Genomic DNA, 108,449 nt, shown 5'->3' with positions numbered 1-108,449 from the left:
TGGAGTCATAATGCAGGCCTGTATTAAAAATCATGCTTTTCTTTCCTGCTTCCAGGAGAAGTGCTTCCTGCCATGGTTGGGATGCAGAATGCTACAAATAAATTGAAGAATCACACTGATTCTGCTGTGTGTATATATGGGGAGAGCAGGGAGGGTGCAGGCTTGGATGAGATTGCCCATGGAGCTGTGTTCAGTGGACTTCTTTACAACAGCAGGGATGAATGTTCCATTAAGCAAGTCCACTAGTGATTAGTCAGCCTTCTCCAACATAAAGGCACTGTAGTTGTGCGGTTGTCCTGCCAGGGAAGATTCCAAACACTATGTAAATCCACTTAAAAAATCTCGTTTGCTTGAGATTTATAAAGACAGCTGGGGTTTGACACTTGATGCAGATGTGACCGGTGTGAAAAGGATTTATCTAATCTAGCTATCTTTAAAAAAAGTTTGAATATTAAATACTTCAGGATTTATTAAATAAGGTTGGAAACTGGTTTCCAGTCTTAGGCTTCCATATTGTGTCAAAAATCATATTGTTGCAGCAGGCATCATTAGATGGTGCTCTTACATGTGGTCTTCCAAGTTCTATTTCTTGGTGTGTAAGAAAATTTTCAATCTTGGGAAGACATGCTGTGATAGTTCATTTTTGATATGGCAGATTTTGCGTAGAGGCAATAGTTCAAGGAGAGAGAGCTGTGTAAATAGTAAGAGAGTTCGCTTTCTGCCTTGGTCTCTGATTAGAGTCTATTCTTGAGACAAAGTGCGTTTCCAGTTCTCACAAGACAACGATCTGTGTTTGAGGACTCGGGTATGTGTGTAAATAAAACAAGTTACATTTAGAGTATACCCAGACTTTGTATTGCTGATTTATCCTCCACTAGGAAGCTGACCTGCAAAGCTCTGGACGTCCGCTACTGGCAAGGAGTGACACTAGTGTCAGAATGACATACTCGAGTTGAAAGAAGGAGCAACAATATAACTTTTCTGCAGTGCACTACCCATTAGAGATAAGACTGTATAAATGGGCCAACACTTTCAAACCTGATTGCCAAGAGTTTTTGCTTCTAAATTTGTATTTTATGTACCTAAATTTAAGTGGCCTGATTTTTCAGGCGTGCCAAGCACCCACAAACCTCACTGGAGCTATAAAATTGCTGCATTACTTGTTACAAGAGAAGTCCTATTGCCCTGAAAGAAACATTCTGTATAAGGGTCTGTTCATCTGGTAGCTAATCACTTGTTTTATCTCCTTTCTGCATAGTTTAAAATAATCCTTTTGTTTAAATGGGAGGGGGTATCCTGTATCTTTTTCTGCTACCCACACAAGTATCAAATGGAACTTAACTTTTCAGCCAACATCTTTGGGCCTATAGCACAGTCCTGGGTCTGAATCTTAAATTGAAACAGTAATGTTATCAGCTGCAGTGACTTAGTAAAATGAATAAAAACTTCTGTACAAATGTTTGGTGCCAGTGGAAACCTGGTTTCTGTTCCCAACTCTTGCCTGAGGTCACTCAGGAAGTCAGTTTCCCCATCTATAAAAATAAGGTTAAAATACTGACCTCCTTTATAAAGCACTGTGAGACCATTAAGCCAATACCATGTTATCTAAGAAGTGAGGCATTACCCATCAAATAATTCAAAGGATAAGCAGAGACCTAAGATGTCAGTGAAATAACTGGCTATGGTTTGGCATCTTTACTTCTTGAGTGGCGTGAATCTTGTGATCGCTGTATTGTATTGAGTGACATGATATAGAACTATGATGTCAAGTATCCAAGGATCATATCCTCTATTTGACATCTCAGTTGCTTGAAAGTGTGATTATTTTGTGGGCATTTGCTAAAAAATGTGGATTCGTTACACTTGTGCTTATCAATAATCAGCCCAGCGATGCTAATTCTAATGTAAACTTTATTTTCAAATTGCTTATTTATGGTAGGGGAAGGTTTCTCATGCTAAGATTTCTAGCTTACTGGAAACAAAATGCGTGTTTTCTTACACAGAAGACTTCATTCAAAGAGGAAATTTGGTTTCACATTCCACAAAGCAAGGAAAGTTTTGTATTTAACAAATTATTTCTGTTTAAACATAGTAGAACAGCAGGCTCCTATTACTGTGTTCTACACAAGAACATTATGAAGGAACTGTTAAACTGGCAGCACAGTGAGAACACAAGTAAACCAAGCAGACTTTATAGCCTTGGACATTAGAATTTGTTTAGCGTGGGGAACAGAATGATGACTAGAACACTGTGATTTACCCCCCTCGTTCTGAAAGTTACTATGGGATCTTTAACTTCCACCGAAACAAATGATCAGAAAGGACCTTCACGTAGTATCTTGTTTGAAGGATGGTAATTCTAATAGCACATAATCCTGTTGCTAAACTGAACTGAGGAAATCATGTGTGTCATTTAGTATCAGTAGGTAAAGGAATACAATTTATCAGTAGTATAAAACCACAGAAGGTACACAGTGCAGTCCTCTGCTCAGTCTTGTTAAGTGTTTTCCAGAAACAGATGTAAATTCCACTGTAGCTTTTCAAATTGTGAATAATCCTGGTGTGTTGTGTTTAGTGATGAATCATGCAGGAGGTTGCAGATGGTGTGAAGAGTGCAGCTGTGCAGAGACTGGGGATGCTGAGATAGAAGACTGGAGTACCCTGGGGGCAGAAGATGATGATGATCTGAGAGTAGATTGGCATGCCAGTGGGGGAGGGAAGAAGTCAGCTGGGAAAGAAGTTTGAGGGTGGAGGAGTAAAGTTAAGGCCAGAAGTTGGGGGCTGGGGGTAGGAAGTGAAGGCTGGGAAAGAGTACTGAGTTAAACTGACAAATATTGGAGTGTTACTGTGAAGTGAGCTCAGAGAAAATTGCAACATTGGATGACAGAGAAAGCGTGATTGTCCAAAACTGAAAGAATTTGCACTGTTGGAGGGGAGGCTAAGATGAAAGCAATAGGGAAAATTGTGGCTCTGTGTGTGTGTGTGTGTGTGTGTGTGTGTGTGTGTGTGTGTGTGTGTGTGTGTGTGTGTGTGTAGGGGAGTGAGCAGGAACGGATCTGAAAACATTGACTGCAGTAGTGGGCTGTTTTGGGTTGAGGAGGTGCTGAACCCAGAGGTTTGGGAGGGCTGTTATGGCAATAGTTGATCAGATCTGAAAGCAGGGACTAGACATCAGTTTCTAGTTATGGGTGGGGGAGTAGGTAACAGTGGAAAGATTGAGTAAAAACTCTTAAGTATGGTAGATGCTGAAAGTAATGAACTTAATGCCAATGGAGTGAGAAAGCTGAGACCTCGTCTACACTACACATTTCCTTGATATAACTGATGTGGCTATGGGGTGTGAATAATACACACCCAGTGAGCAATTAAGTTATACCAACTAAATGCAGGTGTAGACAGCACTATGTCAGTGGGAGATCTTCTTCTGCCAACATAGCTACCACTGCTCATGGAGGCAACAGTAAAGTCGGCGGGAGAGCTCTCTCTCCCATCGACTTAGAGCGTCTCCACTACAACTGCGCCGCTGTAAGTGCTGTAGTGTAGATGTAGCCTAAAATACAGCATAGTTCAGTCTGTTTAAAACAGAATATTGTTTTAAACAACATCTTTTTCTTAGTTTTCCATGACTATTTGTTGTTTAAAAAAACCCAAACAATTAATACTATAACAAAACAAAATCCAAAGAACTTTATTCAGAAAAGTTTTGCCAGTGGATTGTCTGTCAAAGCTAGTTTTTGCCTTCAGGTCAGAAGTCCTAAACCAAAAGTGAATATTTAACCGCTCTTCCAAGGACAGCCAATAATCTTTCCACCTAATGGAGCATGAGATTACAGGGGCAAAAAAAAGGACCCTCAACAGCTATAACATATTTCAAGTATTAAAATAACATAAGGTTTCCCAAGCACAGTTTATGGGTTCTACAAACCACAGTAAGTGGAACACACTTTCTGAATAGCCAATAAAAAAAGGTCAGTACCCAATGTGGAAATATGCTCCCTAAATTGTTATACCATATCAAGGTTGTTCTTAATGTATATTAAAACAGCTAAGAATAAAGGTAGATTAAATTCCTGCTTTCTATACTTGCACAGTCTTATAGAACAGATTAATACACTACTTTCTTTTATTACTTATTAAAAATAACTTGCGTAATATTCTGAATTTAAGTAATTCTTTAAAAACATGTTTCCCACTCCTACAATTTTATGATCTAAGTAAACAAAATGGACTGGGAAAATTAATCATCCAATAAATCATTAACAGATATTTGATATCTACAAAATACTGCCATCATGATTGTATTAAGTACCACAATGAAACTTATTTTGGTCCACCAATATTAACTGAAACTTTCTTACACAAATGCATTCAAATGTTCTGAGGTCTGAAGTCAAATGTTCACGAGAGACTGCAGAATTTCTACTAGTGGAGTTGTTCCCTGACCAGTTAGTAGTGAGCTGAGTGTGTCCTGCTCATCTATAGATAAGTGGTGGATAACATGAGGGCAACAGCAGCTATCTGAATTTGTGGTATTTTCCCATGATCATCTCCCTAAGCGTCTAGCTTAGGATTTCCTTATGATATGGATGCACCTCCTGACCTGATCTCCGTTTCTGCAAAAAGGAGGGATTGTAGTGATCATGTTGTGTAATCCAAAGCCTAGGATTGTACCACACTAAAGTGAGATGTAGTTGGTTTTAGCGTCAGAAAATTCCTTTCCTGTCATGTTATTTAAAATGGCTGCAATCATGTAGGCATAGTAATTAAGTATGCCCACAAAGCCTTCATGTTGTACACTTGTGTAGCAGCAAAGGATTCATCTTTGATTATATAGCTGTAAGTTTTTGCTCATAATTTAGAAGCCAAAAATAATGTTGTAATGTTTGTTTTTAGTTCAGCAAGAATTCTTAGTTCTGAGAATAAATGATTGACAATCTCATCAATAAAGAATCTCTGCGCTGTATTGTACATCCAGTGCTGATGAAAATAATGACCTGCAGAGACAAAGCAAAATGTGTCCCTCTTAATTTGATTTAGTTTGTGAGTAAACATTTTTTAGATATGTAGCCTGAAAAGTGTTATATTGGTACAAAATATTAGAGGTTGATTAAGAAGCAATTTCAGAAATAATTGGAATCTTCGACTTAGTAAACAAAATTAATTCCATAGCTTTTTTAAATCAATACATTCTCTTTAAAATCACTTTACAATTCCTGTTGTCAGTAAGAATGACCATGACACTTTTGCATCCTGTGTACATTTCATAGTTTTAGTGTCTTTTAGACTAATACCCCATTTAGAGTATTTTTGTTTGATTATATGTAACAATGCAGTTAACTTTGTTAATGGGAAATAACCCATTTCCCCCAGTTTGTTTATTCAGGTGGATTTAAAATTGCAATGCCATTTGAACTTATTTTTAACAAATGTAATGAAAATGCACTGTATAAGATGCACATTTTTTCCTTTAAAGCAGTATAGCAAAATTGGAGGGTGTGATGTTTTCTGAGGCATCTGGGCTCTGAAGCTCTGAGTCACCTTCTTGCTACCTGCTTCCTGTGTGGGTGTTAGGTCCCAGACACAGCCAGCCTTTTTAGCCACTCAAGCCCTCTCCTGTGAGCTATACCAGTTCTGCCTTTTCCCTGTGGATTGACAGTAGATGCACTTCAGCCCCCGAGTCCCTTCAGTGTGTCCCTCTGGGGTATCCAGCCCCTGACTGCTGGATACTCATAGATATCTGAAATCGCTCTGTCCCCGAAGAAGCAGTGTAGCCCAGTTTACAAGTTTTACCTTAGTCCACTGCTCCTGTATCACATACAGCCTTAAGTTTGAGTATAGTAAAACAAAAGGAAATTTATTTTATGAAAGAAGAGAGATTCAAATAAAAAATGCTGTTTTCAGTATAGTGAGTTTGTCAGGTCTGAGACAGGAGCTGCTTTTAAAGAACAGTGAGCCTTTTGCTGCTTAGCATTAGTAAGGGCCTCTGTGTCACAGAGGCTTTACATTTTGCATATTTTAAGTGATTATTCGGTTGGTAAACTCTCTAATTTCAATCACCACTGAAATGCAGATTGTATTTACTATTTGCCATTGAAGAGCTTGATCCCTCAAAGACTTAAGCACGTGCATAACATTACACAGCTGAGTAGTTTCACTGGCCCACATTCATAAAAGTGCTTTGGTGCCTAAACCCCAGACTTAGGCGGCTAAGTCCCAGAGCTAGGCTCCACTGTGCCCACGTCCAGACGATTGCTCGGGGATCGATATATCGCGTCTAGTCTAGACGCGATATATTGATCCCCGAGCTCGCTTACATCGATTCCGGAACTCCATCAACCCGAACGGAGTTCCGGAATCGACACGGAGAGCCGCGGATATCGATCCCGCGCCGTCTGGACGGGTGAGTAATTCGATCTTAGATATTCGACTTCAGCTACGTTATTCATGTAGCTGAAGTTGCGTATCTAAGATCGATTTTCCTCCCCTAGTCTGGACGAGGCCTCACACTCTGGGTCTCAGGACTCCTAACTCCCGCCTGAGCCCCACAGAGATTCATGAACTGAGGGAAGATAAGCATTCAGCTGTCTAATTCATGCTGGGCCTGATCCAGTAAGTGTGCACAGAGACATGCTTTTGTTTGTATATGGCTTTGAATTTCAGAAAGTTTGATGATGAGATTTTATAGCTGCTAGGGTAGACTGGAGATTTTAGAACAAGAGTTTTAACCAAGTATAATCACTTGGGGCTGGCTCTAGTTCTGGAGGATCTTGAGTATTAGGAACATTGTATGGGGATAGGGACCTGAAACAACATTGGAAAGAAGGGGCAGAATCAGAAGAAGTACATCTGGAGAGGGGAAGTGAGGAAACTAGTAGAATAGAAAAATCCAGCTGGGATGGGGCAGGTGGGAGGGTCCAGTAGGTAGTCCTATCTTGAGAATTGTGACTGAACTAGAGAGAGAGCATCAGAGGGCACTGAGTGCTAGAAGAGAAGGGTCACAGCTACAGAAAATGGTATTGGTACACTTGTTCTAGCCAGCTGTTTTGTTTTCGTGTAGAAACTGTGAAATATTCTTACTTTTTTTAAATTGTGTACAGTTTAGTCTTCTACACTGTTAATATGATGTGCAGGATCTTTATGCTGACAAGCCAACCAGTAGTGGCTCAAGAGCACGAGTACCAGCCTCAGGGTAGACTGTAAGAATCGGAATACAAACCTCAAATTGGTTGACAGTTCTGTAACTAGGTTTCACCAACCAATTATCAAGTGTAAATTCCTCAGTTGCTGTTACAGTCTGAACATGGAGTCACACAGTCCCCTTGGGTACTCTGATCTGTTTTGTCACCCAGGTAATCTTTGTGATAGATGGCTTCTTACACCATGAATCACAGCAGTACTCAGGTTATTTCCCGTCCCAATGGGCCAGTTGCTTACCCCAGGTCAATTGCACTTTAGATTTCACACCAAAGACACTTGTAGCCAATCCTATAATAAGCTATCGAAAGATTTATTACACAGAAAAAGAAATCAAGAGTTATTTACAAGGTTAAGGCAGGTAAACATTCATACAGAAATTAGTTATAATATTAAGTTTCTAAGGGCAATAGAGGCTGCTGTAATAAGCAAGATCTATGCCTTTGTCTTACCAGGCCAAGCAGCTCGGGATCTCTTGCTTATGCCAAGAAAACTTGTCCCCAGAGTCCAAGCAGCAGTGAGATCCAGTTCCTTCTTGTTAGGGGTTTTCATTCCTCACACCGTCCCCCCTGTGTGAATTGAGCTGTAAACTCAGCTGATGGGAGAGATTCACTTGCAAGACTCATCTTGGGGGAGGGGGTTGTTTGTAAACCAGCAAAGTCTTTTGTTTTCTTTAATATTTTTCCATTCTAGTCCATCTGGTGTTGATGAGCCTTTCATGTTGGGCAGGACATAACACCATCTGTTGGAGACCAGCACTTCACACTAATGCCTTTCTCCTGTCTGGTGATTTACACAGTTAAAGAGGCTTACAATGTGAACACCCCAATATTACTTTACAGTATCGGATACAGATGTTATAAGTGAGATTAATGCATGCTGCAACTCACAGGCATTCAATAAAGTCTAAATATTAAACAATTCTAATACCTATTTTAACAATACTAACTCAAAAGTGAGCCAGACTGATTTCAGCTATATATTTGTCCATATTCAGTTGTGGCATGGGGACCCTTGCCTGGCTGGACAGTTTCACGTTGATTAACTTGCGCACAAGTAGAAATCATATTTTTATAGCTGCTGAAGGCAGAGTGGTGCAGTACTACAGCAACTTTGCATTTTTGCCAAGGTGTTCTTTCTTCTTTTTGTTAGTAGGGCGTATTCCCAAACCAGAACCCTTAATGGCCTGAAACATAATAAATCATTTTTTAACAAGAATACATCTTTAGTATTTATCTTTTGAGCCCTAATAGCTCTTATATGCACAAGAGGAAAAAAGAAACCTATCATTTTGCAGCATTTATTTATTTATTTATTTATTTATTGAGTTGGTGTAATCATATGACTACAGTATGCATCAAACCTTATGAATGAATATAGAACTGGCCTACTCAGTTCTCAATTATGCACCAGAGCTTTTTAAAAAAAAAAACACCTCTACAGGGAGCCATAAAAAGGACAAGAGAGAAAAATAACATGATAAATTGCCAGCTCCTCAAGATTTGCAAGTATCATGTCAACAGAAATCCAAGCAGAAGAATTCAAGTGGTATTTGAAAGTGTCTAGAATGGTTATGCAAACAAATTGTACATCAGATCATCTCCTTTGGGAAAGAACGTAGTTCCTTACCCTCTCAAATAGTAGTCAATTGGACTACAGGGTTGGGCTTTGGGGAAGACTCCAGGTTAAATAGTGTCTGACCCTACTGCTGGAAAAAAGAAGTCTCCAGTCCACTACCCTTTACATAAAGAAGTCATGGTCTATGCCAGTGAGAGAGAAAGCTAGGGCTGGGTTTTCGTTGGAGTTTTTTTACTCCTGCTTCTTCCTGATACCAAAAATTTTAGGAGGCCAACCTATTTGTTAACTGGAAACAATTTCAGCACTACTTGAAAGAAGATTGGGAGGTTTAAGGTACTTTTCCTATTGTCTGGTGTCCCTGTTGCTTGTTTCCACAAAATGCTTAGTGACCACAGTAATGTACTTCCACTTTTTGCAAATACTTGTGTATTGTCAATCTGAACAGCACTTAAAAAGTATACAGTGGTGATGGGTCATCTAAACATTGGTTTGGACAAGGCATTTGATAATTGTAGTAAAAAAGTCAGCATTGTTTGGAAAAGTAGAAGAGGTGAAGAGAAGACTGGATTAGATGACCAAATAAGATTTTTCTAATTCTAATTTTATTCTAAGATCTGTCTGACTGACATCAGTCTTTTGAGAGTCAAAATTCTGACTATCTAGCGCCACTGCTTGATGGACTTCTGCCAAGATGTTCTAACTTAGTGAGAGTTCATGAAAAATGTACTAGTAGAATGGAAGTAAAGTTCCTCCATTCCTAATTATAGCTACCATTGCAGCATCTACCATGGTTGATATGAGTCCACATAGTGTCACTTAAGCCCAGTCTCCACACAAATTGTCATGGAGTTGAAAGCAGTTTTGAATGCAATTAGGGCTCCCTGACTGGATAACGCCAGTGCAGACAACTGGCCCACATTCTTTTATTGCAAACAATCTAGAAAGAACAGGGTTTTTTCTGCTGTGCAGGAAAGCGGAAAATAAGAATGCTTGCAAGCAGGCTGGGCTAGTCGGTGATAGACCTGTATGGCTGGTCCCTGAAGCGCCGAGACACAGGTTGCATAATTTATATAGCCCCTCGTTGACCAAGTCAGGACTGGTTCCTGTTGCCGTAGGGCAGTGTTTCCCAAACTTGGGACGCTGCTTGTGTAGGGAAAGCCCCTGTCAGACCAGGCCGGTTTGTTTACCTGCCCTGTCTGCAGGTCCGGCCGATTGGAAGCTGGAAGTGGCGCGGGCCGAGGGACGTACTGGCTGCAGTCTCCAGCAGCTCCCATTGGCCTGGAGCAGCAAACCGCAGTCAGTGGGAGCCACAATCAGCCGGACCTGCTGCCGTGGCAGGTAAACAAACCGGCCCAGCCCGAAAGGGGCTTTCCCTATGCAAGCGGCATCCCAAGTTTGGGGAAACTCTGCTGTAAGGTATGGTAGTGGACAAGATGAAGGTCTTATCACATCTGGTAATTCAGAACCAAGATATTTTTCTATGTCCTAAATATGATATGGCACTGTCTGCTCAGCTTCTGAGAGCTTAACTATTCCAAGATTTTAGACACTTCATCCATGATGTTAATTACTTGAAAGTCTGTACAACGAGTGAAAATTTTTTTAATCTGCTGTGAAACCATTGTGAATCTTTTCCCTTGTCTTTAAAAATTGTGACTATATAGTTTATTTAATATTCATGTCAATCTGGTTCAATTTACTACTGTTTCCCAACATGTAGCAGGTAAACCATTTACAGCTGAGCCCCTGCTCGCAAAGTCCTTGCAGAACTTGTTGCATTTACCATTTCCAATTTAAAAAAAAAAAGTAATCTTGGGGGATATTAATGCACTCTTACCAAGTTGCTGAACTCTCTGTTTGAACCGCATGATGCTTTTAAGCTCAAGTTTCCAACAAAGATGATTTTATTTTTGGTGTGAGTAACATCAGCTCAAAGTAAATCATGGTCCTTCCTTGCACAGGACACCAATTGTCTTTGGGACTTTTGTTGGTGGAAGGATGGCAGCCATCAAAGATCTTGAAGCTGTAATGACCTTTCTACTGTACAAAGATCTGTGGAGCACTTGCTGGTGGTCAGCTGTGTTGGATCTTTTTGTCTAGATGCTGAAAGCTCATTTCTTTTCTATTCTTGCTTTTTAGTGGAAGTAACTGCAGTAGATGTTGCGTGTGGTTGATAGAGAAGGTTCGAGTCTCACAAAAGTGGATAAATTAGCCCTGGAATAGCTTTGCTGCTTTTTAGTTACTAATTTCTTATTAAAAATAACCTGGATTGGTGACAGTACAAATGAATTTTCATACAGAAACAAGTGTTTTCAGAAAGGAAGGGAAGACAGCAGAGATGAGATAGTATAGGGCACAAGTTATAGACTGAAGCTAGCACAGTAGCTACAACAGAAGCTAAAGCTGCACCAGGGGCATGGGGATGGTGGGGCCCAGGTCATGCATCTCACCCAGTACCACTAGACCCAGAACTTTGCAGGGGAGACTCGTCCCTCCCCCTCTGGGGCCACCAAGACCCATGTAGTGGCCTCCCCTCTAGCCCCCGTCATGTGATCTGGAGGAAGGAAATTACAGGAGAGAGCTAGCCAGAGACTGAAGCTGGCATAGACACTGATGATGTCATCAGAATGATTTCTGCAGTTTTCACTCAGGACAATCTCTCCCTTGCTATGTTTAGCTGTTTGCTCAAATCCCCTCTTTCCCCCAGCCCTATCTTCCTAGTTAGGTCTGCATTATTATTTCATAGCATTAGTTAGAGGGCTTTTCTACCCAGAGGTTTTAGTTTGCTCTGAGCTGATGCGCACTAGCTGGTGCCAGTGCAGTAGTAGCATGCATGTAGGACAGTGGTGCACTGTTTCAGTTCAAGACATGTACACATGGCAGGGGCTTGCTGCACACTAAGTGCATGGCATTTTGGGCAGGTATCCCATGGTCCTTTGCTTCAGTGCTGACCTGTGTGGATTCTTGGATTTTTCTTGCTGTGCACTATGAGATACATTGTCGAAGCCAATGGAATTCTGAGAGTTGGGGTCAAACTCCAAAAAACCCATGATTCCACTCCCTCTATCCTGTGGTTCCTGTTTCTGGGTGGGCTAGCACCATTGTCAAATTGCTGCCAGCCAGGATGGACTTAACAAAGCTCCATACTGCAATGCTGACGACCGCAAATATATAGAGGTTGTTGGGGCTTTATTTGAGCTCTTGTCAGTGGGTGGCTTTGGCTTTGGATTTCAACCACCATACCACCAAGAAGCTGATGTGGCTACAATAGCAGTTCCTCCAGCAGCAGTGGGAAGAAGAGAGGATGAGAAAGAGGAGGAGGATTCCAAGCAACAGCTGTTATATGTGCTGTTCCTGAAGCAGCTTCATGCAGTTTCCCAGCTTTTCTGGGCTTGGGAAACCAACATGGATTGGTGGGAAAGGATTATTTTGCAGAACAGCAGTAGTGACAGAATTTCAGGATGGTGGAGGCAATCTTTTTTGTGATCTTTGCTGAACTAACAGTGGCAACATACCAACATGTTAATTCCCATACCTGTTGAGAAGTGAGTTGCTATTGTCACCTATAAACTGGTCACCCCAACTCTGACCAGTCCATATCCAACCAATTCAGAGTAGGAAGGTGGACTGTTAGGGCCATAGTCATGCAGGTTTGTGCTGTTATGCAGAAGGTACCGTTGCACCAGATTGTAAAGCTTCGTAACGCTCAAGAGATTGGTGGCTTTGCACACACGGGGTTCCTGGATTCTGTTGGGACAATTGATGGGACCCATATGCATATCCTTTTCCCCTGGCACCAGCTCTCATTTATAAACAGAAAGGGGTATTTCTTCTTCAGGTGATGGTCCCTATACATATTCCACATGTGGGCACGCATACATGCCATGAGCCTGAGTCCTGAAGTGTTTCTTAGCAATGTCCGTTGACCTGCATATGCATGTGTGTCTCCAAAGGAGTATTTCTTTGTGGTGCTCTATGGCCTGTTTGATAACTCTGGCAGGTTGATGTAGTCTTCAGCTGCTAAAGGTTGGTCTTCCAAGAAGACAGTTTCTGCTGCTTGTGCTGTAGCTCTAAGAAGCCAAAATTCGTCCTAGGTTTTGTTCTTTTTGTTTACATGTACCGGGGCTGTGATTGTGAGCAAACTCTTGATGATCTTTCTTCTACAGGAAGCTTTGTAGCATTTGATATGGAAACCTGACTCTGTTTTTATGGTAAAAGTCAGGAAATTCAAAGTTAAAAGCATATGACTGTGGTTTTTAGGTTGTTGTAGTTAGTCCTAGAACTTTGGAGGTGTGTCCATATAGATTCTACCTTATGATCATCTCCATTTAAACATTTTCATATGATTGTGTAAGGAACCCTTTTTTTTAGCAGTTTGGCAACCTGTCTATTTTCTATATACATACCTTTATAACCCGGAGTTCTGGTATCCCATTGGTTATTCCTACATTTCAGCTAATGTGAATCACATAGGTATTCCCTTACTGACAGGCATTCTAGTTCGCCTGTATTCTTGTTTTTGAAGGTGAGCTACAAAAGGGAAAAAACTGTCTTGTACTCTTTTCACTCCTTTGAGATGTAAGGGGCTTGGAAGGTTTTGTCTTTAAAAGATATTTTTTCTGGTTATTTTTTTATATTAAAAATAATTGGAGAATGTTTGTTTGAAGTAGTGACTTTACATGAACCAAAAGAGTGAAAGTTGAACTAGAACTGAGCTGCAACAGTTACCGAAGGAGAAAAATTCTGACACTTGGAGCTTCCACTTCAATTCCCATCAGTTTCCTTAACTGGAAGACTATTTGTGCTAAGTTTAAGATCCTTAATCACTCTCTTGCCCTCTGTGTTGCCCTCTACAGCACAATTCAAACATCCAGGCTGCAAATTTAGTTGGCTGAGAGAGAGAGAGAGAGGCCACGTCCAGACTAGATATTAAAATCGATTTTAGATACGCAACTTCAGCTACGGGAATAACGTAGCTGAAGTCAAATTTCTAAAATCGAGGTACTCACCCGTCTGGACGGCGCTGCATCGATGTCCGCGGGTCTCCGTGTCGATTCCGGAACTCCGTTCGGGTTGATGGAGTTCCGGAATCGATGTAAGCGCGCTCGGGGATCGATACATCGCGTCCAGACTAGACGCGATATATCGATCCCCGAGCAATCGATTTTAACCCGCCGATGCCGCGGGTTAGTCTGGACGAGGGCAGAGAGAGGTAAAGCTGATTGGTAAACTCCTCTGTTTTCTGATGAAGCTATTGCCTTCCTTAGATAAAGAAATAAATGGAAGTTACCAAACTTCCACTTATTTCTTTCTGTATTTCAAGATTTGTATCTTTCACACCCAGCCAATCATTAATCAGATATGCAGCAGAGAGGGGAGCCAGCTCACTTAGGAGTCTGGAAGTCCTGAGGTTCCCAGGGCAGTTGTCATGGCAGGGTTACCTCAGATTCAGGGTTCTTGGAAGCCTTCGGGTCCCCAGCAAGCCAGCCAGGTTTCTAACAAAAACCTGCCTGTGGTTTGTCGAAAGCTTGTTGAACCTTGGATGAACAGCTGTATTCCTATGCCTTCTGTCATTTTTTTCCAGCATGCATGCCAAAATTGAAACTGAACATGAATATTTGAGTCTAAAATCAGGCCAACATTGCCACTATCACAGCAATAGCGTCACACACCATTCTAGAATCCCAGGAGCAGACAGCCTCTCAAGGGCACAGGGTGGATCACACCAGCCTTCTCTCCCCCCTACCCTCCCAAAATATCACATAGAGAAGGTGCCCCCCATTCCTTCCCAGCTAGTGGCTGGGGGCTATCTTTGTCCCCTTCATCCATAAGCAAGGAATTACCTGCATCCCCTCAAGTAAAGGATCTCCTGTATCTAGCTAACGTAACTGGTCAAACTTCACTGAGGATTCTAAAAATGCTGATAGTGTGTTTGGGGGAGGGGGGGGAAGGGAGCAGGTGGAGGAGAAGGGAGTGTAATTGAGTTGCATGTGATCTGTAGTCAATATTGTTATGACGTGCCTAAATGCTGGGTTGAGTTATTCATCTTATTGTTTAAAAAAAAATCAGCAATATAAGTGAAAACAAAAAATATTAGGAAGCTGTTTCTTTTTTTAACATTGTAACTGGCAGCCATAGAAGAGGAACTAATTTTTTTAATTATTTCACCTTATCCATAGTGAATTCTCTTCCTTCTGTGAAAGTTTGCAATGTATACAATGAATGTCATTTTCTGTACAAATATTCCAAGTAAAGAAAACTGTTCTAAGACTACAGCAATTACCACATTGGGGAGAGAAAACTCCATCCTTTCACTGATGGGCCAGTACTCTGTACTTAAGGTGAAATAATAAACTTTTCCATGATGCTCGCAGTTGTGCAAAATTTCTCTTTACCTGGTGATTATCTTATGCCTTTGAGATATACCTTGTAATTTGAACCTGGCTTCTGTAACTGTAGATGCTGCCGTTATTCATAAAAATGTCTACAGTTGTCTAGAATACCTACTGGCTTTGGCACCAAATGCTCTGTTCAGCAACAATGTTCACAAAGTAAGTGACCTGGAGGTCTGTTACCTATAGTCTAGTAACAAATGCTTCAACTTTACCCTTGTTAGTTGCAAGCAAGTCCTTTACAGGTTCTGTTTGTTTATACAGTAAATCCAGACTGTTACCACTGATTATGCTTCTTAGAGACGTGCTTCCCAACATGGATTATCCAGACAGTGACAAGTGTTAAAAGTTTAGCAAAGAAGGAAAGTAACACTGAGTACAGGAGGCTGGAATGGAGTTCGAGAAGAACACACATGCCTCTGAAACCACAGCATGCTGGATTTTTTTTTACACTGTGTCCAATTATGTTCTAATTTGTCTACTTTCTAGCACCTTTTTTTAACTTACCAGTTTTTTGTGGCAAGAAGGAAAAGTCTGTCATATTGTATGGCTTAAACTGAGAGCAAAAGTAACGATTTGTGCGGGTTAGGGTTTGCTGATATGGCATACTGATATCATAGCTGCCCATTTTGTAATCAGACTTTGTGGGAGAAATCAGAATGCTTCCCAACGTTTGTGACTTCTTCACAAAAATATCCTGCAATCTGACGTCTGCAGAGACGAGGAGTAGGTATTTTCATGTCAGTTGTGTACATCAGATTTTTCTTTCTTTTCAAGCAATAATTTCATGAGAAACTTTGATTTGTATCTGTAATAAAGCATGGTGTAATAAAAAAATTACTTGCGAAGTGTGAAATTACATTTAGGTAATGATCAGTCTTTTTCAGTGAAACTTGCACATGAGCGTATGTATACATACACAGACACTAGTTACATTCATAACAGCCTAGATAATAAATGTTTTATTGAGGGAATTCCTAGAAGTTTTAGTGTAGAGCGCTTCTATGCTTGTACAATTAACTAAAATAAAAGTGTACATACTTTTAAATATTTTTTCTATAATGAGATCAGTATGTATAGGTGGAGTGATTTGTTAATCACTTCTTAAGCAGCTGTGCTTGGTGAGCTGTAATAATTAAGTTGCTGTAATTTTGAAAGTACAGAAGGGCCTGTAATTCAACAGTTAGCCACTAAACGTTTAATTACTATTTTTACTAGATAGCTGAATTTATGGAAGATTACTAAAAGGACTGGCAAACTTAAATATTAATATGAATGTGAAAAAGAATATTGCAGGCTGGATTCTTATTGGGCACTGTGTTAAAGTAGCTGTTGCAACGTATATTGATATGTTTTAAAGCTGACATCTCAGCTTCATTTTGGCATTCCTATTGAACAAATATTGTTCATTTTAAGTAATTAAACTTAAATTTCTGTACCCTCTTCCTCATTCTTTCAAAAATATTTGCTGTGGCCTAAGCGTGCCACAGCCCTGGCCTGGGAGCCAGACAGAGCTGTGCACCTTGCATTGGGAGCTTCAGGTAGCATTGAGCTTGGGCTTCCCAGTTACACTGAAAGAGTAGTTTTGCTATATGACCTCCCTCTCATATAGAGACAGCTCTATGCCTGGCAGATAGTGGGGAAAGAGAATCCGTTTATTCCCTACCATTCCCCAACCCATTTCTTGTGAGTCACTTCGGTGCGGAACATCCCCTGTAGTTCCCAGAGCGTAGATGGTGTTACTCTGGGCTGTCCATGTGTGGGCCACACAAGGGGGAAAGGCTCCTTACTCCCTCCTTTCACTGCATGGTCAGGTAGGGGAGATTGCAGTGTAACCCTCAGTTTCCTATGTATTTCTTTTGTGGAAGAATTTCCTTAACTAAGGTAATGATGCTTGATGATGTACCTAGTAAAAGGCAAGGTGCCTAGTGTAGCCCTCAGGGACCAGTGTTGGACCTAGTTTTATTTAACATATTTACTAATGACTTAGAAGAAGTAGTAAACAGCACATTAAATTCAAGATAATACTAAATTGGAAGGCGTTGCTAGGACGGAAGCTATGCAACGAATCTAGAAGTTAGAGCTATTGGCAGAAAATAACAGTGATGTTAACCCCAAATAAATGCAGCCCATTTGGTTTCTGTTGCAGAACCCCTGTCTTTCCAAGGCCTCAAATTTACATCACCTCTGAGTTTCCTTTAGTTTGGCAGTACTGTTCTGAACATGTATGGCTGGTTTAGCCATAAAATCCATGTCTATTGATAATGTTGCTGACCATCCTTGCCACTGTCATTTGGTATCTGGCCTCCCAGGCTCAAACCATTAGGTTTAATGTTTCTAAGCACAGTCCTAACTATAGTGCTGTTTCTGCAACCCTTACTTACGTTGCTGCTGCTATTTGCTTTTCTTGTTATAACTATGCCCCCCTGGGGCACGTGAGCTATACTTGTATTGACTTATGACAACTTACTGTGTCTTGTACATCTCTTATATCACCTCTGAGTCTGGTGAGCACCAAATTTTATTTTTCTCAGTGATGTGGCCAGATTAGTTCAATGGGTTTTGTAAGTGAAATAAAGATCCATCTATGGAGACTGATAACCAGTTGCGTCATAAGTGAGCTGGATGTTGAGGGAAAGATAAGATCTTCCTGCAGGAGCACAGAATATTGTAATACTATTGACAACAATATGATCTTCAAAGAAGGTGAGCGTGGAAGGAGACTTTCACTTTTATAAACTGCTTCAAATTACATTAGATCAACAGGGACCATCTATTCAATAATCATTACCCTTCAGGGCAATGTTTAAAATAACCTAATTGTCCTAATTATAACCAAATTATCTCTAATATTGTATGTTATGGTTCTAATATTATATAAATTTACAATTAATCACAATTGATATTGTTTGGACACTCTTAATAGAACAGCTGAGCCACCCTGTAAGCTCATCCCTCCTCAGTGAGGTTGGCTCATGTGGGACAGCCTGAATTGATGTTGAGAGCTCAGATATAGTGTTGTCAGTCTCAGGGCTTTGGAGTGGAGCCCGGAGCTGGAGCGTGGAGCAGCTCCGGAGCAGTGGAGCTGCAGGTTTTTGCCTGGAGCAGAGCCAGAGCACTGCTCCAAAGCCCTGGTCAGTCTGGCACCTTTCCTAGGAGTAATACTTATTTAGATAATGTGTCATGCATTTGGTCAGGAGAAGAATTCCATTAGAATTGGTCTTGCCCACTTCTTCCTTTCTGATCATGCCATTCCAAAGCTGCAAGTCATGTCCAACTCTTGCATTAAAATTGCCAAGGAGTATGAACTTGTACTCTTTGATGGCATAGACAGTTTGGTCAAGGTTGGTATAAAATCTTTCTTTTGATTTCATCATCAGCATCAAGGGTTGGATCTTATGCACTAATGAGTGTTGCATGCTGATTTTTGGCAAGTTTAAGACAGAGGGTCCTGAGTCATTCATTGATGCTAACAGGTAATTCCAAGAGTTGGTTGATAATTATATTTTTAATAGCAAAACCAACATCGTAGATTCATCGTTCATTGTCACTGCTCCCTTCCAGAAAAAAGTGAAACCACCACCCTTTTTCCTGGAGCTGTCCTCCTGTATGTCAGGTCTCAGAGCAGCAGTGTCGATGTCATGCCTCCCGAGTTCTCTGGCCACAGTTGCTGTTCCTTGCTCTGAATGGTTACTTTTCAGGTTGTCCATCAGGTTTTGAACGTTCCAGATTCCAAATTTCATTGTTTAGTTTTGACCACAGTTAGGTGATGCCTCTGGACATGGTTATCCAGTTAGGGGGAGGCAAGGCAGACTATGTTTAGGGCACCTTCAAAAACTAGTTGACACTTTCTCTGTGGCCTTCCACCAACTTGGGCTCATACCTAACACCAAGAAAAATGAAGTACTCCACCAACAGGCTGCAGATCACCAGGATCCTGCTCCCATAATTCAGATCAATAAAGAGACCCTGGAGAATGTTGAGCACTTCCTTTACCTCGGCAGCTGTCTGTCACAGAAAGCTGACATTGATGATGAAGTTTAACACTGCCTTCAGTGCGCAAGTGCAGCTTTCAGACGCTTGAGAAAACAATCTTCAAAGATTGTTACATCAAGAATCAAACAGAGCTTCACATGTGTCAGACTGATGTTATCCCTTCTCTCTTGTACTGTGTTGAAACCTGGTCAAGTACAGTAGACACTTCAAGATTCTTGAATAATACCATCAGTGGTGCCTCTGAAAAATCTTCTGAGTCAAATGGAATGACCGATACACCAACATCAGTGTTCTGTCCCAGGCCAAAGCCTCGAGCATTAAAGTGATGATCATCCACCAACAACTCAGTTGGGCTGGTCATGGTCTTCAAATGCGAGAAAATCAACTCCTGAAGCAGGTCATGTTTTCATAACTGAGCCATGGCCAGTGGGATGAGGGGAGGCAAAAAAAAATGTTTAAAAGACACCCTTAAAGCCAACATAAAAAAGTGCAATGTTGACATAAGCTCATGGGAGACCCAAGCCCTTGGCTGACTAAAATGGAAAAAGACCTTGTGGCAGGGAGCCTAGAACTTTGAGATAACAGGAAATGGGAAAGGAAGAAAGAAATGCCACACTCAACTCAGCAATCCAGTTTCACTCTTTTCATTGGGAAATGTCTGCATCAATTGTGGATCCCAGATTAGCCACCTGTGCATACACCATTTTTATGGAAGACAATAATCCTCAAACTCCAAGAGATCACTGATCGCTTATTTATATTTGTCCACTTTAAAAATGTTTGTTTTTGTTTTGTTTACAGTTAAATTTAAATTTAAAAAAGGTCAACTCAAGTGCCAGCTGCCTATTTTGATATGTTATATGACAGTGAGGACATTTTAATGTCCTTTAAATTTAACTGTATACAAACATTTTTGAGTGTGTATAGAAATAAATTGAGCGGAATTGCAGCAAATCAGACTAACGTTAGTCAGAACATGACCGTCGCCTGTGGTAGCATCCAACTGATGGATAGTTTTATGATGATTGATTTGAATAATTCTTATTGTTAGTCTCAGTATCATTCATCTGCCACAACACCTGGTCTAGTACATTTGTTTTAGTTTGTCATCACTTCTTTGCCTAGTCTCATTCTGTAGCATAGATGTTCTTAAATGTTATACATTGCAAGACAGATGCACTTAGAGATGAGTTGCTACTGTTTCAAGATCTGTCCTCTCTTTTTGTCTGATTGATTGATTTATATTTGTAATACTTTTGTATTAAATGGGTTATGCCTAGCTCAGGGCTGGCTCCAGGCACCAGCATTTCAAGCAGGTGCTTGGGGCGACAATCTGCAAGGGTCGGCAGTCTGTGTGTTTTTGTGGCCCCAAGCAACGTGCTGAATTGCTGCCGTGGATGGCGGGGGCAGTCCGTGTGCTGTTAGGGTGGCATATGCGTTTCCACAGCGGGAGCAGTGCAGCGGCAGCTTCCGTCTTCAGCTGCCCGCGGTGGCAATTTGGCACACTGCTTGAGTCGGCAAAAACAGTAGAGCTGGCCCTGGCCTAGCTTTAGGGAACAAATCTTGCCAAGAAATCTAGCACTATAAACAAAATAATTGTTCATTTTTTTTGGAAATGTCTGGCAACTAGACAGGGAAAAGCAGTACTTCCTACTCCCAACCAAACCACCTATCTACCACCTACCCATATAAGGTAGAGAAACTTTTTAATAATAGTTGTCTCCATATCTTAAGTTGGCAGTTCAGCCGCAGTCAATCATTGTCTTTTTTTTTATGCAGCCTAAATCAATAAATCTTGAATGCTGTTCCCCTCTTTGTACCACCAGCCATTTGGAGACATGGTGCTTACAATTTGCTACCTGCAGTTTCTTTTCAGTTTTCTGGTACACAGAACGTTTCCCTGGCCTGGTTTGTACAATGTGCTTCCTGTAAAAGCTTGTATTGTAAAGTCTCTGGGTCAAATACTGAATGCCTTAACTAGCTTTTTACTCAGGTAAAACACCCAACTAATGTGATGTGGACCAAATTAAAACTGAGTGAAGGCTGTATATCTATGTGTCCGTGCTAGTTCTTTTCCTCCAGATACATACATGTTGTGTTAGGCCACTGATTATGGAGAACCCTGCATTTTTAAAATAACTCAGTGCTATACATTACAATGTGGTTTGAAAAGGAGAGAACCCTACAGTAGTAGCCAAACTTTCCTGACAAGCTGATCAGGGAAGCAAATCCCAAATTTAAAAAAATACTTTGCCTTTATGTATAATGTCTTGTCAGTGAACCTGAAAATGCTTTACAAAGTTGGACAGTGTTTTCTCCATTTCACGGGTGGGGGGCAGAAGCAGAGAAAAGTTTAGTAACTTGCCCAAAGTCATACAGACCATAATTAGAGGAAAACAAATATGCTAATTTATGGACACATATTCCAACTCGACGCATACTCCCTTACTATAAGGATTAGAATCTGTATTCCTAGTCATCCATTATGATCAGAATACGTGAGTGTGGATAAGTAAGATGAATCACAGTTATTCAGGGATCTCATTGAGAATTGGGGGACTTTAATATTAATATGGAATTTGACAGAAAGCCAGTGCAAACATTGTAAATGACATTAATTGCTCAGATAGTCCTGTGTTAAGGTTGCAAGCTACAGCATACAAATTACTTTTCAATTGCTGTTTCCTGTTCTACATTTTTTATCTTACAATGTAATTTGGTATAATAAGCACACACTGGAGGATGCTGTAGAATTTTTTCTATATGCTAGTGAACTTCTGGAAAGTATAATGAATATCTGCAAGATTGCAGTACTATAACAACTCTTTAATTATCAAAGATCACTAGTAAAAACTGTTTGCACATACTGTATTATTGCAAACAACTTATTTAGTCTCTCTCAAACTCATGTTACACATACTGAATCACTATCTGCCCTCAATTACACCTCTGCAACAACTTTGATGGGCCAGACTCCTACGTGGCTGGTCCTCCCTGAGTGTTTGATATTTGTTACAGACTGTTAAAGCTCATTGTCCTTTACATTGTAAAATATATATCCCAGCAATCAGCACAGCGTGTCAATCATAACTCTGCCCTTGTTTGAGTTACATGCAAAAGAAAAAAAGAAAAAAATTTCTCCCAGGATAAATGCTCAAAACTCAAGGGAAATTGAAACAAGCATAGATTGCTTGTTATTAAAGATATTCACAACTTTTAACAATGTCAAATAGTAAATTGACTTTGGGGTTGGGTGTATGTGTTTAAAACTTCATTTGCTAGCATATACCACAGTTTTCTCGTAAACTTAGAAGATGTAAAAATTGGTAAGAACGTCGTATGTTGGTAAATGTCAACTCTTCATGGTGACAGAAGTAACAGTCAAAGCTTTTCTGTAACCAGCAGTCCATATTCAGTGCATGGACGTACTGAATTAGTATGTGTTCTTACATTTGTTGAAGAAAATGCAATTATAAGTGTAGTTTAGTTTCAGCCTCAAAGGCCAGCTTCTTTTAGTAGCGGTACTTCTTGGCGTGAGTAGCAACATTATACAGTATGTGCCATTGTTCCTTTTCTGGCAGATTCAACTAAAAAAAAAAATTAAAAATGTGAAATCAGTGGTGAGGTTATTCCAGTGTAACTAACTTTACTGACTTCAGCAGGTTTGCACCCAGAATGAGTTTGGCTCATTTATTTCCCAGAGGTTTATACCATAGGGTAAAGTTGTGATCTCTACAGTATCACAGGATATACTGAACAAATTTGGGAGGGATGAAGAGACCACCTGATGCACATCTTCTGACCTTTGTCAAACTACAGCTGTGGACTAACTGCTCCCTAAGTAAAGTATTTTGATGTATGGTTATTCATAATTTGTAGACTTATTTATTGACCTTTGCCATTTACCTAGCACAATTCAGGTTGAAATACTTATTGTCTGCTACAGAAACATAATTTGCCACTTTCAACAGCAAAAGAGAGGGAGACTGTAACATAGACACTTAGCCATAATCTTCTCTTGTGAGGTCAATCTATGGGCATTTTTGCCATCATGTCAGTATTTCATTTTACACAATGCTTCTGAAAAAACATTTTAGTATATAATATTTTACTAAAAAAATTATGGAGTCCCTTATTTTGTACACTGTATGTAATTGTTTGTAGAGTATTTAAATGTGTTATACATATGTATATTTTTTCAGCAGTCTAATATGAGGATTAAATGGTGGACACAGAAAACCAGTTTTTCCCCCTTAGAGGAGGATGATCTCGGAAGCCCCTTATCTAGAGAGTTCCTACAAGACATGGAAAACATACAGGACATCTCTGTCTCTTGGTGATGATAGCCCTGGAGCATTAAGTGTAACAGAGCTCCAGTCTTTGGGAAATGGTCCAGGATCTGATGGATCAGTCATTACAGGTAAGAGTTTAGAATATAGTAAATCTTCATCAGTTGAGATAAGATGCATTTAATTGAGCTAAGCAAATCCTTCCTTTAAATTACAACAGTTGTTTCAGATGTATAGATCACACTGGAAACAAAAACCTTTCAGCTGTTTAAAATGCCAGTAAATTAACTCCAGCCTGAAATTTATGAGACAAATGTTAGTCCATAGAAAGTGATATTTTTAGAACAAAAATTTAAAATTATTGTTTTTGTTTCACTGATGAGGTGGAGATAGAAGTATGTTGGCTTGTTTTGTATAAATTTATGCTCCCTTTAAAATGAAATTTTGCTGACTACCTTTAGTGTACACCATTTTTTACCAGTATCTTTCCAAATAGTCACAACAGCTGTTACTACAAAAGTAGCTGCATTTTCCCCCTAACTTAGCAGATATTGTATAATATTTATAATACCTCAAAAAAAATTCCCCTGATTTCACGGTCTTTGAATCAGTCCCAGGAACAACAATCTGTGTGACTCTTATAACATGTATGACATGTATAGTAAAATCTGTGCCAAAAGTAGATTAGTCATTCTGACTGCTAAAAAGTTAAGCTAGAACTCGGTGAAAAGGTTTGTCTGTAACTTTTCATCTCTCCAAAATGCCCTTATTTAAATGTTGGTTTCTCTGCTGATATCAGTAACACATCTGAGAGAGTTATTTTGGCAGAGAGCCATTAATCCTCAGATCTTTGACTGTATGAGGTTTTTGTTATATAGAAAGCATAATGAGGACTGTAGTGCTGTAGTGTTGTGTACCATTTTTGCTTATCCAGTACAGTGACAATGGGAAATTATTTTTTTCCCACCACTTTTGGAGGACAGGGAGAAGAAGATTAAATTTACTTTAGAATAGTGTTTGAAATCACAGATCTTAATGCTGAAGGTGCATAAATGTGGCGTGTTTATGCAAATTAATGTCCTAACTTTCTTATTGAGTAAATATACATGACTGATTTACATAAATGAGAGCAAATGTCCCGATCACCAGAACATGAGACTGACAAGGCTACAGCATGGAATGAGCTTTAGGAACAGAGGGATTTTTATGCTCCTAGCTGACTGGGGTATTTCCGTAGACCTCTATCCAGCTAACTCTGGAAGCTGTGTCTTGTTTCCCTTAGGCCTGGAGTGGATGCGTATGAGGCTGTGGCTGGGTTGTTAGCCCCTGTTGCTGACTGCTTCTTGCCCTCTGCTATCAAGCCCTCTGGTTGCTTCTTGCCATCAACTGGGAAGTGCTCTGTCTGAGCTGCTATACCTGGGTGTTTAGTTCTGGCTTCTCCTTTCTCTTTGGTTGACCTCACCTACTGTTCCCTGACAAGAGGGAGGAAGCTGTGGTTGCTGCATGCTTGTCCGTGTGACAAGGGAGAAATGGCTAGAGCATTGCCCAGTGTCACTCAGGGATAGCTTGGGAGACTCTGATCAGAGATGTAGCCTAGAGCAAGTGTCATTTACAATAGAAATCATAAAGATGCAGCCTAGAATATCTCCTTAGCTCTCAAACTTCTGTAAAGAAGTTCAGAAAGCTGATTTGAAACAGTTCAGAAAGCTGATTTGAAAACAGGATCCTTCTGGCCAAAACAAGAGATGTAACACATCTGAGTTTGTGACATAGTGTTACCAACTCTCACGATTTTACTGCCTTCCTGGTTGCAAAGAAAAGATGGAAAACATGAACCCAAAGGCACAAAATCTGGAAGGCAAATAAAAAGAACCCAACTTAAAAAAAAATTTTTGGGGGTGGTCTGAGTCAAGATTTTTGAGGTTGGGGTTGGCAATGCGAGTTCTGAGTGAACCTGTTTCTAACATCATATCCTTGACCTACAGTCATATAATTGTTTTAATATATTTGTTCAAATAAAACACCTGTGAATTTGGTAAAATCTTAGTGTACTGCAAAATATAAGGAAAAGTCTTCTAGCTTTAGAAAATTTCAAGTTTGGTGGAGTGTAGGTTCTAGAACAGTGATACTCAATTAGTTCTACCCGCGGGCAGATTTGAGAATTTTATGATAAAGCAGACCATTTGTGCAGAAGGCTGACAAAATTTCAAAAAAAAACAAAAAAAAAAAACTTCAGCTGCCAATAAATAAAGACCTTGATTGCAACGTAAGTATTAGTGTTTCTAGCTTTTAACAAAGTTTATAAATCAACATTTATTACCTGTATTTGTCACAAACTCTAATGGGAGAGGTGACATGGAGAATCACAGGCAAGCTCTGTGAAGAGTGGTTTGTAGGAGGCCAGAGCAAGGTGCATGCACCTGTGTAAATGCTTATCTGCCAGGTACTTGCGATGTTGGTTTTTTATAGTCATGGTAGAAAACCCAGATTCACAGAAGTACGTTGATCTGAACATTGTTAAAAGATAGATGGCTAGATTCTGGCTATTCTGAAACTGGTCAGCATATTGAATCCAGAAATCACAAAGTCTCACTTCTCTGAATTTTGCCTTCAAGACATCTGAGCTCTGGAGTTTTACAATTTCTAACTGAAAGGTACCTTCATCCGTTTAATCAAGAATGCTCTTTGCTTCAGTTCTTTGCTAGGTCCACAGGCAATGACAACTAATGGATCATGAACAAACAAAAGCAAATCCTTTGGAATTTTAAAATTCTCAACTCACATTTTAAAATTTGCAGTCAGATTTTTGCATCATTTTCATTGAAGTTTCGTCTGTAGCAACAACATACAATGTGGGAAAGTGCAACATCTTTCCTATTAAGTTTGTCTGAAAGGTTTTAAGATACTTCTGAAAGCACACACTTTTTCAGATCTCTGATGCTGTTTTCATGGCCTTGGAGCTGCAAGTTGAGGCAATTCAAGTGACCAGTATATTGCACAAAAAAAGCTATCTGCGACATAGAGGGGACATCATTCATAAATTCGAGAAACTCTCCACCTTGTTGGTCTTGTGGTTATTTCTTTTTGAAGCGCACAAAACCCCTCTAACACGCGCTTCCTACTTAACCAGCGAACGTCATTGTGCAGCAGCAGATTACTTTATTCAGCTGAAACGTCTTGTAAAAGACTTTTTTTAAAAAAAAGACGTTGCAGGCTAGAAGTTAAGCATATGTAGGTCACTAATCTCATCACAATACCAATAGTTTGTTTTTTCAAGTTCCCAGACAACTTACTGTGCAGGACAGTCTGGTGAATGATTGATTCAGTAAAGTGTTTTTAATGAAGAGTGCATCGCTGCCAAATGTGAAGCAAATCTCTTCTTTTTCCCTGTCATAGAGGGACCTCCATTTGTAACAAGCAGATGTACTTTCTGCAGATCTAAACCATTTTTTTCAAAAAAGCCTTTTACCTTTTCAAAAATGATCTTACCTGTGGTTTGGTTTCTAATGGTACTAAGCACAAATTTTCTTCCTTGAAAATTTCACCATCATAAAATCTAACAAACAGTAATAGCTGAGCCATGTCACTTAAATTCCTTGCAAGAGGCATATATTTGGTGTTTTTTTAATCAGAAAGCAGTGATGACAACATTTTTTGTAAATTGCCTCCAATATTCATACTGCTATGGAATCAAAAAGGGGAGTTTGCTTCACACAGTTCACAATGTCATCTTTCTTTTTATCTCTGGCAAAAAGTTCCTCCAGCATTTCCAGTGTGCACTCCTTCACAAGCTCAGCAGCCAGGAAAGGCTTTTTCTCTTTAGCTAGTACCAACATTATCTGAAGAGAAGCAGCTGTTACTTTTTCCTGTATGTAACTGATGTGAAAATGACATTTGAAGTGTGATACGAAGACTTCAGATTTTCAATTTTGTCATGTCTTGCAACACTGCCAGGAAAATAGGATGTGTTAAAATTACTGTGCTTTGATTCAAAGTGGCACCTCACGTTGGTGACTTTACAGATGGATGCAGTGGTTTGGCATATTAAACACCTAAGATTTTGCATTTAAATGAGGTGGGATAGTAAAAAGAAAATCCACTGTCCAGTTTGGGTTAAAAGCTTGGTTTTCACTGTCAGCTTTGCAACATTTACTCCCACTCTCGCTCATTTTTTTTATTCTATTTCCATCACTAATGAAAAAATGGATGGCATCCTAGCTCAATCATAGTCGATACTATCGCAAGAACTTAAGATCCAGTAAGCAGTGCTTAATTTTTGCTGGGGTAAGTAAGTTACTTATTAAAGAAGTCATAGGGAAATGATAGGCAGCACATCTCTGTTTGTGAATTTAATGATTAACATTTTTTAAAGGTGAGCTGATGGGCCCAGCAGGAAGCCTTGGAAGCAGGAACATTTGGCCCACCAGCTGCCTATTGAGTATCACTGTTGCAGAGGATTGATGCAGAGAAGCATATGGTTTGTGTGGAGACATCTCTTAGGGATGAGTTTGGTGAAAGGGGGGACTCTATCTCCTAGGATCTCATAAAACTAGGTCACTGGGCAACAAAATGGCAGATGAAATTAAATGCTGGAAAGCGCAAAGTAATGAATCCCAACTATACATACACAATGATGGGGTCTAAATTAGCTGTTACTGCCTAAGAGAGAGATCTCGGGGTCATTGTGAATAGTTCTCTGAAAACTTCTGCTCAATGCATAGCAGTGGAAAGTATCAGAGGGGTAGCCATGTTAGTCTGGATCTGTAAAAGCAGCAAAGAATCCTGTGGCACCTTATAGACTAACAGACGTTTTGGAGCATGAGCTTTCGTGGGTGAATACCCACTTCCTCAGATGCATGTAGTGGAAATTTCCAGGGGCAGGTATATATATGCTAGCAAGCAAGCTAGAGATAACGAGGTCAGTTCAATCAGGGAGGATGAGGCCCTGTTCTAGCAGTTGAGGTGTGAAAACCAAGAGAGGAGAAACTGGTTCTGTAGTTGGCAAGCCATTCACAGTCTTTGTTCAATTCTGAGCTGCTGATGTCAAATTTGCAGATGAAAAAAATTCTAACAGTCTGTTAGGAACTGTTAGGAAAGGGATGGAAAATCAGATGAAAAAATATAAAGAGCCTATATAAATCCATGCTATGCCCACACCTTGAATACTGTGTCCAGTTCTGGTCATCCCATTTCAAAAAAGGATATTGTGCAACTGGAAAAAGTTCAGAGAGAAACACAGATAATCAACATTATGAAACAGTTTCCATATGAGGAGAGACTAAAAAGAAGACCAAGTGAGGATATGATAGAGGTATGTAAAATCATGAATGATGTGGAAAAAGTGAATAGACAAATGTTATATTCCTTTACCCAGTGCAACAACCAGGGGTCCCCTGATGAAATTAATAGGCAACAAGTTTAACAGAAACAAAAAAGTAGTACTCTTTCATACAACACACAACTAACCTGTGGAACTCATTGCATAGAATGTTGTGATAGCCAGCAATATAACTGGGTGAAAACAAGAACAAGTTACGTTTATAGAAGATTGGTCCATCAATGACTATTAGCCAAGATGGTCAGGAATGCAACCCTAAACCTCTGACTACCAGAATCACTCCATAATTGCCCTGTTCTGTATGCTCTCCTTGAAGCTCTGGTTCGGGCCACTGTTGGAGATAGGGTTCTGAGCAAGATAGACCATGGTCTGACCCAGTATGGCAACTTTTCTGTTCTTATGGGGTTTTTTTTGGTTTTGTTGGAGGTGGTTCAAAGTGAAACATTTTAATTTCGCAAGATATTTAAACTTTACAGATGAGCATTGGACAATTTCTGCTTGATTATTTCACTATTTTGGAGTTATTGAGCATTGTTTTTCTCACATTTTAGGAGGTGAGGCAGCGTAGTCATTCAATGAAGGTTTTGATTGCCAGATCATCTACATTGTAGTCCCTAGCTTGTCTTCCTTTTGAAGATTCTCTTTCACCTCACTGCAGTTTAATCATATGGCCAGTTTTCACTCCTCTGGTAAAGGGCAAACTCTTCAGAATTGCACTAGAAGCTCAATATCTCCCATCTTAGGCCCCAGTTCACAAGTAGTCCCAATGAACTAAAATGGGACTTTAAACACATGCTTAAAGATAAGCTTGTGCTTAAATGTTCTGCTGACTTGGAGGGCTTTAACCAGGAAGATGTGTGTGCTGTCTTTCCATAACAGCAGGTCTGACTCTGACTTGAGTAGGCTAATCTAAAGCACATGTCTGGAGCTATCCTGGGCAGAAGATGTAATGTCCATCTGTGCTGATTATAACCATAGAGAAATGGTGGTCCATTGGCTGCCTGGGCATTATAGTACTACTTTGAGGATCTGGTCCATAGGCTTTGCCCCAGCAACATGAATCAGTCTGTTCAGCCAATGCCACTCTTCCATTTCCAATTTACGTTATTTTATAACCAGTAAAATATATGAAAAATAGATAATTGCAGAGAATTATAATGAGTAAGTTCCCTTGCAAACATGAGATTGTCATTCATTTAACACGTGATTTCAAAGCTTCAGATATTTTCGGATCACTGTCTAAATTATTCTAGATTTCCTGTGCATACTTACTGAACTGTAGTTGAAATACCACTAGAACTTCTTTGGTTCTGGGTCTTAAGCTCTCCTATCCTTTGGTGGGTGCATTGTGTGTATCACCGACATTAGCTTCTATTAATTCTAGTACAGACCCTGTATTTGTTTGCTGCACTATTAATAGAAGCATGAGCTAGTTTTCAAACAGATTTGTTACTGTTAGAATAATAGTGCATGTAATTTTTTTTATTTCAGGCTTTTAAAATAAACTCTTTCCTATGTGGATGAAATTTAGCACAGAACTGGTACTGATTTTGATATTACAGAATTTATGAAGTGTTTCTTTTTCTTCTAGACACCCTTTCACCAGCATCAAGTCCATCATCCATTAATTTTGGCACAATTCCAGGTAGCATAGATGAATCACCTGGTGGAGTATTAAACATTGAATGTAGAATTTGTGGGGACAAAGCCTCTGGCTTCCATTATGGAGTACATGCTTGTGAAGGTTGTAAGGTATGGTTGTTTTTTTTTTTTTAATAGCCTAAACCATATTGCTTTATTTACAGGATTATATGAAGAAAAAACTTAGTTACTTTGTAAATGGCTAATTAAAATCAGTCTAGCAGTAAAAGAAAACATAATTTAAATAATAAAGTCACTTGTGATCTTCTCAAGAAGTATTTTTGTCTGGTACCATAATATGATACTAAACTTCTTCAAGAAAGGCAGTTGATGATGATTATAAGTAGTGCTTTTGTGAAAAGAACTAGTTATCATTAGAGATTAAAATAATTTTAAAAGGTATAAAAAAAGTTCCATCAGTGTTTTGTTTTGTGTTGGGAATATGCTATGGAAGCCATGTATTTCCAATGAACAAATCCTGAATGCTTCATCACCACCATATCCTACCTGAATTGCTTTTAGTATAATGTTTTACTTATTATAAATTTGGAGACAGTGCATGGTCATGAAGCCAAACATGCTTGCCATCAGTCTTTGAAGTATAGAATAGATGACCAAAAACATATAAAGGTTTTATGTTTTGATTATTTTCTAATGTATGTCTAGTTTTATATATTTTTTCTTCATCATATAACAGGACTTGAGGAAGTGAAGCAATTTTAAAACATTCAAAAAATTTTACAATCACTCAACCTTAACTCTAGGGTCAGGATAATAAGGTTCAAATGTAGAGTTTTGTGGATTAATGTTCTGGAATTGGTGGAATAATTCTAAACTTAAATCTGAAGATTTGTACTCATTCTTTTAGAGTTAGAGAACTAGGTCATGCTCAAATGTGGCACTGCATGACATGCTGGCACTGCAACATCTTGCTTCACACATCACAATGTCTTATCATGACACAGCGTGTGTAGCAATGTTTGTAGAGACTAGTATTTCATTGCAGTGTCCCTCAGAACATCATGGTAAGATTATTTGTAAGCAGGGGCAGCCCTAGACTAGCTGCCAGCAACTGGCGGCCTAGGCGAACCATGCAGTCGGCGCCCCCCACCCCAAACTCCAAGGGCAGATCTAGGCTGAGGTTTTTGGTAAACTTAGAAACATTTTGCCCCATTTTTTCCTTTTTAATGTTTTTTAAGCTTTTTTTTTTAAACAGAGGCTTAATTATTTAGTTTGTCTGTCTGTCTCTGTCCAACCAATGTTTCTGAGATCAGATAAAATAGAGAGACACAATTATCAGAATAGATTTGTACCTGACAGCTAGATGATATTTCAGTCCAATTTCAAATAAAAATGCATTAAAAATGTTAATTATAATTTTAATTACAAATCCAGAATCATCTATTACGTTATCCGGCTTTAATTGCCATTACCACCACATCCAATATAGAAAGAAATAAGAAAACTCTTCAATGAACTTTAACCTGTATTTGCAAAACACTCCAAATAAAAAACACTCTGTGCTCTTAAAACATCACTTTTCTTGCTTTAAGTTTTGAAAATTCAGTGACTAGTTCTTTTAGACCCAGTTTTCCAGCTATTTCATGCTCTATTGACATTTTGGCAAGTCCAACAAGTCTCTTTTGCACGATTGTTGAACACAGATATGTTTTTATCAGTTTTAACTTTGAGAAGCTACATTTCCCCACTAGCTGTGGAAACTGGTAAAGTTAAAAGAATGTGTAGAGCTATAAAAATGTTTGGAAAACTGTCTTGAGTTTATTTTCACAAACAAACTTCAGTACTTCTTCAGGAGTGTAATGTTTCTTAAGTCATCTTGGAAAAACCCTAAGCTCACTACACAAATCTGTGGTATCAATGTCTCTTGAGTTTTCATGAGTCAATGCCAACTTCCGTTTTATACAAAATTCTCTTATCTGTTTTGCTGTGTTCTTTTGCAAGCTGTGGATATCATATAGAAATCTAAATAGTGACTCTAGCTGCTGCATCTGTTGGAATCTTTCATCAACCGAGTGAATAGCAGTATCAAGGACTGCAAAGTAGAAATTCACTTTGAACCTTTGTTTTGGGTTCTGAATGGGTATGTCTCATCCTTCATATGAAAACTGCTGTTTCTTTTGCCAAATGCGAACTGGCTCTGGTTCAAATTCTGTCGGAAAGTCTGTTTCTTCAGCAAGCTCAAGAGAATCTACCAGTGTTCTTTCGAATCCTTCATCACTTCTGAATTCCTTCAGAATATTTTTAGTTTGCTGCAGTTTTTGAGTAGCAGAATGTATGTTCAAGTTCTTTTCCTGAGGCTGCTTACTAGTGAGGTTAATCTCAAAAAGGATATTATACCACAAAATGAGTGAAGTCACAAATTTGAACTTGGAAAGGCCATTTGCAAGAGCTTCTGCATCTGAACATGCCGTATTGCCACCTGATCCAGTAAAGGTAGTATCAGAAATTTCAATTAGGGCATCATAAATGCTTCTGAGTTAATAGCAAAGAGGCTTCAAAGCATCAGTGTGACTCTCCCATCTTGTCTAAGTGGTTTCACAGTTAAGGAATTCACATGTCGAGTCAGAATCTCCCAATGGTGTATAGAGCCTGAGAAAAACACATAAACATGTTGCACCAGGTCAAAGAAACTGCTTGCCTCCAAACTGCATCTAGCAGCATCATTGACTACCAAATCCAGAGAATGCACACTGCAAGGAACGAATTCTCCTATGCACACCATTGTCTTTACCCTTCATATTACTCCCATTATCATAGCCTTGGCCACGTAAGTTTTCAACAGATAATGACATTGTTTCAAGCTCTTGTAGAGTAGTTTCAGGCATAAATGCTCCAGTAGTATCCTTCAGTGGTACGAAAAGCAAAAAATGTTCCTTTATGAGCACTTCAACATCATCTTCCTCTGCAGACTTTTCCAGAACAGCAAAACAAATGATCATTGTCATGTGTTGAACATGACTCACATCTGGTGCACAGTCCAGTATTATTGAAAAGTATTTTGGAGAATGGTCAGCTTCTACAATTTTCTTTTTAATGGCATTTGCTAGGATTTGAATAATTTCATTCTGCATATTTTTCCTAAGTAATGAACCTGTGTTTCATGATCAGTTATTTTACGTAGATGCTCCTTCGTGACTGGATCAAACAAAGGTAAGTATTCAACAAATTTTAAAAAGTTTCCATTACCTGGAGTACAAAATTTTTCATTTCTACCACGGCCGCAGAATGCTAAATTTTGCCCACCGAGACTCTCACTAAAGCAATCAGATGCTCTAATATTTGTTGCCAATATTCTTCTTTTTCCTTGATCACACACAAATTTTCTTCATCAAATTTTTTCCTTTTTTTCAGTCATAATTCAAGTTCTTTCCAATTTTGAAAACATTCCAAATACTTCTTTCATGTGAAATGAGAATTGAAGATATGTTTTTCCCGGCCTTCGAACCATTTTCAGTAAGTGATGTACCAATTGCTTGATTTCTAAACAACTTGCAGCAAAAGCAAAACACAAAGTTCTTTGATACTGAATATTGTAACCAGTTTTGATGAATTTCTTCTCTATTAATGAGTTTCCTCATGTAATGCTGAGCAGAGAATTTTATTTTATTGCTCTCCTTAGGGAAGGGAAATTCATGAACTTGTTCGGGTCCATGTTCCACAAGAATTTGACACACACTGTCATCACATCTGGGCCATGAAGCTGGGTCCCCATACTGTAACTTGTTTGACTTCCTCATCCTTTCTTCCTTCTCCTTCCTTTACTTCAATTTCTGCATGTCTCTCTGAAGGTGAATAAATTTTCTCCACTTCCATATCAGTCTGATGCTGTGAGCTGCCTTCATCTAGAAGTAAGTTTCCATCATCTTGAGTTTCCAAACTGCTTTTTTGTGGATGTGAGCTACCCTCATCTTGAAGTGGTATACCTTCATCTTGATGTTCCAAACTGCTTCCGTGCAGATGTGAGTTAACCTCCTCCTCTCCAAGTAAAATTCCTTCTTCTTCGAGTGATTGCTCATATCCATTCCAGTTAGGTGTGCGCGCTGCGCGTGCACGTTCATTGGAAGACTTTTACCCTAGCAACTCCAGTGGGCCGGCAGATCACCCCCTAGAGTGGCCCCGGCCTGGCACCCGATATATACCCCTGCTGGCCCACCCGCTCCTCAGTTCCTTCTTACCGCCATGTTGGTCGTTGGAACTGTGGAGCGCGGCATAGCTGTCCTCCACGTCCCCAGCTCTCCTTTGTTTCATTGTTCTCATAGTTGTAGATAGTTGTAAATAGTAGTTGGACTTTTCGTTATTGTTAACTTTTAGCATAGCTGTATATACTGAGTTGGCGGGCTTGGGCTTGGGCTTTAGCCCTTCCCGGAACCGGGCCCATGCCTGGTTCGCCGGGGTTCAAACAGTGCTCGGCCTGCAAGAAGCCGATGCCAACGAGCAATCCCCACGACACCAGTCTGAAGTGCCTGGGGGAATTGCACATTTCAGATAAGTGCCGCATCTGTAAAGCTTTTAAGCCTAGGACAAAGAAGGAGAGGGACCAGAGGTTAAGGACTCTCCTGATGGAAGCGGCACTTAACCCTGTGGTCCCGACGCAGAGCGCTGGCTCCGCACCGGCACCGGACCGCGCTGGCACCAAAAAGATGCCCTGGCAGCGACCTTCCCCGGCACCGGGACTCGATGCAAGGCCCTCGACGTCTGCCACTCCATCCTCGCAGACTTGAGCGGAGCGCCCGGCACCTACCTCTGCCGCGGCACCACCAACAGGGATTCTGTCAACTCCAGGCCCCGGAGGTCCGTCGAGTCCGGTCCCTCATAGCTCCCCTATAAGATCCAGGGTTGAGCTGTTGGTCCCTTCGACACCAGAGACATTCGCTTCGGCGCAGGACCTGATTGCTCTCACTGAAACCACCCTGCCTCAACCCCCAGTGCCCCCGGTGTGCGTTTTATCTAGAGGCAAGCCTGCGACAATGCAAGCGCCGTCTCCGGACTCGCCCAGCCGGCACCGATCCCCTTCGAGGTCCTGGCACTGTGGACGTTCTCGCTCAGGCACTGCTTGCAGTCCCGGCACCGCTCCCCTCGGTGGTACTGGTCGTACTTGCGGCACTGGTCATCTTCCAGACGATCTCGCTACTCCCGGCACTGGTCTGGATCGAGTCGCCGCTACCGGCACCGAGACTCCAGGAGCCGTTCTCGTCGGCGGTCAGCACCCCAGTCGACCTTCCGGCACCGCGCTGGTGGCAGGTCCTGGTCCCGGTCGACCTCCCAGCACCGTGCCGGCGGCAGGTCCCAGTCGACCTCCCAGCACCGCGCTGATGGCAGGTCCCAGTCCCAATCCCGGCACTGGTACGATTCCTGGTACCGGTCCCCGGCACTGAGGAGGTCTTCGACGTCAAGGCCGAGGGAGCCCTATCAGCCATGTTCGGCCCCACCATGGCCGTCCCGGCAGCCGTCTGTCTCATCGCAGGCAGACAGCATGTACGCTCTGGACGCGGACAGACCCGCGACCCTCTTCCAAGACCCTCCTCCGCAGGATCAGGGACCGCAACAGTGGGGCTTCTGGACACCCTGGGCGTACCATCAAGCCCAGAGCCCTCAGCACATTCCACCGCAACCAGCGACATTTGAGCACCGGGCTCCGGAGGCCTCGTTGTCTCCCCCTCCCCCTTCTCCAACGGGGGAAGACCGGTCTAACCAGCAGGACCCTGAGCTCCCTCCAGGATCAGAGGCGTTGGTACAGACGGAGCCCCCCGTGCACCCGCTCCTACCGGGGGTCTCCTGATCATCCTCCCCCGATGAGGCAGTGGCGGGAACGTCATCCTCCAGTCCCCCCCCCCACTCGACCTCAGGGCGCACCAGGATCTCCTCAGGCGTGTAGCGCAAAACATGAACTTGCAGGCTGAGGAGGTCTCGGAAATCGAAGATCCTGTGGTGAGCATTCTCTCAGCGGATGCTCCCACCAGAGTCGCCCTTCCCTTCATTAGGACTATTCAAGCCAATGCTAATACCATCTGGCAGTCACCGGCCTCTATCCCTCCTGCACGCGGGGTGGAGCGCAAGTATGTGGCACCCTTCAAAGGGTTTGAGTACCTGCATGTCCACCCACCCCGTACTCCCTCGTCATGCAGTCTCTGAATGAGAGGGAGCGCCACGGGCAGCAGGCCCCAGCACCGAAGTCCAAGGAGGTGAGGCGCATGGACCTGCTAGGCCGGAAGGTCTACTCAGCGGGCGCCCTCCAACTCAGAGTCTCTAACCAACAGGCACTCCTTAGCCGCTATGCCTATAACTCCTGGGTAGTGGCGGATAAGTTCAAGGAGTTGTTGCCTCAGGATGCGCGTCAAGAATTCGCGGCGATTCTTGATGAAGGCAAGAAGGTCGCGAGAACTTCATTGCAGGCATCCTTGGACGCGGCGGACTCGGCCACCAGAGCTCTGGCTTCTGGGGTTACCATGCGCCGCATCTCCTGGCTACAGGTTTCTGGCCTTCCTCCGGAGCTCCAACACACCATCCAGGATCTCCCGTTTGAAGGTCAGGGCCTGTTTTTCAGAGAAGACTGACCCCAGGCTGAAAAGCCTGAAAGACAATAGGGTCATCATGCGCTCAATAGGGATGCACATGCCCGGGACACAGCGCAGACCCTTCCGGCCTCAGCAGTAGCAGCAGCGCCGGCCCTATCCCCAGTAACGCCAGCGTCAAGACTTTAGTAGGTGCCAAAGCAGGAATGGCCGGCAAAGACAATCGGGCAACCAAGGGGGACAGAATCAGAGCTCCTCTAAAGCCCCACCTGGCCCAAAACCTTCGTTTTGAAGGTGCGCCCGAGGACGCTGTACCAGTTTCCTCCACGGATCCGTCCCCTCCGTTTTCCAACCGCCTTTCGTTCTTCCTCCCGGCGTGGACCCAAATAACATCCGACTGTTGGGTCTTACGCACGGAGCAAACGGGATACCGTCTGCAATTTATTTCGCACCCTCCCTCCCGCCCCCCACCCTCGTCCCTCAGGGACCCTTCTCACGAGCAATTCCTCCTTCAGGAGGTGCAGACGCTCCTCAACAAAGGAGCCATAGAGGCGGTTCCAGAGAACGAAAAGGGCAAGGGGTTTTATTCCCGCTACTTTCTGATCCCCAAAGCCAAGGGAGGCCTCAGACCCATCCTCGACCTGCGGGAACTCAACAAATATATGGTGAAGTTGAAGTTCCGCATGGTATCTTTGGGGACCATTATCCCATCTCTGGATCCTGGAGACTGGTATGTCGCCCTTGACTTGCAGGACGCTTATTTTCATATAGCCATTTTCCCACAACACAGACGTTTCCTTCGGTTCGTGATCGACTGCCACCATTATCAATTTGCGGTCCTCCCGTTTGGCCTCTCCACGGCCCCGAGGGTATTCACAAAATGCATGGCTGTTGTCGTCGCCCATCTTCGACGCAGTCGCATACACGTATTCCCCTACCTCGACGACTGGCTGATTTGAGGCACGTCAGAGTCGCAGGTCCTCAACCACGTCCACACGGTCAGCAGACTCTTTGGAGATTTGGGCCTTGTTCTCAATGTGGACAAGTCCACTCTGCTTCCCATGCAGAGGATAGAGTTCATCGGGGCCATTCTGGACTCCACCTTGGCCAGGGCCGTTCTGCCGCTGTCCAGGTTCCAGACGCTGTCGGCCATCATTCAGCGTCTACAGGCGGCTCCCTTGATCTCTATAAGAACGTGCCTAATCCTCTTAGGCCACATGGCGGCCTGCACCTTCGTTACGGGTTATGCGCGGCTTCGTATGAGGCCCCTCCAGTTCTGGCTTATCAGCCAATACCGTCCGGTCAGGTGTCTGCTGGACGCGGTTATCACCGTCCCCCAGGATGTATTGGATTCCCTCCGGTGGTGGCTAGACCAGTCCGTAGTGTGTGCGGGGCTCCCGTTTCATGCGCCCCAGCCCTCGGTATCCCTAACAACGGATGCCTCAGACCTGGGTTGGGGGGCCCACCTCGGAACCCTGAGGACGCAGGGCCAGTAGTCTCCTTAGGAGGTGGCCCTCCACATCAACATACGGGAGTTGAGAGCGGTCCGCCTTGCTTGCCAAGCGTTCTCTCATCAGCTTCAAGGTCGCTGTGTCTCGGTATTCACCGACAACACAACGACCATGTACTATATCAACAAGCAGGGTGGCATGAGATCCTCTCCCCTATGTCAGGAGGCGATGCGGCTCTGGGACTTTTGTATAGCCCACTCCATTCACCTCATGGCATCCTTTCTTCCCAGAGTACGGAACACGCTGGCAGACAGTCTGAGCAGATCCTTCCTTTTGCACGAATGGTCCCTTCGCCCGGACGTCGCCCTCTCACTCTTCCAGAGGTGAGGTTGTCCCCGGATGGACCTTTTCGCGTCCAGAGGGAACAGGAAATGCCAGATGTTCTGCTCCTTTCAAGGCCGGGAACCAGGGTCGGTAGCGGATGCCTTTCTTATTCCGTGGACGACGCACCTGTTCTACGCGTTCCCTCCGTTCCCGCTTATCCACAAGGTCCTTCTGAAGGTGCGCAGGGACAGGGCCTGCTTGATTATGATAGCTCCAGCGTGGCCCAGGCAACATTGGTATCCGATTGTTGCTGGACCTGTCTCTAGCCGACCCAGTCCCCCTGCCCCTTCACCTGGACCTGATCATCCAGGACCACGGCAGGCTCCGTCACCTGGACCTCCAGTCTCTGCACCTCACGGCGTGGCTCCTGCGTGGATGACCAGGTCGGAACTACGGTGCTCTAGCCCAGTACGTCAAGTACTCCTGGGCAGCAGGAAACCTTCCACTAGAGCGACGTACTCGGTCAAGTGGAAGCGTTTCTCCTTTTGGTGCACAGAGAGGGGTTTCCTCCCTATGGAGGTTTCTGTCGCCAATATTCTAGATTACATCTGGTCCCTCAAGCAGCAGGGCCTGGTGATATTGTCCCTTCGGGTTCACCTGGCGGCTATCTCCACCTTTCATCCGGGGGGAGATGGCTGTTCGGTTTTCTCTCACCCTATGGTGACCAGATTCCTAAAAGGATTAGAACGTCTCTACCCCCAGGTTCGACCCCCTGCCCCTACCTGGGATCTCAACCTGGTTCTGACTCGGCTCATGGGTCCTCCATGTGAGCCGTTAGCGACTTGCTCCCTGCTCTCTCTCTCCTGTAAGACTGCTTTCCTGGTGGCCATCTCCTCAGCCAGACGGGTGTCAGAACTCCGGGCCCTCACGGTAGATCCCCCGTATGCGGTCTTCCATAAAGACAAGGTGCAGCTGAGGCCACACCCTGCCTTTCTCCCCAAGGTGGTCTCAGCCTTTCATGTCAACCAGGAGATCTTTCTCCCTGTCTTTTTCCCAAAGCCTCATTCGTCCCGCAGGGAGCAACAGCTCCACTCGCTTGATGTCCGCCGGGCGCTCGCGTTTTATCTGGAGAGGACCAAACCGTTCTGCAAATCCTCCCAGCTCTTTGTGGCGGTAGCGGACCGAATCAAAGGACTACCCATTTCCTCACAGAGGATCTCCTCGTGGGTGATGTCCTGTATCAGGACCTGTTATGACTTGGCTCACGCCCCTACGGGCCATGTGACTGCGCACTCCACCAGGGCACAAGCATCATCGATGGCTTTCCTCGCCCACGTGCCCATCCAGATTTGTAGGGTGGTGACCTGGTCTTCCGTCCACACCTTCGCTTCCCATTATGCCTTGGTCCAGCAGTCCAGAGATGACGCGGCCTTCGGCTCTGCAGTGCTCCATGCCGCGACTTCTCACTCCGACCCCACCACCTAGATAAGGCTTGGGATTCACCTAACTGGAATAGATATGAGCAATCACTCGAAGAAGAAAAGACGGTTACTCACCTTTGTAACTGTTGTTCTTCGAGATGTGTTGCTCATATCCATTCCACACCCGCCCTCCTTCCCCACTGTCGGAGTAGCCGGCAAGAAGGAACTGAGGAGCAGGTGGGCCGGCAGGGGTATATATTGGGCGCCAGGCCGGCGCCACTCTAGGGGGCGACCTGCCGGCCCACTGGAGTTGCTAGGGTAAAAGTCTTCTGATGAACATGCACGCGTGACGCGCACACCTAACTGGAATGGATATGAGCAACACATTTCAAAGAACAACAGTTACAAAGGTGAGTAACCGTCTTTTCATCTGGATGCTGTGAACTGCTTCCATCTTTTTTTTGATTAAAGAGATGATATTTCAGGAAGGATCCCTGCTGTTTTATTTGGTCATTTTCCTTAGCCTTTCGTTTATAATACTTGGTTCCTGAGGGTATTCTTTTTCCTCTTTCTGCCATGGGGCATTTGAATATTGTTGTGTACTGTGCTCCCGACTGCAAGCAGTATAGCATTAAGGATGGTTGACACACCACATGGTTGGTTGGTGATTTAAACCACATTGCAGCCATCCCAACACGTCCTTTCACTGCTTAAAGGTTCAGTGATTAGTAACATACACTCAGTTACCTATTAAAACAGTTAGTTACAGCATTTACACAGAAACAAAATGACCTTTTTTTTTTTTTTTTTTTTTTTTTTTTTTTTTAACTTTATAACACACCACCAGTTGTTTGGAAAGTAATTCCCTTCCTCACCGTTACCTGCTTGGAGTGTGATGTCATCACTTTTGTAGTCTATTAAGTGTTAGCGCTGTTACTTTTCTTTTATTGACCTTATTTATTATATGTGAACCAGTTATAACAAAGAAAAGTTTATAATTATACATCCTGATGATAATGCTAAGGTTTAATAATGCTTAAAGATACTCACATTTTGGATTTGTAATGCTGAAAGCTGTTTTTTTATTATTCTTTGGCACCAAGAAACACAATTTTCCACAGCATTCACTAGATTCTTAACTATCTACCCGCGACGTATGTTAAAATGACCATTTTTGACATGTATCAACTTGCAATATCTCTGCTCTACATGAATTTCCGGCTGTGTGACCTTGATGTATATTCAAGTTAGGAGTGACTAGCATTGCAGCTCTTGCCGCTGGCAGATGTTTCATTGTGGCTGAGTTATTGCTTATCAAAACTGTGGGGTGCGTCATCTTGACCCTATGTCACAAATTGAAAAAAAAAATCACCAAAATATTATTTATTTTTGCAGTAAATAAAAGATTTGACATTAATGAATTCTGAGAAATGTAGAGAAATTAATTTTTATTCATATTCCTGCCATACATGCACGGAAATTGAAATAATGACATCTTTATTTCATTTGTATTTTTTTCCATCTTTTTCAATTTTTTTCATTTTTTTTAAATCTGATTTTTTTCCTCAAATTTGGCACCCCATTTAACTTAGCACCTTAAGTGATTGCCTAGTTCACCTATATGGATGGGCCGCGCCTGTTTATAGGCTTTTCTCTGGTGCCCATGTGTCTGTCCTTAGTTCTTCCTCTACACCCTTGCACTTTCCTGTGAATTCCCAACTCTTCATGCTGTTAACATGTGCTCTTCCTGCACATAACCATCTATTGAGGATGTGTGCGCACATGTATGGCAGATGAAGATTCTTTCTGACAGGGAGAGGGGGCTGGCACAGTGCATGGTTCTGCTTGATCCTTCAAGGCTACTCTGATAGTACATTAAGAGTCATCTTGCCCCCCCCCCCAGCCTGCAAAGGATCAGGAGTGGAGAAAGGAGGTTTAACGTTACCTTCCCCACCCTCCACATTTTATCTGAGCCAAGTATCAACTCAGTGCAGGTGAGAATCTGGCCTCCATGTAATGCTGTATTCAGTGAAGTAGGAAACTACTACGTTGTGACACATCATACTTAAGATAAAAATAATTATAGTTTTATAAGAAAATATATTACCTTAAAATTAATACAATTATTATTTTACCTTAAATAATTTCTTTAATTATTTTTCTTTATAAATAAGATTTTATCTTGTATTTTTATAATATATTACATTATTAATAATTAGTATTTTATTAAGTTACTCAATTTATTAACATTTACCTTTAGTTTCTGTAAGTGTCAAGTGTAGAAAAACAGGACACAAAGAAAAGAGAAAATGTAGCAATATGATTAAGTTTTATTGGAAGACTTCCATTAGCTCACATTTTTGACAGTATATAATGTTCTCAAACTTTTTACAGGGATTTTTTAGGAGAACAATTCGACTTAAACTCATCTATGATAAATGTGATCGTACCTGCAAAATTCAGAAAAAAAATCGTAATAAGTGCCAATACTGTCGTTTTCAAAAGTGCCTTTCAGTTGGAATGTCACATAATGGTAGGTAAGAGTGCCCTTAATAATTTGCTTCCAATTCTGCAGGCAGGCATGTGAATAACTTTACTTACATGAGTGGTTCCACACAGTTACTTGTGTGAGCAAGTGTTACAGGATTCAGTCTCAGGTGTTTACAGTGTATTAAAATGAGGCCCTGATCCTGCATTGAGAACTCTTGGGTGCAGGATTTTGTTCTCAGTACAGGATCAAGGCCTAATTAGTGGGGTTCGTTTGTTTGAGTTTTGCTTTCCTCCTTTTCCTCTGTTCTGAAGTAAGCATGTTTTAGGTGCGCGGTGTATGGACAAGTTTCAAGGTCACCCCCCCCCCAAAAAAAAAGACTCGCTTTCAAAAATTAAGTGCAGAAGAGGCATGTGAGCATGGTTAACTGGGAATGAGGAAAAAAATATTGAAGGCTAGCTTGAGAATGCATGTCTGTGAGATTTCTACTCTGATGTTTAATTCAATTTGATCAACAAAATGAAGGGTCACTAAAAGTATGTGTTAGTTCACTTTTACTATTAAGGTCATCAGAAAATCGCCTTTCATTTCCAGAAAATATATCCTAATTTTATTTAAAAAAAAAAAAAACCAAAAAAAACCAGGAGTACTTGTGGCACCTTAGAGACTAAACAATTTATTTGAGCATAAGCTTTCATGGGCTACAGCCCACTTCATCAGATACATAGAATGGAACATGCAGACAGACGATATTTATATATACAGAGAACATGAAAAGGTGGAAGTACCCATACCAACTGTAAGAGGCTAATTTAATTAAGAGAAGCTATGATCAGCAGGGGAGAAAAACTTTTGAAGTGAAATAAATGTGTTAGTCTCTAAGGTGCCACAAGTACTCCTGTTCTTTTTGCTGATACAGACTAACACGGCTGCTACTCTGAAACCTAATTTTATAGTTGCTATTTGTTTGTCTGGGCCTTCTAAATATTTTTAAATCATTTCAATTTTGTTAGTCACCAAGTAGAATAAATCTGTAGTTAAATACTTAGTGTGTGTCTGAAATGTAAGGATCTTGACTGCAACTGTCTTTAATATTATTTAAAAAAAAATTCTTAACTTTTTATTCTATTATTTCCTTACGTGGAAGCTATTGCTTGCATTTTGGAGCTTGTTTTATATGTGGATTAATCTACTTGTATTCAAGCACCCCATATCTTCTGAGGATTTAGAAATATAGTGTATTTCGTAATTTGGGATAATACTAGATCTGAGTGTTCTAAATTTTATTTATGGGATGTAGGTCTACTGGCTGCTTTCCAGTCTTTCACAGCAAGTATATAATCATTAAAATCTAGTCCGGTTTAGTCTCCTGCCGAAAGCTATGGCTAGAATAAGATGCTTCAGCTGAAGGCAAACAGTAGTACATTGCCCTTTCCCCTCCGCATACAGCAGAGTGCACGAATTGTGGACCACTGTATCTATCAGCTTATGCTCTGAAGCATGACATTTTGATTATCCTCATTGGAGATTGGTGATTTAATAATTAGGGACGAATTATGTGGGGAAGGGCTGTCTTATTTAATTCATGGCTTTATTAGAGTCAGCATGTGCTATCTCTAGTCATTACTTCTTCTAGACAGAAATCTGACTGCTGTATTCAGGGAGGGAAAAATAGTATGGACTTTATGTATTTGTTTCATAATTGTCTTTTTACCAGCAATTCGTTTTGGACGAATGCCAAGGTCTGAGAAGGCAAAGTTGAAAGCAGAAATTTTAACAGGTGAACAAGATGTGGAAGATTCAGAAATGGCAGATCTTAAATCTCTCGCCAAGAGAATCTATGAGGCCTATCTGAAAAACTTCAATATGAACAAGGTCAAAGCTAGAGTCATCCTCGCAGGGAAAACCAATAACAATCCAGTAAGTGTTTTTTGCTTTAATTTTATTGTAGAGCTAAAATATATTGATGCTAATGCAATGAACTGTAGAAATCTTAAGCAAATCGTTTAGGAATAAGTGGTCTACTACTACGTGGTAGACATGAAATATATGAAAAAGTAGTACCTGTCGTAAATCTAGTCTTTGATATGTAAGATCAGTATAATGGGAAGCTTTAAAAAATAAAGTTGTGGTTAACTTGTAAATGAAAGGTCACAGTAAACTACACCTTTACCCTGATATAACGCCGTCCTCGGGAGCCAAAAAAATCTTACTGCATTATAGGTGAAACCGCATTATATCGAACTTGCTTTGATCCACGGGAGTGTGCAGCCCAACCTCCCCCCCCCCAAGCACTGCTTTACTGCATTATATCCAAATTCGTGTTATATCGGGTCGCGTTATATCAGGGTAGAGGTGTACTAGATGATGCAGAGCAGCATAATGGGGTTGGCCATCTCCTGAGCAGTCCCTTGTGGCTGTGGCATCCTGCTTCATATAACCCAGGTTTCCCCCATGGACATTCTGATCACTCAATACTATTCTTCTGTTGGACTGGTTTATTAAAAATTTATGCAAAATAGTCCATAACAGTCCCAACATAAAATTCATTTATCACACTGAGTGATTAAGATCCCCAACATCTAGTCTCTCAAACCCTGTCAGTCTTCTGTTCTTCCTCTGGCCCTGGACAGCCACCCCAGCCCTTTCAGCTGTCGTGCAACCTGACTCTTCCCTGCAGAAACAGCCGCAGCCTCTCTTGCCAGGGGAGTATCCCTCACTCCCCTTGGCCGTCTCTCTGTTCCTCTGGGTTCAGCTCTCCAGCCCTGGAGGTGTTAGCAGGTAAGCTCCTCCTCTGCTTTTGGCCTTTAGCTCTGACTCTTCAGCTTAGGGCCAGCAGGCAACTTTCTCTGTTGCTCCCTGGCCTTCAGCCTTACTGCCCTGGCTCTCTGGCTTGAGGATGCCAGCCAGCAAACCCCTCCTGCTACTCTCTTGCCTTCTCCCAGGGATCACGTATAGTCTGTGCCAGCTTTTATCTCATACTCAAACTTCTCCTGTCAGGCTGCCCTGACTCACCAGATCTGTTTCCCTAGGGCCCAAGTGCCCTCTTTTAAATCCAGTTAATCAGCCAAATTGGAGTGTGCTGCTCCCTCTTAAAGGGCCAGTGTCACCCAGTGTCACTATGTGACAAGGGGCTAAATGGTAGGGGAAGTAAATTAGTTATCAAAAAACGAAATGTGATATCTAACTTCAGACCTGGTTTAGTATTGGGGGGGAAAATGTATTTATTTCCTATTAAGACTACTATAATGGTAATAAAATTTAGAATTTCAATAACAGTTTTCATCCACTGATATCAAAGTTCTTTTCAGAGGTAAGTTTTGTTATCAGCGTTTATACAGTGGGGAAACCATGGCATAGAAAGGTTGTGCCTTGATTCAGGGTCACAAAGAGTGACTTAGTGACAGAGTTGGCAACAGAATGCAGGTCTCCTGAGTCTTATTTTCCAGCTCTAGCCGGTGGTACACACATCTTCCCTACTCTAATTGTATGATTTCCTTTGAAGGGGAAAGTGAACAAGGTTGAAAATGAATTTGATTTTTATTATGGAGTTTATTTTGCTTAAAATATAACCTAGCCAGTCTCTTATATTAAGTGGTGAACACTATCTGATTCTTACTCAGGAATACCAAAATTTTGTAGGAAATTGAGTAATATTTGTTTCTCTTATGAGTTGATCAATGGTTCTCTTGTGGATTCCTTGATACACTATCTCTGTGCCATTCCATTGTATGTACCCAATCAGGAAAGCACTTAAGCACATAAATTGTCCCACTGACTTCCATGGAACTATTCACATGCCTTAAATTAAGCAGGTGTTTAATTTCATTGTAGGTTAGGGGCCTACATAAATCTAAAACACATAGTATGGACCAGCACACAGTAATTCACAAACTTTTCATAAGTTATAATCAAGACTTCTGGTTACATATCTACTGTAGGTGCAGCGAACCTGAATTTCTAGACCTTGCATTTTGTGTATTCATTTATATCTGTGCAAAATAGATGTACAAATTGCCAAATCAGAATTTTCTATTCATACCAATGATAGCATTTTGCACTTACTTGGGATAGATGTACATGAACAAGACAATGGAGAATCAGAGCTTGTGTATTCGTAAATAAAATATATTTCCCCCCCAGTACATGGCAAGGAGGAGGATTTAGATTGTTTAACAAAGTCTTTCCTTGTGTAACTCTCCTGTGAAGTGGAGTCAGCGGCAACAAGGGCTAGCTTCAGTATTGAGGGGTTCTTCTTAATCATTCAAAACAGAACCAGCTCAAGTCTCCACCCAATAATCTGGAAAATTTTAATAACCACCCATGGGTGCCTCTGAGAGGCAATACTTCCCCATTTGGAAGCACTAAGTCTGTGTATAACAAAAGAGAACTTTTAATGAAAGGGAGCCAAGCATAAGTTTGGGAAAATACCACAACTGCATTCAAAAGCATGCAACCATAAGCAAAACCTGCCCCCACAATGTGTTGAGCAGTGTCCTTTGCCTAAGTTTTCCACCTTGTGGTGAAAATGTCTGACTGACAAATGTCTCTCTAGTGAATCTCACACCCCTCCAATGCACCCTGCTCACAGTTGGCTGTCCTTGGTTAGCAAAGACTCAGAATTCAGAGGTGTGTTGGGATGGGAGGTGAACTCCTATGAACAAAGGGGGAGGAGTAATCAAGCAATGTCTCTATGGTTGCTGTCTGCCACTGCTGCTGCTGATGATGATCCCATGCTGTTACTTCTGCAGTGCTCTGTTCTAGGTTCCACCCACGTCTTCAGTGATTTCAATGGGTAGCGGGGAACCTCACTGTCAGTACAGCCTCTGCATTTTCTTTCCTTTCATCACTGTGCCTACACCAGGTCTAAGGCATAGCTTCTAGACCTGGTTATCAGCTCTGGTAATCACTGCACAGCAACAGAGACTCTCAATTGAGTCTAATTAGCGCTGTCTTTAAACACTGGAGAGTGGAAGGTCAAAGGGTGCCTAGGACTTTTTGGGTAGAGTCCACACCACCATGTAGGAACATCTGACCCCACCTGTCTCTCCTTTACTGGTATTTGGCATCCCTTCACTCGCTAAGCAGATGGAAGTTCCATTTCGGGTGACCCCCTCAATCAGGGCATGCTATGTACAGTTCTGCTGTCCATCAGCCAAAAGTGATTTGTTTTGGCAAAGCAGCTTCATCATGCTACACTCCTAGGCGAATAGGCATGTCTATGCAAACACACTCTGTTCCTGAAGTCTCTTCCCCCAGCTCATTGCTAGATGTCAGAGGAGAGTTCATTCATACCCTGCTAACACTTGGAGAATATGCCTTTTAATATTTTTTTATTTAACAGGGTTAGGGTTTTTTTTAAACATAGGCCCTACAGGTTCAGTTGGTGGTGATGGGAATCCAGCTTACTTGTTACTGAACAGTACTTTAGCAGTTAATTTCAATAAATTCTGGTTCTTCTTCAAGTAACATTCCTACAGATGCTCCACTCTAGGTCCCCTGCACCTTTGCTTTGACACATGATTTCTCGTAGCAGAGTCTGTTTGGCTTGCACATGCATTTGTCAGTCTCATGCCTCCTCCTGTTATATAGCACTGCGTCGGCAAGCCACCCTCAACCACCTTGGGTTGAGATGGAGCTTTAGCAGTTGTCCTATATAGACTTCCTCAGCTCTATTTTTTCTCTTGCTGATTGTAGTTGTGTTAGTGTTAGTTTTTCCACAGTTAGTATATACTCCTATTATAGCTTCTTTCTCTTTTTATTTAAATATTTTTCTACATACAATTTATATAGATTTTTAGATCTGACATTTTTCTGACTAGGAGGTGATGCCCAGTTCTCCTGGCTTCAAGTGCTGTTTGTCATGCCAGGAGTCAATCCCGGTCAGCTTCAGACATTCCCGCTGTATCTATTGCTCAAACGTGCAATTTTCATCTGGCCTTTAAATCAAGAACCAGAAAAAATAGAGAACTAAAGCTTTGCCTCCTCGTGATGGGAGCTCTCTATGTCCGACCTCTGACCTAGCCAAGGGACCCCCCATATGTCAGTCCCCAAGCAAGTCTGCTGCCTTGAAGTCCCACAGTTCCAGAGCACCCAAGAGGAAGATACAGGACTCCTCTGTCAAGTCCTCAAAAGAAAAAGGGTTCGCCATGTAGATATTTTACCTCTAAAAAGCCAAGGTTGTTGGTTCACTCAGGTACTCCAGCACCCCATTCACATACCAGGCTCTCAGTTCCGCAGGTACCCAGGGTACAGCTAGATCACAAGGCGGCAAGGCCACGGGCCCAGAGAGACCCTTGGTATCAGATTGAGGCAGCAAGAAGGGCTCTTCCTCTGCTTCTGCAGTATTGAAGTCCACTGAGGTTCTGACCACGCTTCCCTTGGGGCACATGAGATCTTCGGCTCTGTCAACAACTATGCTTCCCTCTTACCACAGTCTTCAGGTGCTATCATCAGGGTCCTCAGCCATGACTGACATCATGAGCCTTGGTATTGATGTTCCTCATAGTGCTGCAAGTGTTCTGTTTCCCCCAGGACCTGGCTATAACTGAGACTCCTGACTGGGCTCCTCAGCTCCAATTTGCTGTCAGTACCAAGAACATCAGGATCACCTAAAATGATTTCACCTCAGATCTCTCCAGGAGCTCCACCATTCCTGAGTGAACCTGAGGAAGAGGATTCTGAGGCAGATCTTGCCTTGATCTCACAAGTGTTAGTCCAGAGTTGGTCTCCTCAGTCCTTCAGAGGGTCCGTCCCAGAGGCTTTTGCTGAAGCTGCAGCTACTTGCAAGCCATGATTACCACCAACACCTCACTGGTATGAGCATCTTTGGGGGCCTCCTGGTTTGCCTTATGCTGCCCCTCCTTCTCCATATTTGGGACCCTGGGGTGGCTTATTGCCAAGAATTTTCCAGATCATCCAGTACCATCCATCATAGAGAGAGGCAGCCTGCATGACCTGCTCCCTCCAGGAGACCTGACCCTCAAAAAGATTCTTTTGAGGAGCAGGAAGTCAATGAAGAGGTTTCTCTTACAGGAACATTTCCTCTTCATCTGCAGCTGAAGCAGTCATGCCTCCTCCTCCATCCCAGGTGGGTGATTTAAAACATGTTCAGGATCTGATCAAGAGAGTTGTAGACTCCTGGCAGATTCCCTTCAAGGAGGTTACAGAGCCTCATCATAAGGTGCTTGATATGTCCTTCACTCACCTTCATTGGCATGCATAGCTTTACCTGTAAATGAGGCCCTTTTAGAACTAAGAAAGATAACCTGGCACACGCCAACTTCTATTCTGCCTACCTGCAAAAGAACGGACAAGAAGTATTGTGCCCGAGCAAAGGACTCAGATTTTATTTCCCATCCCTCACCTAACTCCTTGGTGGTGGATGCAGTGAATGAATGTGGTGGGCAGCACCACACTAAATCCATGCCTCATGACAAAGACCATAAGCACTTGGACCTACTAGGGAGAAAGTCTTACTCTTCAGCTTCCTTTCAATTTAGAATTGCCAGTTATCAAGCTTTAATAGCAAATTAGAACCATGTCAGTTCTATCAAGCTAACTTCATTTGTCAGTCTACTGGGAGAACACAGAGAACAAGTCTAGGCAATTGTTGTGAATGGCATACTACTTGCTGGGACAACCTTGCAAGGCTCTCTGGATGTTGCTGATACTGCTTCCCATTCAATCACTACAGTGGTGGTGATGAGAAGAGCCTCCTGGCTCTAGCTGTCTTGTTTCCCAAAGGAGATTTAGAATACAGTTGAGGACCTTCCTTTTGATGGCTCTAATTTGTTTTCAGATAGTACAGACAAGTCTCTGCAACCACTGAGGGATTCTAGAGTAACTTAGCGTTCTCTTGGCATTTATACTCCGACATACACCTCAAAACTCAGCAAGTCTCAGATGGCCCTCAGATCCTGCCCTGTCCAATTCCTTCCCTCCTAGAGGATGTATGTGCCACTCCAGAGAAGGCATAGGTTTCAGAGAAACCATCCACTTCTCAGCCTACTGCCTCACACACCAAGCAGCAATTTTAATGTGGTGATTGAGGGTCTGAACCAGTGTTCCCTCTAAATTTTTATGTCCATGTATGGAATTAATTTTATGTGCACCAATATGGAGGTGATGGGTGGTGGTGGTGGGGTTTGGAGTGTGGGAAGGGGCTCAGGGCTGGGGCAGAGGGTTGGGGCATGGGGTGGCACGGGCTCTGAGGTGGAGCTGGGGATGAGGGGTTTGGAGTGCAGGCTGCCCCAGGGCTGCGGCAGGGAGAGAGGACTCCCCCAAACTCTCTCTTGCCACAGCAGCTTGAGGCCGGGTGAGAGGGACCTCTTCTGGTCCGCGGCAGCTCCAGCTGGGCTGGGCCAGAGGATGGGCTCCTCTCCCCGCCGACATGCGCAGGTTACAAGGAACTTAGGTCTGAACTACCATCGTCATCCTCTTCAGCTGCACTGATTCACCAGCCTTCCTCCCTTCTGTAACTGTCTTCGCAACTTCAGGTGAGCTGGGAGTCTATCACTGCGGACAAGTTGGGTCCTGGAGATATTCTTCACAGTCCACTTTGCCTCACTTCCACCAATGAACCCTCCTTCCCATCCATCTTCAGGGACCCTTCTCAGGAGAGCATGCTTTGCCAAGAAATAGACACTCTTATGCATGGGAGCTGTAGAACCAGTTCCCATATAGAATGGAGGGAAGAGATTTTATTCAAGTACTTCCTGGTATCAAAAAAATGAGTGCAGGTTGGAGACCCATCCTAGACCAGAGACTACTCAACACCTATATGAAGACACAGAAGTTCAGAATGGTGATGCACACAGTGATAATTCCATTAGAGGAAAGGATTGGTTCTCAGCCCCCTACTTTCAAGATTCATATTTCCGCATCACTATCCACCCATCCCACAAAAGATTTCTCCATTTTGTTGTTGGCCAGGACCACTATCAATACTGATTGCCCCCCTTTGGCCTATCATCTGCCTGAAGATCTTTTAGAATGTTGTGTTGATGGTAGCTATGCAGGAAAGTATTCCCTTACCAGGACAATTGGCTGCTGAAAGAAGGAGCAAGATCCTCTTCCTGTTTCACCAAGGCATCAGACTCTGGAACTGGTGCATATGAAACCAGATCACTATCACAGCAGCCTATCTCCTGTACATTCAGAGTATGACTGCAGACTCACTCAGCAGACACTTCTTCCAAGATGACAAGTGGGAAATAAACCCCAACATATTACATCACAGATTCTATCACTGTGGTATCCCCCAGATAGACTTATTTGCCACTTCTGCTCAAGGGGCAGATTGGGTCACCAATCCATAGGGGACGCTTTTCACCTTCAGGGGTGGTCAACCCTACAGTATGCACTCCTGCCAACTCACCTAATAGCCAAAGTTATGCTCAAAATAAAGTGCCAGAGTAATTCTAATAGTTCCGACTTGGCTCAGGCAAACATAGCTGTATCTGGTAAGAAAACCATCTTTTTGTCCTCCAGTCACTCTCATCACTCCGCATCATCTCTTCTAAGAGTGCAGGAAGATTTTTGTCATCCCAGTCTCATGATGCTTGGTCTCAAAGCATGGTTGTTGATGGCTCATGCGATTAGAGACAGCCTGCTCAGAGGACATAAAATAGTGATATTGCACAGCAGGAAACAATCTATTCACTACATGTATTCTGAAAAATGGTTATCATTTTCCTGAACTCCAATCACTCAGTTTAAGAAATTGTGGCTTTTAATTATCATTTGAAGGAATCATCTCCTCAGTTTGCAGTACACAGATTTCTTTATTTAGAGCATCCTTATTCATTGAGAGAGTTCTTGCTCAGTGCTGACATATTTATTATGTTGTGAGACGCTGTTCTAGTGTCCTAAAAATCATTATCTGTAATAACAATCCAGCACTAACCTTAAATAGGAGTCATGGCTAGAGCTCCTGCAGAAGATCAGTTGCACAGATATAACTTAAAATAAATAATCCAGTAGTGAAGTACAAGAACAATACAAAAGTCCAATTCTACTGATAGTTGTAAGAGAACTGTGTAAATATGTAAAGTGCCAACCTATGTTTAAATGACTGAATGAGTTCCTCTTAGCCCACGTCCAGACTAACCTGCGGCATCGGCGGTTAAAATCGATTGCTCGGGGATCGATATATCGCGTCTAGTCTGGACGCGATGTATCAATCCCCGAGCGCGCTTACATCGATTCCGGAACTCCATCAACCCGAATGGAGTTCCAGAATTGACACGGAGAGCCGCGGACATCGATGCAGCGCCGTCCAGATGGGTGAGTACCTCGATTTTAGAAATTCGACTTCAGCTACGTTATTCCCGTAGCTGAAGTTGCGTATCTTAAATCGATTTTAATACCTAGTCTGGACGTGGCCTCAGCCTACGTCCACACTACAGCTTTAAATCGATATTAGTAAAATCGATTTTATAAAACAGGTTTTGTAAAATCGATTTTACGCGTCCACACTAGGGCACATTACTTTGGTGGTGCGCGTCCATGGTCCCAGGGTACCATCGATTTCCGGAGCGGTGCACTCTGGGTAGCTCAGTAAAAGAATAGGACCAATAACTTCGATATCCGTCCACACTAACCCTAAATCGATTTAGTAATATCGATTTTAGGGTTACGCCTTTCGTTTAGCTGGAGTACAGAAATCGATTTTAAGACCCCTTAAAATCGATTTTAAGTGCCTTGTAGTGTGGACGGTTACAGCGTTAAATCGATTTACGCTGTTTAAATTGATTTAACGCTGTAGTGTGGACCTGGCCTCAGTGAAATCTCGCAGTCCTTAGTAATACTTTGGTTTCTCTTCAGATCGTATAAATCTTTCGCCCTTTACATAGGTAATATCCCACAGAGGTGAATTGGATGTGTCACAGATCTTGTCAAATGCCCCCTCTTGACTGCTCACCAGACTGCTGTGAGGGTTCCAGCAACTGGATTCCATGTACTTTAAGCTTTGCGCTGCCCCTAGCTGGGGGTCCCAGGGACACTCTTGCAGTGCAGCCCCTTTGTCTAGCACCTCCTCCTGAGAACAGACCTTGTAGTCCAACTGCCCAGCCCCTGGGGGACCACTACTTACCCCTCAAACTTTCCATAACTTTAACACACCCTCTCTCAGAACTGTAGCCATGTGGGTGTTTTGGGTTCAGAGGTTTAACTTTTTAACAGAGCATGAGAGGTGCCACACACAACAAACATGTGGACAGACTTTGTGAAAAATTCTAAACCACCACTGTTCTTTACTTAACCTCATAAGAAATACACAGAGCTATATTAAAGTAATACATCCTCCACACATTTCCCTGAAACATTTTTTCTCATCACTCCAGAGAATTCTTTGGACTGGGGTCTGGATACTCTAGGGATGTCCAAGATCCTCCTTCTGCAGCTCATGGCTTGATTTCTGATTTATAGTTTCTCCCTCCATAGGTCAGCTTGGTTTCTCTAATCTTGGTTGGTTGCATAGCTAAACTCCCTTGCTCCCCCTGTGAAAGCATGCCGAACATTTCCCCTGTCTCCAGCCCAAAGTTTCCTAGATGGCTCTGCAAGTCCCTCAGGTTCATATGTCCCACCACCAGTTGCTGGTTCTTGTGTCTTGCTACTGGTAATTTTACATTCTCCAAGCACTTTACTCCTTACAGATGAGCTGGAGGAAGTCATTTGTCCCCACTCCAGCCAACCTCCTTAGCATACCTATTGACCAGTCAGAGCATGGTAATTAATGTTAACTACTGTCCATTGTTTCTAGCCTGGGGCCATTGTTTCTAGCCTGCCAAACCATAGCTATAGTGGCATAGCTATGGTTTGGCAGGCTACAGTGACAGTGTTTCTCCATCCAGAGCAACGATAGCTACAGCAATATAGGCATTCCTTCAACCTAGCTGCATCTACACCAAAGGTTAGGTTGGTATAACTATGGTGCTCAACAGTGTGGAGTTTTCACACCCCTTCATGCCATAACTATGTCAACCCAAGTTTTAAATTTAGACCAGGCCTGGGAGAGTTATAATGATAGGTTCATCAGCAATGGCGGATACACATTGACATAGAGACATTCCATGATTGTGTTTTTCATAAGAACAATTTGACCATTTCAACCAGAATTCATAAACTGTATAGACAGATTTCTCAAATCATCACAGGATGTCATCTGCATAAATGCCAAATTAGTACTACTAATTTGGTCCTTATCCTTTTAATTCAGAGTTTATTAATGGCTGAAGACTGATCAGTGTGGGGAATGAAATAGTCCTCAAATATTTATTTTGTAAATGGATTAATTGGTACCTTTCTCTGTAGCCATTTGTTATACATGACATGGAAACACTCTGTATGGCAGAGAAGACTCTGGTGGCAAAACTGGTAGCCAATGGAATCCAGAACAAGGAAGCAGAAGTTCGAATCTTCCATTGTTGCCAGTGTACATCTGTAGAGACTGTAACAGAACTTACTGAATTTGCCAAATCTATTCCTGGCTTCTCAAATCTTGATTTGAATGATCAGGTGACTCTGTTAAAATATGGAGTTTATGAAGCCATTTTTGCCATGCTAGCTTCTGTAATGAACAAAGATGGGATGCTGGTAGCCTATGGAAACGGCTTTATAACTCGAGAGTTCCTGAAAAGCCTAAGAAAGCCATTTTGTGATATTATGGAGCCGAAGTTTGATTTTGCAATGAAATTCAATGCACTGGAGCTGGATGATAGTGACATATCGCTTTTTGTAGCTGCTATCATTTGCTGTGGAGGTAAGAGATAAATTCTGTTCTTTGAAGTAATATTTACTATTTCACTCCCATCATTTAGAAATTAAAAATGGAAAAGTATATTTTGTTGCAGTTTATGGAATTATGACAATTCAGTTCTGCCACTAACAATGTTTGTCTCATGTTAAATTACGTTTGGTACAAGACACATGCTCATTAAGGCCTTAATCCTGTAATGTATTGCACAAGGGTCTGCCCATTTACAACACGTTGTTGGATTGGTGCCTTGGGGCTTTCTAGTTTTGAAAGTGGGATGTGAAGAGTATCCAGTCCTTGAGGTAATAGGTTTGGGCATGAAGAAATATTTCTAAACTCTGAAACAGGCAGAGAAATACAACAATATGGGACTGATAGTGGAGTTAGATATTCCTGTTTCTTCTAATCTCATCCTTAGAGGCCAATAAAGTTATGGCTTTGATGTTGCTCTCTGGTACATGTGAGTGGACCCCCCATTGAAATCAAAGGGTTTGCGCAGCTACAACATTCTGCCCAGGCATTTCATATTGCAGGATAGTGACCTTAATTTTAATGTTTATTTCCAGAAAATAGCATTCTTAAATTTGAGTTAAGATTATAAATATGTTCTATGTTATAAGGCTTAAAGTTGTGCTAGCTCAGTGGTTCTCAACCAGGGGTATGCAGAGGCCTTCCAGGCGGGTACATCAACTCATCTAGTTATTTGCTTAGTTTTACAACAGGCTACATAAGAAGCACTAGTGAAGTCAGTACAGACTAAAATTTTATACGGACAATTACTTGTTCTTACTGCTCTACATGCAGTACACTGAAATGTAAGTACAATATTTCAAGTAATAGTGTGCTGACACACTTCTTTGTATTATTTATGCAAGTAGTTTTTAAGTGATGTGAAACTTGGGGTACAGTAGTCTATTAAGGTTGAGAACCACTGTTCTAGATGATTCACGGACGACCTCAAACAAACCATTGCCCAACATTGTTTACACTCTAAATTTAATAACTTGGGGGGCATAAGAATGTAATTTAAAATCAACAAATGGAAAAAATCAGAGTTAAGGTTTCACTTTAAAACTCCTCACAAACATTTGGAAATGCACAGTCAGGGTGCTCCAAACAACAAACTCTACCCTCCCATCTCTGGATCCTCATCCACCCATATTAACAGGACAGCCTTTTCACCTGTTCTCCCAATATTCACAGAATGAGCCACATATCCCACTATACTGTCCCATACTTAATATAGTGCATCAATTCCTTCACTACATATAAACCACCTGTCCAACCTGCATCTTCCATCTTTTATTTAATTTGCAGACCAAAAACCTCTGCCCCAACATCCCAACTTCCTACTGTCATCAGTGTACTGCAGCTTATGACCTGATACCCTCTAAGTACAATCCACAAACACCCCCACCCCGTCATTTACTATAAGACAGAAGGCCCAGTATACCCTGTGAACATTATTTTTTACTGCACACAGCTGTTAAAAAAACATTATTAAGGTTGTAAACTCAAGCTCTCAAAAGTGAGAAAATGCTGGAATTGTCCATGCCTGTGCAACTCTAATTCAGTCCTCTTGTGCATATTAATATGATCCAGTTTTTAATACATGATCACATGGTCGTTTTTTTTCACAAGACTCCTGCCTCATTCAGTGCACAGGATAGTGCTTTGGAGATGCAGCAGGGCTGTGTAGTGAAGGAGAGCAGGAGCCCTGCGTTATTTGTTACAGAAGTTTGGAGGTGTGTAGTGAATGACATGGAAGGTCAAGGAAGAGAGAGGATGGTATCATGGTTAGGGCAGCTGATTGCTAACCTGAAGAACTGGATTCTATCCCTGCCTTTGCCAAAGAGTTCTGATGTGATGCTTGGCAAGTCACTCAAACCAGTCTTTTCCCAAGTAGTCACTAATTGTTTGTGCGCCTCCTTTTCTGGGTGCCTGACTTGAGACCTTGGGGTCTGATTTGCAGAAGAACTGAGCACTTGAAGCTGCAATTAAAGTAAAAGGAAGCTATGCTTTGAACATAATAAACACTCTATAATTCTAGCTACACTGAACAATCAGGGTCTAGGTGTCTCAAATTTGGGCACCCAAAATTAGTGGATACTTTTGACTGTAATCTCTGTGTGCCTCAGTCCTCAACTGTAAAATGTGGATAATAATATCCCCATATCTCACAGGGGTGTTGTGAAAATAAATTCATTAATTATTGTGAGATGCTCAGATATTGTGGTGATGAGTGCTACAGAAGAATTCATGAAGAAATTAATAATTCTGTCTTCAGGGCAGGGTATGCATAATGGGCAGCAAATAAGGCCTGGGGCCACACACACAACAAGGAGAAAACAAAATATTAAATAGCTGCTCATTAAGTGAGCACCAGCCACCCAATGCACTGAATGATGGAGGGGGGGAGGAGAGTGAGGAGAGGGAGATGTGATCATGTAAGTAAAGACGGTATAGTAATTAGGCTTGGCAGATTTCTATTTTTATATATACACCGCTACCCCGATATAATGTGACCCTATATAACATGAATTTGGATATAATGTGGTGAAGCAGTGCTCCGGGTGGACGGGGCTGCACACTCCGGTGGATCAAAGCAAGTTCAATATAACGCAGTTTCACCTATAACGCATTAATATCTTTTGGCTCCCGAGGACAGCGTTCCATCGTGGTAGAGGTGTAATTTCAATGGATAATATTGATGTGTAAGTATTTTTATTTTATCGCTTGCAATTTTCATAGTTGTGGGAGACTGCAGGGGCAGGCAATAATTATTTAATAACAATAGACTTAGAATCAAAGTTAAAGCTTTATAACAGTTAAAACTAGGGCTGTCAAGTGGTTAAAAAAATTAATTGCAATATCACACTGTTAAACAATAATAAATAGCATTTAAATATTTTGGATGTTTTCTACTTTTTAAAATATATTAATTTCAATTACAACACAGAATACAAAGTGTACAGTGCTCATTTTATTTTTATTACAAATATTTGCATTGTAAAAAACAGTAGTAGTAGTATATTTCAATTCGCCTAATACAAGTACCGTAGTGCAATCTCTTTATAATGAAAGTTGAACGTACAAATGTAGAATTATGTACAAAACATAACTGCATTCAAAAAATAAAACAATATAAAACTTTAGAACCTACAAATCCATTCAGTCCTACTTCAGCCAATCGCTCAGAGAAACAAGTTTGCTTACAATTTGAAGGAGATAATGCTGCCCGCATCTTGTTTACAACGTCACTTGAAAGTGAGAACAGGCTTTTGCACGGCACTGTTGTAGCTGGCATCGCATGATATTTATGTACCAGATGCGTTAAAGATTCATATGTCCCTTCATGCTTCAACCACCATTCCAGGGGAGATGTGTCCATGCTGATGACAGGTTCTGCTCGATAATAATACAAAGCAGAGCAGACCGACGTGTTCATTCTTATCATCTCAGTCAGATGCCACCAGCAGAAGGTTGATTTTCTTTTTTGGTGGTTCAGGTTCTGTAGTTTCCACATCAGAGTGTTGCTCTTTTAAGACATCTGAAAGCATTCTCCACATCTCATCCCTCTCAGATTTTTGGAAGGCACTTCAGATTTTCAAACCTTGGGTTAAGTGCTGTATCTATCCTTAGAAATATCTCATTGGTACCTTCTTTGCATTTTGTCAAATCTGCTGTGAAAGTGTTCTTAAAACGAATATGTGCTGGGTCATCATCTGAGACTGCTATATTACGAAATATATGGCAGAATGAGGGTAAAACAGAACAGGAAATATACAGTTCTCCCCCACGGAGTTCAGTCTCAAATTTAATTAACACATTTTTTTAACAAGCATTATCAGCATGGAAGCGTGTCCTCTGGAATGGTGGCCGAAGCATGAAGGGACATATGAATGTTTAGCATATCTGGCATGTAAATATCTTGCAGTGCCAGCTACAAAAATGCCATGTGAATGCCTGTTCTCACTTTCTGGTGACATTGTAAATAAGAAGCAGTCAGCAGTATCTCCTGTAAACGTTAACCTTGTTTGTCTTATTAATTGGCAGAACAAGAAGTAGGACTGAGTGGCCTTGTAGGCTCTAAAATTTTACACTGTTTTGTTTTTGAGTGCAGTTATGTAGCAAAAAAAAGTTACACTTTCACAATAAAGAGATTGCACTACAGTATTTGCATGAGGTGAATTGAAAAATATTTATTTTGTTTACAAATATTTGCATTGTAAAAATGATCAAAAATATAAAGTGAGCACTGTACACTTTGTATTATGTGTTGCAATAGAAATCAATATATTTGAAAATGTAGAAAAACATTCAAAATATATAATAAATTTCAATTGGTATTCTATTGTTTAACAGTGTGATTAATTGCAATTAATTTTTTTAATCACAGTTAATTTTTTGAGTTAATCGCGTAAGTTAACTGCTATTAATTGACAGCCCCAGTTAAAACACACATTGTCAACATCACATGTCAAAATATACAGAATAAATATCCTTAAATCAAACTCTTAAGTTCTTGGGCAACATTTTTCTTGCTCTGCCTGCCTGAAAATTTGGATTATCATCAATGGAAACTTTTTTTTTCATGTCTGCATGGTGAAATCCAAATTTCCTGATAAAAGTCTGATCTTTCCAAGCCTAATCATAATGCTTACACCCATCCCTGACTCCTTGTCCCATTCCTGCCCTCTCCTAGCCAGTCTGTCTTCACTCCTGAGGTGTATCCTTGCCCAGCAAATGGTAGTCTTCCCCTTCTGGACTCACCATCCCAGTGACCTGCAGCATCCATACCCAGTTCCCATACCTTACCCCCTCGCCATCACTTCTACCAGCTCATCATCTAATCAGTCTTTCCCTCACCACAGCCTCCAGTTGATGCTCCTAGTTCAAATTTCCCTACCCAGGCTCCTTCTCCAATTTCATTGTCACCCTCCCTCTCCGAGGCACCTTGTCCAAGTCTGTTTGCCCAAACAGTCCCAGTTGTCCCTGTGTACCAAGACTTCTCATCAGATCCATCTCCCCTTCTCCAAAATCCTAACACAAAGGCCTCCCTTTCATTTGCCAAATCTGAAATCCCTGTTCCAAAGTACAGGTGTGCAATATCTTTCCAAAGAAAAAAAAAATTTTTTTTAGCATGGACAACATATGTTTTTCGCAGCCTCGTATTTAGAAACAGCCGAAGTTCCAGCCTGAGGCACACACCTGGCATGGAAAATTTCAGCCCACATATTTGTCAGAGTTATGAGCAACTGAAAACATGTTCTGATAATGGGAAGTCTCTCATAATCTTAATAATAAGTGGTGTTGCCAGCCTCCTCTGTGATTAATTGCACTATAGTAATACCTATCAAGTACCAAGCCAGATTGGTGACTCGATGTGTTTGACACTGTCGTAACACAGTAAAATACCTTCCCTGTTCCAGAGAGCGTACTAAAAATACGCACATGCTTAATCTTATTCATCCTGCTGATTTGGGTTGGAGACCCCACAACCTTCATGTAGAGAACGTAAGATCAGATATCCAGGCTAGACATGTCCACTGTACTATAGCAGAAGGTTTGTGAGTCACATGGAGAATTCTCTCTTCAGCCCATCTTGAAATAACATTGGCAAAAGTCATGAGAATCTATCTATTTATTTAATATAGTCAGTCTGTATCAGTACCCCTGAGAGAGTATTCCATAGCTATTCAGTTGTGTTTCAAAAGTTCACTAATGACAAGATTTTACTTTGTCCCTGATTCAAAATCATTGGTGTCGATTGGAATAATGTCATTGTCTTCGATGGATGCCTGGAGCAGGCCTTACATGCGGATAAAATGTCAACAATGGCAAGATTATATGACGTGTATTCTTTTGTTTGTTTTGAGAACAGATCGTCCTGGTCTTGTAAATGTAGAATACATTGAAAAGATGCAGGAGGGCATTGTGCATGTACTAAAACTTCACTTGCAAAACAACCATCCTGATGACATCTTCCTCTTCCCAAAACTCCTCCAGAAAATGGCTGACCTCCGACAGCTTGTCACAGAGCATGCTCAGCTTGTTCAGATAATCAAAAAGACTGAATCTGATGCACTCTTGCATCCTTTATTACAAGAAATCTACAGCGATATGTATTAAGGGTTTTTTGTATTTTTTTCCACGGTATTTAAAACCAAGAGCAATATTAATAATAGATGGGAGAAAAATTACATTGTACAGTTATCTGCTGTGCTGAATTCCAGAACATGAAAAATCTAAATTGTAGATAACTGGAATGTCACACTTCTTTTGTCGTGGGTTCTTTAAGTACTTTATAGAAATTACGTAGTGCTCATGAATTTGCTCATAAGCAGCTTTGGTTAGTTTGAAATTTGAGGGTTAGCGAGAATGTGTATGTACTGAACAAGTAGATGGTTTTTAACAAATCTGAATCTGTTAACTAACAAATAGACCTTGATTGATCAAAATTATATTCTGCATTGGGCTAGTCATTAAGCATTAATTTACCAGATAGGGCAAAATTTGTTCAGTATATGTGCACTATCGTCTATAGATTATGTACTCTTGGTTTAAATACTTTCCTGTTCATTATTGAGAACCAACTAGCACTTTCAAATTTTTTCTCAAACAATAGTCAGGCTAGATGTATCAAGTGGCTGGGTATAACTATACATGCACAGGTATATTTATTTGAAAGATATTTACTTTGTTGCTGTCTGAATTATGAGAGGAATGGTACTACTTAAGTAACTTTAGGATTAGCCTTTTAAAAAGAGTCTTTAAAAAGAAATTAAAGGATTATCATAGTGTAACTCACATAATCAGTTCCCTGCCACTGCGGGAGCCTTGGGCACTGGTGCACCTTGGTCCCTTCTATTCTCTGCCTATGGCACGTAATAGTCTAGTCTCCCACGGGAGGTAATACCCGATGATCAAAATTAGACCAACCAAAGTATCAGTGTGTGGATCCTGGGTCGTGCTGGTGTTCTCTGATATACAGGAGGTCAGACTAGTTGATCTAGTGGTCCTTTCTGGCTTTAAACTGTAAGACTATAAAATACGTCAAAGATATCTTAGCAAGATGCTTGTTAGTGAATTGTACTTTATAATGGGGGAATGCTTTTTCAAAAGTGTTCTAATGAAACTAGGCGAAAGTCCCTTTTGGGTGGAGATGTAATATATTGTGTGCATCTTGGAGAAGTCTTAATTGCTGAAGATGAAATTTTTACTTTAAATGCCATTTTGAATTAGCAGGACTTGAAGAGTCACTCAGAAGTCTGATTCTTGCCCCAAGGAAGCTGAATTCCAGATCTTCAGAATACAATAGCTTCAGGTGGTGGTCTACTTTGAAAAATGTTTGTATAAACATGGCCCCTTTATTCTTAACAGATCTGCACCCAATATGTATTCAAAGTCATACATATTTACTGTTCTGATAAAAATATTAATTTACATTCTCTGCCAATCCAGCTGAGTGAAATGCCTTCTGTTCCTCCTTATACATTGTCAACAGAACTATTAACTAAATTCCAAACACACTATATTCTGCCCTCCTTTTACTCTACCACACTGGAGACAACATGTACAGAAAGCAGAATTTGTAGATGCTGATTGCACAGTTGTAAAGGAGGAGGGCACAGCTTGGAGAAAATCGTTTCATGTAATTGAGGGCAGAATCTGAGCCACAGTGTAGTTCTTACTGGTGATATAAGCCAGAATAACACAGCTTGAGTTTGTCCATGTTGTCTGCAGGACTGGCAGTTAGAACAATCATGTTACAGTAAACTGAGCACATTTAATCTGAAAATCATTGAAACATAGACATGGAACTCCATCATGCCACTTTTCAGAGACTACTGTATAAAGAATGAAAACTGCTAGCCATGAGTTTCTTTTGGGAGTAACATTTAATAATTAAAGACAGTCTCCTTCTGCTGTCTTATCTTTCTTTTCCTTTTTACCCTGAGAGTTTCTCTATTGATCTTTTTTTATGGGGTGTTAAAACAATGATCTTGACAGCCAATTTTGACAATATTTTCATAGTAATACTTTCTGTGGCTGAAAAAGGGTCAGTTTTCATGCCTGCTTTATTGTAGCCTGGTTTCAAGGCCTCAGAATCATAAACCTTCACTAACAGAATCAACTTGGGAGTAAGGCTTGATAAATCACAGAACAGCGATCTCTGTTTTCATCGTAGAACTTGTTTCTGCTAGAGACTTGTTGGTACAGCTAGGCTTTTGGTCATTTGAGCCTTACATATTGAGTGAGATTAGAGTGATTTTTTTTTTCAGCTTACACATTGCAAGTGTTAAAAACAAAGTATCTGTACTTCCATCAGTGTGCTTAGAATCTATTCCAGTTTCTGTACTTATGTAACTTCTTAGGCACACACAGTTCAAACTGGTGCCTGGGTCTGGGGAAGGGGAAAAATAAAGAATGCATATACACAAAATGATGGCATACAGCTACCTTTCCCATCCACCATTTTTTCTTTTTTCACAACCAGCAGCAGTGAAAAATATGGATATAGGACCCCTACCTTATCTATTCAATTTGATAATGGATTTTCAAGTTTTATCAGAAAATAGTGGATTGAGAAATGATCTGCTTTTATGTATTATTGCAGTACACTGTGACGCTTGAGAAAAATGAGAGGATTTCAGCAATGGTACTTTCTGCTATTAAAAATGTTTCCCATTGCCAACTGCAAAGTTCAAAAATCATGAATCAGATGCTAAAAAATTATGAGGTTGGCTTAAAAACTATAAGATATATCACTGATGTCTTGGATTTTGGAGCGAGAGGTGTTTTAGGGGCTTCTAGGTCACATTTTCAAACTTTACTCCCAAGAATGAGGGATAGAAACTTAAATGAAGGCTGAGATTCTCACATAATCATTTCTTTCCGGAAGATGGGGCTTTAAATAAAATATCAAATATTGCGAGACTCATAATGAAACCATAAGAGTTGCCAGTATTTGACTTCTCAAGTTAAGTATGGACCTAAATACTCTGGATCTTTTAAAATATTTCAACTTCCTATTATTATCTGTCCTTCTGGAAATGTAATTCAGACTTGTTCTGGGTTTATTACATTTCCAGTACACTGTCCCTGTTTGTTTCCAACTTTCATATAGGTTCAAATTCTGGACCTTTGCACAGGCCTTAAATAAACAAACCTTGCTCAGGTAAATGTCCATGGGAGTCAGGGAGAGCAGCATTCTTATCCTATTGAGCAGCACCCATTATACCCACTTTTTTCCATGCAGGTGATTAGACTGGTGGAGCCACATAATTGTTGTAACACTGGCTATACCCTTGCCCATCCCCCACCATTCCTACCACCAGCCACTAGTCTGCGCTGCTTTGGAGGAATCCAATGTGGAGTGAAGTTTCAGTGCTGTCCAGAATGTGTGCAGTACAGAAGAATCGCAGTGATTCCACTGACTTTAAGTTGCTGTGCTTCCATTGAAAGGGAGGTAGGGTTTGGCCCAGAATGAAAAACTATTACAGTGAATGATGAATTTTTGGTTTTGCCATTTGGGATAAAATGTGATGTTTTATTGCCAGGATGGTTGAGCAAGGACAGCACTTTCTAGAGAGAGAGACTTCAATGCAATGCTAGAATTGACTCAGCAGGTAGATGATATGCATATGGAGTTACAACTGTTTATAAAGCTTAGATTAAAGTATTTGTTCCTCAGAACTCAAACCTTCAGAATGCTTATTCTGTATGGGGATGTGATGCAACTGACTCACTTTCAGCTGCATGCCTTGTGTTTGACTAATAATAGTCCCCATAATTAAGTCTTTGACCATCAGCCATTATGAATACCTGCTCTGTTTGGAGCCCTAACCATTACTTCCTTGCTGCCTGGTAGTTAAGGAGACTTTTTTGTTTTGTCCACTCTCACCTTATCTGCTGAATGAAACCATCTCATTTTCCTTCAGTCTTTCATAAACCTTGGTCTTCCTGGTGCCTCTTTGTCTGATACTAAATAAAAAGGTGAAGCAGAACCTATTAAACTCCCTAGTGCTCTTGTTTAGTTAAATAGCAGCTGTACACACCACATCTCCCCAGATGAGGCAGTACGCTGTCCCACCTCCACTTGTATATGCTATGACTACAAGTCATGCTATGAGTACGTCAGCACCCATGTCTATGTACTTTCACACTTAACACCAATAGTGCTACCCCTACTGATGGTCTCTACAGCTGTCGGCATCGCTTTCAGCATTCTTGATGTATGCAGCACCCACATGTGTGTAACAGTGAACAGCACACTTGGTGTGAACCTGATGACAATGGTAGCAATGGCACACATCCAGAGCCTCTTTGCATTTCAGCTAGGATCTTTGTTTGTCAGCAAAGTTCCTGATCTAGAAATTCATTCATCAAACATCTAAAAGTTTTTTAAATAGGAAAAGACAGCAGTCGCATTTCAAGACTGGCTAATGTTTTGGGTAGTTTCCATAACCATTTGAATTTTGATGAGTGTTTTAAAGAGCTACAATTAAAATTAACCTTTAAAATGTATGTACAAGAAGTATTTGTCTAGAGGTCACAGAAACTTGAACAAGATGTTAACAGATCCTAAAATTCTGGGAGATTCCACTGAGTGCACTACAGAAATAACTATACTGCCTTCAAAGAATACAAGGCACAGAACAATAATCTCAACTGTAAATTTAGCATTGGTATACAGAATTTATTTTAGCATTAAATTTTTCACAGGTTTAGCTCAGCTACCTCAACAGATTATCACAATAGACACTAACAAATTAGATTTTCAAGATGGCTGCTTTTGTGAAAGTTTACAGTTTGGACTAAGTGCTAACAGATTCCTGAGTAATTTTCCTCATGCACAAAGGAGTCAAATCATCCAGGCTTCAGGGTTTTTTTTAAAAAAAAAATCAATTCTATACAAGAAAGAGTGGTCTTATTTCAAAGAGAACACTATTACACACTTGCTGGCCTGTTTGGTACATCATTACTCTGACTAGCAGCAGGTTCTAGGGGAAATTTGTATAACCTTAATTTTAATTCATTTGATTATTCTATTCAAAGCTTTATTCAAATTTCAAAGTGTGTGCATGCAACCCTCATTAATACAAATGAAGTTACTTGTGGATACCAACATATCTCTTAATTTCAGGAGCCCAAATCTATTTTAAATGCGCTAAAATTAAAATGACAACCAATCAGAATGTTTTCCATTTACTCAAACTGAACTTTTTTGGCATTTAAAAATGCCTTAATTTTCATTTTCCTGTGCCTTTGGGTTTCTGGTTTCAACCAGCTGCTAAAATGTTGAAATGCTGCCAAAGAGCTTATGTTTGCACTATTTCTGGCCCAAACAGATTTAGGAAATACCTGCAATTGTACCAGAGATTTCTAACACAAGTTTGTAAACTTAGGGGCTTAAGATAAGCTTCTAAACATGTGTTTATCTTAAATACTAAATCTGTGAAGATTTACTCATTGCTGGAATTAGGTCCCACACTGAACTAGCATTTCTGAGTGGTCTTTCATTTCTAATGGACAGCTTTACGGTAATAAGTCGTTGGCCTGGTCTACACTACGTGTTTAAACCGATTTTAGCAGCGTTACACCGATTTAACGCTGCACTCGTCCACACAATGAGGCCCTTTATATCGATATAAAGGGCTCTTTAAACCGGTTTCTGTACTCCTCCCCAACGAGAGGAAATCGGTATTATCATATCGGATTAGGGTTAGTGTGGCCGCAAATCGACAGTATTCGCCTCTGGGCGGTATCCCACAGTGCACCATTGTGACTGCTCTGGACAGCAATCCGAACTCGGATGCACTGGCCAGGTAAACAGGAAAAGCCCCGCGAACTTTTGAATTTCATTTCCTGTTTGCCCAGCATGGAGCTCTGATCAGCACGTGTGGCGATGCAGTCCCAAATCCAAAAAGAGCTCCAGCATGGACCGTACGGGAGATACTGGATCTGATCGCTATATGGGGAGACAAATCTGTTCTATCACAGCTCCGTTACAGAAGACGAAATGAGAGAGCATTTGAAAAAATCTCCAGGCTATGATACGGAGGCCACAGCACAGTGCTGTGTGACAAGCATAACGGAAAGCCAAAGAATCAAATGGATGCTCAGGGAGGGAGGGAGGAGGGACTGAGGACTCCAGCTATCCCACAGTCCCCGCAGTCTCCGAAAAGTATTTGCATTCTTGGCTGAGCTCCCAATGCCTGTAGGGTCAAACACCTTGTCCGGGGTGTTTCAGGGTATATGTCATCAATTTACCCCCCTTCCCACCCCATGAAAGAAAAGGGGAAAAAATCATTTCTTGACTTTTTTATATGTCACCCTATATTTACTGCATGCTGCTGGTAGACACGGTGCTGCGGCAGTGAATAGCAGCATCCTCTCCCCTCCCTGGTGGCAGACGGTACAATATGACTGCTATCCATCATCGTCATCAGCCCGTGAGTGCTCCTGGCTGGCCTCAGGTGAGGTCGGCCGGGGCACCTGGGTGAAAATAGGAATGACTCCCGGTCATTCCCGGTAGATGGTACAGAACGGCTGGTAACCATCCTCATCATAGCAAACTGGGAGATGAGTTCCATCAGCCCCCACCCCCTTCATGTCTAAAGAAAAGATTCTGTACTGTCTGGACTATCATAGCAGCGGGATGCTGGGCTCTTCTCCCCCCTACCGTTTAATATCCTGCCCAGACTATCATAGCAGCTGGAGGCTGCCTCCCCCTCATTTTATCTCTCTAAAAAGTCAGTGTTTCTTATTCTTGAATTCTTTATTACTTCATCACACAAATGGGGGACACTGCCATGGTAGCCCAGAAAGGTTGGGGGAGAAGGGAATCAATGGGTGGGGTTGTTGCAGGGGCACCCCCAGTGAATGGCATGCAGCTCCTCATTTCTGCGGGATCTGACACGGAGCGGCTTTGCTCTCTGGTTTTCTGATACATTGGTTCTCTAGTACACTTACCCCATATTCTAGGCAGGACTGACTCTATTTTTAGATAAACCATAAAGGAGGGATTGACTCGGGGAGTCATTCCCATTTTTGTCTTTGCACCCCCAGCCGACCTCAGCTAAGGCCAGCCAGGAGCACCCATGACAGCAGAAGACGGTATAGAACTACTGATAACCATCATCTCATCGCCAATGTACAATGGTACAGCAGACGGTACAGAATGACTGGTAACCATCTCTGCTACCTTGCAATGGCAAATGAATGCTGCTGTGTAGCACTGCAGTACCGCCTCTGTCAGCGGCATTCAGTACACATACGGTGACAGTGACAAAAGGCAAAATGGGCTCCATGGTTGCCATGCTATGGCATCTGCCAGGGCAATCCAGGGAAAAAGGGTTCGAAATGATTGTCTGCTTTGGTTTTCACGGAGGAAGGAATGAGTGACGACGTTTACCCAGAATCACCCATGACACTGTTTTTGCACCATCATGCATAACCCAGAATTCCGCGGGGGAGACTGCGGGAACTCTGGGATAGCTACGGGATAGCTACCCACAGTGCAATGCTCCGGAAATTGACGCTAGCCTCAGTACATAGACGCACACCACTGAATTAATGTGCTTAGTGGGGCCGCGTGCACTCGACTTTATACAATCTGTTTTACAAAACTGGTTTATGTAAAATCGGAATAATCCCGTAGTATAGACATACCCTTAGAAAAAGCAGCTGGAGAAGATTGCATTGTAGCTACCTAAATTAATTTCTGATCCTCTTCCATTTCAGCTCAGTTTGTCCCTTAATTTTCAGTCCCAAAGCTTCTATCTCAAAGTTTTTAAAGAAGCAAAACATCAGCAGTTATTTAAATGCGCTTATATCCATTGTACTATTTTATAATAAAATTCATGAATTGTTGAGTATGTTATAAAACTGGTACTTCATTGAAAGCCATATTCCTTTATTAAGGCTTGTTGAATTGAAAGGCACAATATAAGGCTTGCCTGTACCTCAGTGCTATTTTAATAACCACATTCAAATTTGAATATCTGTATTTAATCAAGTTTGTTAACCCTCAGGTACTGAGTGGTTAAATTTACAGTATGGAGGTCTGAACTAAGATTACTGGTATTGTTCAGTTTTATCTTTTGTTTTTAAACTGAATGTGATAGTGTTTCTTTAAACTTCCATATGTAAAATATACAAATATAATTGCAAGCCAAACTTTTAGTAAATTAGACTACAAAAACTTTAAAGAAAATATGTAAATTATTTAAGTGAAACACTATGGACCTGATTTGCAAACCCTTAGTCACAAAGTGAATACTTGTATGAGTAAAGGCCACAAGGTCTCAAGTTAAAGATGCTATTAATCTGTTTGTGGACTTAATTGCCACAAACTATATAAAGGACTGTGTCATGCTCTCTTGCCCTAGCCTTTGCCTCAGTTTCCACTCCATCTGTATAAATCAGTCCTGAGCCAGACTTCTACCATTTTTAGAACTCTCATCCAGAGGGTTCCTATAATAAAACAGAAACTAACGCAGTCTCAGCCAATAGTTTATCTCTCTGGACTCTTATTCTTCTCTCACCGAGAAACAGTTATGAGCCACCCTGCCACCTCGGCATTGGCTGCGGTTCCCCATCCACACTGGGGTTATCAGTCTCTTGTTCCAAATTGCCTGCATCAGCTATTCCCTCCCCACAAACTTACTCCTTTTCAAAGGACTTTCCACCTTCCTACTCACTCCCCACATGCTGCAGGTCCATCCTATCCAGAGGCACCCACCAGTGCTCTTTGCAGAGCTAATAGGATTTCTCCTACTGTCCCTCTTCCCTGATAGTTTCCCTCAGGCTTCTCCCTACTACTTCCAAGCCCCAGCTCAGTGTTTCCCCCCTGCTCTTCCTCATGTAGGATCCTTTCTAATCTGTGGAGATCTCAAGTCTTCCCCAAAGAGAGAACACTCGTGGGTAGTTTCCTTATACTACTCAGTCTCCTTGTAGAGTTCAGCTGCTCCATTACTAATTTGGCTGATGAGGTATCACTTGGAGCACCTCATTGCTCTAAAGTGTAGTTCACAGGGCGGTGGAGGGCAAGTGTTGTGCAAAACTTTGAGACATATCCGTGTGTGAGCATTTGCAGTTGTAAACAAGGTTTGAAAATATTTGTATGTAAATGTAGACTTTCTTTCATTTCTCTTTTGATACAAGTAAGTCTGGCACAGTATAAACTGTAGCTGTAAAATATTTAGTTAACATAATTAAGGGTTGGGGCTCAAACTGTCCAGGGTGTAGGGTAGACTTCAGAACCACTTTCATCTTTCCATGCACTGCAGTACTTTAGTTATCCTACGAGGTTTATAATTAACCAGAGAGCTCGTTTCTATGTAATTCCTGTAGACCTATGTTTCTCTCATAATTTATACTTAAATTTTGTGAGAAGTTGATTTTTGGCTTTACAGGAATAAAGCTGTCCTATTGTTTGTTTATATAAAAAATAATTTTGGTGCCACACACACTGCAGTTGAACTATGATTTCTTAGACATTTCAAAATATGTAACTGTTTGACTATACAGTGAAAACTAAGTAATAATTAAAATATGCAATAATTTGGAAGTTGTTTAATTTTTCTATAGGAACATTCCTTTTTTCCTATGATTTTAGATCAGTGGTTTTCAACCTCTTTTTAATTTGCGGACCCCTAAACATTTTTAAATGGAGGTATGGACCTCTTTGGAAATCCTAGTCTTAGTCTGCGGACCTCCAGTGGTCCACTGGCCACAAGTTGAAAACCATGTTCTATGATAAAGACAACCTTTCGCAGATCCCTTAGACATAGTCTGCAGACCCCAGGGAGGTTGAAAACCACTGCTTTTGATATAGACTAAGACAATCTGTATATAGGCCCTGATTCTGCATCCTGTGACTAAGATAGAATTCCATGTTTGCATGGATCTCTTCTAGCAAATCCTGATGCAGGATCAGGCCATAGACACTAAGTTAATTATTTGTAATGGTTAAATTTTATTCTGAAGAATTAAAAAATGACATCCAGGACAAGCACGGTATGTTCTAATTGTTCTAGCCATGATTTAATTTGTTGCTGTTTTGTTTGCAGTACGTAATATCACATCTTATAATGTTGGTGCAACTTTAAAATTGTAGATGATATATTATCATCCAAGTTCTCTGTGTTCGTCGATGTGTCAAACTTCTATTAAGAACTTATTTGTAAAAGATGTACTATGTTTCCTTTGGTAATCTATTTTTTCTGCACTGGATTAACGGTCTGGGGCAGCAGTAAAGTAAAACCTGCGAAGAGCCACATCAGCTATGTCATGTTATACTGCAACTGTATAATACATGTGTTTCCTGTTAACGAAAATCATCGCGGGGCAAGGTGCTTTTCTAAGCAATATCCATGTGTTTAATAGTTTTATTAAGGCTTCTTTCAGTTTCTTAATCTATTTCAATCCTGGCCTCTTTTACCTTTCTTAAATTTGTCTGCCTGTGAGATCACAATTGCAGGGAGAGATATAATGCTGAAGACACAGGGCCAAATCCTTCAGTCTTGCTGATTTGCCAAGGTAAACACCAAGGTCCCAATCCTCAACAATGTGAGAGGCCTGTACCGATTGGGACTACTTGCCTAAGTAATGACTACTCACAGGAATATTAGTTGCAGGACTGGCCCTGAGTAAGGACTGCAAGATTTGGCCCAATTTATTTAATGTAATTTAAGCATTTTGGAGTATATGCTCCTCTTGATATGCATGTTGGCTCGCATTGTTACACACATTTGAAAAATCCTGATTCATGATTGCTGTAAAAGGTTATGTGGTGACTTGGAATGTTATCGTTTACCTCCTAAAGGCTGCAGTACTTGGGTTTGGAGCAAGGTTAACCAGCTGAAACACTGACAGTAAGCAAATGGGGCATCCTAATTGACTGCATATGAGTTCAGGACTGCCCAGAGGATGGGGCAAGGCAATTTCGGGGGCCCCTTCTATAAAAAAAAATTGCAATACTATAGAATACTATATTCTTGTGGGGGTCCCTGCAGGGCCTGGGGCAAACTGCCCCACTTGCCCCCCCCACCCCCTCCAGGGCAGCCCTATATGAGTTAATAAAAATATGCATTGTTTATTTTTTCCCCCTAACTTGGCTTTGTAAGAAGATTTTTGTAACAAAATTGCTGGATTTGTATACAAGTCAACTTCAAATACATCATAGCTGTACTTTAATATCGCTGACATATTTACATAGCATAGGTATATTTTTCCACATGGAAGCCAGGACTGCCTTCATGGAGGCCCCATCTCTTCATACTGCCTCCTGCTTTCCACAGTAAAGCAGAATGGTTATTAACTAGTCTTGATGCCATGTTCCCTCCCTCTCCTCTCCTCTCCTCTCCTCTCCTTCCTCCGCCCCCCCCCCGCCAACATTCCCCAGCATTTCTACTCCGGAAGCTTTTACTAATCAGGGTGGCTAATGCTCAACCAGCCAGCATTAACTGAATGGGTTAAGGGGAGAATGATGCCATGGAAAGAGGCTTTCATACATTCCCACTCCTGGAGTTGGTTCTCACAGGGTGCGTGTGTGAGGGGAGCATGCTGATGAGCCAGGATTCCATCTCTATGTCCTTGATCCACAGACAGCTACTAAGTATTTGCCTTAGCTTGCAGAAAAGTGGAAGAGAGCATTTAAGCCTTGATTTATTTCCTTGGTAATTACAGAGAAATAGTCAAAGTTGTAATATTACTGATTTCACAAAAGAAACATCGTCAAACAGTAAAGATCAGTTTTATTGACTTCTCAAAGGATCTACATTGAAGATTAAAAGTAGTGAAATGGGAGTAGAAACAGCTGTTGAATTAGTTTTTTTTATTAAAGTAACACACCAAGGTACTTGCATAGTGGTGTTCATTTTAATTTTTTTAGAATGACCCATAGTATCCAACGTGGCACAAAAAAATTATCACTTTTGTCAATGCTGCCATTAATTAAAATCCTAACCTGTGGGGGGTCATAAGTGGTTAACTCAGCACAAATATAGATATAAAAAACATTTTATGTCAGGGTTTCCAGTTGTCTGTCAGACTTTTCTTGGGTGCCTTTTACTTGTATTAAATGTACAAAATTGTAGTGAAAAATGTATCAAACTTGTCAGTAGCAGATATTGCTAAGTGGAGAGGAGTCAAAAATAGTTCTCATGGAGCGATTGTCTTCCTGTAAAGTATCAGTAACTCAGGTTAAATCCCGTATTACTTTTTAGTTGGTGCAGGTGATGTTTTAAGAGGGAATGGAAAGCCCTGGTAACACAGGGACTTGTAGAAAAGACAAAGTTATGAGGTCTTTTGCACTTCTACAAGCAATGACAAAGTTTTTTTTAATTACTAAATATAATGGATTCTGAATATTTGTTCTAAAATCAACAGACTGGAAACAGGCCTGTAAATTGAGTTATTTTTTTCTAATTTTTATTTTACATTCTGATTTTTCTCTCCTTAAGAATAAGGGATTGGGCTGATTAGTGAGTGTGTCATGATTTGTTAAGAACCATATGCGCTTAAAGTCATACTGTAAGACTGATGAATGTAAAGATGGTTAATTTAAAGCTATGGTTTTGCCTTAATGGTTTAAAAATAAAATTTTTAAAAATTGTATCCAGTTTTAATGAGTGGTGCATCATGAATGGTGTTTGATTTTCTTGGTGATAAAAGACACATTCACAGTGATCACAAATGTGTCCTGTATTTTTAAAGCAAACAGCTTTGCCACCCTCTGCTGACTGCATCCAGCACTTAATCAGAAAGAGCTGAAAGTCCAAATTGGGTCCCTCATTCTGTAAACACATTTTTATATACACTTGAATAACTTTTACACACGTGACTAGTTCTGTTTTAAACTCAGTGGGACTACTCACTTAGTTGTTCACGTGCGTCAGTGTTTGCAGGGGTCAGGGCTTAGGTTAGTATCTCACGAAGCTTTGCCAGATAAAGATTGATAGGTATCACTGGAAAAAAAACGTGTTCCTTTGCAACATCCTGTACCACTACAATAGAACTGGTTTAATTTGTAATAGAGCTTTATCTTAGTGGTTTTTCCTTCTCCTAGCTTTTGAGATGCAAGCCCCAATGAAGAAATCACTTAAATGCTTAGTGAGTAATCCCACTGATTTTAGTGATGCCACTCGTGGAGCTGAGCATATAAGCAAGTGTTTGGAGGATTGGGGCCCAAATCTTTCATGGTAACATGATGTACTAGTAAAGAATACAAACTGAGAATGCTTATTACAGAACACAACTTATGCACTGTGAGAGCAGTTTTTAAAAGAACAATATCGAGAGTATTTAGAAAAATGCATCCTATCTAAAAACTTGGAACTTGTGTGATAGGCAGCTTCTGAAATTAATGAGACTACTTATGTTAGTAAGCAGTACGGCCCCAATTCAGCAAAGCATTTAATTACTCACTAGTCATCCCTGTTCAGCTAAACCCTTAAGCACATCCTTAAAGTGAAGTATTTTCTTAAATCCTTTGTTGAATAGGGATGACTGTTTGTTTGGTCTTAGGTCTTAAGCGGGGTAGTAAATGTTGGTAGGGTCAGGCCCCTATTTTGGAATAACAGTGAAGAGAGTCCCTGAAATATCCCAGAGGGTGATTACTAATAACCAGAACAGTTGCTTGAATTCATTTGCATTTTGTAACTAGAAAAAACTTTAATCAAGTCATTACTCTCCCAGATCTAGTTTATATCATCACAAGTTACTGTATTATCGCATGTGCCTGGACCTTTGCTCTAGCTCACTTGTTCAGTGCTAAATATCCTGGTACATCATCAGCACAGAGCCTAGACATCAGTTTGCCCTGAAAAAATGTGGCATTTAACATTAAATTTAACATTAACTAAATTTTACTGAAAGGGCTGGTCTACACTAGGGGAAGGGATCGATCTAAGATACTTCGACTTCAGCTATGTTATTCACATAGCTGAAGTTGTGTATCTTAGATCGAGTTACCTACCATCCTCATGGCGCGAGATCAACGTCCGCAGCTCCCCGTCGACTCCGCTACCGCCGTTCGCGTTGGTGGAGTTCCGGAGTCGAAAGGAGCGCGTTCGGGGATTGATACATCGCGTCTAGATGAGACGCAATATATCGATTCCTGAGAAATCGATTGCTACCCACCAATACGGTGGGTAGTGAAGATGTAGCCAAAGTACCAGTGTCACAGCTTATTCAATGTGTGCAACCTCCCCCTCTTGTGGTTGATTGTTGAATGTGCTTTAAATTTACATAGCTAAACATATTCCAAGAAACTGCTTCCAGCATGCAGAGCTTACTCAGTGGTGTATAGGAGTTCACATTTTAATGTATCTCAAATTTCACTTTAGCCTCCAGATATGACTGACTAAAGTTATGAGAAGATGCCGAAAACTTTAAAAATCACCCCTAAAGACTGTCACTGAGCTCGCAAAGGACAAATTTCACATTGCTGGTAATGTGCTGTTCTGTACGGTATGCAACAAAGCTGTAGATTACGTTCGAAGGCAGACAATTATTGAACACATGGAAAGCACTAAACATAAAAAGAAACAAACGAGGCTGAAACAGGACCATCGACAACAGTAAAGAAACAGTGTGATGCGATCATGCCAGTGTTTTACAACAGTAAATATATCAATAAAACATTGTGTTCAACTGATACCACTATATATAGTGGCTAGAGAAACTAAAGTTTGGTGTTACATTTTAATTGTGGAAAAACATGGATTTTTATGGGGGGGGGGGGGTTATTTAAGAATTTTTGGTTTTTATCACTGAAAACTAGGATTCCTGATCATCAGGTCACCCCTGGCAGAGCTGGAGCATTTATTAGCTAGGAAAGAAGACTGTTGAAGAGAAATCACCGCAGAGGCTGGAGAAGCATGCTGGTGCTCCAACCATGTAGTGAAGAGTGGTGGTTGATGGCCTGACTTTCAGCAGTGCTGAGCATACAGTGACCTCACTGAAACCAGAGTGCTGTAGTTGCACAGCAGCTTACGAAAATCTGATCATGTGGCTGAGAAATCACAGACTTGATGTTCGTGATTTTATGAAACCATATGCAAAATGACACAGAGACCTTAAAACTAATTCAGTAGGGAGAACAAGACTGTGCCACTATTAGAGCCTGTATATGGCAGTAAGGATGGGTACACTCCAGGTGTAATGGGCCATAATTCTGGCTTAGAAATTTTTAGTAAATTTCACAGCAAAGAAATAGGGGGAAAGCAAGTCACAAAAAGTGCAGGGTGGGGGAGTGTTTGGAGAGCGAGTCCACTTCACAGTCACCCTGTAGTGGTGGCCTCTGTCCTGCAGGACTGGGCCCAGCTCCAACTATTGCAACCTGTAGCACAGGGTCACAGCATCACTTAAGTTGTTTTAGCCACCCCACCACCTGAGGCGAAGCAGATGGGTCAAACTTGAGTGTCTCTACAATCCCATGCACCAGGTTGCAACATCACTTGGTTGGGGGAGGGGAGCTAATCACGTGTAGTTTTTTACAGCTATTTCCAAGATGTCACAGACTTTATTCAAATTCATAATTTCTGAGACTAAATCATAGCCCTAGGAGTTATCTTCCACCCTTACAGGGAGTAAAATGCAAGGCCTATATGTGCTAGTAAACTTTTCCTCAAGTGTGGTATAAAGAAAGGGTGGGATATGGGTGAAAAACATGTCTGATGAGAGATGGGCTGAAGTCAGATCTTCATGCTAATGAAGCACTTAATGATGCTCTCCAGTTTAGGCCTCATCCCAGCACTAACCTGGCAGGTGTATAATAGCATTCTTGTTAATGCAGCATTGGGCCTTCCTTGTTTAGCTCATCCCTTTTTACTGTGCTCTCTGTGCAAACACTGCACCTGTGTGTGCAGGGCCAATGATGAAATTTACTTGTTGGTGATGTAGTACCAGAAGATGAACAAGTTTCTTTAAAAACTTTAGGCTTTTCATATTACTTTTATCCCCGATAGTACTGACGATTGCTTAAAAAAAAGGTTAGGTTGGGTTGATTGCAAGCATGATGGTTTAAAACTGTTCTTTCAACATAAACGGTGTGTGCTTTTGAAACCTACATTCAAGACAGCAGCCTTTCTTTTCCCCCATCCATCCCTTCTGTTTTAAATGCTGTTCAATTTGTGTTCAAATCTCTTTGGTTCAGGGTCTTTTAGAAGGTACAAAATTACCATCCATGTTCACATAAGCTGACAGAAACCAGTACATAATTACTATATTTTTTTTAAAACAAGAAAAGTACATTACTACCTTCCCATCATGTATCTCTCTCTGCTTTTTGCAACCTTAGTTTTAGTGTTAGGTGATACCTAGTTACCTAGCTACAATTTTCAAAGCTCTTTTTTCTGGCTGTAGCCATTTAACTTAAATTTGAAATTTAAAGTGGTCCGTTTTACATTGTGGTAAATTTAACATCCCAGATCTATTTTTTCTGGATGGAAACACCTTCTGTTAATGCAATTTTTCCCATGAAAATTTTACTAAGAAGGAAATCCAAAAGTTTAAGTTCTGGCCTATACACAAGTGTAGATAATGCAAAAGCATGTACATTCCTTGATCTTGTTTGGGTGATGCTGTAGAAGTGTGGAGTGCTATTAATCTATGCAAAAGCAATTTTTTCCCATAAAAAGCAGATAGCTTGCAAACTTTTGAGCTAAATTGTAAATAAAGGTCCTGCTCCTGCTACAATTAATCAGCAAACATTTTTGTCTAACTGGAGCCCTGCTGCATTCCATGGAACTCCATATGGCTCCAAAGGTGTCCACACAGAACCAGTTCCTGGACTATGGGACTAAGAGTCCAATCCTATAAGCCATATTCTTGTGAGTGAGTAGCTCTGGGACTCTGTGTTGGTTTGTTATAACCCCCTGACTTCAGTCTTGCAATTTATTCACCAGTGATATTGTTATCACAGCAGAAGCCACCCTCATATCCTTATAATAAACAGGTACTGTAGTGATCAAAAAGGCTCTGCTGTTTAAACTACATTTCTTTAGGATGACTAGACACTACTGTTCCCACAAGCAATGTGGAATTGACTAGAATGCTTTTAGTTAAGATATAGAAGCTCTGTTTTCTGTGGGACTAGATGACTCAGAGGAAAAGTAATGAGATCTGGAGTTTGACCTCTAGGCCAGTGGTTCTCAACCAGGAGTCTGGGGCCCTCTGGGGGGCTGCAAGTTTCAGGGGGCTGCCAAAATAAACCCAAGAGCAGGGCTGGCATTGGACTCACTGGGGCCCATGGCAGAAAGCCAAAGCCTGAGGCCCACCACCCAGGGCTGAATATGAAACCTGAGCAACTTAGCTTTGCGGGGCCCCCTGTGCCATGCAATTACCCTGCTTGCTACCCCTTAATACCAGCCCTGGCTTTTAATCTACTGGATATGCAGAAAAACTGTTGTGGCACAGGTGGTCCATGGAATTTTTATAGCATTTGGGGCTGGAGGAGGGGAAAAGTCTCTGCAAGAAAAAGATTGAGAACCCCTGATCGAGGCCACTAGCTCAAATCTGGCCTAGGTCAGCCCTGAATGAAAGTTATCATCTGATTGTTTAATTTATACTGTGTGAATGAGTGGATAGTCCAGCACTCAGACTGCTGTCAACATTATACTAGTTTCTGACCATGTTAGTCAATGTAGTATTAACCTGCAGCCCTAGTAGATTAAAATATTGCACCCAGTGTCCATCTCTCTAAATATTCATTCAAACACTGATCTCAAACAAATCACTTGGTACAGCCATCTCCAATAAGTAATGGATTATTTTGGCAAATTAACCATTTACTTGTTATAAAAAAAACCTTAAATCAGGTTGAAGTTCACATTGACTTTAATTTTTCTATAAAATATCCCATGCAAGTAAAGCAAAACCAATAAAGGCCATCATTTCTATAATAATTGTTTAAACCCACACAGCCTAATTTAAATCTCTCTTGAATGTCTCTTTAATTGCCCAAGACAGGCAAGGGTTAATTGGACAGAGTATACCAGCTGAACTTTATTATTTCCAAGTAAATCATATTGGCCAGTCAAAATCAAAAAATGATCCAGAAAGCATTATCTTTTCCTAATTTGTAAAGGAAACGCTGCACCTAGGAAGGAAGCCTTTCCCATTTGCCCTCCAAAGGCTGTTTCCACCTCATTGGAAGTTGGAGTGAAAAGTGGCTGCAGTCTTGTAAGTATCAGCAGATATGTTCCATTGCAAGTTTATCTGCTTGCAGAAGTCATCATGTGCAGGGCCAGTGCAAGGAAGTTTCACGCCCTAGGTGAAACTTCCAGCTAACCCCGCCCCCCGCCCCCAGCAGCTAACTCAGCCCCCCGCCCAGGGAGGCCCCCCCCTGCAGCAGCTGCCCCCCCGACCATGACAGCTAACCCTTCTCCCCCCCGTCCCTGCCAGTCAGCTAACCCTGCCTGGGGAGACTTCCCCCCTCCCCCCCACCCCAGCAGCTAACCCTGTCTGGGGAGACCTCCTGCGGAAACTAAGCCTGCCTGAGTAGCCTGCCCCAGCTCACCTTGGCTCCGCCTCCTTCACTGAGCACATCAGTGCTGCTCTAATTCTCCTCCTCGCCCAGGCTTGCGGCGCTGATTGGAGGAGACTTAGAGCTGGGCTGTGTGCTCAGCAGAGGAGGCAGAGCAGAGGTGAGCTGGGGCAGGGAGTGGTTCCCCTGTGCCCCCCACCCTCGTTATTGCGGGCAGCCCTCCCCGCGTCCCCCCCACCCAGCTCACCTCCACCTCCTCGCCTGAGGGGGCTTTTAGGCGCCCCCAACCACTAGGCGCTCTAGGCAGCCGCCTACTTTGCCTAAATGGTTGCACGAGCCCTGATCATGTGGCATTAGTCTTGACACAATGGCCTCCAGACCACATGCTTTTCTATGAATATCCATTCTGATATGCTCTGTGATTGCGTGCTGCAGAACAGAAACTTGGGGGGGGGGGGAGAAAGGGGAGAGAGTCAGGAGGCATTAGGTCTTTGTCTACTATAACCTTAGTAAAGTGATAGTCAAGTTAACTATGGGCCAGATTCTCAGCTGGTGTAAATGGTCTTCAGTCGCACTATACTGACAATCCACTGAGAGTGTTGCCTGTATTTTTAATAACACTTGCATGTAAATGTCTAAGATGCTAGCTCATGAAAACTTAAAAATGAACATTCTGACTTATTTTCCATCCTTTATGCTGTTTAATAATTTGCACTACATGTAACCTGGTCAGTGACCACATGCTTGGCAGCTTCCCTTTCTGGTTCTCCTGCAGTAGCCCAGTGCTGCAGTGGCTGCACTGCAAACACTGCATGGGAATACCTAAATCCAAACTAACTTAAAGAACTGTCGTGAAAATACTTGTAGTAATAGTAAATTGCCTAAACATCATCTTTACCAAAAAAATCTATATTTTAGGGCAAACAAAAAAACCCACCTCTGAGCAGTGTCTCTTCCAGTTGCTTTTAATTTAACTTCTTGCATCTGCTTTTTTGGAGGGGTGGGATTTTGAATGAGACTTCCTTTTATCCAAGTCTTGTCGTATTTCCAAAGGAAACCCCTGTAGGTTTTCATTAACGCAGGGGAGGCAGAACCTTTTTGTGTAGAATAGACTACATTCCTGTAGAAAAAATATATATAATTAGCAGTATAGAAAAATGGAATTGGTTACATTACAGCTTTTCTAAACAGTGTTTTTCAACCTTTTTGATCCCAGGGACCGGCTTGCTGCCTTCCTAAGCTGTGTCAGGAAGATCTCAGGGACCGGCGTTGGTCCATGGTCTGTTCATTAAGAAACATTGCTATAAACCATACTTTGTATTCAGTGTTCCCCCTCCTCCATTCAGCTCATGTAGCTTCCTCACTAATGGGGAGATCACTCCTGGTTCATTCAGCGGGGTAGGAAGCTTTCTCCCTTCAACTCCAATTAAGGGTTAAAGGCAATTGCAGTCCTTACACATTGCCACAAAGAGGTTATGAGAGACACCATTTCTTATGGCAGTGCCTAGCTTTACTCAAAAAGAAAAAGAGTACTTGTGGCACCACAGAGAGACTAACAAATTTATTTGAGCATAAGCTTTCGTGAGCTACAACCCACTTCTTTGGATGCATGGAATGGAACATATATTGAGGAGCTATATATATATATATACACACACACATACAGAGAAAATGAAAAGGATACAGACTAACATGGCTGCTACTCTGAAACCTAGCTTTACTGTAACTAACTGTGCCGTGCTCCACAGCCCACTACAAAATGTACTATTCTTTGTACTGATCTATATGCTTTGTGTTGCCATGGACACAGATCCAGGTACACAGATATTGTGGTGGGGAATTTCACAGAAATGCTTTATCAATGAACAATGGAAACTAAAACATAGTTTAATTTAATTGTAAAATTATCCATTTTACAACTGCCTTCTTAAATTAGTTCCGGGGGGGGTGGTATTGAGGGGAGAAAACTCTTGCAGTTAAATTGGAGTTGGCCATGTAGATTGCTCCTGCTTGAGTTTTTGCTGGGGTACTGCCATGTCTGTGGTGAATAAGGACTCTTGGATCTGGCATATTTCACAGATGATAAGCCAATGCTGTAGGCCCAAAAATGTTGACCCAGTTGGCTCTAGCCAGGTACTTGTTATAAAGGAAGAGGTGAAAGCACAGCTGGGATATTTTAATCCAATTTGCAATGCACAAGTTGGCCAACCTTGGTTTTGCCAGTTGTTTCTCTTGTCCCATTGCAAACTAAAAGAAGAACTGAAGCAACCTGCTACTAAAAAGTTGTCCTTCATACAGATCTGCCTCTTTACCACACTGCCCCAATGAAGTGTGGCTTTCTTTAGCTTCAGAGGTTTATTAATTCACTGGGATGAGCACAAGTCTAGGAGCCACAAACTCCTGGGCTCTAATCCTAGTTCTGATTCAACATATGGCCTTGGGCAAGTCACTTAACCTCTCCGTGTCCTAGTCTCCCCTACATGAAAGAGGAATATTTACCTATCTGACATGGGCATCAAAAGGATTAGTTAAGTAACATTGGAAAAGTTCTACAGAAATGCTAAGTTTTATTGCTAAATGCATTTGGTAACCATCTTCACACATCTGGCTCTATATCGAGTCAGGTCTGTTTGGTAGGTATTCCCAATTCCTTGCACGGTTGAGAGGTTGAAGTGGCAGAGGGGCATTGGCCAGACCAAACAGTCTCTACACAGAAGAACAAAACAGACACAAATCTGACATCAGGAATCATAACATTCAAAAACCAGTAGGAGAACACTTCAACCTCTCTAACCACTCAGTGACAGATGTTAAGGTGGCAATTTTGCAACAGAAAAGCTTCAAAAACAGACTCCAACAAGAAGCTGCTGAACTTGAATTAATATGCAAACTAGATACCATTAACTTAGGTTTGAACAGAGACTGGGAATGGCTCTGTCATTACACTAATTGAATCTATTTCCCCATGTTAAAGTAGCCTCACACCTTTGTGTCAACTGTCCAAAATGGGTCTTCTTGATTATCACTTCAGAAGTGTTTCTCCCCTGCTGATAACAGCTTCTCTTAAGTGATTAGCCTCTTACAGTTGGTATGAGTATTTCCACCTTTTCATGTTCTCTCTGTGTATAAATATCTTCTTACTGTATGTTCCATTCTATACATCCGATGAAGTGGGCTGTAGCGCACGAAAGCTTATGCTGAAATAAATTTGTTAGTCTCTAAAGTGCCACAAGTACTCCTGTTCTTTTTGCTGATAGACTAACACAGCTGCTATTCTGAAACAAATCTCAGTTTGTCATCTGATAATTTTCTGATTTCCATAAATCTAAGCAATGGAAGAGAATTTCAGAAGGGGAAATAAAGCTATCAGGAGAATGTCTTAGAGAACTTGTAGCTGTTATGACTTAATTTTGCCCCAATTAGCATAGGGAACCAAATCCATCCCTGGTGTAACTTCTCTGAAGTCAAAGGAGTTATACTTGAACTTGACCCACTGTCGCTGGCCCAAATTTATCTACGCTGCATTCCTGCAATATTACCTTGATCAATGGAACGTAGAGGAATTTGATCTCGCTATCTTTCTCCAATACAATATTCTGTATTTTCATCTGCTTCCTCAACAAATGCTGCCTTGCATCAGAATTTGAAATGTCTCAATTGCTCATTTGTGCTATCACACCATGCTCCAAGTGCCGCTCTGTCCTCTGCCTCAGCATGACTCCTACACCAGGGTTTGCAAGAGGCCCTGTGCTGCGGCTGCACTGGGGATCGGACAAGTCCAGCAAGCTGTGGTACATTCATCACTCCTATCCACTGCTGGGGCAGTAAAGAGGGGGCAGCATTTGTCCCACGGTCTGCTGTAATCGCAAAGCAATCTGAAGGTTTGGACAGAGATCTACGATTCCCTAGCACTTCTACTCACTGAAAGAGTGCTTCAGTTGAGAGTGCGGATTTCATTCTTTTGTAAGCATAATCTGCAGCAAGTTTGTACACATTTAATACATGGAACAATGTTTACGAGAATTGGCAGGACAAAAAGGTAGCTGATTGAAAACAAAAACAAACACACACTCTTTGGTTCTCTCTTGTTGCTGTTTGATCTTTCACCAACAGGCTGGAACAAAAAAATGCACCATGTATCACGTTACTTACTGTGCCCACACACACACGTCTATTACACAAACTGCACTGAGATCCAAGGATAAGGAATTTGTCCTTGTCGGGGACGAAAGGATCTTTCATGACATAGCTTTCTTCCAGGAGGCTAGAAGAAAATAATTCCATGCTTTAAAAAACCAATTTCAACCTGTCTGTTCTTTGCACATGAAGATCTCTTAGCAACCCATTTATTATTATTGCCATAATAGGTATTCTACACAATTTTTAACCACATTGTTTTAACCTACATTTTTACTATTACATAGCCTAATTAAACACTGTTTCAATTCAGGCCGTTCAACTGTGCGGTTTTTAATTTGGAGTCTGTTTCAAAAGTTCTGTATTTACATATAAATGACTTTACTACTCCTAGCTACGTCACTCCTGTAAACTTAAAATTCAAACTCTTGTTGGCAAGAGCTGTTGTCAGGCAGCAAAATAGTGATATAAAATACTCTTGTTTTAACTCTTACCAGCTCAGGCTACCCTGTTGCTCAAGAGTATTAAGGTGATGCATTTCAAGAAGTTGGCAGCTTCACGAGGGGGAAAAACAAAAGCCTTGGTCTTCCAGACGCTCCAGATGGCTCCTCACTGAAGTAAATTATGTATCTGCTCACAGCCTTGCAAGCCTGGCTCATTATTGGATGAGTTTGATTTAAGTCAGAAATAAATTCACAGTGAAATGGACAACAGAACAGAAAAACCCTGAAGTAGTCTTATACCCCCTGCTGTCCTTTTTATGTAACTGGGAATGTGGGGGAAGGGAAGCGTTTACTCAAACACTGAACTGTCCTGGAATTTAAAGCATTATAGCCATTAGTTCTGGGTAGAAAAGCTGGTCTATAAGCCTTGTAGGACACTAGGCCACAAAGAATTAATTACACCCAGGCAAGGCACTGTGTATTCATTAAGACTCATTTATACCCTTAACATAGGGTTTATTTGATGCAAATCCTGGTCTTTGGGCATGTCTTCTGTTCTAGCCTGAATTTTGCCCAGCTTGCATTAGAAATAGCAGAACAGAAAAACATGAACACAGAGAGTATGGGGAATAATTTTTTTGGTACTATGTTGCCATTTCACTGAATAACCCCATTTTATCTTCACACTCATGTCCCTGTTGCAAAAACATGGTTCCTAGTTCTTCTGACTAGAGGAAGACTAGAAGCCTACTGGCACTTGGATTCATATACGGGGACCATCCTGATGAGGCAAGACCATCTCCCATTAAGTCATGGTCCAGTGCCAGGCCAAGCTGGTATTGACTGACGGTTGTTACCATTTTACGATGTGCTCAACCATCTGGCCTCAACCCTGCCAAGCACCAAGCATGTACTTAACCTTAAGTCCCATTGACTTCAGGGCCTCTGCCAGGAGTCTTATTCACTTGGATGGACTCAATGGATTTACTCATGTGCTTGAAGTTAAGCACATGGGAAGGTGGTTTGCTGGCGAGCTTGGCATTTGGCAAGATTGAACTCTGACTGCACAGTTGTTGGGCCATGCTGTACCTACCTGTTCTAGCAGAGATTTGTCTAATTCAGGGAAATACACTTCTGAAGATCTTTAAGTTATATATTATATGGAAAACTATTTAAACAACCCTACAAAATGTGGTTTACCACATGCATTTAACCCAGGCATTAATTAAGGCACCAATTAGTTGATATGCAGGGCATTTGTGCAATATTGCCTAATTCCCCAGTGTGAGATTTCTAAAATCCAAATATGTTCAATGAGAGCTACCACAGAAGAGATTGTACTTACACAACAGAACGAGTGTTTGGCGGTTTCTGCCCATAATAGCTGTATGGGGCTGTTAGCCCACATAGTTGGCATTCAAAGTCTCCTTTCGGCTGGGCTTCTTTGTGAGAATCCATCTATAAAGCTACATACATGAAAACAAATCTTTTTAGATTCAAAATGCAGTATTGGGAGCACCTATGAAAGGTAATTAAACTGAACTGCTCCAGTAGTCCTGTCTAGCCTCACCAATATCAGAGGAAGAATTTTGGATGGCAGCGCAAAGGTCTGAAGAGTAAACATCAAAGGGAGATCCTATTTTTACCTTTATTCTTCACACATTGAAAATGAATACCCTCTACATCCTAAAATAATTTAAAAAAAAACAAACACACAATAGGTGCTTACAGCTACGGTCCTCAATCCGTATTTAGGCTCCTACACAAGTGACCTGATTTTTAAGGGCTGTGTCCCCCAGCAGCTCCCATTAAAGTAAGCAAGCAGCTCATTTAGGGCTTAGATTTCTCAAAGCTGCCTGAGGATTTGAACAGCCTAAGTGTCTAAATCCCCCAGACAGCTTGGAAAATTTCAGCCAACATGCCTAAAAAGGGCTTTAGGGGCCTAACTTTATGCATGTTTTTCAAAATCTTGACTAATAAACAATAAGAACTGTGTTCTCTCCAGTTTCCATTCACTTTCAACCCAGGCCACATCTTTCTGAGTTTTCAAAAAGCTTGGTTTGATGCATATTATAGACTGCATTCTGATATAGTCAGACACATGCAACCAATTTTAACACAGGCAAGTATGTGTGCATGCACAAAATTAACACACATCCACACCTGGCTACTTGGTTGCACAGAAGGTTGCCTGATTTGCATGTACAAATGCACAATTAAATGGGCACAACTATTGTGCCATATTTGAAAGTTATCAAAAATGAGTTCTGTTTTTCCAGTTTCCTACTGCTAACCCCTAACCCTTTCAGGCCTAGCAGCAGTACCATCTTGTACTGTGACCCTGACAAATCTGGGCTGAATGAGACCCTGTCAAAGGGTAGCTGGTCTCTGTGGATAGACTTAGCCAAGTGTCCCTGGACAGGAGCAAGTGAGCTTAGTCCAGATAATTAAAGAGAGCTGGGCTCCATCTGGGCCTATAAAGGGCTGCTAGTGGGCTGCTGTATGAAGGAATAAATCACAGTGGAGTGGTGTTAGCACCTGTGGTGGCTTCCCAGAGCTAGGGGCTCAGGGAAGTAGCCCTGTAAATGCTGCCCCAGTGAGGAGGCAGAGCTGACGTAGAGTTACCATGTCTGGTTTTCTGCCAGAAATTCTGATCAAAAGGGGACATGTACCATGTCCATTCAGAAGTACTGACTGGACACCAAATGTCTAGTTACTGCCTGCAGGGGTGCTCGCATAGGGGGTTACTTAGGGTGACTAGACAGCAAATGTGGAAAATTGGGACAGGGGGTGGGGGGTAATAGAAGCCTATATAAGAAAAAGATCCCAAAATTGGAACTGTCTCTATAAAATTGGGACATCTGGTCACCCTAGGGTTACTACCTACAATGCTATGGCCAACCTGTTCCCTGCTAGCCATGTGTGGGGACTGGGAGGGGCCAGCGTGAGATGCAGAACACTGAGGGGGCACCAGTTAGTCAATCTATGTCAGTCCCTTCTCAGTCAGGGCTGCCTCCAACCTGCATCTCCTGGGCAGGTAGGCTCCATGTCTGCTCCCAGCCTGGCTCTGCAGGCAGCAGGTGAGTCACAGGGGAGGGAGAGTGAGTAAGTGGGGGAGGGGCCGCTAGCATCTGGTTTTAAGAAGTTGGAAAGTTGATAAACCTCCTGAGGCCAGGAGGCTGCTAGGAACTGGAGTGCCAGAGGCCCCTGAGAGGGGTGGCCGTGAAACCTGGGCCAAGAATGGAGTTAGGACTGTGTTCTGGTCCCCCCACCCACACACCCCTCTGTTTAAAGCACAAAACCTCCTTGACTGAGACTGTGTGTTGCAGCATATGCTTTAGAGCCAGGGAGAAATGGTGGCCCTGGTGACAGACTCCCCAGCCCCACCCTCTAGACACTCACCCTGGTGCTGGTGGTTCAGACCCTTCCTTTGGGATCAGTACTGTAGGGATGTCCCAGTAAAGTGTGAGGGTGCCATGGGCTGCTGGAGGTTCTATTTTTCAGATGAATTAAGAAGGGGATCCTGCCCGCTTGGCATTAAATAGTGCGTGACCCTTTCCAAAGGAGGAAGGGGGCTGAATCCTGCACTTGCGAGGATCGCATTGGACTGAGGTCAAAGAGACTCTACACAGGTTCAGCACTCCTCCCACACAGATCACAATGTGGGCCTGGGGATTTAGTGTGTTAATCTCAGTGTCCCAAGCAGAATTCACTTCAGGAACAGACTCTCATTCCTCTGTAACTAAAATTCCCGAGCAGTTTCAATTGTACAGCCTATTCCTCACTTCTTACTCTAATGGTGCTACTACCTTCAATGCCTGAGGTGACTTCATCTCTGTGGAAGCCCTCTATATCTTTTAGCTTCCTAAAGTGCTTTGAGATTTTTGGATTAGATCTGGGCTGTGTATGTGCAACGTATTGTTTCAAGCAGAGGTTCTTAAACTCAGATATGTACAAAATGCACTTCAAGGAGCTGTTGTGAGGCCTGCATCTTAGATGACCAAAAAACTCCTCCATGTGTAATTAGTAACAAAACAAATACTTCCCTGATTCCAAATGAGATTCTATGACCTCATCTGGAATACTGTATGCAATTTGGATCACCAAATTAAACAATCATTCAAATAGTGGTAAAGAATGCACAGCGGGCCAATGAGGATTGTTTGAAGTAAGGCATTAAATAAAATCAAATTACAGTATCTATGAGGGGTGTCTCAGGTTGTGGAATGTGTGAGTTCAGATTAAAAGACAAGATAACTCAGGGTTCTGATCTGAAATAGTTTAGATACAAAAAGGAGTTGCTGGCATCTAGAATAGACATGGCTCAGGGACTACTAAAGGGAAAGAATTATGTATATGTAGAAACATTTCTGGCTACGGCAGTTGAAAATCATGCGATCCTGCCTGTGAGGCAGTGACTGGATTAGGTGAACCTATACTGCTTCCACTGGAGTCAAAGCAATGAGCCACTTGCATGAAACTTGATGTAGCTAATGCAACTGGGAAAGCATTTTTCCTGAGCCTCATACCCTGACCAAATGTCCTCTAGTATTTTCTCAGTGAGGTGGACTGTAAAATGGCCATGCTAACAAATTCACTATCAGGGAATAGTATCTTCTCTCCATGCAACTTATAACGAATCAACCAGAAACCGCTCCTTTGCTGGGCACGACATGGTGTCTTGACACTGTAGAGAGTTCCCAAGGAGGAACAACATTTTAAAAATAAACCCTTAGTAATCATTACAGCTGAAGCAGTGGCCTAAAGTGACTCAAAATCTTTCCAGGTGTTGGTATCTGTTTCCTCCTTTAAAACGCAGACAATAGGGGATTTCTGAAGAAGCACTATGTTCCAGTGATGTGTAATATTATCCGGCAAGCTTGTAGTTAATGGACTTGTTAATATTGCTCATTTACAGCTTGATCCTGCAAGGCACAGAACATTTTGGTCCTAAGGCAAAGGATTTAAGCACCTACTAAATTTAGGCATGTGAGTACATACATTGAAATGAATGCAACTATTCATGTGCTTAATGTTAAACAGATGTTTATTTAAATGCTTTACTCGATTGGGGTCAGAGTGCCCAGCACCTTGTAGCATCAAGCTACAAGTTCAGTTAGAAACTTGGTGGGGGGAGGTGCCCCAATGCTATGGTGGTGCAATATATATTTTAATCCAATTCCAAGAAAACACTTATAATTAAGACACAGTTTAGTTTAGTGAAGGGATAAGGGAATGTTTCCTTGACTGATGTAGGGTGTGGATTTGGATGGATGGGTCTCTAAGGGCTCCTAAAAACTTCTGAGCTGCTCTGCTTGGAGTGTTGTGCTAGTAAGATTGTAAATGCCAGAAATAATAAATCACCGTTAAATAGTCAGGGTCAGTGACAGTAAGGAATCTGACTTTCTAGACTTCTGTTCTCATTAGCACAGGTCTCTACAATGCGTATTTTAAGCACTGACTCTTGATCCTTCAGAGGAGCCCTGAGTGACTGAAGAGCTAGAGAAACTATCCAATACATATATTGTTCCCACACAGATAAACAACTTGATAGGGTGTCAAGAAAAACCTTGCACTGACACACCTTTAATCCTTTCAAATTAAGTCTGTTTCAGGGACATGGTTTTCCATGCAGGGTGTTCTCATATTATTTAGAGATAATGATGACCTACCAGAACATTCAGGGCCTAATCCTGCAAGGTGCTGAGTGTTCTCAATTCAAGAGTGCAGGAGCTGCTCAGTACTTTGTGGGAGCTGGTCCCCAGTCCCTAGGCCAGTTAATGCAGAATTACTGTGGAGTCCTTTGTCTAACCCAAAAATCAGCACTGGGGATGCAATCACCTCCCTTAGAAAGCTAATCTGTGTTCACTAAATATTATTAAAAGCATTTTTCTCTTTCATCCATTATTTCTAGTTAATTCTCTCGGAACAGTTCCCTCCCTCCCTCCCTCCCTGCCCAGCTCATTCCCGTTGATGCCATTCAGGTACTTGTAGGTCATTTCTTTGCTGTCTCCCTACCTCTCCTATATGAATACAGATCTTCCTTTCACCTGCCCTACCTTGATTTAGGATAACTAGTCAGGAATTGAGAATAATGGCCAACTGGAGCATAGCCATCATATGGCTTTCAGTTATCCTTTCATTCCAGGAGATCATTTCATGGAATTAAATCTTCCTGTCTCCCTCTACCTGCAGCATCTGACTCCCTGAGTACAGGAGGATGTTTCAGTGCTGCTATCCAGTGCTGCTATCCATTATTCACTTGCAATGCAAAGCCTCCCTCTAGCTGTTGAGTGTATTACCACAGCATGCCCTAGCCCCACTACTTAAAGAGATCCTGGGGCTACCCTTACTATGTCTCCCAAGTGGCAACATGACATGCAATCCAGAGCACCATCAGACTAGCCCTGAAGACAGTTTTAAACATGAAAGCAAGCGAGGTAATTGAAAAGTCCTAAGAATCTTTGAATATGCAAAGCATGTCAAGGGGGTTGGTAAAATATGCTATCAAATCCTTTCCTTGAGTAAACAACTTTTTTAAACACAAGCTACAGCTGAAAAATATGTCTCCTTAGATGCTGTGGAGTCAATGTACATATTTCTTTATGATTTAACAAGGAAAAGAGAACATCAACATTTAAAAAAAAAAAACAATTGGATAAGGCAGGCATCTCCAAGTAAGAATATATATACTGAGAAGAATTTCAGTGCATTGTGAAGATGATTCCATGATGAGCCTAAATGCTGCAGCATACTGTAATTAAGTGATGAGTGTGTATACGGTATATGTACCTATGTCCTCTAGTGGTTAGAATCCAAATTGCTCAACTCTGTGTTATTGGCGCTATACTGTTAATAGGGATTCTCCGCTAGCTCAAGTGTTTGTCCCCTCCTCATCCCCTTCAAGGGTGAAAATTTTAGGGCAGGTACGTGATAGGAATAAGAGAGAGTATAACTAAACCTGCTCAGAAGATTCTGAGCATGTTAGGGTGGTACAGCATCAGGCCACCTCCTTGCTTGAACTGATTGTCTCTACTTAAGTTAATTTATGACAGCTTTGTTAAAGCGATTTCCCTGGTAGAAAATAAGGTACGAATGCTCTATCACAGTGCTCGTTCTTGTCCTTGCCTGCAGGTATGGGATCTTGAGGAGCAATTACCACACAGGTGGGGTGCCAATTAATTTCTTTATTAAAGGAAAAAGGAAGTGGTGGGAATTTAACAATGAAATGCGATGGGATGGGGTGTATGAAGTGTTTACAATAGACAATGATGGGGGGGGTTCTTATTGAACAGTTTAGGGAGTTTTAACAGTGGGTACAGTAAGGGGGGTTCAGCACAATGGGATACAGTACAGTCAATAAGCAACTCAACTTTATATAGGAACAACTCTAGATACAGTGTGGAATGCAAAAAGTACCCAAAAGAAAATGCAAAATAAAATGGTAGCTTCTATATAAAAATGGTATACAAAGTATATTAGAAAAATGGAGGCAACTAATGGGGTGTTATAACCACAAGTAAAATGTGAGTCACAGTGCAATAATACAATATGGGTGATAAGTGAAATTATGCAATGTAGAAAATTACTGACTTAATTTGTGAGGCTGTGATAGCAAGAGTGTACCTAAAAGCTGGGTCAAGAAACAGGAGGGGGGAGGGGAGTGAGTGATTAGTGGTATCTGATGAGAGGCGAGTGCAGCTGCAAGCAGCGAGAGACTCTGAAGCCCAGAGCATCAGTCTTCAGGAGCCTGCGGGCTGGAGGTACGGAAGACAAGAGCAGCTGGAGCGCACTTAAGGGGAGTCTGGGAGCAGCAAGAGGGGAGGGCGCTGAACGTGTAAGCGATGGGAAGGCACGTGGAGAATGGGGAAGACGGCTGAGGGAAGAAACAGGTTGCAGCAGCGGACAGCACTTCAGGGAAGTTGCGGAGCAGCGGGGTGAAGACAAACGCAGCAGTGTGATGGTGATCTTCGGTAGGGGACGGGCAGCGGAGGAGCGGGGGCACGAACACAGGGGATACAGGGAGAGGCAGCAGAGAGGTGTAAGGAAGGGCTGGAGGGACACCCAAAAAAAAAGGAAAGAAGTGGCAAAGGGTTTGGGAACTTACACGGGGGGGAGGGGGAAAAGCCGCAAGGGATTACAACAGGGAGACACGGAGAAGTACATAGAGGGGAAGATTGGAGCAGGGGGAAAAAGCAGACACGGGAAAGTTCAGGGAGAGATAGGGACAGCAGGAAGACAAATTCAAGCAGTAAAAACCTTATCTATCCTCTAACTTAAATCAAACTTATATAAATTATAAGCAGCTTATACAAAGTAATAAAACAGGTACAGAATACAACCAGGCAATGGGCTTTTTTCTAAATCTATCAATCAACGACTAGGCAAAACAACAAATATCACAATTCTAAGCAAACTATAACAAGCAACTATACAGATCAACAAAACAGCAAACTATAACAAGGCAGGTGAAACTTACAAGCTCTACAATCTTAGCAAACTATGACTTATTAAACTAAAAAGCAAAACCTATGGTGCACCTTATGCTATGGGGAAATCACAGATGGCAGAGTGGTATGTGCCCAGGATACAGCTCTCAAGGCAGCCCCCAAGGAAGCCAAGGGATGTTGGCTGCAGCAGTGGATACAGCTGAAAGCAGGGAGCAGAGCTTAGCAGTGGCACAAGCTTATTTTTAGCAGCAAAGCACTGCAGAGTTTAAGAGAGGTTTTAAGACACAGACCAAGGTTTAGCTTGAGTCTGTGTGCTAGGGAAACAGAGCCAGCAGCTAAAGTAATAAAATAAAAGTATGGAAAGTTTTACAGAGGGATTCTTACCAGTCCCCAAGGCAGCAGCAAAGGCAGAAGCAGCAGCAACATCAGAAGAAGCAAGGAGGGCTCGGTATGGTCTAGATAATCAGTAGATCTCTCAGGCAGCAATTTGTTCTTCGTGGGGGGAGGGGGGTTTAAAACCGGGGGTATGCTCAAAAATAAAACGAGAGCAGAGAAAGGACCCCCCAAAATCCTTGGCTGATCAGACCAGGCAGCAATGCAAGAACCTTTCCGATGTTTGTTTCAAAAATGTCTGTTTTTAAAGGCAAACTTAGGCAGTTTCCCACCAGTGATCCTGATAGGCTCCCTCTGTCACAGGGGAGGAGGCACAGGGAAAAACTGCAGGTGAGCACAGAGACATGCCTGGGCAGAGTCCTGTGCAATAGGTGACTCAAAAGCACATGAGGCCTATGACTCATGACCAGGATCTTAAAAACACAATAGGTCTTGCAGCTCTGAACATTGCCTGCCCTACACCAAGCCCAGGTTCAACAAGGTGATAACAGGACTAACCCTTTGAACAGGGCAGTGGTCCCACTTAGCATGCAGCACAAGTGGCGATCCCTTTGAGAAGGGCAATGGCTCTTAGTAAACAACTTAAGGGGCCCTCCCTTTGAGAAGAGCAGTGGCCCTGGTAAACAACTTAACAACCAGGGAAGGACGGCCACAGGAGGAGAACAAAACAAAATGGAGTATGGGGACAGCTGTAAGAAACAAAATGGAATAGGAGGATAGCTGTAACAGACAGTTCTCACCTTCCTCCAGGTTACCATTTAAGAATAGTTACAGTGGGCTACACAAATGCAGATGAAAGTACCACTGGTCTTAAACACAATCTAAACTTAACACTGAAATAAGATTCTGGCACTGTTAAAATAATCTTGGCAAGCATAAATTATAGCTCCAGTGATGTAGAAGAGTACATGTATGTAGATGTTATTAGGCGGTTGCTAAAAGATGCCAGAACTCCTCCATAGCTAGAGAGAAGTTCAGAGTTAGCATATAGAAGAGATTGGCCCTTTCCACTAAAATCTGAATCAGATGTGTCTCTGGTTTGCTTAACACCATCCACTAAGTAGCAAGGACCGAGTTACAGCTGAAAAGCTGCCCAGTTGGTTAAATACACTTAAGTATATATTAAAACAACAACAACAACTAGGAAAAGTATTTAAGGAGAAATAGTGCCAAACTCAAAACACTGAAAGCCAGGAAATACATAGTGAAGTTATATCCCTACATATATAATTTTCCACATACACCCACCCCATCTAATATACTCCATCAATTTCCCTAGTACATGAACCCTATTCTAGTATAGCCAAGCACTCTAGCATATGAGCTAGGGAACATACTCATTCTAGTCTGGGTCTCAAATAGCAGTGATCAATCCCATCAAGATAGGAATCTGGCCAAGTATGTTTGAGGAGAACATGGATGTTCTCCCCACTCTAACTTTTGACAGGTTTCAGAGTAGCAGCCATGTTAGTTCTTCTAACTTTTGAGTTTCTCTTTCCTGGAGAGAAGTCTGGAAGTTTGGGGTTCTTGAACAAGCATCTCAAAGCCTTCATGGAAGAAGTCTGCCAGAAGGATTTGTAAATAGGGTGGAAAACATTTGCAGCAAAATTTGTGTCATTCTTTCAGTGTGGCCTACAAATGGAGTACATCCTTCAGTCATGGACTAGTTACTTCAACAGCTGCTGAGCTAGGATATGTCTAGACCGCAGTCACTAGGTGTGATTGCAGCTCGAGCTAACCTACCCATGCTAGCCTTTATCCAGCTAGCTCAGGCCCTGGGACAGTAAAGCCAGGGCAGCGTGAGTTTCAGCAAGGGGTAGTCCCACGAGGCATTACCCAGGGTTCTAGGTTGGTTTGTACAACCCATGCTGAAGCTCATGCTGCCATGGCTTCACTGCGCCAGTACCTGAGCTCACAAGATTAAAGCTAGATCCAGTATGTCAGCTTGAGCACCAATAGCACCCAGTGATATAAGGCAAGCCTCTGTTTTCTGTAGCCACCCACACAACCCATATATGAATTAGTCTTACCCCATATATAAGCCCCCCATCTTGTGACTTTTTAAGGTGCTCTGGATAAAGCACTTGAATGCTCTTATTCCGCCCTCTGTCAGTGTGCTTATCCAGTCTGCTCATCTAGGGGAGGTTCTTCTCCCCAGCCCCCATTTTAGGGATCCTTTGAGCTATTTGGCCTGGGACAGTACACAGGCATTAAGGTCCAACTGCTTGTTTCAATGCCAGTTTCTTGGGTATTGCTGTCAAAAAAAAAAAGAAGAAGAAGAAGAACCTGGTCTGACAATTGTTTGTTTCCATATTTTCCTGTGTGACATAGATAAGATGTGACCTTAGTATAGGTTATCACCACTGTCTGAGGCAGAACACCTTTTACTGTAAACCTTAGGGATGTTTCACTTAGATCTGCACAACCTATTTTCTGAAGTAGAGGTGTCCAAATTCTTCCCTCTACCCTGTCCAAAAGTTATTTTGGCCCAATCCTCAGCTCTGCTTCATCTCCATTGGTCACAGGCAAGGAGGAGGAGGAGAGTGGATAGGGCCTTTTTATGTCTCTACATAGATGAAAATGTCACCTTTTGGTTTAAAACCGATTGTTGAGGCCCCTAATGGGCCAAGTACACCAATGCTGCATGGCTGGAATGTTCCCATCTGCTGATGTATTGGAGAGGTGCTGAGCTAGCTCTGGTTAGCCTTCAGCAGGCTTGAGACACAAGAGTGATAATTCTGCAATAGTCCCAAAGAATCAGAGTTACAAGACAAATTATTTTTCTTTAGCCTCAATTCTCCCATCTCTAAAGTAGGTAATGCTAAGGTTACACAATGAATCAAGGGCAAAGGTTAGCATATAGAATCCAGATCTCCCAGTTCTCAAGCTGTCTCCATTAATTAGTGCTTTTTTTCAGCAAAACCCTCTTGCACTCCCTAAAAAAAACAAGACTGATGTGAGGTGCCCCTATATACTGGGGCATCCAGGGTCCTGCTTCATTGCATTGGTTTGAGGGAAGGAGCATTACAATTCTTCTCACTTTTGCACTTCAGTTCCTAGCCTGTGAAATGACAATGCTCAATGTGCCAACTGCTGGGGCTGTTCCCTATCCTGGGAAACCACATCACATCCTCAGCCAGAGCAAAGGGAGAGTACCAGTTTTCACTGCACTGTAGGACTGGGGACCCTGAGTGCAGATAAAAGCTTGTCTTTACTTAAAAATTGTACTGCTTCAATTATACCAGTATAGTCATGTTAGTATAATCCCCTAACATGGATGCAGTTACATTGGTAAAAAGCTTAGAGCAGTATAATTCATTCCCATTCTGGAGGAGGAATCAACTATACTGCTATAAAGGACCTTTATACTGGTGTAACTGCATACAAGCTAGGGGATGTACCACTATAATTCTATCCATTTTAAAAACAAACTCACACTCCAAACTGAAATAGTTATACCACTGCCAATGCAAAACCTAGAAGCAGACCACACATAGTTTGCTGGTATTTTGTAATACTTGTGTAAAGACTCCCCTATCAGCTTAATATGAGCTGTTCCAATTCTTTCCATGGAGACAATTTCACAGAAATATACTTGGTAAATAATGGGTCTCCATGGGCAGAAGAGAAAACTAAATAAATCAGTAAAAATAACCAGAGCTGTTCCCAGGACCAAGAGTTAGGAACAGAGGGAGATATCTTGGGACCCTTGTTTAGAAAATCCTGACATCTCTGTGGCCCTTCTCTTATTCAAAGGTGCCTTTTCATCGCTTACAATAGCCTCCCATACCGATAGAGGTCTACATCCTTCATAACGTTACCCACATCAGTATCTCTTACTAAAGGCCCTGGAATGAGCATCAATGCCTCACTCTTGTCTAACTGCCCATTCACTTGGGGGACGTGGATTCTACCTCATTAGGCAGTGCCAGCTGCCTGTGCATAAACTGTGAATGACACAAACAGTATACGCAGTGTGTCGGAATCTACTTAGCATTAGGAATCCAAAGTGCTGCTGTGTATTCAGGCTGTAACACTACAAGTTAAAAGGGTTATTGTCCATATATGGATAATGTTTTAAAAATAAAACTTACCTTTGTTACTAATAACCCAGTGGAAACTTAACACTGAAACACGCCTGCAAATTCAACGGATCCTCTTGCACGGATGCAACTTGCTGCTCTTGTGTTGCTGGCTGCAGCCAGTATCAGAGCTGCACACTTCCTGGTTCACGTGCACTACCCATGATGACATCATAGGCTTTTTAAAGGAGCAGTGTTCAGTCAACATCAACAGGGCGGATCAAACTGCTGCTGTGCCATGTAGCAGAGCAAAAGTCCTAAATTATATATGGAGAAATCTGTCCAGGGCTTCAGATTAGAATCCAAATAGTCTGCATAGTGGTATATTTTCAATTTAAAGATTTAGAGAACTTTGGATCAGATGTGTGTGTGTTTAGAGGATACCAATCTGAATTAAACACGGGAGACAGGAGTACAAGATATAATAGTCATTGGTTTCCTCCAGTTTTCCAGTAGCATAAGACTTTTGCACAGAAAAATGACTGAAATATCTGCCAGTCTCGTAAACTTCCAAGATCCCGAACATTTGGGAACTTCTTAGTCACTTTGTGAATTAAATTCAACAGAAGTTTATATCTCCATGCTTCACTCAGCTGGTTTGGAATACACTGAGGAACCAAACCTTTATTTATTCTGTAATATTTGGTGTTACATTTATAGATGTATTGGCGAAATAACCAGCCTTTCCCTTACACAGGACCAGAATGCACCAGAACCACTATGGCCCCCTCCCTCCACCACCACCACCATCATCAAGGTAGCCAACAGCCCCATATTACAAGGGTTGTCCCTTATTTAAATAGAAGATTACCTGTCCCATGCTTCACCTCTGTACAACAAGAGTTGGGAGTTGCAAAAGGCAGCGAGAAATACCTCTGGCAAATGTAGATGAGTACTGCTTATTAATAATAATAATAATCGTGATGATGATGACAATGATAATGATAGGAGTGCAGTCCCTCATTTTTGAAATACACCGTTGGAACCATCCCCCCTCCCCCTCATACCACCAACACTGTCACAGCCGCCATCCCTGCACAGACAGGAGAACCAGCATATGCAGAACTCCATTAAGGTCTGTGCCGTCCCCAACAGGCTGTAGAGCCCAGTGAGGACTCCCTGCTCTTAATATGCTGAGTAGTGGATTTGGGATAGAGTGGTTTGGAGCCAATGTATCTATGACTGTAGATTCATTGGATGTAGCAACCCCTTTCCTCTCCATGTAGATACAGCAGCTGTGAAGTCTGCTACAGACCTGATGTTCCAGTAGCAGCTGCAGAGCTACACTGAAGCTGCTGTGTAGCCTGGAGGGAGGAATTTGAACTCTCCAAAGCATATGACCTCCTTAGCAATTAGCATGTAGCCCATTTACTCGGGGCGTGGGTATTGTTGGGATCAGGGTATGACCCATTATATTTGTAAAGTGCTCTCATGATAGTAATTTTACAATAATCTTTCTACACTGTAATATGGAAAATATGAGATTATAATGCAAATTATTTCACTCCTAAAGTGACTTATTAATCAAGATTTGTGGGCACTATTTATGGGTTAACTGTAATAGTGTTAATGTGGAAAAAAGTTATCTCCAGGAAATTATTGTTGAGTATTGAGAGAGATCATTCTTATCATAAACAACATTAATTGTCTAAAAGGAATAGCTGTGATTTCTGAAATGATTGCAGATCATAACTGAAAGATCTCACACTATGCACTGCTTTGTAGATCATAACTGTACTAATATAACTGCCAATTGCATATCAAGTTGCAAATACTGAGGTCAAGAGATTTTTTTATGAATAAATATCAAGGGATAAAGCTAGAGAAGTTAAACAAGATTGTAAATTGTAACCAGACAAGATCTCAAGAAGTAAAAGGTCATAATTTCAGCCTGAAATGTGTGTGTTACAATTGCTGAAGTTATTAAAAAGATCCTGGTCACTGAATTTTGTCAAATCATCAACAAATGATGAAATAATTATGGATGAAATCTCATCAGACAGCATCTCTTATCCCTTGACTATAATGTTTCAAGGTGGAATATGCAGCCCCAGCCACATCCCCGAGGCACAGAAACAGGCTGATGTAATATTCAACTAGAAGACAAAGTTGGATATGCCATACATATTTATGAAAAAGTACTTTATTTCCAGAGCTCCAAAGGCCTAGTAGAAACAAATCAGCTAATAGGTTACCTAAATAGCTAATTAAATTTTATTACTGAACCAGTCTGGTTGTAGGAAACATCATAATATGATTACAGATGTGACTGATGTGCTGAATGATGTATATGTGTCTCCAAGGGGGGAGGGGGAATCACAGATGCAAGAGGCAACTCCTTGCCTGAGGAGGTTGTGAAGGCTAGGACTATAACAGGGTTTAAAAGAGAACTAGATAAATTCATGGAGGTTAAGTCCATTAATGGTTATTAGCCAGGATGGGTAAGGAATGGTGTCCCTAACCTCTGTTTGTCAGAGGGTGGAGATGGATGGCAAGAGAGAGAGATCACTTGATCATTACCTGTTAGGTTTGCTCCCTCTGGGGCACCTGGCATTGGCCACTGTCGGTAGACAGAATACTGGGCTGGATGGACCTTTGGGATCTGACCCAGTATGGCCGTTTTTATAATTGACCAAAGATTCTCTGTGATAGTTATTACTCCATTCATTATATTCCCTCAGTACTGGTAGATTCTCTTACATTGTTAGTAATTTCCCAGTAATTGGTGACTTTGTGTAGTTATTTTGAACTTGAAGTACTGAAAGCAGAGTTCCTAATTTGAATACCAGGGCTTCATTCTTTTTCAGTAACAATGGTGTAACTCATGCTATACTCCAGAATAATGCAGCAGATTTTGGTCTCCAATGTCATAAGAGCTATACATGTTAAGAGTATACTGTTTGCAACTGTTAACCAAGTAAACCAAGTTAAAAAAATTCAGATAAACAAATAATCTCCTCTAGGTTTTAAGCCTGTGTTGTCATTGAGTCCTACTAACTAGAAAAAACTGTATATGGATGGAGAGAAATAGCCATGTATTAAACTGTACACTGTAGGGGCTTGCCCACACACAGAAGTTATACTGGTTTAACGTAAATCTATTAAAAAAAATTAGTTAAACAAGTGCAAATCTCTGTGTGGACACACATACCCATTTAAAACTGGCTATATCAGCTTGGCTTGCACCTGTAAATTTACAGATACTCATTTATTAAGGGATTCTATAGCTATTTTACCCACCACTGACACACAACCACCTCGGGACAAAATGAAGCAGCTGTTTAACATTTCACAGGCAATACCACAGAACAATTTAGGACAGTAAGGTTACGACTCTCTGCTTTCCTGTATAATTATGGAGCTGTGTTTCCCTCTTCCATGACATCTGCCTCAGTCCCCACAAATGAGAGCAGTTTAAATTAGCTTCTCTCTTAACCTCTAGAACACTGCTCCTTTTCTAAGTGTCCATATTTCTGTTACAGAAGGGAGTGGCAGGGAAACCCAGAGGAAATAATTTTGAGATTTAAAATGCATGTATGAAATACATAACATCCCTGGAACAGTACTATAGATTCAAATCCCAATAAGATTTACTCAGCTCTTTGTCTGTTTGAGGGAGATTAAATTGACTACAAAGCAGTGCATAGTGTGGGATCTTTCAGACGAGACCTTGAACAACCAGGAGCCTTTTGCGCTACATGGACATGGACACTGCTGCTGCTCCCCCGTCGATTCTGCTTGCCCCTCTCGCCGAGCTGGAGTACAGGAATCAGTGGAAGAGAGCTCGGGAATTGATTTATCGCATCTAAACTAGACGCGATAAATTGATCCCCGCTGGATCGATCGCTACCTGCCGATCCGGTGGATAGTGAAGACATACCCTTAGAAACGGTTGTTTTTAATTATATTGCTAAATTCAAAACTTATTTTCCATAGAATCACTCTGTGCCCAGAAACGTTTCTTTTACACCTTCTGGCATACAAAATATTAAATTGCCCCAAAATATTCAGATATGTTGCTGCTTTAAATAGTCATGTTGTTCTCTTACTAAACACATATCTTGTTTTCGCATCTGTGTAATGATAATTATAGTGACCCAGAGGAGCTAGCGAACAGGAACAGCAGACAGGGGAGTTTTGTGCAGTTTAGAGAGGAAGTGTAAGAGGCAGATCTACCTAACAAACTTACTCAAAACTTAGGCCAATAACTGCCTCTCCTCAACCTTCACCCTGCCCCCCCCTCCCCGCAAGAGTAAAAACAGTGCAGGCAGAAGCAAGCAACAGAGTAGGGGCTATTCACTTTATTCCACTGAAGGCAACATGTATGATTATCTGCGTTGTGAGTAGGTGGCATGTGTGTGTATATGGTGCAAGCAGCTCATGGCCTTCAGAGACATAATGCAGGTTCTTGAAGCCAGAGTGGCTGAACTGGGAGGAACTAAAGGAGACAGAAATACACACACAAGACTTTCAGGGACACAATAGAAAGGTCCCAGTCTCAGTCTGACAGCCTCGGTGCTGTTCAGGAGGATGAAAGTCTCAGGAAAGAAGAGCATCAAGCTGAAATGGAGGGACCCAGAGTTCGGACCCTCCTTCTAGATGATGTCACGGTATCCTCTCACACAGAGGATGGGGTGGGAACCCAAGTTACTAGGAAGAGCCAACTAATAGTAACGGAGGATTCAGTTTTTAGAAAAATAGATAGTTGGGTTTGTGATGACCAGGAGAACTGCATGGTGAATTGGCTGCTAAGTGTGAAGATTGCAGATCTCATGAGACATTTAGACAGACTTATGTGCAGTGCTGGGGAGGAGCCAGTGGTCATGATACATGTAGGTTCCAATGACAGGAACAGGTAGGAGACAGGTTCTGGAGGCCAAATTTAGGTTGCTAGATAAGAGATTAAAGTCCAATATCTCCATTGTAGCATTCTCTGAAACACTTCCATTTCCACACGAAGGACCAGGAAGACAGACTGAATTGCAGGGTCTCTCATCTAAACCAAAATGGAACCAAACTGCTGGCATGTCATATTAGAAAGGTTGTAGATCAGGGGTCGGCAACCTATGGCACACGTGCCAAAGACTGCATGCGAGCTGATTTTTTAATGGCACACTGCTGCCTGCTGGAGTTCTGGCAGGTAGCAACGTGCCATTAAAAATTCTGCCCAGCCCGGCCCACTCTTCTCCACCCTCTGCCCTCCCCCCCACGGGGGCAGGGGGCAGAAGCTTGGTCCTACTGGCTCCCCGGCCTCTTCTCGCAGTGTGCTGGGTTCCTGCCCCTCCTCCTCCTCTCCATTCCTCCCTCCATGCTGGCCGATCAGCTGATGGCCCTTGCAGGGGGTCGGGGAGGAGTGGAGTCAGCATGCTCGGGGCGGCGGAGGCAGGGAAGAAGCGGGGGCAGGGCCTTGGGGAAGGGGTGGTGGAGGAATAGGGGCATATCCCTTCCAGCCCCCTGCCATGAGCACCCCATGACCCCAGCCATCTGCCCTGACCCCCCCCTCACACACACCCAGCCCTCTCCCCTGAGTCCTGCACCTGCACACACCCCAGGCCCCTGTCCTTAGCCCTGTACCCCCCTCATACACACCCAGCCCTCTGCTTGACTCCTTTACTCCCTTCATGCCCCAGCCCTAACTCTGGCACCCCCACACATGCCTAGATCCCCCACACCCCATGCCCTGACACCTGCACCCCCCTCACATGCCCCCAGCTCTCTGCCTTGACTCTTGTAGCCCCCTACATACCCAGACACCTTCCACACCCCATGCACCCACCACATCTCTACCCCTATCCTGAGCACCAAACGGGAGCTTCTGCACCACCACCCCACATTCCCACCTGCACCTCTCGCACCAAATGGGACCTGCCCAGGTAAGTGCCCCACACTCAAACCTCCTGCCCCAGCCCCGAGCTCCCTCCCTCATTCTAGCTCCTGGCCAGACCTTCACCCCCTGCCCTGTGCTCAGCGCACTCCCACCCTCAGCGCAGTGCAGAGAGAGGAAGAGAATGGGCCAGAACCAGGGAGAAGGTAGGTACCCACTGTATGTGGGCAGGGCCGGGACCCAGACCAGCAGCTGGCTGAGTGGGTCTGGTAGCTGGAATCCTGAGTGGCAGTGGGTTGAGCTGCTCAGCCCACTGCCAGTCTGGGGTCCCAGCTGCCAGCCCAGCACAGCCTGCTGCTGGTCTGGGGTTCTGGCTGCCGGACCCTTGCCAGCCGGGATCCCGGACGCTGGCCTTGCTTAGCCCGCTGCTGGCCTAGGTGAACAGAACCCCAGACCAGTAGCGGGCTGAGCGGGCCGGCGGTGTAAGATCAGCATTTTAATTTCATTTTAAATGAAGCTTCTTAAACATTTTGAAAACCTTGTTTATTTTACAATACAACACTAGTTTAGTTATATAATATATAGACTTATAGAGAGAGACCTTCTAAAAAACATTAAAATGTATTACCGGCACGCGAAACCTTAAATTAGAGTGAATAAATGAAGACTCGGCACACCGCTTCTGAAAGGTTGCTGACCCCTGTTGTAGATGATTTTTTAAACTAAAGGCTGGGGGAAAGCTGACAGGTAAGGAGGAGCACACAGTTGGGGCAGGAACATCCCTTATAGATGAATTTATTGAAGGAGAAATTGTATATCCTAGTAAAGAGGATAGGGAAGAAATTACGAGCTAGTGGAGAACAGTCAAATGTAAAAGAGTGCCATATCAATAGCAACAAGGAGTCCAGTGGCACCTTAAAGACTAACACATTTATTTGGGCATAAGCTTTCGTGGGTAAAAAAAACACTTCTTCAGATGCATGGAGTGAAAATAACAGAACACCACTGGCCATCATGTACAGCCCCCAGTTAAAACCCCTCCAGCACATCAACGATCTGCAACCTATTCTGGAAAACAATCTCTCACTCTCACAGATTTTGGGAGGCAGGCCAGTCCTCGCTTACAGGCAGCCCCCAACCTGAAGCAAATACTCACCAGGAACTACACACAGCACCACAGAAACTCTAACCCAGGAACCAATCCCTGTAACAAACCTCATTGCCTACTCTGTCCCCATATCTAGCCTAGCGACACCATCAGAGGATTCAACCACATGAGTCACACCATCGGGGTTTATTCACGTGCACGTCTACTAATGTGATGTATGCCATCATGTGCCAGCAGTGCCCCTCTGCCATGTACATTGGCCAAACAGGACAGTCCCTACATAAAAGAATAAATGGACACAAATCAGACATCAGGAACGGAAACATACAAAAGCCAGTAGGAGAACACTTCCATCTTCCTGGACATTCTATAATGGATTTAAAAGTAGCCATACTTGAACAAAAAACTTCAGAAACAGATTTCAATGAGAAACTGTAGAACTAAAATTAATTTGCAATTTAACAGCATTAATTTGGGCTTGAATAGAGACAGGGAGTGGCTGGCTCGCTACAAAAGCAGCTTTGCCTCTCCTGGAATTGACACCTTCTCATCAATTATTGGGAGTGGACTACATCCACCCTGGTCAAATTGGCCCTGTCAACACTGGTTCTCCACTTGTGAGGTAACTCCCTTCTCTTTGTGTGTCAGTATATAATGCCTGCATCTGTAATTTTTACTCCATGCATCTGAAGAAGTGGTTTTTTACCCACAAAAGCATATGCCCAAATAAATCTGTTAGTCGTTATGGTGTCACCGGACTCCTTGCTGTTTTTGTGGATACAGACTAACACAGCTACCCCCTGATACTTGAGTCCCATTTCAGTATAACTCCTGAAGGCAAGCAACTGAATATTTGCAAAATGTACAAGTGCTATATACACATGCTAGAAATATAAATACTAAGATGGATGAACTAGAGTGCTTGGCATTAAATGAGGATATTGATATAATAGGCATCACAGAAATTTGGTGAAATGAGGATAATCAAGGGAACATGGTACTACCAGGGAACTAAATATAAAAGAATGACAGAGTAGGTCATTCCCATGGGGGAGTGGTACTATAAGTGAAAGAAAGCATAGGGTCAAAGTGAAACATCTTAAATTAATTAACTGTGCCATAGAATCTCTATAGACAGAAATGCTTGAATAGTAAGAGTATAGCAGTAGGAATATACTGCTGATCACCTGATCAGGTGGTGATTGTGAAATGCTCAGGAAGATTAGACAGGCTACAAAGGCAGAGAACACAATAATAATGGGGGATTTCAACTATTCTCATATTAAACAGGTATATGTTCTCAGAAAATTCTGCAGAGATAAAACTTCTAGACACTATAAATGACTGCTTCTTGAAGCAGCTTGTCCTGGAACCCACAAGGAGACAGGCAATTCTTGATTTAGTCCTAAGAGGCACACAGGATCTGGTCCAAGATGTGAATATAGCTGCACTGCTTGGTAATAGTAACCATAATGTAATTAAATTTAACATACTCGTAGGGAGGAAAAGCCAAAGAAACCCACAACAGTAGCATTTAACTTCAAAAGGGGGATTTCACAAAAATGAGGAAGCTAGTTAAATAGAAGTTAAATGGACAGTCACAAGGGTGAAATGCCTGCAAACTGTGCAAGACTATTTTAAAGCATGCATCAAAGAGGCTCAAACTAAATGTATATTCCAATTAAAAAAAAACCAGTAAGAGGACCACAAATGCCACCACGGCTCAACAGCTGAGTAAAAGAGGTGGTTAAAGGCAAAAAGACATCCTTTAAAAACTGGAACCCGAATCCTAGTGACAAAAATAGAAAGGAGCAAAAACTCTGTTAAGTCAAATGTAAAAGTATAATAAGGCAGGCCAAGAAAGAATTTGAAGAGAAACTAGCTAAGGACACAAAAACCATCAAAAAAAAGCATTAAATACATCAGAAGCAGGGAGCCTAACAAACAGTCAGTGAGGCCACTGGACAATTGAGGTACTAAAGGACTACTTAAGGAAGACAAGGCTATTGTGGAGAAGCTAAATGAATTCTCTGTATCTGTCTTCACTGCAAAGGATATGGGTAGGGCCCTATCAAATTCACAGTCCATTTTGGTCAATTTCAGAGTTATAGGATTTTTAAAATAATAAAATTAATTATTTCAGCTATTTAATTCTGAAATTTCATGCTGTTGTAATTGTAGGAGTCCTGACCCAAAAAGGAATTGTGGGGGATTGCCAGGTTATTGTACGGAGGGTTGCAGTACTGCTGCTGGGTAGAGCTTGATAGCGGTGGCTGCTAGTTGCCAGCCCAGCTCTGAAGGCAGACCCCCAGTCAGCAGCAGTGAAGAAGTAAGGATGACATGGTATGGTATTGCCACACTTACTTCTGCGATGCTGCTGGTGGGGCACTGCCTTCAGAGGTGGGCAACTGGCCAACAGCCTCCGCTCTGCATCCACCCAGCTCTGAAGACAGTGTGGCCACCTGCAGCAGCGCAGAAGTAAGGGTAGCAATACTGCGACCCCCCCCAAGAATAACCTTGCGACCCCCCTGCACATTCCTTTTGGGTCAAGACCCCCAATTTGAGAAACGCTGGTGTCCTCTGTGAAATCTGTATAGTATAGGGTAAAAGCACACACAAGACCAGATTTCCCAGTCCGTGACACGTTTTTCATAGCCGTGAATTTGGTAGGGCCCTAGATATGGAGGAAATTCTCACACCCAAGCCATTCTTTTTAGGTTACAGATCTGAGGCACTGTCCCAGATTGAAGTGTCAATAGAGGAGGTTGTGGAAGAAGTTGATAAACTAAACAGTAATAAGTATTCACCCAAGAGTTCTGAAGGAGCTCAAATGTGAAATTGTGGACCTACAAACTGTGGTATGTAAACTAGCGCTTAAATCAGTCACTGTACCACGTGACTGGAAGGTAGCTAATGTGATGCCTATTTTTTAAAACGGCTCCAGCCTGGCAATTACAGGCTAGTAAGCCTAACTTCAGAATCAGGCAAGTTGGTTGAAACTATAGTAAAGAACAAAATTATGAGACACATAGATAAACTTGATATGTTGGGGAAGAGTCAACACAGCTTTTGTAAAGTAAATTCATGCCTCACCAATCCATTCGAATTCTTTGTTTACAGGCACGTAGACAAAGGTGATCCAGTCGAGATAGTTGTGATGGGATCCCCTGGGTGCAGCCTGGGACTGTGGGACCGCTGTGCCCCCTTAACTCTCCAGCCTGGGCTGTTTCTCTCAATGCTTGGCTAGTGACAAGCAGCAAACCCCTCCAGGCTCTGTTATCACTCAGCACAACTGCATGTGGAGCCCCACACCCAGCTAGATTGCATGAATGCTCCCAGAGCAACTCATGAAACCACACAGAGAGAGGCACCAGCCAAATCCCCTCAGCTCCCAGCCTTGTATTCAGGAAAATACCATCTTGCACTGTTCAAGACACTTTCTTGAGCAATGCAAGATTATTAATTGGTTCACCACTTCATCAATGGAAAATGGATATACACCAGCCTTTGTAAACCTGAGCAGATCTACCAAGCACTTCAGGCAAACTCACTGGTAAAGATAAACAGTAGTACAAGATTATTGATTACAAAAGATAGATTTTAAGTGATTATAAGTGATAGGCAAAAACTCAGGGTGGTTACCAAAAGAAAAGAAAATGTAAGCATGCAGTCTAAACCTTGACCCTTATCACACTAGTCAGTATTTAGCTCAAGTATGTTCTCACCCTACTGGCTCTTAAAGTCCTTAATAGATAGGTTTGTCTCTTAAACCTGGGCCAGTCTCTTCTGTTGGAGTCTTCAATTTTCTGAGCATTCTTGCTGCTTGCAGTGTAGGTGGGGGGAGGAGAAAAGACCAAGCATGAGGCCACTGTGTTCTGTTTTATACCCTTAGTCCATGTGCTTGGAGAAAATAAGTCCAGGCATGTCTGGTGGGCATTGCTGAGTCACCAGGCAAGGTTGAGCAATTCCCCTGGTGTGGACTTGTACAAGTGAGTCACTGAATTGTAACTTCCTTGCTGGACAATGGCTGTTGATGGCTGTTCAACACCTGCCCAGGCATTGGTTAGTCTCATAACTTCATATGCACTAACGATATACATATTTAGATAGA

At 42.0% G+C, this 108,449-nt stretch overlaps 2 protein-coding genes across 6 annotated transcripts; one reads left to right on the top strand and one right to left on the bottom strand.

Moving 5' to 3' along the window:
• Positions 1–21,532: 21,532 nt before the first annotated feature.
• CDPF1 (cysteine rich DPF motif domain containing 1) lies at positions 21,533–97,542 on the bottom strand. 5 transcript variants are annotated; one of them, XM_030539509.1, is made up of 5 exons: positions 97,419–97,542; positions 85,827–85,947; positions 84,054–84,165; positions 80,839–81,021; positions 21,533–22,747 (listed from the first exon to the last, which is right to left on the bottom strand). In XM_030539509.1, exons 2-4 carry the CDS (start codon positions 85,937–85,939, stop codon positions 80,872–80,874), a joined length of 375 nt encoding a protein of 124 aa, XP_030395369.1. In that variant the 5' UTR covers positions 85,940–85,947; positions 97,419–97,542; the 3' UTR covers positions 21,533–22,747; positions 80,839–80,871. The 5 variants fall into 5 exon arrangements, with proteins under 5 accessions (XP_030395369.1, XP_030395361.1, XP_030395371.1 ...); XM_030539501.1 differs by lacking the exon at positions 21,533–22,747 and adding an exon at positions 41,093–41,500; XM_030539511.1 differs by lacking the exon at positions 21,533–22,747 and adding an exon at positions 61,559–65,389.
• Positions 23,383–66,295, top strand: PPARA (peroxisome proliferator activated receptor alpha). The gene is given in 8 exon segments (XM_030539475.1): positions 23,383–23,408; positions 23,410–23,487; positions 23,489–23,580; positions 30,379–30,539; positions 42,552–42,690; positions 44,363–44,565; positions 54,961–55,408; positions 61,287–66,295. Coding segments are annotated over 8 exon segments (1,395 nt in total). The 3' UTR covers positions 61,535–66,295.
• Positions 97,543–108,449: the final 10,907 nt, after the last annotated feature.

The sequence above is a fragment of the Gopherus evgoodei genome, chromosome 1 (assembly GCF_007399415.2).
Source record: "Gopherus evgoodei ecotype Sinaloan lineage chromosome 1, rGopEvg1_v1.p, whole genome shotgun sequence".
NCBI classification, from domain to species: Eukaryota; Metazoa; Chordata; order Testudines; family Testudinidae; genus Gopherus; species Gopherus evgoodei.
Note: the sequence above shows the minus strand (reverse complement) of the source record. Positions and strands in the feature narration are given on the sequence as shown.

Bases quoted from the DNA above. Each gene is read 5' to 3' on its own strand.
- CDPF1 (XM_030539509.1), bottom strand. From the start codon at position 85,939: ATGGATTCTCACAAAGAAGCCCAGCCGAAAGGAGACTTTGAATGCCAA. The intron at 84,166-85,826 runs GTAAGTACAATC...ATTTTCTTCTAG, and splicing joins CCAAACACTCGTTCTGTTGT to CCTCCTGGAAGAAAGCTATG. The intron at 81,022-84,053 runs GTAAGTAACGTG...TTTTTTCTACAG, and splicing joins GACGTGTGTGTGTGGGCACA to GAATGTAGTCTATTCTACAC.